Below are 144,179 nucleotides of genomic sequence, written 5' to 3' on the forward strand. Positions count from 1 at the left end.
ACTGCTATAAAGAACTCCCCAAGACTGGGTAATTTATAAAGGAAAGAGGTTTAATTGACTCACAGTTCCACAGGGCTGGGGAAGCCTCAGGAAACTTACAATCATGGCAGAAGAGGAAGTAAACATGTCCTTCTTCACATGGTGGCAGCAAAGAGAAGTGCTGAGCAATAAAACCATCAGATCTCATGATGACTCACTCACTATCTCGAGAACAGCATTAGGTAACTGCCCCCATGATTAAATTACCTCCCACCAGGTCACTCCCATGACACGTGGGGATTATGGCAACTACAATTCAAGCTGAGATTTGGGTGGGGACACAGAGCCAAACCATATCATGGTATGCATGCAAAAAAATTAAGTAAATGTATCAAATATAGATAGTTCCTGACAAATAATAATCTCCATTGAAATTGCAACTATTATTTCTATTATTATATAATTCCTCATGTGATTGAGAGAATGCAGTTATTTGAATAAATTTTCAGATTTGTTCATGTCTAAAAGACCAAGGAGAAATGAATGCCAAAACAGTAGACTTTCAACAATCTCTGTTCTTAGGACATTGATGGAATTTAAAACTTTTTCTCTGAATCCCTGAAGATATTTATATAGTTGGAACTCATGCCAGAAAAACCTAGTCTAAGTGAGTAGAGTAATCAATTATTAGCAGGACTACATTCCAAAATTTCTTCTCTCTTCATTCTTAGGCACATGAAAATAGTGGTAAATATATTCATAATTTAAATAGATTAGAATAATTTTTCTACAGATATAATTAGAAGACATCGCTTCACTTCTACCATAACAGGTGGTTCTCCATAGGAGTTCAACCTTTCGTGTCTTCTTTAAGTCAGCAAGGATATTTTCCCAGTCATGGGGTCCAAGTGTTCAAATTCTACTAAGAAATTTGTTAAGAGCTAGTTGTGGAATATTTCACATGATTAATACAGCTATATACTTATTTATAAATGTGAGGTACATAACATTGCATAATTGGTTCAGTCACATATTTTCACAGATTTGTCATCAGAAAATCAATAGTGTCAGTCTAAATTAGGGCATGTGGTTCTTTTTTTTTTTTTTCTTCTGAGACAGAGTCTTGCTCTGTCACCCAGGCTGGAGTGTAGTGGTGCGATCTCTGCTCACTGCAACCTCTGCCTCCCAGGCTCAGGCAATTCCCCTGCCTCAGCCTCTCAAGTAGCTGGATTACAAGCGGGTGCCACCATGCCCAGCTAATTTTTGTATTTTTAGTAGAGACAGGGTTTCACCATGTTGGCCAGGCTGGTCTTGAACTCCTGACCTCAAATGATCCACCTGCTTCAGCCTCCCAAAGTGCTGGGATTACAGGCGTTAGCCACCATGCCCAGGTATCTTTTTATAGTTGAGTTTAAGAGGTTCTTTTTACAATATAGATACAAGTCTAAAGCAGGTAAATCCTTTCTGAATATTTTCTCTCAGCATATGCCTCTTATTAATACTTTTGTGACTTTTGATGATTAAATGTGGTTTTTATAAAACCTAATTTATCTTTTTTTTTTTTTTTCTGTTATGGCTATTGCTTTTGTGTCTTAAGACAGGGGTTCCCAACCCCTGGGCCATGGTTTGTGGCCTGTTAGGAACCAGGCCACACAGCCAGAGGTGAGTGGCAGGTGAGCCAGCAAAGCTGAACTCTGCCACCTGTCAGATCAGTGGTGGCATTAGATTCTCAGAGGAATGCGAACCCTATTGTGAACTACACATGAAAGGAATGTAGGCTGTGTGCTCCTTATGATAATCTAATGCCTGATAATCTGTCATTGTCTCCCATCACCCCTAGATGGGACCATTGCAGGAAAACAAGCTCAGGGTTCCCAATGATTCTACATTATGGTGAATATGTGTATTAGTCAGAGTTCTCTAAAAGGACAGAACTAATAGGATAGATGAATATATGAAGGGAAGTTTATTAGGAGAATGACTGACATGATCACAAGATGGAGTCCCACCATAGGCTATCTGCAAGCTGAGGAGCCAGGAAGCCAGTCCGAGTCCCAAAACCTCAAAAGTAGGGAAGCCGATAATGCAGCCTTTGGTCTGTGGCTGAAGGCCCGAGAGCCTGTGGCAAACCACTGGTGTAAGTCCAAGAGTCCAAAAGCTGAAGAACTTGGAGTCTGATGTTTGAGGGCAGAAAGCATCCAGCATAAGAGAAAGATGAAGGCCAGAAGACTTAACCAGTCTAGTCCCTCCATGTTCCTCTGCCTGCTTTTATCCTAGCTGCACTGGCAGCTGATTAATGGTGCTCACCCAGATTGAGGGTGGGTCTGCCTCTCCCAGTCCACTGACTTAAATGTTAATCTCCTTTGGCAATACCCTCACAGACACACCCAGGAACAACAGTTTGCATCCTTCAATCCAATCAAGTTGACACTCAATATTAGCCATCATAGTAAGTAATAGTAATTGAAATAAAGTATACAATAAATGTAATGCGCTTGAATCATCCCCAAACCATCCCTGCATCCCCCATACCACTGTCCTTGGAAAAACTGTTCCAGGCATCTGGTCCCTGGTGCCAAAAATGTTGGGACCACTGTCTTAAGAAATCTCTGCCTATGCAAATTGTAAAGATATCCTCCTATATTTTCTGCTAAAATCTTTATATTCTTAGCTTCTGCCATTAAATTTATTAACTGTCTTGAGTTAAACTTTGTGTATACTGTGAGGTGCTAGTCAAGGTTCATTTTTCTCATATCGATCCTGTTATTTCAACATCATTTGTTGAAAAACTTTCTTTTTCATGGGATTCATTAGTACCTTTGCCAGAAGTCAATTGACTGTACACACAGGGGTGTATTTCTTTGGTATCTATTTGATTCCATTAATATATGTGTCTGTCCTGACAATACCACACTGTTGCAATTAGAGCCACTGTGTAACAAGACTGGAAGTAAGGTGGTTTAAGTCCTCCAGCTTGATTCTTCTTCAAGATTGTTTGTATAATGAAATCATTTGCATTTCCAATACATTTTATATTAAGCTTATCAAATTCTATAGAAAATTCTGCTGAGATTATGATTGGGTTTGCAATGAATGTTTAAACTGATATGGGAGAAATGCAATTCCAGAAATGTGATGCCTTTCTATATAAGAACATGGGATACTTCACTATTTATTTAGGTCTTTAAGAAGATCTCTCAGAAAAACTGGATCCGATTTTACTAAAACTATTCCAAAAAATCACAGAGAAGGGACCTGTTAACTCATTCTACAAAGCCAGCATCATCCTGACACCAAAATCTAGCAGAGACAGAAAGAAAAAAGAAAACTTCAGGCCAATATCCCTGATGAACACAGATGCAAAAATCTTCAACAAAATATTAGCAAACTGAATCCAAGAGCACATCACAAAGTTGATTCACCATGATGAAGTAGGCTTTATTCACGGGATGCAAGGTTGGTTCAACATATGCAAATCAATAAATGTGATTTACCACATATACAAAATTATAAACAAAAATCATATGATCATCTCAATAGACACAGAAAAAGCTTTTGGTAAAATCCAACATCCCTTCATGATAAAAACCATCAACAAACTAAGCATCAATGGAAAAATACCTCAAAATAATAAGAGCCATCTATGACAAACCCACAGCCAATATACAGAATGGGCAGAAGCTGGAACTTTTTTCCTTGAGACCTGGAATAAGACAAGGATACCCACTCTCACCACTTCTATTTAACCATAGGTCTGGAAGTACTATGTCAGAGCAATCAGGCAAGAGAAATAAATAAAAAAGGCATCCAAGCAGGAACAGCATCAAACTATCTCTCTTTGCTGATGATGTGATTCTATACCCAGAAAATCCGAAAGACTCCACCAAAAGGCCCCTAGGACCAATAAACTACTTCAGTAAAGTTTTGGGATACAAAATCAATGTACAAAAATCAGCAGCATTTCCATATACCAGTAACATTCTAGCTGCGAGCCAAATCAAGAACACAACCCTATTTTCAATAGCCACAAAAAAATACCTAGGAGCACAGCTAACCAAGGAGGTGAAAGGTCTCTACAAGGAGAACTACAAAACACTGCTGAAAGAAATCAGAGATGATATAAATAGATAGAAAAATATTCTATGCTCATGGATTGGAAGAATCCACATCATTAAAATGGCCATACTGCCCAAAGCAATCTACAGACTCAACAGTATTTCTATCAAACTACCAATGTTATTCTTGACAGAACTAGAAAAAACTATTTTAAAATTCATATGGAACCAAAATATAGCCTGAATAGCCAAAGAAATCTTAAGCAAAAAGAGCAAAGTTGGAGGCATCACATTACCTGACTTCAAACTATACTATAAGGCTACAGTAACCAAAAGAGCATCGTACCAGTATGAAAACAGATACATAGACGAATGGAACAGAATAAAGAACCCAGAAATAAAGCTGCACACCTACAACCATCTGATCCTTGACAAATTCGACAAAAATAAGCAATGACGAAAGGACTCCTTATTCAATAAATGGTGCTGGGATAACTGGCTATTCATATGTAGAAGAATGAAACTGGACCCCTACCTATTATATAGAAAAATCAACTCAAGATGGATTAAAGACTTAAATTTATGACCTCGAACTATAAAAATCCTAGAAGAAAACCTAGGAAGTAGCCTAAATACCCTTGTTGATATCAGCTTTAGCAAAGGATGTACAGCTAAATCCTCAAAAGCAATTGCAACAGAAACAAAAATTGACAAATGGAACCTAATTAAAATAAAGAGCTTCTGCAGAAAAATAAAAGATCCATCAACAGAGTAAACAGACAGCATACCAAATGGGAGAAAATATTCATAAACTGTGCATCTGACAAAAGCCTAATATCCAGAATCTATAAGGGACTTTAACAAATCAACAAGCAAAAAAAGCAAATAACCCCATTAAAAATTGGGCAAAGGACACGAACAGACACTTTTCAAAAGAAGTCATAGAAATGGCCCCCAAACATATGAAAAATGCTCATCATCTCTAATCAGAGAAATGCAAATCAAAACCACGATGAGATATCATCTCACACCAGAATGGTTTTATTAAAAAGTAAAAAAATAATAATAACAGATGTTGGCAAGGCTGCAGAGAAAAAGGGACATTTATACCTTGTTGGTGGGAGCGTAATTTTAAGACCAGCCACTGTGGAGAGCAATTTGGAGATTTCTCAGAGAAATAAGAGCTGAACCACCATTTGACAAAAACATGGAATCAACCCAAGTGACCATCAATGGTGGACTAGAAAAAGAAAATATGGGACAAATACACCATGGAATATTACACAGCCATAACAAGAATGAAATCATATCCTTTGCATCCACATGGGTGCAGCTGGAGGCCATTATTCTAAGCAAACTAATGCAGAAACAGAAAACCAAATACCACATACTCTCACTTATAGGTGGGAGCTAAACATTGAATACATATGGACATAAAGATGGGGACAATAGACACTGGGGCTACTAGAGGAGGGAGTGAGGGAGAAGGCAAGGGCTGAAAAACTACCTTTAGAGTACTATGCTTTCTACCTGGGTTACAGGTTCAGTCGTACCCCAAACCTCAGCATCACACAATATACCTTTGTAGCAAACTTGCACATGTACCCTCTGATTCTAAAATAAAAGTTGAAAATAAAATCTCTCAGTAAATTTGAAAGTTTTCAATCTAAATATCTTACATGTTTTGTTAAATTGCCCCTAAGTAGTACACGTTTCTTTGATGCCATTTTAAGAGGGTGTGATGTACATTTTTATATATTGGTGGGTTCAATATCCTAAAATATTCACACAGTTGTACAATCATCACCACAATCAATTTTAGAACATTTTGATAATCTTAAAAAGAAACCACATATCATTCAGCAACCATTCCCCATTTCCCCTCAACCGTCTAGGCCTCCAACTACTAATCTATTTTACATGTTCATAGATTTTCTTATATGGGACATTTCATATAAATGATATTATACAATAAATGGACTTTTGTGGCTGGCTTCTTCCTCATAACGTTATGTTTGCAGGTCTATCTATGTTGTAGCATGTACTTCATCCATTTTTATTACTGAAAAATAATGATTCAGATAGATATGCCACATTTTATTTCTCTATTCATCAATTATTACTTATTTGGGTTGGTTTCACTTTTTGACTACTATAAATAATGCCACTGTGAACAATCATGTACACTTTTTTTGAACAACTGTTTTCAATTTTCATGAGTATATGCTGGGTGTGAAATTGTTGGGATATATAGTAACTATTTAACATTTTTGGGGAAATCTCAAGAATGTTTTCCACAGCAGTTGCATTGTACATCCTCATATACAGAAGTTCCAATTTATTCACATCCTTGCCAACACTTGTTATCTTCCATTTATTTTTATTATAATCATCCTAGTGGTTATGAAGTGGTATCTCATGGTTTTGATTTGAAATTTTCTAATGGCTAATGATATTAAGCATCTTTTTTTGGGCCATTTGTATATTTTTTTTTGGAGAAATGTCTACTCAGATACATTATAGACTGAATGTTTGTGTCCCACCAAATTTTATATGTTGATATCCTAACCCCTCCTGTGATCATATTAGGAATGGCACCTTTAGTAGGTGATTAGGTCCTAAGAGTGGAGCCCTCATGAATGGGATTAGCGTCCTTAGTAAAGAGTTCCTAGACAGCTTCCTCAACCCTTCCACTATGTGAAGACACAGTGAGAAGAAAGGGACCAGGAAGTAGACCTTCACCTGTCCCTGAATCTACTGGTGCCTTGATATTGAACTTCACAGCCTCCAGAACTATGAGAAGTAGATTTCTGTTGTTTATAAGCCACCTAGTTCATTGAATTCTGCTATAGCATCCCAAACAGATTAAGATAAGATCCTTTACCTATTTTTAAAAACTAGGTTATTTGTCTTTTTATTATTGACTTGTAAGAGCTCTTTGTATACCTTGGATACAAGTCCCTTATCAGATATATGGTGTGCACATATTTTCAGTTATATCTTTGGTTGTCTTTTCGCTTTTTAAAATAATGTTCTTTAAAGCACAAAGCTTTTGATTTTTATGAAGTTCAATTTATCTATTTTTCTTTTGTTGTTTATACATTTTATATTGTATCTTAGAAGGCTTTTTCTAGCCCAAAGCCATGAAGGTTTACTTCAATAGTTTCTGCTAGAAGGTTTGTGCTTTTAGATTTAACATATCAATTAATGATCCATTTTGAATTCATTTTGCTTATGGTATGATGAAAGAGTTCAACTTTATTCTGTTGCATGTGAATATCCTATTGTTTCAGCACTATTAAAAATATTTTTTTCCAAATTAATTATGTGGTACACATATTGGATATCTTTAATCATCTCTTAATGATTATAGGATGTCTTCTCTCTTGTTACTGATTGGTGATCTGTGCTTTTCCTTTTTTTGCCTAATCAGTCTAATTAGAGTTTTATGTATTAATTTATTTATTGTAATAGTTTTTGGGGAACAGGTGTTTTTTTGCTTACTTTAGTGGTGATTTCTGAAATTTTGGTCCACCTGCCACCCTAGCAGTGTATATTGTACCCAAGGTGTAGTCTTTTATCCCTCACCCAACTTCCACCATTCCCCCTAGTCTCCAAAGTCCATTATATCATTCTTATGCCTTTACATCCTCATAGCTTAGCTCCCACTTATAGGTGAGAACATGATATTTGGTTTTCCATTCCTGAGTTACTTCACTTAGAATAACGTTCTCCAACTCCATCCAGTTTTCTGTGAATACCGTTACTTCATTCCTTTTTACAGCTGAGTAGTATTCCATGGTGTATATATACCATATTTATTTATCTACTCATTGGTTGATGTGCACTCAGGCTGGTTCCATTTTGTTTGCAATTGTGAATTGTGCTGCTATAAATATGTGTGGGCAAGTGTCTTTTTCATATAATGACTGCTTTTCCTCTGGTAGATACCCAGCAGTGAGACTGCCGGATCAAATGATAATTCTACTTTTAGTTCTTTAAAGAATCTTTATACTGTTTCCTATAATGGTTGTACTATTTTACATTTCCATCAGCAGTGTAAAAGTGTTCCCTTGGCCAGGTGCGGTGGCTTACACCTGTAATCCCAGTACTTTGGGAGGCCAAGGCGGGCAGATCATGAGGTCAAGAGATCAAGACCATCCTGGCCAACATGGTGAAACTGCATCTCTACTAAAAACACAAAAATTAGCTGGGTGTGGTGGTGTACGCCTGTAGTCCCAGCTACTGGGGAGGCTGAGGCAGGAGAATGGTTTGAACCTGGGAGGTGGAGGTTGCAGTGAGCCAAAATTGTGCCACTGCACTCCAGCCTGGTGACAGAGTGAGACTCTGTCTCAAAAAAAAAAAGTGTTCCTTTTCACCACATCCACACAAACAACTTTTTTATTTTTTATTTTTAAATTATGGCCATTCTTGCAGGAGTAAGGTGGTATCTCATTGTGATTTTCATTTGCATTTCCCTGATACTTAGTGATGTTGAGAGCATATTTTTTTTCATATGTCTGCTGGCCATTTGTGTATCTTCTTTTGAGAATTGTCTATTCATGTCCTTTGCCCACTTTTTGATGGGATTATTTCTTTTTCTTGCTGATTTTTTTTGAGTTCCTTGTGGATTCTGAATATTTGTCAGATTTTGTGGATTCTGAATTTTTGTCAGATGCATCATTTGTGAATATTTTCTCCCACTCTGGGTTGTCTGTTTGCTGATTTTTTCTTTTGTTGTGCAGAAGCTTTTTAGTTTAATTAGGTCCCATCTATTTGTCTTCGTTACATTTGCTTTTGGGTTCTTGGTCATGAACTCTGCCTAATCCAATGTCTAGAAGAGTTTTTCCAATGCTATCTTCTAGAATTTTTATGATTTCAGGTTTTAAAATCCTTGATTAATCTTGAGTAGATTTTTGTATAAGGTGAGAGATGAGAATCCAGTTTCATTATTCTACATGTGGCTTGCCAATTATCCAAGCATCATTTGTTGTATAGGGTGTCCTTTCCCCACTTTATGTTTTGTTTGCTTTGTAGATCAGTTGGTTGCAAGTATTTCACTTTATTTCTGGGTTCTCTATTCTGTTCCATTGGTTTACGTGCCTATTTTTATACCAGGACCATGCTGTTTTGTAAACTATAGCCTTGTAGTATAGTTTGAAATCAGGTAATGTGATTCCCCCAGATTTGTTCTTTTTGCTTAGGATTGCTTTGAGTAGTTGGGCTCTTTTTGGGTTTCATATGAATTTTTTGGATTTTTTTTTCTAATTCTGTGAAAAAATTATGTTGTTATTTTGATGGGAATTGCATTGAATTTGTAGATTGCTTTGGATAGTATGGCCATTTTCACAATATTGATTCTTCCAATCCATGAGCATGGGATGTGTTTCCATTTGTTTGTGTCATCAATGACTTCTTTCAGCAGTTTTTTGTAGTTTTCCTTGTAGAAATCTTTCACATCATTGGTTAGGTATATTCCTAAATTTGTTTTGTAAAAGAGATTGAGTTCTTGATTTGTTTCTCAGCTTGGTCACTGTTGGTGCATAGCAGTGCTACTGATTTGTGTACATTTATTTTGTATCCTGAAACTTTACCGAATTCATTTGTCAGATCTAGCGGGTTTTTAGATAAGTCTTTAGGGTTTTCTAGGTATAGGATCATTTCATCTACAGAGATAGAGTTCCTCTTTACCAATTTGGATGTCCTTTATTTCTTTCTCTTGTCTGATGGCTCTGGCTAGGACTTCCTGTACTATGTTGAATAGAAGTGGTAAAAGTGGGCATCCTTATCTTGTTCCAGTTCTGAAGGAGAATGCTTTCAACTTCTCCCCATTCAGTATAATGTTGGCTGTGAGTCTGACATAGATAGCTCTTATTAACTTGAGGTATGTCCCTTCTATGCCAGTTTTGCTGAGAGTGTTAATCATAAAGTGATGCCGGATTTTGTCAAATCCTTTTTCTTCATCTATTGAGATGATCATATAATTTTTGTTTTTACTTCTGTTTTTGTGATGTATCACATTATTTACTTGCATATGTTAAACCATCCCTGCATCCCTGGTATGGAACACACTTGATCATGGTGTATTATCTTTTTTATATGCTGTTGGATTTGGTTAGCTAGTATTTTGTTAAGGATTTTTGGCATCTATGCTCATCAGGGATATTATCTTTAGTTTTCTTTTCTTGTTATGTCCTTTCCTGGTTTTGGAATTAGGGTGATACTGACTTCACAGAATGATTTAAGGAGGATTCCCTCTTTATCTTTTGGAATAATTTCAGTAAGATTGGTACCAACTCTTCTTCTGATGGAATTCCACTGTGAATCCATTTGGTCCTGGACTTTTTTTGTTGGCAATTTATTACTGTTTCAATTTTGCTACTTGTTATCATTTGGTTCAGAGTTTCTATTTCTTCTTGATTTAATCTGGGAGGATTGTATATTTCCAGAAATTTACCCATCTCCTCTACATTTACTAGTTTGTGTGCATAAAGGTATTCATAGTAGCCTTGAACGATCTTTAGTATTTCTGTGGTATTGGTTGTAATATCTCCCATTTCTTTTCTTCTTTTTTTTTTTTTTTTTGAGATGGAGTCTCGCTCTGTCACACAGGCTGGAGTGCAATGGCATGATCTCAGCTCACTGCAACCTCCACCTCCTGGGTTCAAGTGATTCTCCTGCCTCAGCCTCCTGAGTAGCTGGGACTACAGGCATGTGCCACTATGCCTGGCTAATTTTTTTGTATTTTTAGTAGAGGCGGGGTTTCACCGTGTTGGTCAGGCTGGTCTTGAACTCCTGACCTCAAATGATCCACTCGCCTCGGCCTCCCAAAGTGCTGGGATTACAGACGTGAGCCACCGTGCCCAGTCTCCCATTTCATTTCTAATTGAGCTTATTTAGGTATTCTTCTTTTCTTGGTTAATCTCGTTAATGATCTATCAATTTTGTTTATCTTTTCAAAGCACCAGCTTTTTGTTTTATCTTTCGTATTTTTTGTTGTTATTTAGTTCTGCTCTAACCTTTGTTATTTCTTTTTTATTCTTTGCAATTTCTTTCTATTCTTTGCTATTTTCTTCAATTGGATTTGGGTTTGGTTTGTTCTTGTTTCTCTAGTTCCTTGAGGTGTGACCTTAGATTGTCTATTTTTACTCTTTTCAGACTTTTTAATGTAAGCATTTAATGCTATGAACTTTCCTCTTAGCACCACTTTTGCTACAACCCAGAGGTTTTGATGTCACTATTGTTGTTCGGCTCAAGGAATTTCTTAATTTCCATCTTGATCCTATTGTTTACTCAAAGATCATTCAAAAGCATTTTATTTAATTTCCATGTATTTGTATAGTTTTGAGGGTTCCTTTTGGAATTAATTTCCTGTTTTATTCCACTGTGGTATGAGAGGATATTTGATATAATTTCAATTTTCCTAAACTTATTGAAACTTGTTTTGTGACCTATCATATGGTCTATCTTGAGAATGTTCCATGACCTGAAGAAAATAATCTATATTCCACAGTTGTTGGGTAGAATGTTCTGTAAATATCTGGTAAATCCATTTGTTCTAAGGTAAAGTTTAAGTCCATTGTTTCTTTGTTGACTTTCTGTCTTGATGTCATGTCTAGTGCTGTCAGTGGAGTATTGAAGTCCCCCACTATTACTGTGTTGATGTCTGTCTCATTTCTTAGGTCTAGTAGTAATTGCTTTATAAATTTGGGAGTGCCAGTGTTAGGTACATAATATATTTAGGATGGTGATATGCTCCTGCTGGACTATTCCTTTTATCATTGTATCATGTCCCTTTTTGTCTTGTTTTACTGTTGTTGCTTTTTGTCTGATATAAGAATAGATAATCCTGCTTTTTGGTTTCCATTTGCATGGAATATCTTTTCTCACACCTTTACCTTATGTAAATCCTTATGTGTTAGGTGAGTCTCTTTAAGACAGCAGATACTTGGTTGATGGATGTTTATCCCTTCTGCCATTCTGTATCTTTTAAGTGGAGCATTTAGATCATTTACATTCAACATTAGTATTGAGATGTGAGGTACTGTTCTATTCATCATGTTGTTGCCTTAAAACCTTGTTTTTTTTCATTGTATTATTGTTTTATAGGCCCTGTGAGATTTATGCTTTAAGGAGGTTCTATTTTGGTGTATTTTGAGGCTTTTGTTCAAGATTTAGAGCTCCTTTTAGCATTTCTTGTAGTGCTGGCTTAGTAGTGATGAATTCTCTCAGAATTTGCTTGAAAAAGACTTTATCTTTCCTTTGTCTATGAAGCTTAAGTTTCACTGGATTCAAAATTCTTGGCTGACAATTATTTTGTTTCAGGAGGCTAAAGATGAGACCCCAATCCCTTCTGGCTTGTAATGTTTCTGTTGAGAAGTCTGCTGTTAACCTGATAGGTTTTCCTTTACAGGTTATCTGATGTTTTTGTTTCACAGTTTTTAAGATTCTTTCCTTCATCTTGACTTTAGATAACCTGATGACTATGTGCCTAGGTAATGATCTTTTTGTGAAGAATTTCCCAGGTGTTCTTTGAGCTTCTTGTATTTGGATGTCTAGATCTCTAACAAGGGCAGAGAAGTCACCCTCAATTATTCCCTCAAATAAGTTTTCCAAACTTTTCTCTTCTTCCTCAAGAACATGAATTATTCTTAGGTTTGGCCATTTAACATAATCCCAAATTTCTGGAAGTCTGTGTTCATTTTTTTCAATTTTTTTTCTTTTTGTCTTTGTCTGATTGGATTAATTTGAAAGCTTCGTCTTTGAGCTCTAAAGTTTTTTCTTCTACTTGCTCTAGTCTATTATTGAAACTTCCCACTGCATTTTGTATTTCTCTAAGTGTGTCTTTCATTTCCAGAAGTTGTGATTGTTTTTTCTCTATGATATCTCTTTCTCTGGTGGTTTTTTCAACCACATCCTATATATTTTTTAATTTATTTAAGTTGATTTTCACCTTTTTTTTGGTATCTCCTTGAGTAGTTTAATAATCAACCTTCTGAATTCTTTATCTGGAAATTCAGAGATTTCTTCTTGTTTTGTATCCATTACTAGGTAGCTGGTGTGATTTTTGGAGGGTGTTATAGAACTCTGTTTTGTCATATTACCAGAATTGCTTTTCTGGTTCCTTCTCATTTGGGTAGGCTATTTCAGCAGAGAGGTTTGAAACTCAAGGCCTTCTGTTCAGATTCTCTTGTCCCTTTGCATGATCTCTTGATGTGGTACTCTCCCCCTTTCCCTAGGAATGGGCTTCCTGATAGCTGAACTGCCATGATTATTTCTCTTCTGGGTCTAGCCACCCAGGGGGGCTACCAGGCTCCAGGCTGGTGCTGGGAGGTGTCTGCAGAGTCCTGTGACATGATCTGTATTCAGATCTCCCAGCCATGGATACCAGGTTTCTCAGGTGATGGGCAGGGCCATGAAACTCCCAAGAGTTTCTATGTTTTGTGTTCGGCTACTGAGGCAGGTAGGGAAATGCCATCAGGTGGGGGCAGGGTTAGGCAGGTCTGGGCTCAGACTCTCCTTGGGCAGGGCTTGCCACAACCACTGTAGATAATGGGGTGGGGGATGGTTATCTGGCCAATGGGGTATGTTCCTGAGGGGATCTTGGCTGCCTCTGCTGTATCATATAGTTCACCAGGGAAGTTGTGGGTAGCCGGTAGCAAGAGGCCTGACCCAGCTCCTATGCAGTTGGTGAGGCTGGTGTCATGCCCACAGTGCCCCACTCAGACCTTGCGCCAGGCCATGAGCTACCCTGCTGAGAAAGCAAGCACAACTTTCGGACCTCACCCCTCTCTGTCTGCCCGCTCTGTTGGCAGCAGCTCCTGTGTTCCTGCACTCATTCATACCCACAGCAGATCCTGCTCATCCCCCAGACTCTGTTCAAGAAAACTTGTGCCCAGTCAATATCACTACCAATTTAAGTTGAGAGCTTCTTTTGCCCCACAACCCCTCCCCAATTCCACTGTCTGCCTTCCCCAAGGGTCCCTGTGAGATATAGTCAGGGATGGCTTCCCTGGGCTTGGTTGCTTCCAAATCTTGGTTATTGTGATGGTGCTGCAATAAACATGGGAGCACAGATATCTCTTCAAAATACTGATTTCCTTTATTTTATGCATATACCTAGCAGTGGGATTGCTGGATCATATAGTAGCTCTAATTTTTAGTTTTTTAAGGAACCTCCAAACTGTTCTTCATAATGATTGTACTAATTTATATAACCACTGACAGGGTACAAGAAGTTAAATCCTTCTCTCATGATCTAGACTTTCAGATTCCCCAATGGGGATGTGTGTTCAGAGGGAGGTTTTCCCCGCTCTCACACTTTGGGAACCTATAGGTTTTCACCTGTTTCACAGAATTTTCAGTGGCGTGTCACTTCTTTCAAAGGATCTGTGAATTCTTATGGTTTTCCTGATATGTTCCTGCAATGGTTCTTGGAGCAAAAGATCACAGTGTCAGTCTCCACATGCTGTTCTGTCCACCCATTTGGTAGTTGCACATTAGCCCTGTCTCCTACCCACCATCTTTGCCTTTGATGTATAATACTTTTCATGTTCTGTTGAAACTGTTTGCTAGTATTTCATTGAGGATTTTTGCATCCACATAAATCATGGATATTGGCTTGTGAGTTTTTTCTTGTGATGTCTTTGGCTGTGGTATCAGGGCAATGGTAGCCTCATAAAATGAGTTTGAAGGATTCCTGCTTTATTTTTTGAAGAGTTTAAGAAGCACTGGCATTAATTCCTTTTTGAATGTTTGTTAAAATTCAGCTGTGAAGCCATCTGGCCCTGGGCTTTTCTTTGTTGGGAAGTTTTTGGTTGCTAATTTAATCTTGTTTGTTACTGGTCTGTTCAGGATATCTATTTGTTCTTGATTTGGTTTTGGTAGGTTGCATGTTTCCAGGAATTTATCCATTCCTTCTAGGTTATCCAGTTAGTTAGTATATAATTCTTCATAATAGTCAATTATAATATTTTTATTTCTGAGGCATCTGTTGGAATATCTCATTTCTGATTTTTAATAGGATTGTCTGCAACACAGAGATAAATGCTTGAGGTGACTGACACTACATTCACCCTGGTGTGATTATTATGTATTGCATGCCTGTATCAAAATATCTCATGTACCCCATATATACTGTAACTATTATGGGTACATAGTATATATATATAAAAACTAAAACTAAAAATATGTTAAAAGATGAGTTAGTGCAGTGTATTCAAAATAATTAATCATAGTACACAGGGTATCTCAAGATTTATGTGCCAGGACCAAGAACAAATCACAAAGTCTAACTATAATTCAAAATACTCAGTATATGAGAAACCAGGAAAATGTGATCAATTCTTTTTCTTCAAGTTCAAAGGGACATGTTCCAGATGTGCAGGTTTGTTACATAGGTAAATGTGTGCCATGGTGGTTTGCTGCACAGTTCATTCCATCACCTAGGTATTAAGCCCAGCATCCGTTAGCTATTCTTCCTGATGCTCTCCTTCCCCGTCCCCACGACAGTCCCCATGTGTCCCCAGTGTGTGTTGTTCCCCACACCCCATGTGTCCATGTATTCTCATAATTCAGCTTCCACTTATAAGTGAGAACATGCAGCATTTGGTTTTCTATTCCTGTGTTAGTTTGCTGAGGATAATGGCTTCCAATTTCATCTATGTCCTGATCCTTTTTATGGCTGCATAGTGTTCCATGGTGTATATGTATCACATTTTCTTTATCCAGTCTATCGTTGATGGGCATTTACGTTGATTCCATGTCCTTGCTATTGTGAATAGTTCTGCAATGAACATACACATGCATGTATCTTTACAATAAAATGATTAATATTCCTTTGGGTATAAACCTAATAATAGGGTTGCTAAGTCAAATGGTATTTCTGCCTCTAGATCTTTGAAGAATCCCCACACTGTTGAACTAATTTACACTCCTACTAACAGTGTAAAGGCATTCCTTTTTCTCTGCAACCTCGCAACATCTGTTGTTTTTTGGCTTTTTAGTAATAGCCATTCTGACTAGCATGAGATGGTATCTCATTGTGGTTTTTATGTGCATTTCTCTAACGATTGGTGATGTTCAGCTTCTTTTTCATATGCTTGTTGGCCATGTGTATGTCTTCTTTTGGTAAGTGTCTCTTCATGTCTTTGCCCACTTTTTAATGGGTTTTTTTCTTTCTTATAAATTTAAGTTCCTTGTAGACTCTGGACATTAGAACTTTGTCAGATGGATAGATTGCAAAAATTTTCTCCCACTCTGTAGGCTGTCTATTCACTCTGATGATTGTTTCTTCAGCTGTGCAGAAGTTCGTTGGTTTAATTAGGTCCCATTTGTTGATTTTGGCTTTTGCTGCTATTGCTTTTGGCATTTTCATCATGAAATATTTGTCTGTGCCTATGTCCTAAATAGTATTGCCTAGAATTTCTTCTAGGGTTTTTATACTTTTGGGTTTTACATCAAGTCTTTAATCCATCTTGAGTTAATTTCTGCATATGGTGTAAGGAAGGGTTCCAGTTTCAACTTTCCGCATTTGGAAAGCCAGTTCTCCCAGCATCACTTATTAAATAGAAAATCTTTCCCCATTGCTTGTTTTTGTCAGGTTTGTTGAGGATCAAATCACTGTAGGTGTGTGGTCTTATTTCTGAGTTCTCTATTCTGTTCCATTGGTCTATGTGTCTGCTCTTGTACCAGTACCATGCTGTTTTGGTTACTGTAGCCTTGTAGTATAATCTGAAGTCAGGTAGCGTGATACCTCCAGCTTTGTTCTTTTTGCTTAGGATGATTTGGCTGTTCAAGCTCTCTTTTAGTTCCATACACATTTTAGAATAGTTTTTTGTAATTCTGTGGAGAGTGTCAATGGTAGTTTAATGGGAATAGCATTGATTCCACAAATTACTTTGGGCAGTATGGCCATTTTCACTGTATTGATTCTTCTTATCCATGACCATGGAATGTTTTTCCATTTGTTTGTGTCCTCTCTGATTTCCTTGAGCAGTGGTTTGTAGTTCTCCTTGAAGAGGTCCTTCACTTCCCTTGTTAGCTGTATTCCTAGATATTTTTTTCTTTCTGTAGCAATTGTGAATGGGAGTTCATTCATAATTTGGCTCTCTGCTTGCTTGCTGTTGGTGTATAGAAATGCTAGCAATTTTTACACATTGATTTTATATCCTGAGACTTTGCTGAAGTTGCTTATCAGCTTAGAAGCTTTTGGGCCAAGACAATGGAGATTTCTAGATATAGGATCATGTCATCTGTAAACAAAGACAATATGACTTCCTCTCTTCCTACTAGAATACTCTTGATTTCTTTATCTTGCCTCATAGCTGTGGCCAGGACTTCTAAATCTCTCTAAAGGAGAGAAACATAACTGGCTATTCTGGTTGTCAGCTCCTGCATTGTCTTATCATGATTCCTAGCTTCTTTGCATTGGGTTATAACATGCTCCTTTAGCTCTGTGAAGTTCATTATTACCCACCTTCTAAAGTCTACTTCTGTCAATTCAGCCATCTCAGCCTCAGCCCAATTCTATGCCCTTGCTGGATAGGTGTTGTGGTCATTTGGAGGAGAAGACGCACTGACTTTTTGAGTTTTCAGTGTTTTTGCGTTGATTTTTTCTCATTTTGTGGGGTTATCTACCTTCAATATTTGAGGGTGCTGACTTTTATGAGGTCTTTGTGGATGTTGTTATTTTCTCTTTGTTTTAACAGTTAGGCCACTCTTCAGTAAAGCTGTTGTGGTTTGCTGGGGGTCCGCTCCAGACCCTAGTTGCCTCGGTTTTTCCCATACCTGGAGGTATCACAAGTGATGCCTGCAAAACAGCAAAGAGGGAAGCCTGCTCCTTCCTCCAGAAGCTCCAACTCCAGGGCCACTGACCTGTTGCCAGCCTGAATGTGGCTGCAGGAGGTGGCTGAAGACCCCTGCTAGGAGGTCTCACCCAGTGGGAAAGAACAGGATCAGGGACCTACCTAAAGAAGCAGTCTGACTGCCCTTTGGTAGAACAGGTAAGCTGAGCTGGGGAGGACCATTCTTCATCTGGACCATTTGTATTCTCCAAAGCCAGCAGGCTGGAACAGCTGAGTCTACCAAACTGCAGAGATGGTAGCCACCCCTCACCCTGGAGCTTTGTGGGTGAAAGCTCTCCCTAGGGGGAGAGATCAGAGCTCTGTCTATAGAACACTTGCTGGAGTGGCTGAAGCCCCTGCGGGAAGGTTTCACCCAGTGAGAAGAAACGGATCAGGGTCCTGCTTAAGAACGCAGTCTGGCCACGATCTGGCAAGGCAGCTGTGCTGTCCTCTGGGGATCCCCTCCTTGTTCAGACCACCTGTATTTTTCAAAGCTGGCAGGCTGAAACAACTGAGTCTACCAAACCACAGAGATGGCAGCCACCCCTACCCCTGGGAACTTGGTCCCGACTCAGGCAGACTCCAGCCTACTGCTGCCGGCTGACTGGAATTCCAAGCCATTGGGTCTCAACCTGTGAGGTGCCATGGAAATGGGGCCTGCAGAATGATGCCACTTGGCTCTCCGGACTCAGCCCCCTTCCTAGGGACATGCACAGATGAATCTCCTGCCTTGCCACAGATCCTGGAGCTGGAGTATGCAAAACTCCTGGGTCTCTGTGTATGCCTGAGTGGTCACTCTGCCAAGACTCCACACAGGCCATGTATCGAGCCCAAGGCCCTGGTGCTGTGGGCTCATGAGGGGATCTCCTGATCCACAGCTTGCAGAGATCCATGGGATGACTGTAATTTCTGGGGAAGGGTCACACATTGACTCACCACTTCCCTTGGCTGGGGGTGGGGGTTCCCTTGGCTCGGTGCTGCTCCCAAGTGGGTCATCACCCCACCCTGCTTCCTTTCATTCTCTGTGGGTTAAGCTATTTGCTTAGTCAGTCCCAATATGAAAACCCGAATATCTCAGTTGAAGGTGCTGAACTCATTTGCTCCTTTCATTCCTCTCTGTGAGTGCCACAGACTGCAGCTACTTCCAATCAGCCATCCTGGCCCCTCAACAACCAAATGTGATCAATTCTTAGTATACCATCCCTACAGATGCTGAAATACCAAAAAAGATTTCTGAAAAGAAGCAAAATATTACAGAAATAAGTGCAATTACTATTTCAGCACAAGATTTTTGGTAGAGAGGAAAAGATTAGATTTTGTTAATTTGGGCTCAAATCCAATGCATTTTTCCCTCTACCTAATGAAATATTACTGAATTATCATATGGTTTAGAGACTCCATATGTAGGGTTCACTTATACCCCCACATTTCAACACCTCTGAATCATGATGCATCTCATAATCAATGAAATACCATAGTCTAGGAGGTTTTTTAAGTCTTAGTGGTACACAAAATAATGGCATATCTCACAATTCATTACAAGTTTGAGTTGATAAAATATGGTATGTGACCCTCATAAATAGGTTTCCCTTCTAACTTGTTGGTTTGAAAAATAAAAGTAAGGTACTATGACAGTAGGGACTCTGAATCATACGCTATCATATTCCTATTCCTTTCCAGTGTATTTGAATTTTTATTCTGCTACCTGAATTAATTTAAATTATGCAAAAAATTATAAACACTATACTGAAGAATCTTAAAGCTTAAAGCTTATAAGCTTATAAGTTTTTCTTTTTAGTTTGGTATAAATTGGATAATATCAATTTATTGTTTGGTATAAATTGGATAATATCAATTTATTAGAATATGTTTACATGAATTCCAAATTTTCCAAATTAATAGAATAATTCAGTATGTACTCAGGATGAATTTAGTGATTTACAAAGTTTCTTTTCCAGGTGATTTTCCCAAACTGGCTTTTCACCTGTATGAGTTCTCAAATGTTGTTTATCCACGTGCATGAGTTTTTACATGCCAAGTAATTAATGAACTCTTATACATTCTGATGAATGTAATAAATTGATAATGTTTTCTCCAGTGTAAATTATTTGATCTCTAAATGAGGTCTTTACAGCTAAAGGCTCTGTGACATAATCATGAGGTTTCTCTTCAATGTGCATTCTCTGTGGTTAATGAGGTATCTAAAGAATTTAATATATTGACTATATTAACAAGATTTAGGAGTATTAGGAGTTTTTACATAAGTAAAAGAGAAGTTATTTTGAAAAGTATTTCCACACTAATTACAGTTTATACTGTATTCTCTCCAGTGTGAATTCTCCAATACTAATGAAGGATGATTTATAGTTGAAGAACTGCCCACATTGCTAGCATTCAAAGGACTTCTTACTATTGTTGTACAGAAACTGAGCTACAGGTACAAGGTTTCTCACATTTACTACATTCATGGGGTTTGTAGTGGGTTGAATAGTGTCCACCTCCCCCTAAAAATTCACATCCACCCAGAATCTTGGAATGTAACCTTATTTGGAATAGGGTATTTGAAGATGTAATTATTGAAGATAAGGTCATACTGAAATCAGGATATGTCCTAAATATGATGACTGGTTTCCTTACAAGAAGAGTAGACGAGACAGAGACACACACAGAGAAGAAAGCCATGTGAGGATGGAGACTGGAGTGATATAGCTACACATCAAGCAATGCCAAAAATTACTGACAACCAGCAGAATCTAGGAGAAGGGCATAGAACAGTCTCTTCTTGAGAGCCTCCAGAAGGAACAAACTTCCCAAATCCCTTTATTTCTGACTTCTGGCCTCCTAAGCTGTAAGAGAATAAACTTCTGTTGTTTTAAGCCACCCAATTTGTGCTAATCTGTTTTGGCAGCTATAGGAATCTAATTTCCCCTCCTGTATGATTCTTCTGATATACAATAAAGTATGATCCACTGAAGAAAGCTTTGCCATATTTGTTATATTGATCAGGATTATCATTTCTACAAATTTTGGGTGGCTAAAGAATTTTAACCCCTGGTACTGTGGCTTTTTACTTTAATTAAAATCATAGAAATTCTCTCCAGTATGACTTCTCTATGCACAATGAAGTGGAATTTTCTAGCGAAGGCCTTCCTACATTTATTACACTTATAGGAACCTCTACACTATGAACCTCTTGATGTCTTATGAAGTTTGTTATAACTGAAAGTTGTCCCATATTATTATATTAAAAAAAGTTTTACACATGCATAGGTTGAACTAATAATTTCCCACATTTTTATGTTTATAGTATTTCTTGCTAGCACAGTTTCTCTCAACTGTATCAAAATTACATTTCAAATGCCCTCAAATAACTATGAGATGCTGCTTTCCTTGGAGGAATTAGCTTTGAGCTCAGATAAAAACTGGCTTCCAATTTTACTATATTCATTTCCTTTCTCCACAGTCAATGCTTTATTGAAGATGAATGTACCTGGCTTCAAGTCTCCCTCCCCTCCTTTTGAAATAAATTGTACAAAGAGCTTTTCCTTGTGAATATTCTTTCAATCAACTCAGGAATAATCTTGTTCAGAATTGTCCTATTGTATGTTTCATGTCTCACCTTCTAGAACTATTGAGAGCTCAATTGCAAATGAACTCTTCCCTAGCTGAAAAAGTACTCATTGTAAGGCAACTAGTGCAGAAATAAATGATTCAGGGAAGATAACATTTGAGTAATTTCAAGTATGATCTTGCATTATGCAGAAAGCCAATAAAATAAACAGAAGGAAGATGAAAAGATGAAAGAGAAAGTATATAGAACAGAGAGTAAGCACAAAGAGGACTGGACAGGAAATGGAGTTACTAGAAATAGCAGCTAGAGTGATGTCAGAAGTGAATGGCAGAATAAGGACCTCCAAAACTCCCCTACTCCATAAAAGCAATGGGAACACAGGCAATAATACTGAAATCAAGTCTTTCAGAACTCTAGAAATTAACCAAAATCTTATAACAATCCAGAGAGCATTTATTCAAGAAAATGGCTGAATACTGGTAAGGACAGCATTTCTTTTGGCATATAAATTGCTCTATTCTTACTCCTTTATCCCACCTGCACAGTACCTTTGAAAATCAAAAATCAGTAATCACAGTTAAAATCTGCAACCTAGCAGCTACTGGAGAGGAAGAACAGGTTGAAACACATCCAACACCCCAATCCTAGAGAACTGTCCTTATTTAATCTGTCTGGAGCTTCCTAAGAAAGTGCCACTCAAAGGTCTTCTCTTTATTTTATCTCACTCAGATTTCCTGCAGTGTGAAAGGCCTTTTCTCCACAGGCATTCATCAAAAATCATCAATGGCAAGTGTTTAATACTGCAGCTGCCTGAGGCAGTGATAAGCGTGGATCAAATAACAAGCTAACCAAAAAAGCTTTCAAAAAGTAAAATCCAGGGAACAAAATGTCCATGGGGGGCTTTAAGCATGCATAGGAATAGCATGCATACTCAGGATCATAAGTATGCTAGGAAAGACATGACAAGGCCCTAGGCTCTCACCTGAGGCTGTCCAGGAAGCTCTGCATGAGCCAGAAGTAAAATCTAAGACAGGGTCATGAACTGCCTCTGCAAGTGTTGAGAGCATGCCTAGACACACACACACACACACACACACACAGTGCCCCTCAGCAGTCCAAGAGTCTTAGTTCTATACTTTAAAAAAATATATCTCCAATTCACAGCTGATTTGCATGGTAGCAAAACAGAAAGTTCAGTGGCCACAAATGAGAACAATATACAGACTTTCCTAAATGAGCGTGATCCCGTATCTCAGAGCCCACCAGTGTTAATACCCTGGGTGGGTATCCTTTCATCTCATTCTCTTTAGTCATAAAAAGTATCTATCTATGGCTGTTGCCTCCATTTCCTCAACTCCTATTCTCCCAGAACGCATCCAACTGGCTTCTGTTTCCTGCATCTGAAGGACAGGACACTGGTTCCACTGAGAGCCTCAAGTAACATTCATGGTGCCAAATCTAATGGTTCCCTCTTAGTTACTCTCCTGCTCACTTCCTTAGTGGTCTTCAGTGCAAGGTGGCCCCACCTTTCTTCTTGAAATCATCTCTTCTCAGATATCCATGTCATTACATTTACCTCGTTTTCCATCTACCTAACTGGATGTTCTTTTCTGTCTCTGTCATAGACTTCTCCTCTGCTCCATCTCTAAATATTGATGTGCCCCAGGACTCACAGAAAGGCTCTCCATGTTTCTCTATCTGCACCCTCTTCCTGGCATTCATTATTGTCCACATGCCTATGCCTCCCAAATGTAGATCTACTTCCCTGTCTTCTCCTGTGGCTTGCAGACCTCTCCACATTAATATCTAATAGGCAATTCAAACTTAACTATGGAAAAATAGAACTCCTCCCACCAAAAAAAAAAAAAAAAACAAAAAAAACCACCAATAATACTTTTCCTGATCCAAGTCTCTTTTCCTCTCTGTCAAGAATCCAGTGTTACAAACCCCCATGTTGCACATGCCAAAACTCAGGAATCAGATTTGGTTTCTTTCATCCCTTATCCCCCATGTATATCCATCAGTAAGCCCTGCCTACTCTACAGCCAAAATAATGTATACCCAAAATTCAACCACTTTTATTCTACTGCCTACTCATGCCATCATGTAATACAATATATAACCTATTGATACTCATGACTATTGTGGCAAGATCTGCTTGATGCTCACAAATCTTCCCCACATAAGAATACTACATTTCCCAGTCTCCTTTGCAGTTACTTTAAGACCATGTGACTGAGTCCTGGCTGTTGGAATATGCAATACTCAGTATATGCTACCTCTAGCTGAGCCTCTAAAATGTCCCACTCAATCTTCCTGTCACAGGTTAGAAGCAAGGGATGAGCGTTACTTTCAGCCTAGACCCTGAGACACCTTCTGGAACAGCTGCCCAGAGTCACCTCCCAACCACATCACACTGTGTGTTGAGCAAGAGATAAACTTTTTTGTGTTAAGCAACTGAGATTTGGAAGCTTTTCTGGCACAGCAGCTAGCATGTACACTAATAGACATATAAACCACATGCAGAGATTGATCCACTTAGAACAGCAGATACCTCTGTGAGGGCTGAATTTCAGCCTAATCTGCAATTATTTTTATTTTTCACAAGGATAAGGAATACGTGCAGTTCAGGGGCAGGTAACAAATTTAAAAGACAATTCCTGCATTCCTCTCCTCTTGCAGCTGGAACATCCTGTCTGTATACCAACTACTCTTCCCTCATTCACCCCCAGAGTTCCTTCATCTCCAAGGCTTTGGTTCAAGGCTAGGGCAGGAAGGCAATTATGAGACACAGTCAGTAAATCAGTCCACAGTTACCTACCAGCACCCAACAGTCAGGCCCTGGGCATGGTGCAAGCCAGGCACCAAGAGGTGAATGAATCATGCTGTCTGGCCTTGAGCAGCTCCACAGTCTGGCAATTTCTTCCCAGAGTGACCGCTCTTCACAAGAAACTGCTGTGTTAACAAGCTCACATGCTGAAGATGGACTTACCTGAGATCCAAGGTCATCCAGTCTCTAGATTTGTTTCTTCATCTTTGTCCAAAACTAGCAGAAGAAGCAGAACAGAGAAGATAATTGCATCATGGCTAGGATAGAGGAGTGTACTCAGATGGAAGAAGAGGAGGGACATAAAAGGAGAAGTTATCAAATGAGATAGACTTGAAGACTTGCTTAAGTGGGGTCTTAATGACTGAGTAGGAGTTCACCAAGAGCAGCTAGAGTAAGGGAAGGTGCATACAATGGCACAGAGGGGTGAAATGATCTTTTGCTTTCAAAACACTGATGGCTTCAGTTTGGTAGAAACACAGGGTGTGGGAATGGGAGAGGCAGTCAGGGTAGGCTCCTTTGTATGAACTTGGACTTGATCCACAGGGTTGTCACAACCCTGTGCAGACTTTGCCTTAGGGTGCCTGGTCAAACGGGCAAGTGGGACTGAAATCCGGTAAGGCTCAACTTACCAAGTCATGTACCCTGTCACGGGTTTGGATCCACCAGGAGAAAGGGGTGCCATTTCCACAGTGCCTAAAGATGCTGTGTGGTCTAACAGGAGCCCTGTTTATCCTGCCCCTGGCATCACAGCTTTCAAAGCCTTTTTACACACAAGATCTCACTGTGTTCTCACAACTCCATGAAGAAAGCATTGAGAGCACCATTTTACAGACGAAGAAACTGAGGCTGAGATATGAAAAGACAAAACCTACATAAGACATTCCTAGAGAGGTCCCTTCAGGTTCCAGTGATTCCCCTTTGGCTAGAAGATCCTGGGAAAACCAACAAAGCTCTTGGCATTTGTCCTCTAGCAATCTTTTCGTCATGGAAAAACACAGGTTTGATGTATACAACTGACTCATGGTGTACACTACATTACACGGCCACAAATAAATTTTAAAAAGTGAGGTGAAATACTAACTACTTCTATCGTTCTAAGATTTTTCCCCACCCCAATAGATTGTCTTTGTAGGAAACTCATCTATAAAGGATGCCAGCAGAGACCAGGTCACATCTGTTTTAATTTTGGATGAAATTCCATTTTGTGGCCCCTCCTCAGATGGTGAGGTGCCTGCAATCTCACACATTTCAAATACGTTTTGCTGAGAAACCAGGGCAGGTAATATCTGATTTTTACCTAATACTAGCTTGGGGAGAAAATGGGACTTTGGGGAAAATTTCCCCAAATTTTTGGTTTACAAAAATCATTCTTGGTTTAAAAAATCAGAGCCCAACCAAGAGAAGGGAATTTCCCCTACCTTGGCCAAGTTCCCTAAAGCATCCCGGCAACAACACTGTAGGAAGAGACTGTGAGTGAATTAGGAACCTTAATGAGCTTCTGAGTAAAACGGCCTGGCTTGCTCTCTGAGGAGTAGATGATGGTACCAAAACCCTTGGGGCAGTAGGTTTCATAATACTCCCCTTCCTTTTTATATCTAGAAAGTTTATTCAATACATAAAATTCATTGAGAATTATACTAAAAAATACATGGGCTGTCTATAAAACAAATGCTAAGGGGCTTTCTAAAGGTTCCAATAACCAAGCCAGTTAACAGGTAGGGGAGTACTCCGCGGCCATTAGAGAAAGCTTTCAGTACAGTTCTGGCGCCATCTCGTGTCTAACATTGAGCTCAGCACTTAGAAAATACACAGCAGAGGAACATACTGGGAGGAGTGAGTGGCCAGGGGTTCCCGAAAATTTACAGAAGGGATGAGGAGATGCAACTGGAAAAGTAGGCTAGGGCCCGCTCCTGACGGTCTTTATCTCACAAGCGCTGGCAACTAAGCCACATGATCAGATCTGTGTTTTAGAGTAATTCAGCAGTAAGCACACAGGCACGGTGGGTGACAACGGATCAGATACCTAAGGGCTCAATGCTTCATGCCCATGTTCACTGCCTGAAGTCTTGTGCCAAACCACTGGATCAGCAGCTCCTACTAGAATGTATGCAGGCATTACTGGTTGATTTGTTCACGTCTATATCCCCACTGCCTAGAACAGTGCCTGGTACCTAAATGTTTTTATTTTAAAATAAAAGGACATTTTCCCATATATGACTATATGATAACACTGTCAAAATACAGAGCCCCCACCCCATCCAGCTGCACAGCAGCCTGAGAGGAAGGCATCGCTTTCCTCATCTTACAGATATAAACAGTGGGGCTCAGTGAGGTTGCCCTGATAAGGGCAGAGGCGCAGCCCCCCGTGTATAACTCCTTCACAGCCAGGCTGCAGGGACCTCCAGCCTGTTGCAGGTAAACGAGCTGGACTTCGGGATCCAGACCAGGCTTCCCCGGAGTCCGCTGCGTCACGCACTGACACTCTTTTAGACCTCAAGTGGCAGCATCTACACAGGAGGCGCCAGGACCGTTCCCCAAAAGCAAAGTCTTTAAAGTGACATTTCCCAGAACCCCCACCCGCTCCCAGATGAACTGGAGCCGAGGGACTTCAGCGGAAGACACCACATCCGATCCTACCCGAATATACGAAAAGCGGACCCGAGCGGGAGGCCTAAGGCTCCGCACACCCGTCTTCGGCCGCCCTCTCCGCTCTCATTTTATAAAATGCCGACGCCGAGGCCGCCAGTGAAAAAGATTCTCGTCGGTGGTTACAACTCGGGCCATGGGAATCCAGGAGCCCTAGTTTTCCGTTGGGACGGAAACGGCGGAATCCAAAAGTGACAGTATGACAGCATTTCCAGAGCGACAGACCAGCCCTCAACAATTCCCACCGCTTCAAGACGGCCGGAACCGCTCAGCCTCCCGCTTCTCACCCTCTCGGCTCCGCTCGGCTCCACCCGGCTCCGCTCGGCTCCACCCTGCCCCGCTCGGCTCCACTCATTTCCGCTTGGCTCCACCCGACCCGCGCCTCGTCTCTGTTCGGCTCCACTCGGCTACTTTCGGCTGCGCCCCACTCCCTCGGCTCGTCCGCTCCGCTTGGCCCCGCCCTCTCGCTCTGCTCCGATCGGCCCGCGCGCTCGCCGTCTTTCGCAGGTGGAATAACGCGGGATGTCCTGTTCGCCGCGCCGGGCTCGGGTGAGGGGTCGTTTGTTCCATCTGGCTTAGCCCCCATTTCGGCCCACAGCGGGTTGCATCAGGTACAGGTCGGCTCCATCGGGCCTGCTTCGCTCCCCTTCTTTGGTCACCTAGGAGGTCAGCTCGTGCACCTGTCTCCCCCTCACCTACCCGACAGCTCTGGGGCAGCTGTGTTCGAAACGACCCAGGAGGGGTCTTGCAAAATCTTCTATCATCGTGGGCATGGCGCAGGCTGAGGAACGAACTGAGCTCTGGGATATCTTGACTTGGCGACGCGTCTGGGGACCCCCACATCACAACTGGATGCCCTGGGGTAGCCCTCTCACATCCGAGTCTCCCCATCTGCAAAATGCAGCTGTTGCTAATTCTGCTCTCCCGGGCCCGGGCCCGGGCCCGGCGGGAGGATTAGGGTCCAGTGAGCACTTGTTGAGCGCCCTCTGTGTGTAAGGCGGAGTGTGGACGCAAGGGATATCCGAGTGAGCGGACAGCGAGGTCAGGACCCTGTGTATGGAGGCGCACACAGAGGATTAAACCAGCATGTTTGCAAAAACGCCTGGCCCTCTGCTTTTTCCGCTGGCTGTGTGGCGTTGAGCACGTGGTCTAGCCTCTGGAGCCGTTTGCCCTCCCCAAGATGGGCAGAGCTCCTTGGCAAGCAAGAACTGTCCGTGTGTGCCTTGCCCTCCAGCCCCAGACATCTCACAGAGGCAGCACAGGTATCTGTCTCCTGCCCCATCCTTCAGGAGGTTGGGTCGCAGGAAGGATGGCCTGTTAAAATGACCCTCCGCATGACTACAATTCATTCCACAAACTTCTGAGGGCCTGGAACTCAATGTTGGGGAGACAGGGCAACAGTTGTGTACTTAAGTTGCAAGCTGCAGAAACTGACTTGGCCACTTTAAATAAAAACAATTTGTTGGAAGGATACCGGGGAGGTGGTGGAATACAGGAAGCCTGAAGACAAAGTTCAATAAAGCAGGAGTTGGGCTGTGCCAGGTAGTCTTGGTGCCAAAGACCTCTGAACAGTTACCCTTGGGCACTGCTGCTATGTGAATGCACGCTAACCCTTTCTGCTGTCCCCGTTAAGTCTCCAGAGAGAAGGTCTGATTGGCTGGGTGTAGGTGTCAGGAACTTCTTCACGTTGAACTAGGTCTTGAAGGATGAGTAGAAATTTGCTAAAGGGAGAAGGAAAGAACATTTCAGGTAGAAGGACCAGCATGTACAGGGCATGTATATCACTGGAAAGAAATCTCGGGGCCATCTTGGACTTGTGCTTGCTACAGTGTGCCAGGTGCTTTCCTGGTCATATCATTCAGTGCTCAAGAGAACCCTATAAAATGGATATGAATAATTTTTTGGAAAAAAGTATTATATTGTCTTTATTAAAATGATAAGTGCTTTTATAAACCATTCAAGCTATATAGCAAAATGTTGCCAAAATGGAGACAGGAGGGCAATCACTACAAACCCTAGTGCCCCAAACCCTAGAATTAATATTAGGCAACATCATTCCAGATGTTTCTCTAGGTATATATTTGGAAGGAGGAGTGGGAGTGGAAGAAAGGATGGGAGATGTAAGGGAGGATGGGTAGCAGGAAGGAAAGAAGAGAGGCAGTGTGCAAGGAAGGAAGGAAAGGAATTTTATTAAAATGAGATTATACTGTATATGTCAATTTAAAAAATAAAATCTATGAAGCATATTTCCGTATGAATTTAACCAAAGGAAAGGAAATTTGAGTGAAATAAAAGCAGTTGTTAACTTTACATATTTGATTTATTAGCAAAATGAATATTTTTTACAAGATCACTCCAGGTTTGTGGAGAACATTAAGAGATTAGGGGCCATCTCCCCCCTAAATTAGATGTTTAAATCCTAGCATTTATTTTTTCCTGTTATAAAGAATGAGAAAGTTAAGTTCTTCACACTTTCTATCATGCTCACACCTAACATACTGCTGTTGGGCTATTGATTCTATTTATTTATTTATTTATTATTTTTTGGAGACAGAGTCTTGCTCTGTCTCCCAGGCTGGAGTGCAGTGGCACAATCTCGGCTCACTGCAACCTCCGCCTCCCAGGTTCAAGCGATTCTCCTGCCTCAGCCTCCCGAGTAGCTGGGATTACAGGAGCCCACCACAATGCCCAGCTAATTTTTGTATGTGTTTCCAGTAGAGACGGGATTTCACCATGTTGGTCAGGCTGGTCTTGAACTCGTGACCTCAAGTGATCTGCCTGCCTCACCTTTCCAAAGTGCTGGGATTACAAGCATAAGCCACTGCCGCTCCTAGCAGCGCTATTGATTTTATAATGCCAAGGTCTGTAATATTCACAGACTTTGTAATATTCTGCCACCTCCCTTCCCTTGAACATTTAATCCTAGTTCTGGGTTGGTTTGTTAGCATTGCTCACCTCTAGTCATGCCTTGACTTTTCCCTTTCTTTGTTTCCTTTTTTTTTTTTTTTTGAGACAGAGTCTGGGTCTGTCACCCAGGCCGGAGTGCCAGTGGCATGATCTCTGCACTGCAGAGATCTGCAACCTCTGCCTCCTGGGTTCAAGTGATTCTCGTGCCACAGCCTCTTGAGTAACTGGGATTACAGGCAGGCACCACCACACCTGGTTAATTTTTTTGTTTTTTTGTAAAGATGGGGTTTCACCATGTTGGCCAGGCTGGTCTTGAACTCCTGGCCTCAAGTGATCTGCCCTCCTCGGCCTTCCAAAGTGCTGGGATTACAGGCAAGAGCCACTGCGTCCCTTTCTGAATTTCTTATTTAGATTTATCTCTTGATTGCCATAGACCCACCTTATAGATAGGAACATTAAGGCTTGTTCAAAGTCACATTGCCCATGGCAAATCAGTGCAGAGCCAAGATTCTGACAAATATTTGCCTGACTCCAGAGGGAGAGCTCAGGAGACCCATAGCAGCTGTGAGATTTTGGACTTGGGTGTTGGCATCCAGGGAAGGAGGGAGTCACTCTCTCTACTTGAACTTTCTGGGGCTGCCAGAGGAGCCTGGACAGGACTTGGGGCTAACTCTGCCTCAAGGGGTCAGCCTAAGGGTTGGACAGGTTTCCTGTAGTGCCTCTAACCCAGCCCTAGAGATCTAAGGAAGGAATTAGTGATTCAGGTGACTGATTCCAGATTTTTTTGGACACTGGGGACTAAGAACAGAAAGTAGGACAATGAGGAGGCCCCATGCATCTGTTTTTCTTCCACTAGAAACAAAAATCCCCCAACCCAGAGGCCTAAACAATAATAGATTTTTCTGTCACTTAAAAAAAAAAAGCCCAGAGGCAGGCTGCGGGGCTGCTATGGCAGCTCAACCATGCCATCATGTCCCAGGTTCCTTCTTGTTTTCCATTTGGCCATCCTTCTCAAGATGGCTGCCAGAGGAAGGGGAAACTCAAGGAACTGAAAGCCCAGGGGCTTCCACCTACATCTCTTTCAACAGAACAAAGTCATGGCTGCCCCTAGCTGCAAAGGATGCTGGGAGATGTAGTTTCTAAAGTCAGTCACAAGACAGAAAGAAGTTTATCTTCAGGATAATTGAGATTTTTCACTACTTTTTAGTCTACAATAATGAAAACAGCTACACTTAGTCATTTACAGATATTCATTTGAAGTGCCATCTAGGGACCAGTCACAGAGCCAGCTGCCTTGTGTAAACTGGTGAATGAAGGGCTTGTCCTCTCCTCACCTGACTTACTTAGGGAATGGTCACTGTGTGCAAAGTACCTAATAACTATTACTTCATTTAATGTTCATAACAGTTCTAGGAAGTAATTACTATTATCCCCATACTACACACAAGTAAACAGAAGCTCTGAGAGGCTAATAATCTATCAAGCCTCCATAATTATGTAACAGATCCAGAATTCAAATCCATGTTGGTCTAGTCCAGAGCTTCAGCCATTAAGTATTCCATATTAGTGGGTTCCATCCCTGGCTGTGTCTTAGAACCTCCCTGAAAGCTTTTTATATGCTCCACAGAGATTCTGATTTAAGTGGTTGGAGGTGGGGTTCAAGCATCAGTGTGTTTGTAATTATCTTATTTAATCCACACAACAACTGAAGATGGAGGTATTTATCTTTCTATTTAAAAATCAGAGATACTAAGACCCAGAGATGTGGACTCACTTGCCTAAAGTCACACAGCAATTCCACAGTGAAACTGGGATATGTGGTCAGATCTATCTTCTCCAAAAAGCCATCCTTAGCTCCAGAAAAAGGCAGCCTCCCTAAAGCTGGGGGATATACTGGCCAACCCCTCTGCTCCAGCCCCAGAAGCCTCCCAGGGAATGTGTGTGCATGAGGGGCAGAGCGCCAGGTGGCAACCAAGTGATAAACAGGCCAGGACATGCCAGGATGTGTGCCGGAAGCCCAGCCCACTGAAGGCAGAGGTGTGGCTGGGCCGGGGTGGGGGCCGGACGTGGGGATGCACTTTTTCCCCAGCACAACAAGCTGTGGGCTTCCTCCCTCCCGGCTGAGCCCTGCCTGATATGGCAGGCCCAGAATGGGTCGCTAGCTAGAGACTGGAGGGCTGGCAGGAGGGCAGGGGCTCAGGGCCAGTCCCCAGAGGAAGTCACATGGCTGGGGGCACAGGCATGACCCAGGAATGGTGAGGGGAGGGAGATATTTCAGGCCCGAAAGGAAGGGCCCAGCCCATGAGATGAATCACCCGGGCCGGAGATTATCCTGAGGAAGACCTTGGGGGTGGAATGGTGATAAGTGCTCTCCTCCCGAGGTGACCAGGAGCCCACGGGCAGCTGGCCAGTGGCTGGTGAGGCAAAGTGTGGCTGGGAGCACACAGATGAGTCTTAGAGGGCCCACCAGCTCCAGGTGCTTTCCAGAAGGGACTTCTCAGTGACCCTACAACACTAGGGGAAGCCCTGGAGACCAGTCACTTGCACAAGGTCACAGGGCCAGAGATGGGATTTGGAGTGGGAGTGTGCCTTTCTGTTTCCGCAGCTCGTCTCCCCAAAGCAGGGAGCTAAGACTGCCACTGCCCTCCTGCTCCAGAGGTTTCCTGGGTGGACATGAAACTTCACTGATAAGACACCAGGCTTTAGACTCCGAATGGCAAACCAGGTGTCAGAGCTTATGCTTGGTCCTGGATGAGGCACTTGACTTGTCCCAGCTTCTTATTGCAGGAATAGGAAGTAGGGACTCCAGAGGCTTACCCAGAACAAGGGGCTTACCCAGGACTCCAGAGCAGGCTGGACAGAGGCCAGTGGACCTGAGTCCTGCCTCCCAGCCCACAGATGATGATCTTCTGGATCTCTAAGCGTGGCCATCAGCATCACCTGGGAACTTGTTAGAAATGCACATTTTGGGGTGCATTTCATTCAGCCCCAGATGGATTGAATGTGAACCTGGGCAGTGGGCATCCCTCTGAGCATTAACAAGCCCTCCTGCAGGGGATCCTGGTGCCAGCAGAACCTAAAGTACACACACACACACACTCACACACATATTCACCGGGTGGCATTTGGTATAAAATGGCCTCACAGTGGTCTTTACCTCAAATTCAATTAAAACAATCCCATCCACCTGATGATCCATCCATGGGCTCACAGACCATGAGAATGCAGAGGTCCTTCAAAATCAACAGGGGTTTGTTTCTCAAGCTTGAGGGATATGTGGGCTCTTTGAAAGGGGAAGCCACTTGTACACTACTCCCCCGGGCCAATAAACACACACAATGGTGGTTTAACTAATTTTTATTACACCATTGGTTAGATATGTATGTACTATCATAAAACTAAGCGTAGGCTCTTATGTTGTTAAAATCTGCAAGTTCCAGATGAAATATAAACTAACATAAACACTACAAAATCTAACTTTTAAATGAATGATAATTGACATATGCCAGAGAATGTTACTTTGCTGAAGCCAAGTGGCAGCTTGTAGCCTGACCATGGTGTCAACTACCACCACATGGAGCCCATTAAATTTGACACCATCTATCACTCTCTGTCATGAGATGAATCAAACCACCCAACCCCTTTCCTCCAGCCCACCTCCTCCTAACCCTTTCTTCACACAGGGCAGGGGCTTCAATGAATTACTGCTTTCTTCTCCTGGGCTCCAAATCACAAAAGTGGTTTTCCTGGGAACTTTATGACCATAAGCAAAAATGCAAACTCAAACAGGAAAGTTAATTAGAGGACAGTTCTCAGTTATAATGAGGTCATCTTAATAGTTTGAAGTATGAGGACATTAGATTCATGTTAAAATGAAAAAAAAAAAAGACCATTTTAAAATTCTCACTCTTGGAGCCCTGAGCATGCCTCTCTTGGAAACCTGGGAGTCCATAGACCCCTTTTGAAGAGACAGAGATGTAGAGCTGGCATGCCTTACTCCATTTCTGAGCTGGAGAAATCAAGGCTCACAGAACAGTGAGGACCCACTATTCCCTTCTCTGATCCCTCTAACCTCTATCAGCTGATTTCTCACTGGTATGAGGAAGAAGTGTCCCAGTCACCACTGTACCCAAATGCAAGGGGCTCCCCTGGGATGAGTGAGCCGCTCTCCCTGAGAGAGGTTTGAGCACAGTTGGCCACTACTCAGTGGAGATGGGATAGACTTCCCTCCACCTCTGCCAGGAAGTCCAACTTGGGAGGTCTTGAGGGGGACCTGGGCATCTGTTTCATACCCAAGTAATTTGGATGCACATAGAAGTTTGAGAAACAGTGGCCCCGATGATCTTTAAGATTCCTCTGATCCTAGAGGGCTGGATTCCAATACACATCATTATCGCCGTAATCATCATCATCAAATAACTATCATGTGTTGAGTGCATGCTATGTGCCAGATGCTCTGCTAAATGTGAATGTGTTATGTATATGATTGCTGTAACCTATGAGATGGCATTATTATTATTATCATCTCCATACAGATAAGGAAATAGGCTAAGGGAGGTTCATCATTTTCCTAAGGTCACACAGCAAGAGGCTGAGCCGAGACTCAAAGCTGGGTGAGTTGCCCCAGTGCCCTAGCAGTATTTCATATGCAACTCTGCCCCTACCTGGCCATGTGCCTTTGGAGCCTCTCGGGCCTGCATTGGGGCTCAGTCTCCCCACCTGTAGGATGGATTGTCTCTTTGTAGCCTCTTCCACAATCTTGGCCCCCAGATTCACAAACAGATTGATGGTTCAGCAGGGGAGTCAATAGGACCTTGGCAGCAGGAGGAGGGAGACACCAATTTTCAAGCCCCAAGGCCCATGTTCCAGCTCCTCCCAGTCAGGATGCTCTGGCCCTACCCATTCTGTCCCCACCTCCCGCCTCCTTGATAACACTGAATCACTGGCCTCGGTGAGGCCCACCTCGTGCATAGCAGTGGGTATTAGGAATCCTGGGATGGAGATGAAATCTGTGTAGGCGAAATCAGTGCAAAGGAGCCTATTCTTGGCAGGAGTGAGGAGATGTGGGAGAAGACAAAAAGGGAATTGGCGACGTGTGTTAACATAAGTGCCAGACACTCAGCTAGACCCTCAACTAGATGCTGGGTAAGCAACTTAACCCCTCAACATCTCAATTTTCTCTTCTGGAAAATGAGGTTTTTATGAGGAGTGCATGAGAATCATCCAATTATTCATGTGTCTAACAATTATTCATCAAGGGCCACCCATGTTCCAGGCATCATTCTAGGAAAAGCAGCTGTTAAGTAACAAATATTCCTACTTGCGGGGCTGACAGTGCAATGAGGAAGACAGACAAACAAAAGTCAACAAATAAACAATGTAAAGTTGGGGGGTGCTGATACATTCTAGGCATATAAATAAAGCCAGAGTAAGAGGTGGTCTATACAGTGCCATGAAAGCGCAGGGTACTCAGGGGTCACCCCCGTGGGGCAGCGATGTGGGAGGTGATATTCTGCTTGAATGAAGTAATGGGTGAACCATACAGCCATCTGGGAAAAGTGCTGCCAGCAGCAAAGAAATATAAGGCATCTATCAGACAGCCTGGCACATACTAGGTCCTCAGTAAATCGTGCATGCTATCACAGTGCAAAGAGAGAGGCTGTTTCCTTATTTGAGCAGATGGATGGTCTCTGTGTTCCTTCTGCTCCCCAGCTGTAGGAATGTAGTCTTCAGACCCCAGCTTTTTGCCCTGCCTGCTCTAATCCTGGGAGAGAGGACCTGGGGGCCAACAGCTCCAAGGCAGAAGGAGGAAGAAGAGATTCCATCGGAGGCAGCACAACCTCCTACCAGCCTGGTGCACAGAGGGGGGGCTCCCCAAGCAGACACCATGGTGCCAGTCACAGGAGTTGAATGCTGGATAGCCACAAAAAAATAGAGGCTGATCTCACTGGTGAAAACCCACATGGGACTGGATCACAGCCCTGCTCTGACAATGTGGGTGCCTTCCCATCTACAGGATGAAGCATACAGGCCTTTACAATTGACACCCTAATGACTTCTGCCACCTCCTTCCCACCTCTCCTTCTTTCCAACTCTTCTGCTCTCCATGGGCTGATTACCCGGGGTCTGGTGATCATCACTGGGTGTGCAGCTCTGGGTGCCCTCTGGAGGTGCCCATGTCAGGGGATGGGGAGCAGACAAACACACAGGAGAGGCTGTGGTGTTTGCGGTGTTTATGGTGGCTGCTTGGACAGGGGCTAGCACAGAGGCTGTGGAGGTCAATATCCTGTTGGAGGAGTTGGCCAGGGATGGCTTCTGGAGGAGGCAAAATGAAGCTTCAAGGGTGTTTTTCATTTTTCAGTTCTCAGCTCTTCAGAGAGCCTTCTCTGGTCGCACTACCTGAGGTTCCCTACGGAGCAGCTCTGTGTCAAAGCTCTGAATTTCATTTTCTTCTGAGAACTTTCCCACATGAGAGTATTTCTTTCCTTCATCCATTCATTCAACAAAAATGATGCTCCTGCCGGGCGCGGTGGCTCACGCCTGTACTCCCAGCACTTTGGGAGGCCGAGACGGGCGGATCACGAGGTCAGGAGATGGAGACCATCCTGGCTAACACGGTGAAACCCCGTCTCTACTAAAAATACAAAAAATCAGCCGGGCGTCGTGGCGGACGCCTGTAGTCCCAGCTACTCGGGAGGCTGAGACAGGAGAATGGCATGAACCCGGGAGGCGGAGCTTGCAGTGAGCCGAGATCGAGCCACTGCACTCCAGCCTGGGCGACAGAGCGAGACTCTCTGTCTCAAAAGAAAAGAAAAGAAAAAGATGCTCCCAGTACAGTGCTCCCGGCAGCTCCAAACACTTCAGTACCTAAAGCTTTGGCTATGGTTTGTGCTGCTAAAGTTTTCTTCTAAGCATCAATGCAGAAAACGGAGGGACCAAACACAGGTGGAAAGTCTCTACAATCTCACCCTGGGGTACCCGCCATTGGAGACCGCCTTAAACACAAACACCCTTTCTTGATCCGTGGCAGCACCAATGGTGGTGGTGGCCTCTCTCTTAACTTAATTTACGAGCGTGTACATGGCACTGGCTATGTTCCCGACAATGTGCTAAGCACTTTACGTGTAGTATCTCAAACCTCAAAACTACCCAAGGAGGTAGAAACCATTACTGTTTCCAGTTTACAGATAAACTGAGGCAACGAGGGATTTAAGTAACTTTTCCAAGATCGCAAAGATAATAAACGGTGGAGCCAGGATGTGGACCCCTCTAGAGCCCTCACTGACTGCAGTGTCTGGTATACAGCAGGACTCTATACCCCTTAGTGATTATTGCTGCGGCCGAGATCTAAGCTATCTCCTTTTGTATCCAGCAGGGGGCGACAAAGCACCCGGCTGACTGTGCACCTGCCCCAGGTATGGTTGATTTGGCTTAAAGAGGAACAGTACCTGCTGAAGAGGTATCCTTCTCACTTCTTAATCCAGGCAGAGGGAGCTAAATGGGGAGAAAAATTCTAGGCTAGCATGACTCTGCCAAAGAAGAACTTTCTGCAGTGGGTCCCATTGAAACAGTCATGAAACCGTTATTCACACTAGGTTCCAGGTTTTGGAATGAATCCTTGGAGGAGCTCCCAGTCAGGTGAAGGATTAAATTACCTGAACATTATTAGGCCCACAGAAATCCAAACAAGTTAAAAATAAACCGTTCTGGATCACGAAGCTAGTAGGTCGCAGAGTTGGGATTCAAACTCAGACTTATTTGACCCAAAAGTCTGAACTCTTTTTACCAAGCCATGGTCCTCACATTGATGAAAGCCCTGTCCTGGGTGCTGGAGACAGAGATGAAGGATACAGTGTCTTTCCCACAAGGAGATTATGTTCTGATGGAGGAAGGAGGGGAGTGAGGCCATACAACATTTGGGGTGGGAAGGGCTCTGCCAAGATCAGCACAAGAAGGATGGGAGCCCAGAGGAAGAGATGCATTAAAAGGTGGTCCCCTTGAAGATCATGTCTATTGTGTTTACTGCTGTACCCCAGCAGTGAACCCAGCCCAGGGCCCGGCACGGTTTAATCCTCAATGAATGTTTGATGACTGAATGAATGAGGAAGACACCAAGTGCCTAGGATAGGAGTAATCTAGATCAAGGAAGGCTTTTCAGATGAGTTGACATTTGGGTGGGATTTGGAGGATAAGTTAGGAGTTTACCAGGTAGAAAACAGCTAAAGGCATTCTAGACATACGCAAAGGAAAACAGGTAGCAGTAGTAGTCTCTCAACTTTTTAAAAAATCCTAACCCAGAATGTAAACACATACACATCCAATACACACACACACACAGAGTTGGAACCTTATGCATAATGCCCCCTGTTATTTTCTGATCTATTTCTTTTTGTAAATGCTAGTGGCAACCCACTAATTTGTTGTGATATGGGCACAAGTGTTTGAAAGTGGAGGCTGTAAAGGTAATTTTGAGCTAGACCATGCTAGGCTGGTAAGATGGAACCCTTTTTAGTTCTGCCTCTCCTTCCTTCCCTGTGAAGCCAAACACTATAAATTCCTTTTCCTTCTCTCACTGTCTGATGAAATCCCTGCCTCTCAGGCTTGTCTTTGTTACCTTTAGTCACTCCATTTCCCCAGCTGATTCTTTAAATCATGCTGAATTCCTGGGGCTCTGCACTGGGCCTTCCCCACTCATCCTTCTTGGTCTCCCAGGGCATCCTCTCCTTGCCTTGATTTGAATGTCTGCCCACTTCTAGCTGGGGATATCCAACCTAGAAGTGACAGCCCCAAGCCTCTCCCCGAGCACCAGTCACCCTTCAGTGACCTACAGACACTTCAGACTCAGCATGTCCAAAACTAAGTTTCACTCCCTGAGACCTCCTGCCCCCAGGGTCCCCAGTCTGTATTTTTTTCACCAGCCACACTGTCACAGGACAGGACACTGTCCTGGAGGCCTTCCTCATCCTGTCTATCCTGCCTTCAAACTCAGTCTCAAATCCACCCCCTTCTCTCCCCACCGTCTGTCCAGGGTAAGCCTTCTCTCCCACAGGTAACTATTGAGACCTCCTGACTTGCCCTCCTCTCTTGCTTCCTCCTCTATTGGCTCCCATGACAGCCACCATGAACCTTCTGAAACAAAAACCTGATCATGTAACACCCCTGCCCCCCTTAATATGCCCTGTGTCCCTAGACTCCCTATTGGGCCTCTTCCCTGCATATCTCCTTCCCTCTAACGCCCCAATATCCAGGCACCTTGAACCTCTGTGGCCCTGTTTCCTTTGGTTTCAAAAACTCTACTTGCTTAATACCAACTCACTCTTTTAGGATCCCACTTTAGGAACACTTCCTCTAGGAAGCCTTCCCTGATCCACTGAGACTGGATGAGGAGCTCCTCTGTGTTCCAACAGCCCGCTGCACACCACATATCTTGGTGCCTAACACCTTCTTTCCTATTGGAGTGTCCCAAGTCCTTCCCCCTCCTCCATTAGATGGGCAGCCTAATGGGGCTGGGGGGTGGGTTAAGAGCAGATGCTGAAGTCAGTATTTTCTAGGTTCGAAGCCCAGCTCAGCCATGGACTGGCTGTGGGAATTTGATACTTTATTTAATCCCTCCCTGATTCACTTTCCTCGTTCTATCAAATAATGACGACTGTGATAATGATATCAACAAGTGGAGCACCTACCCCTTGGCATTTTCAGGGGATTCAGTGAGTTGATATGCTGAGGCTGTAAATGACAGTGCCTGGCATGTAATAGTGCTACCTATGTGTTTGATAATGAAATCGGTCCTCAGATGGGTTGCTCTGGGAGGGGCAGAGACTGGATTTATTTGATATACTGATCTGTCTTGGCCATATTCTTCCCTCCCATATTCCTCCTCTTCTTCCTCCTCCTCCTCGCTCACCTTCCAATGTACCCAGCACCTGCACGGAGCTGTTGGTATGTGCCTAGCACCTGGCCTGACATCGGGTCACAAGTACACCCCAGCATTCGTGACATGAGTGAAACTTTGGTCTAGGAATGATGGTGAATGCAGAAAATAAAGGTCATATTTGAGAGATTCTTTGGAGGTAGACTGCTCAGGGCTTGTGCTGACTACATCTGAGAGTGGAAGAGGAGGAAAAGGAGGAGGAAGAATGCAGGAGGGAAGAACATGGCCAGGACAGACCTTGTGATTTCCTTTACCAAACCCTTAGCTCCTCCAACCATCTCCAGATCATTACAAGGCACCTCCATTCACCCAAATACTCCAGCCAACATCGGGGTCACCTATCATTCCTCCTTCTCTTTCTTTACCCCTCCCCCCTCCCCTGAATCCTTTCAAGTCCTGTCTGTGCAAGACACAGGCCCCGTATCCTGGGTCCTTTTCTCCTCTCTGCACCCCACTTCCACCCTTATTGTCCTAGTTACAACTGCTGTGTAACAAGCATCCCCTCCAAACTTAGTGGTGTCAAACAATCATTATATTCACAAGTTATAGGGCTCAGGAAGTTGGGCAGGGTACACTGGGGATACTACACGGCCACTGTCCACCATGCTTAACTTGGCAGACACAAAGCCAGCATGACACAATGATGGAGGTACTTTCACCCACATTTCTGGCACCTGGGCAAGGTGACTCCAGTGCTGAACTCACCTGGGACTGTGGGCTGTAGCAAGCACAGGTGGCCTCTGCCTATGCCTGGGCTTCCTCACAGCATGGTGGCCTCTAGGCCTCTTCCAGAGTGGCTCAGGGCCCCAGCACTGGTGCTCCAGCCAACAAAACAAAGACTGCATTGTCTTTTATCGCGAAGACTTGTAATTTTTGAGCATCACTTCTGCTACATCTTATTGGTGGACGCCATCACAAGCCCACCCGGATTCACATAGGGAGAGCACAGAGAACCCACTTCTTCATGGGAGGAGTGTCAAATAATTCTGTGGTCATGTTCTAAGAGCACCACCCTAACCCAAACTACCAATGTCTCACCTGGACCCCTACTGCCATCTCCTCTCTGGTCTGCTTGATGGCGCACTTTACTCACCTGTTCCCATTCCCACAGTGTGTTCCCATAGGACAGCCACGGGGAGCTTTTGAACACACAAATCAGATCAGTCACCCCCTTCTTCATCCCTCCAATGTCCCCAGCTGAACACACCACTGAAATCCAAGCTCCTTGACGTGCCCACACAGCTTTGTGGATCTGTGTAGCCCCATCTCCCTTCAAGCTCAGGCCTTCTCTCTCTCTCTATCACAGCCCACCATCTCCTCCCTGGGGCTCATGCCCACCTCTGAGCTTTTGCACCTGCTGGTCCCCTTCCTGCAGTGCTGGACCCCTGATGCTGTGTCCTTCAGGCCTCAGCTCAAATGCCACCTCCTCAGATCTAAAATTAACCCTCCAACACCCAGTATTCCCTCTCCCATCACCCTGCTTAATGGTCTACTGTCTGCAACTCTGTTCTTGTTCACTTATGATCTGTCTCCTTCCTGGCCCCAAGAGGAAAGACTCTTGCCTTTCTTCTTCCTTGTGTCCACGGTGCCCACTATCGTGGTTGGCACAGAATATGGAATATGAATGAATGCCTGAATGGTGGCTTTCGTGTGTGTGTGTGTGTGTGTGTGTGTGTGTGTGTGTGTGTGTGTAATTTAGAAAGGCAATCTTGAAGGATAGGCAGGGCTGGGTGCAGGAGGTTACTACAGTTGGGCATACTTTGTTTCCCATATGGTTGTGCCACTCGCTAGCTGGTGACTCCGGGCAAACACCTTCACCTCCTTGAGCCTCAGTGTCTTCAGCTGAAACCTGAGTTCAGATTTGCCAGACCCGGGCATAGGGACAGCAGGTCCAGCAGGAACACCAAGCCAGGATCACAGCCGCTCCCATGGAGCTCAGTCCCTGGAGCCCGAGAGGAACACTCTCCGGAGGCGCAGGCACAGCCGCTCCTAGAGACTGGGCATCGCCCAGGTGGCAGGCGGGACGGGTCCGTGCAAACAGGGAACAGGTACCCGGAGGAAGGACATTCGCTGGCAAAAACATAAACTGCCGCTCGGAGTCTTGGCACCACCCAATTTCCAGGGACAGTTAGACTCCCCCTAGCTCACTGGATGAGGTGTACACCAAAGAAGGGGGTCAGCCCCCTCGGGTCGGCCAGGGCACTCAAAGCATTCTGTTCCCGGGAGCGAGGCCGAGGTGCACTACCCGCCGCGTCCGCCTGGTGTCGCCGCGAGCGCGCTCTGAGCTGCCAGCTGCGCCCCTCACACTCCCGCGGCTCAGGCGCCCCACTGCTGCTCCGCGTGGGGCTACTGGGCCTCAGCCCGACTCCGTCTGTCGGCTAACAGCAGGATCCCAGAGGAGGCTGCCCAACCTGGGCACCCCCTGTCGCCACCCTCGAATAGGTGGGGGTAGGGAAGAAATACCCTGAGCCAGTCCGCCCGTGGCTCCGCGAAAGGGGGCGCCGTCCCCTGAAGCTGGGGTTGGGGAACTGGGGTGTGCCCTGTCAGCCCCAGCTCCCTGTTCCGGGCTTGAGGGAGCGGGGCAGCAGACCAAGGCACTAGGGCTCTCGGCCGAGTCTGGTCCACTCCACCCGAGGGCAGCCTCTGGACGCCCACTCGCCCTGCAATCTGCAAGTTAGTGACGGGTGGGGGGCGAGCGGGCTCCTACCGCCTCCAACCGGGCTGTGCTCCCCAGCCTCCCACCTGCACCCCAGAGCAGGGAGGGGGCCCCCGGGAGCGCGCATGGAAAGGCGCGAGCGCGCGCCTGGTGCAGGCGGCCCTGTCCCGCGGGCGCAGGGGCGCTGGGCGGGCGCTCCGGGGAGGCGGGCGGGGGAGGGGGCGGGGGAGGGACGGGGGAAAGGAGGGAGGGGCGGGGGCGGGAGGCAGCAGCGCCCCCGCACTCCCCGCGTCTCGCACACTTGCACCGGTCGCTCGTGCGCAGCCCGGCGTCGCCCCACGCCGCGCTCGCTCCTCCCTCCCTCCTCCCGCTCCGTGGCTCCCGCGCTCCTGGCGAGGCTCAGGCGCCGAGCGCGCGGACGGGCGCACCGACAGACGGCCCCGGGGACGCCTCGGCTCGCGCCTCCCGGGCGGGCTATGTTGATTGCCCCGCCGGGGCCGGCCCGCGGGATCAGCACAGCCCGGCCCGCGGCCCCGGCGGCCAACCGGGACTATGAACCGGAAAGCGCGGCGCTGCCTGGGCCACCTCTTTCTCAGCCTGGGCATGGTCTACCTCCGGATCGGGTAAGGGCTGCCTGCGCCCTTTCCGCGCGTGTCTCGACAAAGTTGGCACGGCCCGGGGAGGGAGGTGTGCCGCCTGCGAGCCTCTGCCGGCCACCAACTTCCACAGCTTCTCTGAGAGGCCAGGTGGCTGCGGTGTGGGAGCGGTGGGCGCACAAAGGCCCCCCGCAGGCGGACACCCCAGGAGATATAGGCAGGGGGACTGGCCATCCTGAGGACGTCTGAGTCTGGAATCCCCCAGGACCAGAGACAGCCGGTAGGGACGCTCCAGCCTGAGGGACTCTGGGGGAGGGCTAGCTGCTGCAAAGGTTCAGCCCATCCCGGGGACCCTTCGGACCTCGGCATAGGGACAGCAGGTCTAGCAGGAACATCAAGCCAGGACCACAGCCAATCTCGAGGAGCTCAGTCCCCGGAGCCCAAGAGGAACTCTCTAAGGAGGCGCGGCACAGCCGCTCCTAGAGACTGGGCAGTCCCCAGATGGCTGGCGGGGCCGGTCCGTGCAAACAGGGAACAGGTACCCAGGAGGAAGGACATTTGCTGGCAAAAACATAAACTGCCGCTCGGAACCTTGGCACCACCCAATTTCCAGGGACCCTTAGACTCCCAGAGCCCCTTCCCGGGCCAAGGGGACAGCACGTCCCACCCCCAACAAACACACACAAAGGTGGGACGAAAGGCGGCCTGAGACACCGAGGGAGACAAGCGCTAGAGAGAGGCGGGACACCCCGCCCCCTGCAACTGGGCAGCAGAGGCGGCCGGGCGCGCGAGCAGCCCTCCGGCTTCACCCAGCATTTCTATGGGGGTGGGGCTCGGGGGCGCTCTGGCTGGAAGGTGGGAGGGGGCAGCTCGGGACGCGTCCTGGAGCTGCTTGTGTAAAGCCGGTCACCCTTTGTACTTGAGACAACGCGTGTGAGGCTCGGAGCGGTGGGGGTGAGGGGGGGTCTGGGCATGAATAGAGGTTCTGGCGCTGAAGGGCCCGCTTAGTAGGTCTCACACACCCTGCCCCTCCAGCCCCCAGCAGTGAACCCCCTACCATCCCTTTTGAGGAGGGGTGGACCGCAGGGGCTGCGGCGAGGGGATGTGTGTGGCAGACCCTTTGTGTTTTGTCACTACTACCCCCCTACGCCGTCACTTCCCCAGTCCACGTCTCTAGAGCGGGGATTTCGCAAGTTGTCGGGCCGCGGCCGCTAGCAGGTGCGTGCAGAGCCGACCGGGGCAGCCAGCCCGACCAGCCGCGGAGAGGCGGCTGCGGGGCTCGCGCCAGTACCGCCAGCCTGCCGGTGTGTTTTAAGTGTTATTGATTCGCCCGCGTCTGGGTGGCTTTTCTTTTTTTCCCCTGCTTTAATCTTCATCTTGGCCCGCGCCCCGCCGCCCCGCGCACATCCAGCATCCAGGAAGCCAGTCGGGCCGATTGGCTCGGGCCGCGTGCGGCTTTATCTCCTTTTTAATTAGAAACGGGGAGGAGGGATCCGGGTGGCGGGGGAAAGAGAAAGGGAAAACAGCAGAAAATAACCTCCCCTAGCCGCCCCGCCCGCGGGCCGCCCTCCCGCCGGCGCCGCGGCCTCCCCGGATTGGCCCTGCGGGGGCCCAGCTGCCCGGGAGGGAGGGAGGAAGGGAGTCCTGCAGGGCGCTGGCCTTCCGCCCCAAGCTGCCCTCTGGGGTGGGGAGAGGTCCAGGTTTGGGAGGTGGGAGTTGCAGGTGACTTCGGGCCAGGCCGTGCTGCTCCCTGCGCCTCCGGCTGTTCATCTGTATAGTGGGCATGAGGGGTGAAGTCTCAACGTCCCTAAAAGGTTTTTCCATTTCCCCAGATGTGACTGGGCTCTACCCGCTTCTGGCTGATGGTGGGGCATCTGTGGTATTCTTATTTTACTCCGATAGTTCAGGTGACTCCGCACTAGCCTATTGCAACAATCAGATTCAATAATAATAATGATAATTACAACACCACCACCACATTTATGGGGCACTCACTATGTGCCTGGCACCTTCTAAGCACTTTCCATGTTCTAGCACATTTGATTTTCACAGCAGCTAATGAGGTGGGGACTAGTTATCAATACCCTAATTTGGCCATGAAGAAACTGAAGTGCAGAGGGAAGGAAACTTGCCTAAGATCGCTCAACTAATAAGTGAAGGAAGCTTAGATGAGAACCTAGGCCAGACTCTTAGGGGCTAGTCTATTGCATCTATGAATTTTTGGTCCCAGTATGCCAACCTGTCCACTCTCTGCTGGTGTAGAAATTTCCTGGTGGCCAGCTAGGTGCTCAGAGGGTCCTCTTGACAAATGATGCCAAAACATCTCCACTTAATCTTCTCATGCTGCATCTTCCTCAGACATTCCCAGCATTCTAGTGTGTGTTAGACTCTGTTTTAGCGCTGAGATGCAGATGCAAAGCCAGGCTGTCCCACCTCCAACACTTGCTAGCTGAGAACCTTCTTCCAGGTCCCAACCTGTGAGCCTCAATTTTCAAATATGTGAAACGGATGTGATGATTCTTGCCCCACAGGGCTGTGTGGAAAAGTCACATGAGCCGCTGTTTGTGACAGCACCCACCATACTGCCTTGGCACATAGTAGGGAGACTGCCCAAGTTTACTGATGCATTTGATGCTTATTTGGGGGCACCTGCTGTGTAATAGGTACTCACCTGGAGCCACAGCTTTGAAGTACCACAATCCATTTATTCAGTAGTCATTTAGTGAACCAGCAGACAGCCTCCCTGCCTTCAGGGAGCTCATCCTCTCAGGAGGAAGACAAGTGATCAAGTGAGCATGCAAATTAAAAATGCAGACATGAAAACATTTCAGTAGACCATGAGTAATCAAGAATATCCAGTAAACAAAACAGATTGTGATGGGAATTTATTAGGGGTAGGGAGGGGAGGGAGGCTCCCTTAGCTGGGCTGGTCAGGGAGGTGACCTTTGAGGTCATATGAATAATGGCAAGAAGCCAAGCTTGTGAAGATCAGGGTTGAGAGCGCTTCCAGGGAGAGGAGCCAGCAAGGACAGAGTGCCTACTGCAGAGAGAAGACTGGCACGTGGCAGGAGCCTAGGGAAATGGCAGGAGTGATCAGTTGTGCGCTTGGAGGGCATGGGTCCATGTCACCTCCTCGAGTTATTGGTACAGGAGAACCTCACTCTAACAAATTGCAACTCCAGAAAACTGCCCACAGCTGAGCCCCAGGACGAGGCACTTGCCCAGTGGCTCTACCTGCAGCCCTACCACTGCCACCAAGCCAAACCACCACCAACCCTAATCTGCCTAGTCCCTCTGCTCCTGCTCTGGCACCCCACAGGTCTTTCCTACATGGAGCGGGGACCACCAGGTCATGTCAGTGTCCTGCTTACACCCTTCAGTGCTTCCTGGTGCTGCCCGATGCACCTGAGAAAATGCCAGCCCTCGGCCATCTCCTCTCCCCAGGATCTCTCTGCATCTCAAGCCCTGGTTTTGTAGCAGTTTCCATGGGTTCTTTCTATTCCTTGAAGACCCCAAACTTGTCTCCTAGAACTTTGCATTTTCTGTTCCCTCTGCATAGAATACCCTTCTCCAGATCTTCCCACAGATGCCTCCCGGCAATTCAGATGTCTGTTCTGTTCTAATGTCACCTCCTCAAGGAAGTCCTCTTGATCACCTCAGCTAAAGTGGCCCTCACTTTCCTCACCATCCCCACACCCCAGTTGCCATCCCAGCATCTTCCTTTACTTTCTTCATAGTACATATCACTGTCAAGATGGCCTGTTTTATTCATTTGTGACATCTGTGTTGTCACCCTCCCTAGTTCCTTGAGGGCAGGGCTTTGCCTGTCAGGTACACAGCTGTCTCCTAACATGGTACATGGCACATGATAGGTATCCGATATATATCAGTGAATAGTTGAGGAAGATAGGAATTCTCCTAGTAATAGTCACACACATCCTCTAGGCCAGTCATGCCCAGAGTGGGATACGTGTACTCCATTGACAGCAGGAAGAAAACACTAGGAGTTCTACTTACAATTACTTTTTAAGGATTTTTTCCAAAAATAAAACATATACATACATGAGAGTATATGTTACATATACATTAAAAAACAGATTTTTTTAATGAACATCTGCGCACCCATCACTCCTTCAGAGGCACCTCCTGCATGAAACTTTGAAGTCATCATTTCCTTGCTTGCCTTTACAATTTTACCAAAGAGATGATTCCCTAGCAATATAGGGCTTCTTTTGCATGTTTTTGAACTTCATCTCAATTGCATCCTACCATAAACTCAAAGGCAACTTGCCTTTTTCACTCAACATAATGTTTGTAACATACATCATCTTTTTTTGTTTCTAAAACAAAAATCAAGTGTGTGTGTATTTCACTGATATTGGGTATACGCATTGATACAAGAGCCTATGTAGAAATTATAGGGTTTCTATCCGAATGGACATGAGTTAGGGGTGCAGGATCAAAAAACTTGGGAGACCACTGCTGGGGGCAGTGGGGTGGCCGGTGCTGGACACCTAGGAAGGGTTCCTAGGCCCATGCCCCCTTGCTGGCCTAATGCTCCATCTCTCTGTGTCTCTCCCTCCAGTGGCTTCTCCTCAGTGGTAGCTCTGGGCGCAAGCATCATCTGTAACAAGATCCCAGGCCTGGCTCCCAGACAGCGGGCGATCTGCCAGAGCCGGCCCGACGCCATCATCGTCATAGGAGAAGGCTCGCAAATGGGCCTGGACGAGTGTCAGTTTCAGTTCCGCAATGGCCGCTGGAACTGCTCTGCACTTGGAGAGCGCACCGTCTTCGGGAAGGAGCTCAAAGTGGGTATGTGCTCACCCAAACACCCCAGCAGAGTCTTACAGGCTATAGGGACACCAGAATACCCTCAGGTGCCCTCTGGAACTCCCTCACCTGCCCGTGCTAGAATGTCCCTCAGTATGGGGTCCTGCAGGTGCATTGACTTGCATTCAGAACTCTCAGTGAGGGTCAGGTCTCTGGTTGAATCCATACCCCCTAAATCATTTATTGACAGAGGTGCAAACCAGCAACCAGTGACCCAAATGTTAACCTCTGATACAGTGCTGATGTTGTGTTTTGAATTGAAGCCCAAATTTTAAAATTTGTTGTTTCACCTATAATATAGGAATTTCTGGTTTCCTTTGAAAAGTTGGCAGATCTACTCATAATTTACATGTGTGCCCATGTGTTGCAAAGACCTGAAACTGAGAACACAGTTCCCTTTAGTTGAAGCAGTGAATGGGCAACCCATTCACTGCCGCAGTCGCCACCACTCCCTACTGCTGCCCAGCCTGTGCATTCCTGTGACATGATCCGCTTGACCCCTGTGGACTTTTGACTTTGCAACTGTTTTATGGGAATGGTGCATGCAGACACATACATACACACAGAGTTTTGAGCCACACATTTGACTTCTGAAGCAATGATAACAAAAGTCTGGTGGAAAAGGGTCAGGGAGAGCAATGCTGGTCTCCAGGAGGCCCTGGTCAGTGGCAGGAGGCCAAACTGTGTGTCTTCTGGCTTGTGTGCATGTGCATTAGGGGACCAGAAACTGCCACAGGCTGGCTTCCGCACTGTGAACTTCCCTGAAAGCCAGGTCAGCCTTGGATATCTTTGGGTATCCCTCCCACCTCCTCCTCAGGTCACACTACTGTCACATCTGGGCTCCCAGGCTGTCCCATGCTCCCCCATCTCGTTGCCCTGTTGCTCCTGGCCATCCTGCAGTCCCTTCTGCACCCAGCAGGCAGGATCATCCTTTTACATGGAAATCAGATCATGTCACTGCACTGCTTAAACCCCTCTGGAGGCTTTCTTGCATCAGAATGAAATCCCCACTGCTCATCTAGCTGCTGCTGACCTCTGCTGCCATCTTCCCCCTTCACCTTGCTCACTCAGCCTTGTCCTTTTTCCCAAACACACCGCACTGGACACCAGCTATTTCTTCTGCCTTAGCTCCTTTCCTCAGCCCCATACCCCTGACCCTGTCCAGGTGTTCTAGACCTTTTCGACCTTGTCGAATGTCCCCTCTCACCTCAAAACTCCATCCCATCAGCCAAGCACTTCACACTGTCTGAATCCATTCTGAACTGGTTTGCAATGTCAGCTTCATGAGGGCACGGGCTCTACTCCCATGCTTACCACTGAATGCTTTCTTCCCCTTGCCTTTTGGAAGGAAGCACAGACTTACCCATCTCTGCAGCAGGCCTGGTTTTGTCACCATATTCTGTGAGTGCCTTCTTATTTGCACCTTACAGAGCAGTAGACAGGATCTCAGTATGGGGTCCTGCAGGTGCATTGACTTGCATTCAGGACTCCCAGTGAGGGCTAGGTCTCTGGTTGAATCCATACCATCCCAATACTTTATCGACAGAGGTGCAAATCAGCAACCAGTGACCCAAATGTCACCGGGTGACATTTGGGTCACTGGTGAAGCTGGCAGAGGACCTTTCCAGAGGCAAGCCTTTTCCAGGGTCTTTGTTGTGTAGACTTTTGCCTTGCACCATCTGCCCTGCTTCTCCCTCTTCCCAAGCCCAGGGCTCACTTTTTAGGTGGAAACAGAGGCCCAGAGAGAGAATGGGACTGTCCCGGGTCACATAGTGAGTGGCATCAACACTGAGACTCCAGTTTAGGTTGCCTAATCTGTCTTGTGAGCCTCCCCTTGCTTGTCACTTGTGGCTTTTGTGCTTTCTTCTACTCAGATAACACACACACACACACACCATTCCTGGGACCCAGGCATGGGCTCCAGCATTGTTTTAAATTTGTGGTTTCTGATATATAAGATGTTATAGATGAGGAAACTGAGGCTCAAAAGGGACTTGCTCGAAGTCAAGTCAAGTGAGCGGCAGGGCCTCTCAGGACTGGGTTCATTCCAGTATAACTTTCAGTCTCAGAACAGTCAGTATATCAGCTGGCATTGGAATAGTCCCCACAGAGGTCTGGGGTGGAGCAGGAGGGCTGCAGTGCAGGGCAGTGCCTGGACAAGGATCCCCTCCTGTTGAGCAGCCCCCAGCTGGCCATGGTTGTAGAAGTGAGGCTGAGAAGGAATGCTGCCAGCGCACACCAGGGAGGAGCAGAGGCCAGTGGCAAGAGGCATTCTAGTGGGCTTGGCAGGCAGAGGTGGCTGGGGGAATTCCAGCAAAAAGAGGTGCCCAAGAAAATCCTTGGGACAACGATGAAGGGCAGTTGGTCGGGGGAGCCTGGAAGGAAATAGGAGCTGGATCCAGGAGGTATACAGGGTCAATTTAACAAGTTTGAATTTCTGAGTGGGAGCCGTTGGAGGATTTTGAGTGTGGGAGTGACTGCCAGAGGATAGGTTGAACTTAGGAAATTGCCACTATGAAATGATTTTTGGCCCACAAAAGTGGCAACATAATATATGTTGATATGCATATATTATGCATTGACTTGCATTCAGGACTCCCAATGAGGGTCAGGTCTCTGGTTGAATCCATAGCCCCTAACAGGAATAGGAATCCATTCAACCTTATAGGAATTTTAGAAGATTCATGAAAGAGTGAGTGTAAGTTCATTCATTATAATACTTGTTGATTTATTCATGCATTCACCAAGTTATTGGGTGTCCACTGTGGCTGGAGGCTCCTGTTCCAGTGTGTGTGTCCAGGGAATGGCTCTGTATTTGTGAGGGAGGTGAGCTATGGGCATGCCTGGGGAAAGAGCATGTCAGGCAAAGGGAACAGTAGGTGCAAAGGCCCTGAGGTGGAACGTGCTTGGGGGCGGCTTAAGGAACAGCGAGGGGGCTGGGGTGGCCGGAGTAGAATGAGGAAGGCTGAAGCGGAAGGCTCAGGGTGCCAGGAGCTGGGTGGTGCAGCATCCCTCAGGCCAGGGCAGGGGATCTGGATTTCCCTTCATGGGAATGGAGACCTTCTGGAGGGGAGACAATAAGGAAGGGGCAGTATCCGACTCTGGGTTTAGCAGCATCACTCTGGCTGCTGGGAAAAGCATGAACTGCAGGGTAGGCTGGTAGTGGGAGTCCGGAGTCTGGTTGAGTCTTCCAGGAAGGAGGTGATGGTGGCTCAGCCTCAGTGATAGCCATGGATACCTGCTTTGAAATCCACCAGCCAGGGGGGAGAGTGACAAACTAAGGGCCAGCTAGGAAGGAGGGAGGGTGACAAACTAAGGGCCAGCTAAGAGGGAGGGAGGGTGACAACCTAAAGGTCTGCTAGGAAGGAGGGAGTCACTCTGGTCTGGACTTCTAGGGTAGTGGCAGTGGGAAGAGGAAGATGAGTCAAGATGAGAGCCCTGAGAGTCTGAAACGCCCCTGAGCTTAGGTTTCGTCATATATAGACAGGTGTCCTGCTCCAGGACATCAAGAAGCAAGCATCACAATTAGGGTCACTGGGCTCCTCCTCAGTGCTCTCACCCCCATGGGGTTGCCACTTTCTGGGAATGACCAGCTAACAAGGGCTGTCTTGCAGGGGTAAGGATCTGGCCTTTGGAGCTGTGGCCATTAAGTCCTGACTTTGAGCACCAGGACCCATTGTCTGCCTTTAAAGAGAAACTTCCCACAGCTCCACCCCATACTTCTGCTTACATATCATTAGCCAGAACTTAGTCACATGGCCACATCTAGCTGCAAGGGAAGCTGGGAAGCATAATCTTGTATTCAGAGTGGACATGAGACCAGCTGGAGCTCTGTGACTGAAGAGGAAGAGTTCTTCATTGCATGCCTGGCTCCCTTCTGAGTGTTCAGTTTTCCTGCATAGAGCTGAGGGGCAGCAATGGGCAGGTACCAGGCAAGGTCCCCTTGCATGCCAGAAATTGAACCCCAATTCAAGCCACCTTTGGTGAAAGGGGGACTTATGTATGCCTAAGGAACTGGAGAGCCAGGGCATGGTGCTGACTTTCAAAATGGACTGGACCAGAGGTAGCACTGGCATCCAGCAACCCCAGGGCCACTTCTTGGGGCAGCGGGATGGCCTTTGCACCTGCAGTGCCACACCTTCCAGGTTTAAGTACCCCCAGGAAGAGCCTTGGCTTTTCTCTAGCAGCACTTGCAGAAGTTCTAAGATTCACTCAGATTGGACCAGCTAATGGGGCTTTACTTTTGGTTGTGTGCCCATCCCAAACTAATCACAGTGGCCAAGGGCAACAGTGCTTTTTCTGGCCCAGCCTGGTAGCCCCACCCAGACCATCTCTCAGGGGAGAGGAACTGCTCACGAGTGTACTAGTCTGCTAGGGCTGTCAGAACAAAGCCCTGCAGACCAGGTAGCTTAAACAGCAGAAATGAATTGTCCAGTTTCAGAAGCTGGACGCCTGCCATCCAGGTGTCAGCAGGGCTACTTTCTCAGAGGCCTCTCTCTTGGGCTTGCCACCTTCTCCCTGGGTTCTCACATGGCCTTTCCCCTTGTATATGTGCCCCAGGAATCTCTTGTGTCCTGGTCTCCTTTTTTATAAGGACACGAGTCATATAGGACTAGGGCCCACACTAACAGTCTCATTTTAACTTAATTATAATACTTCTATAAAGTTCGTATCTCTAAATGCAGCCACACTCTGAGGTATTGACTTAGTCCATAGCAATGAGTGAGCAGAGTGCAGCATGGTTCAGGCTTTAGGGAGAGGCGTAGGGAGTGTGGTGGGCTCTCAGAAGTGAGACCTCAGGATGCAGGGAGGAGTCTGGACAGTGGAGATGGCCCTTGATCTGGGACTTGGAGGGTGGGGAGAAATTTATCAGTGAGTGGGATCCCAGGCAGAGGAAACAACAGAGCAAAGGCGTGGTCGTGTGAGAGCTATGGAGGGAGTAAGCAGGGGCGTGCAGCCTCAGGAGATGGTGGCTCAGGGAGTCCCCTGTGAGATGGCAGGCTAGCTGTCAAGACCCTTGAATGCCAGGGATTATTTGAGTGGGCTGTGTGGCCCCACATCAGTTTGACCAACTGCTACCTTGGGGGGGTGTTCTAAGAAGGCCTTCACTTCCTTCTAGACTTTTCTTTCTTTCCTTCCTTCCTTCCTTCCTTTTTTTCTTTCTTCTCTCCTTCTTTCTCTCTCTTTCCCTTCCTCCCTCCTTCCTTCCCTCTTTCTTTCTTTCTACTTTTCTTACTGTGTCTTTCTTTCCTTTCTTTCTCTTTCTCTTTCTTCCTCCCCTCCTTCCTTCCTTTCTCTCTCTCTTTTCATTCCTTCCTTCTTTTCTTTCTTTCTCTTTCTTGCTCTCCTTCTCTCTTTCTCTCTCTCTCTCCCTTCCTCTCTCTTTCCCTCCCTCCCCTCTCTCCTCCCTTTCTTTCTTTCTTACTTTTCTTTCTTTCTTTGTTTCTTTCTTTTCTTTCTTTCTCTTTCTTTCTCTCTCTCCCTTCCTTCCTTTCTCTCTCTCTTTTCCTTCCTTCCTTCCTCCCTCCCTCCCTCTCTCTCTCCTTCTTTCTCTCTCTCTCTCTCACTTTCTCTTTTTCTTTCCGCCTTTCTTTTTCTTTCTCTCTCTCTCCCCCTTCCTCCCTTCCCTTCCCTCCCTCTCACCTTTCTTCCTTCCTTCCTTCCTTTCTTTCTTTTTCTTTCTTTCTTTCTTTCTTTCTTTCTTTCTTTCCTTTCTTTCTTTCTTTCTTTCCTTTCTTTCTTTCTTTCCTTTCTTTCTTTCTTTCTTTCTTTCTTTCTTTCTTTCTTTCTTTCTTTCGTTCTTTCGTTCTTTCGTTCTTTCGTTCTTTCATTCTTTCCTTTTCTGACAGGGTCTCTCTCTGTCACCCAGGCTGTAGTGCAGCACTGCAAATATAGCTCACTGCAGCCTCCACCTCCTGGGCTCAAGCAATCCTTCCACTGGGGTTACAGGCACACGCCACCTCACTTGGCTAATTCTTTTCTGTTGTTTTATAGAGACGGGTCTCACTGTGTTGCCCAGGTTGGTCTCAAATTCCCAGCTTCAAGCAATCCTGCCTTGGCCTCCCAAAGCAATGGGATTACAGGTGTGAGCCACTGCACCTGGCCATTTTTTTCTTAAATAATACTGTGACCTCCCTCGAATTTACCCCCAACACAACTTGTCATCCACGTTTGTGACCCTCCCTCGTGTCTCCCCTGCCTCTCCCTCCCTGGCTACACTTTCCCTATCTTGAATCTTGAGTTTCCCATTCCCTTGCTTATTTATGTCTACTGTATCATATGGAGATCTTCCCCAAAAGTAAATGACTTCATTTGGGTTGGATTGAATTGCTATTGTGCCAAGCTCCTCCCCTGCTGGAAGCACAGCTCCAACACTGGGACTGGCCAGCTGCATGTCTGCCCGGTGAGTGAGTGAGAAAGACAATCTCAACAGCATCCTGATTTGCACTTCCCTGAGAAGTGATGAGGTTGAAATCTCTTCCTGTATTTACTGGCTGTGCATGTTCGCTCTTCCATGAGTTACCTCTTCATGCTTTTTCTCCATTTTTCTGTTGGGTTGTGGGTTCTCCCATTGGGTTTGGCCAGTGTGGTTGTAGTCACAGTGCAGGGAAACCAGGGTTAGACCAGGTAATGCCTCGGGATGAGTGGGTTCCTCGGGGTAAGTGGGTTCCTCAGGGTGAGTGGGCTGTGGGAGGCTTCACTCTATCTTGTATCTTTTCACTGAGGATCAGTGTGGACCAGGAGCCAAGACAGCCCTTTCTCATCCGTCACTTCATTGGGTCCTTGGCACCCCTGAAAGAAAGTGTGTCCACCTCCATCTCGTTCCTGGGAAACAGGCTTAGAGTCAGGCAGAGGCTGACCAAGATCATGTGGCTGTTTTGTGGCAGAGCTGAAATCAGTTGTGAGTCCCCCCTTGCTAGAGGGATTCTTCTATTTGTGGGATCCTGCCAGAGATTCTCAAGTCTGCCATGTATTTGAGAACCCCTTGTCTTGCTGCAGATGTGGGGCTGCCAAGTGAGACTGAAATCAGAGTCACATGGCCGGGTTTGTATCCCAGCCCCACCCTTACCTTGCAGATGACTTTAAGTGAGTACTTCACCTTTCTGACAGTCTGCAGAATGGGGGAGCCACACACCCACTTTGCTAGGTGGTAGTGGCATTACATGATATGGGATGTAAGAGCCTGGCACATTGTTATCCATTGGATGACATCCCCTGCCCGCTTCCAGGAGGCCTGTGTGCCCGTGTCATATGAACACAAGCTCAAGGAACCCGGGACCCATGCTCTAGATTTTCTTAGTGATTACCAGCCTAAGCTGACCATTTTGACTCTACCTCCAAACTATATCCCCCAATCTGTCCAGTTTTCACCACCTTCACCACCACCTCCTGATTCAAACCGCCATCTTCAGGTACTTGTTGCCTGGACAATGACATCAACCTCCAAATGCACTCCACCTCCTCCCTTTCATCCTGCAACCCATGCAGCCATCCAGTATGACATCTTCTCCGTGTTGCTCTGAGCGTGGCATCCTGCTGTGTAAAACCCTCCCGCGGTTTCCTGTTGTTCTGAGAATAAAACGCACACCCATCCCCTGCTCCTTTGTGGACCTCTGCCAAAGTCCCTCCCACCTCAGGGCCTTTCCCTCACTGTTACCTTTGCCTGGATGCTCTTTGCCAGCTTGGCTCACTCCCTCTGTCTTTCTATCCTCTGCTCACCTGTCAGCCCCTCAGAGAAGCCTTCATTACCCCCTCTCTAGTGTACACCGCCTGTCCTTGTCCGCTCTTACTGTGTAGCATTTTCTTTATGTCACTTTGTTACTTCAGGATGTATTCTGTCTAACTTGCTCATCTGTGCAGCGCTGCGTAGTGGTTCAGCCCTGAAGCTTCCTGCTTGGTCATTTACCAACAGTGGGCCTTGACCAAACAGGAGTGATAATGGCACCATTCTCACAGGTGGCGGGAGGATGAGGTTACTTACTGCACTCAGAACTGTGCCTGGCACACAGGAAGTGCCCCATACATCGTAGCTGTGTTGTTATTATTGTCTGTCTCTCTGGCCAGAAGGCAGCTCTGTGAGGGAGCAGGGGCCTCTGACCCAGTGCCTGGCACATGGAAGGCACAGTCCCTGTGGAGGTGCTCAGTGGATGTAGGGACATCACAGGTACCAGAGCAGCCCCCTGCCCCAACTCCTGTCTGCAGCAGGAGATGGCACAGAGGGTATTTGGGAGAAGCAGCTGAGTGACGGTGGGCAACCTGTCCTCTCCTGCATGTGCAGGTCTCCACTCGAAGGCCACCTCCTCCAGAAGGCCTTCCTGGACCATCCTGCCCAAGACAGCACCCTCCACCCTTCCCCGACAGGGCACCCTGCACTGTTGTCTTTACAGCACTTACCACTTTTGGTAGTGACTTTGTTTACTTTTGCAAGAACCCATCTGACATTAGTCTTCTCTGCCATCATGAGGCTCCATGGAGCCCAGATCTGCTGATCCTCTTCTCCCCAGACCACCAGCATGTGTCCTGGGGACTGGCACACACTGGGTCCTCGTGGAACACGTGAAGAAGTGTATGGCCCCCAGGCAGGCCAGCTCCTTTCTACCTTGTGTGGCCCCAGTTGCTCTGAACCCTTGAGGACAGGCCTGGCCTTGTTTGTCTTCTGAATGCCGGGTCTGGGGAGCACCTCATGCACAGCAGGTGCTCCATTTTCTCTGTTGTGTGAGTGACGGCTGTTCACTTCTCATCCCAAATACAAAACTACACATTCATGTCTGCACATTTTCATTGAGCTCCATTCTAGCTGGGCAGTCTCACTCATCAAGATCTTTTTAATGTCAATTTGATCAGCCATCCTGTTAGCTATCCTGTCCATCTCTGCATTGGCTCAAAATGGGATAAAAATGTTGACCCAGGTCTAGTGCCTAGGAAAGACCCCTATGGCATAATTCAAGAGGAGCTGTGCCCAGGGTCTGCTCAGCAGATCACCAGTTCCCAGGCTCCACCCGCTGCCTACTGCCAGCTGCCGTGGGGAGAAAAGGACATTCCCTTGGGCAATAAAATGGGGGAACTCAGCATGTTATACTCCCTACTCCTGGAGAGTCAGGGTGCCTGCTGGCATATTAAAGGTGCTGAAACGTCCTGTAGATAAGACAGCAGCTTGAGCTGACTCAATCTGGAGGGTCCACTCATTTCCATCCTTGGACTCACTGACTGTCCAGTGGAGCTGCTCTTAGGGGCACACACACTGGGGAATATCACCCTGGAGACCCTCACAGCTTGACCATACTCAGAATGTGGTTTATAGGTCAACTTGGAATCTACCAAAAAGTATAATCCACCCACCACCAATTTCCATATCTTTCCCCAAGGGTACAGAAGAGGCACATCCTCGCTTCGGACATTGCCATGGGCAGCGAAATCCATTCTAATCCACATTACCATTGAAAGTCCCTTCAGTCATGCATAAAATTCAGAATGCCTGAGTTTCCATACAAGTACAGGAAAGCATGCACATACATGTAAAATGTATATACGACAACACAGTGTATAGAATGAAGATTATATATTCACAATATAAGTATATAATATTTTAATTTTTTTCTGGTACATTTGGTTCAATTTATGCAAGTTAAATGTTCATGGGATAAGACTCCCCCACTTGTGTGTCCACTTATTTATTCGCGTCCTCATCCCACAGATATTTACTAGAATCTCTGCAGTAAATGCTGGGGTGCAGGCTCTATCTGGGGCACTTGCTCTCTGGTGAGGACAAACTGGGGAGTCAGGGCTGCTTTGAGGATCTAGTGGAAGACAAACAGCACTGGGAGATGAGCACAGAAGCTGCCTGCACAGGTCACCTGAAGTAGGGGCCGTCCACAACCCAGGAGGGGAAGGGGAGTGGCAGCAGGAAGGGCTTGGCAGGGCGACGCAGACAGGAGCCCTGGGATCCAGAGTGGCTTGGCACGAGGGATTGGCACGAGGGACTGCAGGGCGTAGGGTAGGGAGGGTAGAAGAGGCTGGGGAAAGAGGTGGGACCAGGCATCCTGCAGGGTTTTGGGACCAGACTCAGGGGGTTTGCTTGGGGGGGAAGTTGTCAGAGGTATTTAATCAGAGGAGAGACAGGATGTAGGAAGATAATCAAATTCTTTGCACACACAGAACGTTGCTATGTCTCCAGCATTATCATCGGCAAAGAAATGGTGATTTCCCGCCATGTGCTCCTGGGGATGGGTGCATTCTTTTCCACATGCTCACGATCTCCTGTTTGGTACCCCCCTGCCGGAATTTTTCCAGGGATGGGCACAAATGACCTAGGAGTCAACCCCTGGAGTCCACCCTCCTCTGTCTACAATCTGGGAAACTGTGATGCATTTCTGGGCTTCTGCCTCTGTAGAATTTGTCACCACTTCTCTTGGGCAGACTTGAGCAGCTAAGGTGACTGCCTGGGCTGAGGGTCCCATGTCTGGGGATCCCCACACTCTGCAAAAAGGACTCCATCATTTTACCCATCTAGGGCTGTGAGAGTGCAACACATGTCTGGTGAGCTGGTGAATGCTTAGAAGGATGGATCTGAAGACCTTTCCAGTGAGAGAGACAGAAGCAAGGGGCGGGCCAGCTCCATTTTCTCTCTGCCATTTCTTAACAATGCGCCATCTTGCCCAAGCAAAAGACCTATTCTTTCCTTATTCTTGCTTAGAATGCAGCTAACAAAGGACTTTTTGTCTCGTTTGCATTTTTTTTTGCAAGCCTCAGTTCATCCTGGGTTTTAGCTCTCCTGACACTATTCTCTGAGATGAGTCTTTTGTTATAATGTTCTCTTCCCAGCTTTCATATGGTAGACAGGCAGGCAGGCAGGCGTGCGTGCGCATGCAACATGCAGACACACACACACGTACACATACACACACACACACTTGCTTTCACATGCACATTCATTCATTCATTCAACTGTTGAGGCTTCACAGATAAATAATCCAGGTCTCCACAACCTAGCGGCGAGAGACTCATCATTCAATTCAATACAAAGTAAGGATGGACAGGGTGCTGGGCCACAAGTGGAGGGAGGGGACATCTGGGAGGCCCCTCAGAGTAGGGAACTTGGGAGCCATGGCTTGATGGATATGGTGCTAGCCAATAATGCATCTAGTAAGAGCTACTGTTTATTGATCCCTTACCAAGTGCGGGCTGAGCTTGTCATGTGCATTGGCTTATTTCATCCTCTCCACAACCCTGGGAGGTAGACATTTTGTATTCCCACTTTACAAATAAGGAAACTGAGGCCTTGAGAGGTGAGCTAATTCATTCAGGGTCCCGCTGCCAGGAAGAGGGAGTCAGGACGTGAACCCAGATTTATCCACCTCCAGGGCTCTGCTTTAAAACCTCCTGGGCTACATTCACTGCCGCTTAGCAGGCAGATGGAATAAGAAAGACAATTGCAGTCTGAGGGAACAGCATGTGCAAAGGCGTGAAGCCAAGAAGGAGTACATGCTGACCATTGGCAAGTGGTCGGCAGTGTGCTCTGGCCTTGCTCAGTGGGAAGAGAGACCTTTGGATGGAGAAAGACAGAGGCTGGGGCTTGCGCACACCCCTCCCCAGTTTCCCTAGCTGTGGGCCTGTTACCTTACCAAGCTCCACCCAGACACGGCTCCCTGCACCCCCAAATCTTCCAGTTATTCATTGAGAGGCTCCCTGGTTCCTCTTGATGAGACAGCCCCATGTGGCATTCTGAGCCCAGAGGGGCTATGAACTGCCATGCCACGGGGCTGGCAAGCGCAACCTTTTTCCATCTGTATATTTTCCAAATCATATATTTCAGCTTGTGTCACTGCAGATTGCTTGCTCTCTGACCCATTGGCTTTAAATAGCAAAAGAAAAAAAAATACAATGCACTTTGTGGTTTCCAGTAAGATACCGTAAATACACCCAGATAATATTCCGGTGCAAACCATTTACAGTGGCTGCACAGGGCGGTGGAATGGAATCTTTTGGGCAGGCTTGGACATCAGTTTATTTCCTCTGTACCCGCTGGGATCGTTATGGAGCTGGAACCACAGAGGGCGTCAGCTGGGCTCCCCATTTTCATCTCAGTGATAATATGTATCGTTCTTTATCCAGCACCTTCTGGGAGCTCCATAGAGGCTTCATTCCACAGAGGTCTCATTTAATTTTCACAACTTGGCAATGTCCTCCTAAGGGTTCCCACTTCACAGATGGGGAAGCTGAGACTCAGAGAGGCAGAGTCCTTGCTTGGGGCTCCCCCAGTGAATGAGAAGTAGACAGGAGGGACTGACGGGTTTCGTCTTATCTGAGTTCTGAGCTGAAGTCACCTGGGATATCCCAGGAGGGAAGGTCTCTGGGCTTCTGGATGGAAACTTTACCTGGAGATGTGGGTGGATTGAGAGGTAAGGAGGGCGTGGGGGAGGTGAGGGAGCCAGGGGATCTTCTGGTCTTGCTGAGTCACTGGTGACCTTGAGCAAGTCTCCCATTCTCCTTGAAGCTGTCATTCCAGTAGGAGCCCCCTGGCTTTGTTTCTGTGGCTCTAGGAATCTCTTCTCTGATTCTGGGGAGAGGAAGGGCTGGCAGAATCCACACCCGCCCACAGCCTCACCTCCTCCGGTGCCGCCCTGGCTCACCTGCTCCCGCCACTAGCTGACCACACCACACCAGGGCCATCACTCAGGCTACCCCTTGGCCTGATGCCTTCTTTGCCCCTAGAGAGCCTCATGTCCTCCCCACTCAAGGCACCACCCCAGATGTCCCCGACTCCCATCACTGCCCTGTGTCACCTTCTTCAAAGTCCTCGGCTGCCACGGAGTGGCATGATCCTACTGCCTGTCCTACGAAGGCAAAGCCATGTCTGAACTCCTCATCTGAGTTTCCTCATGCCCTAGAACAGTGCCTGGCACATAGTAGATGCTCAAAAAATATCTGATGAGTGAAGGAACAAACGGCTTGCTCAGGGAGATGGAGGGGAGGGCAGGATTTGAGGGAGGTTCTTCCTCTGCTCCTGGGCAGGAGGGAGAGGCAGGTCCTTCACAGCAGGCTGTCCCCACTGCCGGGGGTGGAGGATCTGATCCTGGAGGGCACACAGGCCATGGTGGCCAAGCCCAGGGTTCACTCACAGGCTCCACGTGGATGATCTGAGCAAGAATGTAGGCCTGGAGTCAGTAGGACTGGAATGGTTATCAAGACCTTGAGGCAAGGGAGTGGGTCAAACTCTGGGGCCAGCTGTACGAGTTTGAATCCTTACAGGTTGTATCACATGGGCCTCAGTTTCCGCATCTGTAAAATGGAGATAATAGCGGCCCCCACCTCACACGTTGTTGCCATATATTGTAGATCTATATTGAGGGCTTAGAACAGAGCCTGGTGAATAAGAAACATTTTGTATGTCTTTGCTCAGCTTTTTATGTACTATATGTCATTGGACATATGATCTCATCCCATTTCCACAGCAATAGAACAGACCACCCTTGCAGATATCTCCTAAGATAAATGAGATGGCATTCGGGAAATTACCCACCTGAATGAAAGGGCTTCCCCATACAGCTGAGAGAAGGGCTGTTCTCGGAGCAGTGAGCATGACCAGGGTCCAAGGGAGTTCTCTGGAGTGGTTAGGCACAGCAGGTGACCTCCAGATTTGCATCCTAACTCTTCCTGGGCAAGTCACCTCATCTCCCCAAGCCTCAGTTTCCCTACCTTACCTAGGATGAATAAAGGAGGCAGACATGGATGGAGTCTGAGATTTATTTTAAGATTCCAGGGGGCTTTTCTACTTTCTACCATCAAACCCTGTTCTCAGCTCAGCAAGCCATCTGATTTGAATGGTTTTGATAAATTATTTATTGATAAGTTTTAATTGATAACAACTGAATGCCATCTCATTTTAGAAGTAAGTGCATTCTGACAAGAGTTGATGTCTTAAGCCAGAAGAATCTCTAACCTTGGGGTTTCCATGCACTGGTGGGCCAGGAAGGGAGCTGGGGTGGGGCTGAGGAAGGACACTGCCCAACTTGGGCCTTGAATCCCAGTTCTGGTCAGTTTCTAGCTGGGTGACCTCAGCAAATCACTCTAACTCAGAGCCTCCATTTCCTCAACTGTAAAACCATGGGGAATGACATCTACACTGGGGAATGTTGTGAAACACTTCACAGAGGACCAAGCATGGGTCCGGAACCTAGTAGGTGCCCAACAAATGTTACCTTCTGTCTACTCTTTCCCATCTTCCTTAAAAAAAAACCCAAGTGTCTGGCTAACTCTGTGCTGATGCCTTGGGGCAGTCTTGTTTTGATGAATGGGCTAGGAGATGGGCTATAAGGGGCTGGAGTTTATCACAGGTTCCACACTTGCCTGGTTGGATCCTCTTGGAGCCTCAGTTCTCCCATCTGTAAAACAGAAAGGCTGTTATTACATCCCTTGAGGGTTGTTTTCCTAGGGAATAGATGGGCATCCTCTTCTAAAGTGCTGAGCATGGAGTCTGGCAAACAAAAAGCACCCAAGAAAGACCATGTGGTTGAAGGCACACAGTCTGTGGAGACCAAATCAGAGCTTTCTTTCATTCATTTATTCATTCCACTGCTATTTACTGGGTACCTACTGTGTGCCAGGCCCCAAGGACACAGCAAGGGCCATGACAAAGTGCTTATCTTCAAAGCAATTATATCCTAGAGGGGCAGGGGTCATGGTGGTAGGGCTGGTATGGGGAACAGATAATCAGCAGCTAAGTCTAAAATGGCAGGGAGCAATAAGGGCCATGGATAAAACAGATGCAGGGCAAGTTCCTCTCTGTACCACCCAGTGGCACCTATAATTTCATCAATTATTATAATTTTAATGCTCACCACTATTTGTTTAAGTACCTGCTAGGTGCCAGGTGATGTCTACCTCTTCCTACAGGGTAGGTGCTAATAACAGATGAGGAAATGGAGGCTCAGAGAGGTTAAGTGACTTGCCCAAGGTCACACAGCTTTTGGCAGGGTTGAAATTAGGACTCAGGTCTGTCTCACCCCTCACACATTTTGGAGGAGGTTGGAGACAGTGGGAGTGACAGATATGGTCCCTGTCATCTTGTAAACCTTAAATTTGGCTGGGCAGACAAACACTAGATCAGCCTCACATACTTGCCTCTCTGTTGTGACCTTCAGGACATTGTGAAATGGGACTCAGTGATAGTAACAACAACAAAACCGCAACGCAATGGCTGATGTTTACTGAGCACTCGCGGCATGCCAGGCACTGTGCTCAGCACTGCTCAGCACCCCTTGTTTTGTAATTCAGTTCACTTAGACACATAGATGCTGTGTAATTGTACCCATTTCACAGAGGAAGCGATGAAGGGTCAAAGAGGTTAACAGCCCTGACATTAGTCACACTGCCAGCTGGATGCTCAGGATAGTTTCCTCCATGGTAGTGTGGGGGTGGAGTGGGATTGGATCATCCCAGTCTAATGTGGGCGGGTAAGGCCAACGTCAAAGTTAATGGCAAGAGTCAAAAGTGACTCTTCCACATCCAGAAGGATTGGACTTTACCAGCCAGTACCTGGGTCCTTGAAAGCTCTGAAGCCAAGAATGACTGGCCCTCATCGGCGCCTTGACTACAGCCTTCACTTCTCAGGGTCAGTGGGTGCTGAGGAAGCCCAGCTTGGTAGGGAGGGGAAGGCCATGGCACTTGATAAGACCTCACTCTGGGCTGTGGGGAAGAAAGCTGTCCATCTGGAGCTCGGGGGGTGAAATGCGCCCCAAGGTGCAGCTGCCCTTCCCAACTCAGGGGTGGGATGGAAAGGATGAGTGGGTGGAAGCCGTCAGCGGTTAGCTGTCCATTTCTCACCATCTGCACCATTATGCACTGCTCCAGAGACTGAGAGACCCAGGGACGGTCACCACTGGGCTGTAGAGCAGAGGACACACGAAATTACCACAGGAGTCTTGGGCTGGCAGCCCCCTCCTCTGCCACCTGCCCCTCCCCCAGGGAGAAGCCAAGGGAGAGGGGCCAGTCTTTGAGGACAGGCCAGGCTCTCTGCCCCGCCTCAATTCGCACACTCCATTCTTGGTCTGATAAAGAGGACACAGTCTCCCGTCAATGGCTGGAGCCTGCCGGTGGTGCCTGCCCACTGCACCTGGGAATCATTTCATCCCTGGGGGCAGTTCTTGGTCTATATGGGGTGCCCAGAGGCCGGGTCTGCAGCTCAGCTCTGCTGCCCACATGTTGGGTGTCCCAGGCAAGCCAAAAGCCTTTGTGTCTTCAATTGTAAATGAAAAGCCCTACTCCTTACCTCTCAGCCCTCTTGTACTTGTAGAGACTTGTTACCTCCATCATAGATAAGAATTGTTATAATTGGAGCATTTGGGGCCACTTTCTCATGCCAACCTCTGTGCTAAGTGCTCTACCAGTGTTAATTTTTATCATCACATTTTACAGTGGGGGAACTGGAGCACAGAGAGGTTAGGTGACTCACCCAAGGTCACACAGCTAGAAAGCAGTGGAACAGATTTCTTCCCTGCCATCCATTTGATTGTCCTTTTATCTCATGTCCTTGAGGGTCTATTCTTGATATTGACTGTCTCCCTGAGGGTTTGGTTTTCTTGTGAGTTTGACACTCTCGAGTGTGAGCTGGTGCCTGGGCTTGGAGAGCTTTCTCTTTGCTCCTCTAGGGTCCCGGGGAATCACTGGACCAGGGGTGAGTCTTCCCACTTGCCTTGGAGCCCTTGGAGCATGCAGGGGGATGTATTTGAGCCTCAAATCTATGCAAATGCAGGAAGTGGCGATTGATTTCCGGGAGATTCTGGCTTCCTCCAACCCCGCCTGCCCACCTCCTGCGCTGGCTGGTGTGGACCTGCCTGCCTGTCTAACTTTGCTGGAGGGTGGGGACAGGTGCAGACTTTTCCTGTCTGTCTGCCGTTTCTTTGCCCGAGGATCTATCCATGAGGCTCTATCTCTTTTCCAAGGCCCTGCCTCAGCAGCACTCAAAGCCTGGTCTCCTGACACCTCATGGGCTTAATCCCAAAGCTCCCTCCTTGGCAGAGCTCAGCAACATGCGTCTATTCCCACCTATCTTGCTGGCAGTTCTGTCTTCAACCTGCGGCTGAGACAGCTTCCCTTGTCCTCCTGTGGCCCGGCCAGCATGCAGATCTTACACAGCATTTCTTGATTTCATGCAGCAAAAGCATTGTTGTGTTTTATTGCTGGACCAGAAGTCGAGCCTGTGCCTGTGCCCCATGGCTCCCCTGTCCTTGCTGCCCTGTGCTAGTCCCTCTGATGGGCATGTGTTACTCAGAGATGTTTTCTTCCTTCTCCTTCTCCTTCTCCTTCTCCTTCTCCTTCTCCTTCTCCTTCTCCTTCTCCTTCTCCTTCTTCTTCTTCTTCTTGGAGTTTCGCTCTGTCACCCAGGATGGAGTGCAGTGGCACAGTCTTGGTTCACTGCAACCTCCACCTCCCAGGTTCAAGCAATTCTCCTGCCTCAGTCTCCCAAGTAGCTGGGATTACATGTGTCACCACGCCCAGCTAATTTTTGTATTTTTAGCAAAGACAGAGTTTCACCATGTTGGCCAGGCTGGTCTCGAACTCCTGAGCTAAAGTGATCTGCCCACCTCAGCCTCCCGAAGTGCTGGGATTACAGGCATGAACCACCATGCCTGGCCCCCTCAGAGATGCTTTCTAGTACTAAGGAAATGACAAATGCAGAGAGTTGCAAGCCCAGTAGGTGCTAAAATAATATCCTTTCCTGGTCCCCAAAGTTGAGCTGAGTTCCCTAGGGGCTCCATTCCCCTTGGTGCCAAGTTTCATGTTTGTGGAGCCAGGCACTGGCTATGCATTTCTGCATTTGACATGCCCCCTTCTCCTGTACCTTCTCAGCAGCTCCTGTCAGGTAGGCACTGGCACTCTCCAGACTGAGGTGGGGAGAGGAGAAGGAGCTCGCCCAAGTCCCAGTCAGTAAGTGGCAGAGCTGGGACTTGAGCCCAAGCATTCTGGCTCCAGAGCCTCTGTGTTAGCAGGGACGCCATGAGTGGGCTGGCATGGCACGCCACGGCAAAGCCAGCCTTGGCATAGGGAAGCTGTCCAGTCCAGCAGGTGGACAGGCCTACCTTCTGCAGGGTGGGAGGGCAGCGATGGGGTAGGGGGACAAGTTGTTTGTGTTTGTCTCCCCCTCCTAGGGAGGGAGGTCCCAAGGCGAATGAGAAGGTGGGTGGGGAAGGACCTCCCTGAGCATGGGACAGAGTGACCTGAGGCTGGAAGCAACTTGGAGCAAGTCATCCACCTCCTCACTTACTGCTTAAGCCGTCTCCATCCTGGCATTCTGAAACACCTTCTCTGGCCCCCCTTTGCGTGCTCTGGGTTCCAGGGCCTCTTCTTCCAGGTGCCTTCCCTGAAACCCACCCAGGCTCCATGACAGTGAACTTGCCCAGTGCTCCTCAGGGCTTATACCACACACAGGGCTTCCCATAGGTTGCTTTGGTCAGTCTTCACCCTGTAAAGCAGACATAGTCCTTGAACCCATTTTGCAGGTGAGGAGACTGAGGCCCAGAGAGGCTAAGAGGCTAAGAGGCGAGGTGGCAGCACCATATTTAGGCCAGCTCTGAGTGACTGCCTGTCCCACGCTGTCTACTGCCCCCCAGATGCTCAGGACCCTGCCCCTCCACTGGAGACACTCACAGTCCAGTGAGGGGGCCACAGACGAAGGGAGGGGATGGACATCTGAAATAGCAGTTGACACACAGAAGGAGTAGTAGTGGCCACAAAAACAAGAGGTGGGGTGCAGTCAGGTTCCATGAACGAAACATGGGGCCAAGAGCTTTCCATGGACAAACTCTTGTTCTCCCTCATTGCCATGAGAAAGGTACCAATGATATGTCCCCATTTTACAGCCAGAGAGACTGAGGCTCAGGGAGGAGTAGTCGTTGACCAATAGTCACAGAGCCAGGGATTGATGTTCCTGGGATTTAAACTCAGGCCTTCTGGCCCCAGAGCCAGTGCCCTCTGTGGGTGTTGGGGAAACGCTGCTTTACGATGCTGTGAGCTTTATGCACGTGTGCAGGCTACATGGTTACATCAAGTGTGCTCGGGAGTGGGGAGTGGGGACTGATGGGCTAGAGGGGTCCCCCACATCTGGCCTTCAAGATCCTGGGCAACCAGCCCACATACCTTCCTCCTTTACTGCCCAGTTGACTCCCCAGGTTCTGGAGTTGAATGGATGTGTGCGTAATGGGAGGTGCTCAGCTCATCACCCTAAGAGGGAGCTTTGTTGGAAGTTAGGAACGGGTACTCAGTCGAGCTTTGGAGAGCCATTGCATTGAGCTCAGCCTCACTCTTTAGTCAGGCCCAGCCTCCTCTCAGATGCCTGGGACCTGACCCCAATTTGTCTCCTCTTCTCTCCTCCTCACAGGGAGCCGGGAGGCTGCATTCACCTACGCCATCATTGCCGCCGGCGTGGCCCACGCCATCACAGCTGCCTGTACCCAGGGCAACCTGAGCGACTGTGGCTGTGACAAAGAGAAGCAAGGCCAGTACCACCGGGACGAGGGCTGGAAGTGGGGTGGCTGCTCTGCCGACATCCGCTACGGCATCGGCTTCGCCAAGGTCTTTGTGGATGCCCGGGAGATCAAGCAGAATGCCCGGACTCTCATGAACTTGCACAATAATGAGGCAGGCCGAAAGGTAGGAAGCCAGGGAGGGCAGCTGGGCGGCACTCGCGGAGATGCTGCAAAATGGCTTGTTTGTAACATCTGGTGCTGGGTGTCTGCTGAGGAGCCACAGGGCTCTGCCCTCAGCCTCATTCTGCTTGGTGCTGGCATCAGCTTGTGGCTGGTCAGGATTTGTGTATGGCACGAAGCTTGTCAGTTACTGAAGAGGTTGGATAATTGAGTCTCCCTTAAGACGAATTGAATGTTACTCAGCAAGATGGAAAGAGGGACAGATGTGAACTCTTATCCTTGGGAGGGACCAAATTAGCCTTTCTCCCTTGCTCCCTTCCTGCCTCTCTCCCTCCTTTTTTCTCTCCCTCCCTCCCTCCTTCCCTTCCTCTCTCTTCTCAGGCTTCTGGCCACATCCTGTGTGTCAGAGCCTCCCAGGTGGCCTTGGTGAGTCACACAGGGGGATTGCTCACCTGGTCTGCCCCAGGATGGTGTCCTGGGGGAAATTACCAGGCCCTGCCTGTCTAGTCTCATGGCTGGGAGCTCCTGCCCAGGGTGGTACATTCCTGCAGTGGTCCCAGCTGCTCCCTCCTCCCTGTTTTTGTGGTCAGATCACCCTGCAGGTCCCAGGTCCCAGGCTCCCTCCTGCCTTGAAGCCCTCACTTCCTCAAGGCAGACAGGAGGAGGACATGTGGCTTCCCTCTCCCAGCCTCAGTTTCCTCACCCACGGCTCCCTGGCTGGGCCATGGTGAGAATTAAGGGAGGGAATAGCACGTGGCCCGCAGCAAAACAGGGTCAGGGTGGATCCCGTGGGAGTGTGTTCTGTGAACCACACAGCTCCACTGGGCATGAGGCTTGTAGCTGTTGCTCTGTCATACTGCCGTGAGCCTGTGGGCAACACAGACACTGGGAACTGCCAGAGGCTGTAAGACCAATCTCAGTGGGCTTCCTGGAGGAGACAGGCCTCGAGAGATGAGTGAGGTTTGGCTAGGCAGGGAAAGGAGGTGGAAGCAGCCAAGATCTGGTGAGTGGGGGAGGAATGGACACAGACCCAGAGGTAGGGGCAGGGGGCCAGTTAGGGACCACACTGGCTAGTCTGTGAGCCCCTGAAAAGGGAACCCCTGCAGCATGGGGCCAAAGAGTGCAGCCTTGGGTTCTGCCCCCAGATCTGCCTGTGGCTGCCATGTCCTTGTCCTTCAGGTTTCAGCCATGATGTCCTCTCCCCAGAGAGGTTTCCCTTTACATTCCTTCCTAGCCTTTTCTCCGAGGTTGCCTTGTTCCGTGGCTTTCTCCCCTCTCTAGACTGTAAGCATACTGAGGACAGAGGCCTGGGCTGTCTCAGACACAGCAGCACTGCAGAGCATGGCACACAGTAGGCACTCTACAAATATATATGGAGTGAATGGATGAGTGCCTTGTGGTTGCTGGGGAGCCTCTGATGGTTCTGGGGCAGGAGAGGGGCAGAAGTCATAGACCCTTGGGAGGCAGAGGGCTACCCTGAGTGGGGTCAGGAGCTGGGTGTGAGAGGAGTGCAGGCCAGGCCTGACCTGATGTTTTTGAGCAGGAACAGCCCTCCCAGCTCAGGAAAGCCCAGTGGAGGGCCATACATCCTCCTGCCTGCCCAGTGCTCTCTGGTTAGGGAGGACCCTTGGGGATGGCTTTCTAGAAAAGCACTTCTACAGACACTATGTATTTCCTGAGCGAAGAGGTGGGACTGTGGACTCCCCGGTGTATGCAGAGAAAGGCCTGAGTCACACCCATCCCGCCCCTTTGTGCTGTAGGGATGGAAATGGAGGCTCAGAGAGGGTACCAGCTGACCCGTGGGGACTTAGGTCAGTGACCACACACACCACTCAGCCAGAGCACGGCGAGATGGTCTTCCAGCCTAGCCCCAAGTGGCCAGACCCTCACTTGCTGCCATGGGACACCCCAAGGGCCCCGACAAGGGCAGGAACAAAGACAGCCGCCAGCTGCTGTGGGTTCCAGCCCCTCTTGCGACCTCAGTTTCCACATCTGTCGACTGGGACTATGACCCACTCCTTGTTCTGACCGGTGCCAGTTGGTTCCCCAGGATTTTGCAACACGCCATTTACTCGACGGCATGGGACCCCACCCCAGAGGCCCCCTCCCAACAGGCTGCCATGGGCTCCACGCATGGCGGGGCTGGGGAACCGACAGGAGCAAAGGGGCCAGCCTACTGCTGCTCCTGGCTGAGCGCCTCGGAAAGGCCCGCAGATGTGTTTATCACCCGTTCCCTCACTCCTGCCGTGAGGAAACAAGACTCAACCTGACCACAGGCTCTGGGGCTTGTTGGCAGCTGGTGTGGGAGAAGGGGAAGCGGGGAGGCCGGAGTGGGGGGGTCTGCACCATGTGGCTTCTGCAGACCTGATGAGGGGCTGCCCCAGGGCTGCATGGGAGCCCCCAACTCCCCTGGCAGTCGAGGGAGGATAAATGCTGCAGGGGCGTCCTGCCCTCACAGGTCCCCAGTTTAAGTCTGAGCCTGGCAGGGTGTGGGCCATGGGGCAGGGGCAGCACCGCAAGGAAGCTGCGGAACATCCCCCTCTTTCCCTCATTGTCTCATCAATTGTGTGGTCTGCAGGCCGAATCAGAATGGTTAGGTGCCAATATCTTTTGGCGAGGTGATTTTAGAATTATAGTTTCCCCTATTGGCATTTCAGGGTCTTTGTACTTTGGATTGAAATCAGTGGCCGCTCAGGTCGGGGTCCCAGAATACGAAGTTCACATCCTAGCGTGTGATGCGTGGAATCATAGACTCCTCAGCTGGGAGGAAGGGAAGAGTCAGAAGCATTGTGCTGAAACCTTTGGATGGTGGAATCTTTGCGGCTTTGAATAATTTCTTTCCTGCCTTTTGGGCAGCAAGGAAATTAACTACCCACAGTTTTTGCCCTCAAGACCAGATGCTCAGTCTAGTGAGAGAATCAGGTACAAGAAGCAAAAATTGTGATTCAGGGTTACATACTGTAGGAGAAACGTGATATAGAAAGTGAAGAAAAGAGGTCAGAGGAAGAGTGGTTTGTTTCCTCTTGAAGTCTGAAGAGTGCTAGGCAGAAGAAGGGAACTCTTAGCAGGGCTTTGAAGGATAAGGAGTCCAGGTGGACGAGGCATCAGGAAGGAAGAGGGCAGTTGAGGCAGCACAGGCATGTTCAAAAGCATGAAGTCCTAACAAAGCATGCTGTGGGGGCTCCGTGTGGCCGAGGGTGGGGAGGACAAGTGACGAGGCTGCAGAGGGGGCTAGATCCTAACACACGGCCTTGAATGCCAGAACAAGGAGTGGGACTTTGTCTTAGGCCAGAGGTGCCCAGAAGAGGCTTTGGTGGGGCAGTGCTTGGGCAGGTTTCTGGCCCTGTCTGGGATAGAGTGGAGTACAGAGTGAAGGGGCTGTGGCCACAGTTGGTGCCTAAACCCAGCAGGAGCCTCGGGGCGCATGGCTGCGGAGGCTGTTTAGGAAGCATAATAGGTAGCTGTGTCAGGTGTGTTTGGCATGGAGGAGCAGGTCGTAATGGAAGCCCTGGTGTTTGTAGGATTGCCTGATGGGAGGGTTAAAGGGGAAAAGCAGGAGAGAGCCTGGGCCATAGCCTGGGCAAATGGGTACTGGGACAGGAGGGCTATGGGAAGGGAAGGACAGTCAGGGAGGCTGGAGGAGAACCAGAAGAACCTGGGCCTTCTGGGTGCATTTGTGAGTGCGTGCAGACATCCTCCTGCAGGAGTGCAGAGAAGCCTGGGCAGCTGCGAAACCCAGCCAAGGGCCAGGGGTCTCCGAGCCTCCATGATAATATTGTACCTGGCAGGCCAGGCTTTCGAGGCCTTAACTGTACAGAGATAGACGTGCACCAGGGAGCTCCGGAGGCCTGGAGGAGGGTGGAGGCCCTCAGCAACCCCTTCATGAGAGTGTGGTGACTTAGCCCAGGAGAGGCAGCCCTGGGGATGCGGGCCCAGCTGGGACGGGGCTGGCCCCTGCTGGAATGCGCCGCTTGCTCCAAGGGAGGTGAGCTCAGGGGGATGGAATTCCACCGAAGTGAAAAGTCACCTCCCAGTCCCTGCCCAGCCTCTTGCACACGGAGGGGTGTCGGTCTTGTCCCTTCCTGCCCTGCCCCGTCTGGTCCGGGTGCTCCTGGGAGCTGGATTCCCACCCCTGCCCTGGCCGCAGGCAGGCCTGTGAGTCAGGGGACACCAGGGACCAGCCCCTGGCAGCTGGGGCGGAGCCCAGATAAGGCCTGCTCAGCTATGCTCCTCTTTGCTGTCCCGAGGGCCACTTGCATATTTGACCAGATAGAGTGGCCAGTGGTGGCATGTCGAGGGCCTGAGGAGCCAGGCCCCGCCCAGCCCGAAGCTGACTGGCCAGGCCAGGCTGGGAGGAGGCATCCTCAGTCTGCCGTGCCCTCCATTCCTGCCCCGCCCCTGGGCACAGGTGTGGGTTCTCACCCTTGCGAATGGAAAAACTTGCAGCCAGGACTCAGGGGACTTGGAGCAGGAATGGTCTTGGACACATCTCAGCCCTTCAGGGCCTTGGTTTCTTCCATGGCAGGGGCTTCTTTCCTTTGCTCCCAGGAGGGTCTCCAGGTCTGACATGTGGGCTGGGGAATGACATGGGGTTCTTGGGACCATTGTACCCCAACCCTGTCTCCAGCTTCTCGCCCGCACACACCACCTTCCAACCACACACTCCTGCAGTCAACCAAGCTTGTTTGCACGTCAGGGCCGTTGCACAGGCTGCTTTCTCTGTCTGGAAAGCTCTTTCCTTGAATCTTTGCAGAACTAGCTCCTTGTATTCCTTCAATTCCCGGCTCAGATGTTGCCTTAACGGGGAAGTCCTTCCTGACTTCCCTCCCCCGCTGTCTGTCTCATCTCTCTCCATCACCCTACTTTACTTGCATGTGAAACCACTGCACAGAATGATCTCATTTGCACAGCTCTTTGTGTCTTTATTGCTTGTTGCCTCCCACTGCAGGGTCAGCACCACAGGGTAGTGATGGCCTAAGTTCACCCCTAAACCTAGAACCGTGCCTGGCACATAGTAAGTGCTCAAGAAATATATGTTGAGTGAACAAATGATATGGCAAATGCTTGCTCTTTCTTGAGGGGATTTCCAGGAGCAGGGTTGCAAGGTATAATACAGGACTCCCACTTAGAGTTGAATTTGAGATAAACAAAAGTACGTCCCAACTATTGCACAAGACATACTAAAAAATGATTTGCCATTTATCTCAAATTCAGATTTAACCGAGTTTGTCGTTTTGACTTGAGCTGATATTGAGATAATTGTAGATTCACATGCAATTGTAGAATATGAAGAGATCTTGTGTACCCTTTGCCCATTTTCCCCCAATGGTGACAGCTTGCAAAACTATAGGACAACGTCACAACTAGGATGCTGATGCTAGGACAGTCAAGATGCAGAGCACACAATGGTCCCCAGGTTGCCCTTGTATAGCCACTTCTACTTCCCTTCCCCTTCCCAATCCCCAGCAAGCACTAATTTGCTCTCCACTTGTATACTTTCATTATTTTAACAATGTTACATAGGTGGGTCTTACAGTATAACCTTTCGAGACGAGTTTCTTTTCATTCAGCACAATTCCCTCAAGCCTCCTTCAAGTATTGTGTATCAGTAGCTGGTTCCTTTACCTTGCTGAATAGTATTCCAGGGCACAGAAGCTCCACAGTTTGTTTTGCCATTCACCTGTTGAAGGATGTCTGGGTTGTTTGCAGGTTTTGACTATTACAAATAAAGCTGCTGTGTACATGTGTGTACAGGTTTTTTTGTGTGTGTGAATGTAAGGTTCTATTTCCCTAGAATAAATGTCCAAGAGCACAAATGTATGGTGGCTGTATGTTTAGCTTTGTAAGAAAGTGCCAAGCCATTTTCCATTTTGTGGGAGAGTGGTTGTGTCATTTTATATTCCCATTAGCAATGTGTGAGTGATACAGTTGCTCCACATCCTCACCAGCATTTGGTGACATCACTGTTTTTAAAATTTTTTTGCCATTCTGATAGATGTATGTTATACTTCATTGTGGTATTGATTGGCATTTCCTGAATGGCTAATGATGTTGAATATCTTTTCATGTGCTTATTTGCCATCTGGATAGCCTCTTCAGTGTAGCATCTGTTAATGTCTTTTTGCCTATTTTCTAAGTAGGTAGTTTACTTTTTTAACTGGTGAGTTTGCATATCTCTTTATATATTCTAGCAGCCAGTATTTGGTCAGACATGCGATTGGCAAATATATTTTCCCAGTCTGTAGCTTGTCTTTTTTATCATCTTCATAGGGTCTCTCACAGAGCAAAAGTGTTTAACTTTGATAAGTTTTAATTGATAAGGTCCAATGTATCTATTTTTCCTTGAATGGACTGTACCTTCGGTATCATCTAAAAACTCTTTGCTCAGCTCTAGATCCCAAAAATTTTGCCATTTTTTTTTCCTAAAAGTTTTATGTTTAGCATTTAACTCTGTGACCTGTTTTTTTAAAAATTCATTAATTTAAAAAAACAACGAAAATTTATTTATTTTTATTTTATTTTATTATTATTATACTTTAAGTTTTAGGGTACATGTGCACAATGTGCAGGTTAGTTACATATGTATACGTGTGCCATGCTGGTGTGCTGCACCCATTAACTCGTCATTTAGCATTAGGTATATCTCCTAATGCTATTTCTTTTTTAAATTGTATGTTACATTTTTATTTATTTTTAATTGTGATAAAATATACTTAGCATGGAACTTGCCATGTTAGGCATTCTTAGGTGTGCACCCCAGTGACATTAAGCACACTCGCACTGTTGTGCTGCCATCCCCACCTTCCATCTCCAGAACTTTACCGTCTTCCCAAACGAAGACGGTCCCTGTTAAACAACCACCTCCCATGTCCCCCCGCCCCACCCCAGCCCCTGGCACCCACCTTTCCACTTTCTGTCTCTTTGAATCTGACTGCTCTAGGTGCCCCACATAAGAGGCATCATATAGTTTTTGTCCTTTTGTGTCTGGCTTATTTCAGTTAGCGTAATGTCTGAAAGGTTCTGTAATTGCTTCGAATTAACTTTTCTATGCGGTGTAAGTTTAGGTCGGGGTTCATTTTTCAGCCTATTTATGTGCTAAATCCAGGAACCCTCCCTAGCCTCCACTGTCAAGGACGGTGGCCTCGGGACAGTGCCAAGGAAAGCTGTAAGACTGTTTTAGATCTGGAGATTCTCTCTTCTGTGGGCATTTAATCAATGAGAGACAGACCCTGACCTGGAGGGGCCCCGCCAAAGCCACACACCAAGGGAATGGAGAAGCAAGAGCTGCACCTAGGGCCTGGCTCCTGGCTCAGACCTCCCTTCCACTCCCTAGAGCTGGCCAGGGCCGGGGAGCTGAGCTGGATGAGAGGCTGAGGTAGGGGCCAGGAGGTCCGTGGTGGGCTTGAGAAAAGCTTAGTGGGATGACCAGGCCAGGGTGTATGGGCCCAGAGGAAGGAGCCCAGACGAGACCAGAGAGGAAGCTACCAAGGACAGGTTGGAGGGGGACCAGCCCAGGCTGGGGCGGAGGGTGCCCACGAGGCCTGAGGTTTTGCCAGTTTTCTCCAATGACACAGCAAGGGCAGAGCCCAGCCAGGTCCTGTCAGTGATGCCACAGTGATAGCAGTGGACAGTACCCAGGGAGGAAGGGGATGAGATAAGAGAAGCCACATGGGTAGGGGCAGGGGCGGCCCTTCCCACAGAGACTGAAAACGTCTGTGACCCCAGCTTCATGCGGCCTGGTCCCTGGCATCCCACTTTGCTCTGGGCTGGTAAGACCACCCCACCCCCAACCTGAATGGACGTGGGCAGCCAGGGCAGGCCCTGAGGAGGCGCTGAACACCCAGGCCTGGGAGGAGTCAGGTAGCTCAGCCGTGAGTGGAGCAGCCTCAGGAAGGTGTCACCATCCTGCAGTCCCTGAGGACTGGGGGTGGTATGGTTAGGAGGGTGGCAGGCAGGACCAGGACCCATGGGATGGAAGAATATGGGAAAAAGGCAGCTCAAGTGAGAAGGAACTTACTATCAGGAAGCAGGATGTGGTCCCTGTCAGAGCAGGTGGTACAGGTGGAGGGAAGGTTTTCATTTGCTGGGAGAATATGGACATGATTCTAATATCAGCATTTGAAATATATGTACTAATTTAATCCCCACAGTAGCCTTATGAGATTAACATTCCCTGTTCTCCCCGTTTTACAAATAAGAAAACGGAAGCACAGAGAGGTTAAGAAATTTGCTTAATGTCACACAGCTGGCAGGTGCAGCGCTGGGATATAAACCCAAGCAGCCTAGCTCCAGATCCAGGTCTTAACCTCAAACTATGCTACCACCCCCAGGAGTCTTGGACTCAGATGCCTTTATCCCCACAGTCTCCTGATCCTGAAACCCTGTGATTCCAAGATGTTACCCTGAGATTCACAGATGCTCTGATTTGAGGAATTTGGAGACTACAGTCCTCAGCCCCCAGAAGGCCCCGCTATGTGGTCATTTGGGTTGTGGGTTGTCTAGGCACGCACACGTGCATCCTCTCCTACTCTGGTCACTGTGGCCTTGGGGCAGTCCTTGAGCCACCACCTTCTGCCTGGGAGAGGACACATCAGGGCCAGGGAGGAACCCGGTTGTGAGTGAGAAGAGGGGATTCTGTGTACCACCTTGGCAGGTGAGGGGCCCCAGGCTGTCATGGGGGTTCAGGATGAGACTGGACAAGGAGATGGCCAGACAGATACCCACACCTGGTGCAGGGACCAGGGCACCTCCTGTTTTAGCAGAGTTTCTGGACTTGTTCAGCCTGATGAACGGCAGTGGGAGAGACTTCTCTTCTCCCCTGATCCTTCCAGGCAGTCGTGAGACTCTCCTCAGTGTCTCCCAGAGCCCAGCCTGGGCCTGGCATACTCTTGGTGACATAAAGTGGCACACATCCTAGGCCGTGTCACAAACAGCCACCAGAGCACCGCAGGCAGTAGGGCTGGGTGCATCTGTCCCTGCCTTCTCATTCCCAGGCGTGCACAGAGGGCAGGCAAGAGGCAGGTGCTCCCTGTGCTGTGAGGTGGGCTCTGGAGTCCACTCCTGGCTTTGCTGCTTGCTAGCTGTGTGGCCTTGGCCATGTTACTCTGCCTCTCTGTGCTTCAGTTTCTCCAGGGACACTTAATAGCGCTATAGAGTATTATGAAGATTACATGATTAAAAGAATTTAAACTGCTTATAGCTGTACTGTCCAATATGATCACAAGCCACATGGGGCTACTTAAATTTAAATGAATTACAAATAAATAAGATTAAAAATTCTGTTTCACAGTCCATGTTTCAAGTGCTTGATAGCCACCTGTGGCTCGTGACTTCCTACTAGACCATTCCGTGGTGGCAGGAAGGTCTGTTGGACATCACTGTCTTAGAGTGGCAGGCACAGAGTAAGGGCTGAGACATTGGTACTACTACTAAGGGGCCTGAAAAGGTCTTAGCTGCAGTGGAAGCTCATCCTGTCACCTCCCTGGCCTCCTGCCAGCCCAAGGGGGTCTCAGATGCTGGCCATCTGATTTAACTTGGAAGGAATTCCCAGTGTGGCTGCTGGCCCTGCAGCCGGGAACTCATTTGAAACCCACCTGAGATGGGGAGGGGGCAGCACGGCGAGGCCCTGAGAGCCCCCTAAGTGAGGTAGAGTCAGGGGCTCAGTTACACCACGGTGAGACCAAGTCAAAAGGCGCACACCGGGACAATTGCCGCCTTTGTCCTCAGGAGGGGGACTGGGACTCCTGGGTGTTATCAAATCTGCCGGGAAGAGGGAGGGAGGCAAGCCAAGTGATAGGAGGAAGGCGGGTGAGGAGAGGGGCAGGAGTGGTCCTGGAGGGAAGGAGAAACGAGGTGTTCTGGAGGGTCTGGCACCAGGAGCTGGCAGCTGTCACTTTTCCTAATCCTCAACACTTGTGTCTTTTGAAGAGAAATCCAGGTGCAACTGTGTCCCTAGGAAGGACTCCTTGCCTGACAAAGGCACTTCTTTAAATTACCTCCTTTCAGTGTGCATTGAGACACTGTCAAGGCTGCTCCCAGTGGCAAGCACTTGCTCTCGCTCTGTCCCAGGTGGGGTTCTAGGTGCTTTCCCGGGATTACTCCATTTGATTGGCCCGATATCCTTGGGGACCCTTGGTAACTCCATTTCTCAGATGGGCAGCTGAGGTCCGGGCAGTGAATGTGAGCAGCATCCCAGGCTCCTGGGCAGGAGAGCTGGACTTAGGGTCTCAGGGCCTCCCCATGCCATGGTGGGGAAGGGACAGATTCCTGGCCAGCTGGGCATGGGCAGTGAGGCCAGCACTCAGCTGCCCACTGCAAGGCACTGTGTGCCCCTCTCAAGGCCTGCCCTTCCATGTGCTGGTCCCATCCCAAGTGCTCTTTGTAAAAGATCTCACAGGGAAGGGCCTATTGTCATTCCTACTTAACAGATGAAGAAAACTGAAGGCACAGAGCAGTTCAGTGGTGTGCTTGAGGTTGCCCAGGTAAAAAGCATCTGAGCCAGGGTTCCCTCCAGCTATCCCAACTCTGCAACCCAAGCTCTGTTCATCCTTGGTGCGGCCTCTTGTTAGCTCTCAATTGTGTGTGTGTGCAGGTGTGTGTGTATTTTTGGACCTAGATGGATTGGTAGCATTTTGAAATAATAAAGATTCCAACAAGGCCAGGTATGGTGGCTTCTGCCTATAATCCCAGCACTTTGGGAGGCCAAGGGTGGGTGGATCACCTGAGTTCAGGAGTTTGAGACCAGCCTGGCCAACATGGAGAAACCCATCTCTACTAAAAATACAAAAGTTAGCTGGACAAGGTGGCGGGCACCTGTAATCCCATCTACTTGGGAGGCTGAGGCAGAAGAATCAATTGAACCCAGGAGGCAGAGGTTGCAGTGAGCTGAGATTGCACCACTGCACTCCAGCCTGGGAGACAGAGTAAGACTCCATCTCAGAAAAAAAAAAAAAAAAAAAAGATTCCAACATGACATTGGTAAAACACTTTATGATTTGCAAGACCTTTTTTTTTTTCAACATCTTTTCTTGGCCAAGTCTCACAGCTGTCCTCCAGGTGAGCAGTGTAATTGTGCCTATTTTGCAGGTGAGGCAGCTGAGGCTCTGGTTGGGTACTGCTCAGTCCCCCAGAGGTGTTCTCTGCTGGGCTGAGAGTTTTGGATGGGAGGCAGGTCAGGAGCTCCTGGCCAGACCATGCGGGGGGGTGTGAATGACCTGGATGTGGAAAGGGCTCCGATCAGAGCCCTGACTGTGCCACTTGTTTGCTGTGTGCCCTTGGGCAGTCACCCTTCTCAAGCCTCAGTTTCCTCATTGAAAAAAAGGCAGTGAGGATTTGTACTTGTCAGAGCTGTTGTGCAGATTGCATGAGATAATGCCCCTGGAGTGCCTCGTCCTATGCTGTCAGGCACGATGAGTGCTTGGAAAGCAGTCATTGCTGTTACGAATATCATTGTTAGTATCAGTAGTAGTAGTGATTTTAAAGCCATGGTCAAGTTTTAATTCTTACATCTTATTCCAAAGGACAGTTCTAGCTCTAAAACTCTGTTTTGTCCATTCGCTGGCTATAGAGTGTGCTAGCAGACTCAAGAGAAGGAGCGGTCCAGGTCGCCATTGAGATTTTTTGCTGCACTGAGCAGGGAGGGCCAAAATAGGTGATGTCCACCTAGGTCTTTCAGTCCTTGTGAGCAACCACTTCCAGTGGGGGCCTCTGCCCTTGTCCTTTCAGCCCCATGCCACACATACCCAAGTACACACCACATTCCAGGACCTTTAAAGTCGTCCATAAAGTCCAGTCTCCAGCCCAGATCTGCCTCCCAAACACAAGTCCTGTGCATCCAGCTGCCACCCTGCCTCCCTGCTCCAGGATGTCTACTGGCCCATGAGCACTCATCTACCCCAGCCTAACTCCTGATCTTTCTCCCACGAACTTGCTGGTGCCTTTGTCTCCATCCCCTGGTTCAGTAAATAGCATCTGCATCCTTCCAGTTGTGCAAGCCAAACCCTGGCCCTGGCCTTGGCCATGACACTTTTCTTTCTTTCACACCCCACATCCAACATGTCAGTTCTACCTAAACACCTGTCCAGAGTCTGTCACCTAATAACTTATACCCCCGAGCTCATGATCCAAGCCACCAGCATCTCTTCCCTACAGTGACACAACAGTCCCCTGCCCCAGAGTCCTATACACCAGCATCTCTTCCCTGACATTGCACAACTGTCCCCTTGCCCCAGGGTCCTATCCACCAGCATCTCTTCCCTGCAGTGGCACAATAGTCCCCTTACCCCAGGGTTCTACCCACCAGCATCTCTTCCCTGCAGTAGCAAAACAATTCCCTTACCCCAGAGTCCTATCCACCAGCATCTCTTCCCTGCAGTGGCATGACAGTCCCCTTACCCCAGGGGTCAGCGTCTCTTCCCTGCAGGAACACACCAGCCAACTAATTTGGGCCCCCGCAGGCTTTTCAAATGTCGGTTAAACCCTGCCTCCCTCACTTATGATCTCACCATGGCTCCTATCTCACCCCAAGTAGACGCAGAAGCCTTCACGGTGGCTCACAGGCCCCTCCCTCACCCCTGTCTCCTTCCGCTTCGCTCTCTCTGTCCCCCTGTAGCAGTCTCCCTGAGGCTCCTCACACACACTGGGTATGTCCCTGCCCCAGGTCCCTTGCACTTACTGTTCCCTCTGCCTGGAATGCTCTCCCTGCAGACACTCACCCTCTCACCTCCTCAAGTCTTTGCTCGCATATCACTTCTCAAGGAGGCCTTTCCTGACCACTATATTTGAGCTCACCCTCCAGTCTGTCTCGCTGCTTCCTGTTCCCTTCCACGTTTTGTTTTTCTGCGTAGCACTCATGGCCACCTGACATAATATTGGTACTCTGCCAAGTGATCCCAGTGTGGCTGGGAAAAGTTAGAGTGCCTGCTGTAGAAGGCCTCCTGTGGGAACAGCACAGGCCCAGACAGAAGCTTCCCTCCCAACTTTTTCCCTCTGTGCCTTCGATATTCATTCCAGTGGGCCAGCAGCACATGAATATTTTATACCTGTACAGCTTTTGTCTTACTCCAGGCACTGTTGTAATTACTTCATATGCATGAATTCCTAAAATTCTCATAAGAACTCCGTGAGGTCAGTCTGGCATTGTCTCCCTTTTACAAATGAGGAAACTGAGGCACAGAGAGGTTCAGTGACTCGCCCAAGGTCATACAGTTGATAAGCAAAGAGCCAGGATATGAACTCAGGCAGTCCAGCTCCAGAGGCTGCACTCTGGCTCTATTTCCTCTCTTTTGTGTATTCATCCACTTATTCATTCATTAAGAATTTATAGAGTGTCTTCTTTGCCTTAGGTGCAAGGTTTTAGAGACCAACAGATGACTAAAAACTGGTTCCTGCCATCAGGAAGCTCAGTCTAGTGGGAAACGCTGAACAAGTAAATAAGGGAAAAGGAAAAACATATTCATTCAGCAACCATTCACTGACGCCTGAGATTATTTCCCAGCCTTTAAAAAGTTAGAGGGGGCCAGCCCCTGGTGTATTCCCTGATTGTGTTCATTTCTAAGCCAGAGAGCCGAATCCCTATATGCCAGCTCTGTTTTAGGCACTGAGGTCTGAGATAAATAATATACCATTTCTGAATTTGAGGGGGATTACATTCTAATGACAGAGGGAGAAGCGTGAATTACTGCATGTAAATATGACAACATGAACTGGATTTGGTAGACGAGTGTGTAGGGGACTATGGGACCCCAGGATAGGAGCTCTAACCATTTGGGGATTGGTTTGGATGAGTGCATGGCTGAGTGGTAGGATGAATGGATGGATATATAGATGGATGGATGGATGGATGGATGCATGCATGCACGAATGGATAGATGGATGGATGGATATTTGCTGGATAGATAGTATTGGGAAGGCTGGTTGAATGAATGCAATATGAATGAAGAGATGGATGGATGGTTAAAAGGACAGATCTTAGCAGATGGTTGGATGGATGTTTGGGTAGTAGGATAGACGGATGGCTGAATGGGTGGATGAATGGATGGATGGATGGATGGATGAATAGCTATTTGGAAGGATGGTTGGGTGAATGGATGAGTAAAAAGCTGAGCTCACTACTGGAAAGTTGGACATTTTCCCAGTGAGATCACCAGATCAGCTGAAAGAAAGGATGGAAATCCATGCATTCATTCATTCATTCATTCAACAAATATTTATTAAGCACCTATTTATGCATCTGGTACTGTTTTAGGCTCTGGGATTAGACATGGTACTTGCCTTTATGGAGCTGACATTCCGGGGGAAGGGAGACAACAAACAAATAATAGAATATATATATGGAATCTATTGCCAGAGAGTTATAAATGCTATGATGAACAAACAAAGCAGGATGAGAGGGCACAGATGTCAGGAGCAGGGGCATTTTATTTTAGGCGATCAGGAGAGGCCTCCTGGAGAAGGTAAGTTCTGAACAGGAAGTGAGGAAATGAGCCATCTGGGGAATTGCATTTGAGTCAGAGGGAATTGCAAGGTCAGAGCCCAGAGGCAAAGAGGCCAGTGTGGCTCTCAGGGAGGAGAGGAGGTCACAGAGAGATGTGTTAGAAAGTGGGGAGTGCAGGGCCCTGCTTCCCTGTAAGAGAAGGGTTTGCCTGCGTCTTGGTAGCCTGCAGAGGACATTGAACCTGGGCTGATCAGCGTTAGGAAGGGCACCACCCTCCCTGCACCCCTGCTTGCTGGTTCCCAGCCCTGCTCCCTCCTGGCTGCTTGGCAGTTGGGAGGCTGTCAGCATTTTAATTACAGCTCCACGCTCTCAATGGTTTACAACTCAACCGTAAAACAGGCCCTGGGCAACATGTGGCACCTCTGAGTGATTTACTTGCTCACCATTTCTATATTTAGTGCCATTTAATGCTTGTGGCCAAGTTTTCAGAGAGAAAAAGAAGGAGGAATTTGGTGGTGGAGTGGGGAAGGGGTCGGTTAAGTTTTGTTTGTTTGTTTTTAAAACACACAGATGTATTTTTCAGTGGTTTTCTGAGATTATTTCCCAGGCTTTAAAAAGCCACAGGTGGACCAACTCCTGGTGTATTCCCTGATAGCGTTCGTTGCTAAGCCAGAGAGCCGAATCCCTTGCAAAGTTGCCCTCTTCTCCTTAAAAGCTGTGTGCACTTCCTGGTGAGGGTTAGGTTTAAAGGATGCCGTGGGCTGAGGGTATGACTAAGGGCCAAAGGCATCAATGACTTAATATTTCACCTGATACGGGCTGGGCTTCAGGCCATCTGCTCCCACCCCCTATCTGGGCTCCCCTCTGAGACCCCCAGCCTCAGGCTCTTCAGAGCTTCTCAAAATTCACCTGGGGAGTGTGTGGAAATGCAGCTCCCGATTCCATGTGTGGGTCTGGGGCAGGGCCTGAGATTCTGCATTTCCGACAAGTTTCCAGGTGATGTGGATGGTGCTGGTCCAGGAGCCACACTTTGAGCAGCAAGGATTTCAACCAGCACCATCCAGTAGAAACATAATACCAAACACATGGGTCATATGACATTTGCTAGTTGCTACATCAAAAAGGTAAAAGGAGGTGACATTAAATTTAATAAGATATTTTATTTCATCTAAGATATCCCAAATATCTATCTGATATTGATTACATATCATTTCAATATGTAATCAATATGCAAATACTGAGATACTTTTTAATTTTTCTGTAATAAGTCTTTGAAGTCTGGCATTTGTTTCACACTCATAGCACATCTCAATTCAGACTAGCCACAGTTCAAGCACGCATAGGGCTCATGGCTCCCGTTTTGGAGGATGCAGATCTAAATCTAGCTTGAATACCCTGGTGATAGGGAGCTCGCTACCTTCTGGAAAGTCCACTCCATATCTACAGAATCCGAGCTGAGAGTTGCCCTTTGAGACTAGCTGGGGAGACCCAGCTTTACTCTCTGGGTCCCTAAGCCAGTTGGCATTCTTGGCCCAGAGCAGTCCTGCAAAACTTTGGGGGTTCCAACCAGGTCCCCTTGAAGCCCTCTCCCAGCTCCCTCCTGTGAGTTGGGTACCTCCCGTTCTCTGCCTGAGCCAGCCCCAACAGCAGCCCTGAGATGGTTTTTTAGGTAGTTCATAATCTCTGATTTTCTTCTTGAAGGACCAGGCTCAGAGAGGTTAAGTGGTATCCTGAGGGTGACCCAGCCAACAGGTGGCAGAGCTGCGGCTTGAAGAAGGGACTTTAAAACCTCTTCCTCTGCTGTGGGAGGCTTCAGTTCCTTCTGCACACCGTGGTTTCAGAGGACCTTTCAGGTCCACTGTTGCTCCACACATGCACCAGCCAGCAGGCCTAGATAATGCTAACAGTACCTCAGGGACAGCAGGAGGGTGAGGACCCGAAGCCACACAGCTGAGACAGAAACCCACATCCCTCTGGGCCCTGGGTCTCCACTCCTGCAGCAGCTCCTTGTAACTCAGAGCACTGAGAAATTGGTTATTTCTCAACCATGCCCTCCACCTGCTCTGCCCAGGGGAAGAGGCCCCACCACACCCTCAGCTGGGAACTGCAGACGCATAGAGATAACCAGGGTGTATTTCCATTTGCCTGGCTGGAAAACCTCTACCCTACCAGAGGCAGGAACAGAATATCTCAGAGGAGGTGTCTTTGCACACATGTCCCGGAGCTGTTGCAGGGCAGCGTGGAACCTTGGTTCAGGCCAGTCCAGCCTCCTGGACACCAGCTCCTGCACGCTGGACGGCAACACAAGTCGGGAGAGGCCAGAGCTGCTCCTCATGTCTCAGGGAGCTCCTGTCTGGGATGGGAAGTTCATAGGGCTTCTTCGGTAGCTGGCCACCTGGGCAGGGCCTTGCTGGGGCCCAGGCAGCTCAGATGGAGGCGGTCAAGGGCACAGAGGATGTTCAGCCAGGTGTGAGCCGGCTCCTGGATCCTTCCTCCATGTTCCAGAGCATCGTCACCTGTGTCCCTGCCCCAGAGACTCTCCGGGATGCTTCAGCCTTGATCTTCTGCGGACTAAGTCAGGGCCTCTTCTACAATAACCCACCATGAAAGAATGGCTATCTAGACTCCTGAGCAAGGGTGAATTCATTCATTCATTCATTCATTCATTCACTCAGAAAATGCTGGCTAGGTGTCTCCCGAGAGGCAGACCTCCTCTAGATGCTCCCGAATACAGCAGATGGGGGCTCTGTGTTTCTGGAGCTGACATTCAGGAGGGGAGGGGAGAGCAAGCAAGTCATCCCAAAGTACCTCAAGTGGCCGGGGGGATGTGAGACAGGGGGATGTGAGAGGGGCTGATGCGGGGCACTGTGGAGAGGGGGCTATCCAGGGTGGCTTTACGTTGCTGAGCCAGAGCTGAGGAACTGGAGGAAGGGTGTCACAGGCAGAAGGATCAGCTGCTGTGGAGTCCTGGGGCAGGAATGGGCTTGGTGTGGTCCTGGAATACCTGACATTAAGTGTTCACAGAAGGGTTTTGGCGGGGCTGAGAGGCAGTGGGTGCCCTGGGGCCTCAGGGGACAAGGCAGAGAATGGCGTTCTCATCAGAGGCTACCACTTGGCCTCCAGTAACTGCCCACACCCCCACAACCAGACACCCCCAGTAATGCCCTGCAGTGTGCTGGGCTCCAGCCAGGAGGAGCAAGGCCCCTGGCTCTCAGCACTCAGTCTGATGGCAGTTCCATCCAGCCCTCCCTTCAGGTCCCAACTTGCCTTCCTTTCTTACCTGGGGCTGTCACTGCTGCATCAAGCTTCTCTTCTGCACCCACACCCGCTCCCTTGGTTTTTCCAGCCCCAGGGCATTGCACTCCTGCTCAGGCACAGGTGACACCCTTCCCTCGAATTTCCAGTGGTGAACTCCTCTTCATCCTTCAAACCCCACAGGTCACCTCCTCCAACTGCTCGTGGGCCCCATGGCAGTACATACAGGCCTTTATTTTGGACCAGTCTTCCTTCTACTGGTCTGGTTGTCTCCCTGACTACCTGGGTTTTTCTTGAAGACAGAGACTTTGTCCAATCACCCTCACTTTACTGGCACCCAGCACAGGCCCTGCAGTGGGAGGTTCCACTGGAGGGTTCAGGACTGCCAGAGTGGATGGAGGACATGACCAGGGCTCTCCACCCCTGGCCACATATGAGAATCCTGAGAAGCTTTTTAAAATAGCAGACACCTGGCCACACCTGAGACCAGTGAAATCCTAACCTCTGGGGGTGGGGTCCAGGCATCAGCAGATTCTAAGCCTGGGACTCTGCAGGTGACTCTGAAGCAGAGCCTGGGGAGAGGGTGTGGATGCTGCTGTGCCCATCTGGAAGCCAGGGCTGAGCCCTGTATGCCCACATGAGGGCTGACGCCCCTGCATTGCACAAGCAGCTGTGCTCCATGGCCCAAGTTCCTAGGGACACTGGCCCAATGGGGTCTCTGGTCTTTTTTTTTTTTTTTTTTTAAACGGCTTTACTGAGATATAATTCTCATGCCATACAATCCATCCTCTTAGAGTGCACAAGTCCAAGGTTTTTAGGGTATTCACAGTTGTGCAACCGTCACCACAATCAATTTTGAAACTTCTCAGCACCCCTCAAAGAAACCCTATACCCACTAGTAGTCACTCCTGATTCCCTCTCTCTCAGCCCCTGGCAACCACTCCTCTGCTCTCTGTCTCTATGGATTTCCTGTTCTGGACATAGCATACACGCTGTGGTCTTTTGTGTCCAGCGTCTTTCACTCAGCATAAAGTCCTCAAGGTTCATCCATGTTGCAGCATGTGTCAGTACTTCATTCCTTTTTATGGCTGAATAATATTCCATTGTATGGAAAGACAACATTGTGTTTACACATTCATCCATTGATGGACATTTGAGTTGTTTCACCTTTTGGTTATTATGAATAATGCTGTTATTGACATTCGTGGGCAAATTTGTGTGTGAGTGTGTTTCTGGTGTTACTGTTCCCTTAGCCTCGTGGGGAGGTCCCATCCCTCTTTGAAGTCCACCATCTTTGGGGTTGTCCCTGACAGAACCCAGGTCTCTGGCCAAGAGAGGAGGGTCTGGACTGATGTAGGGGGCCCGTGCTCTGGGTCTTCTAGCTCTGTGTCCCGTTGCTCTGCATCCCCATGAGGCTGGCCAGAGCCAGGCAGGCCAGCAGGAGCTGTGGACGCTGGCTCAGCCCTCATCAGATGCACAGTTTGTAGCTGATTTACCACCAAAGAGGTTCACAGCGGTCTTGCCCTGGGAGCTGGCCAGGCGGGCGGTCCTCTGGTTTCTGCATGCTTCCCCGTTCTCTCTCTGGTTCTGCCTGACTGAGCCCCTACCCTGCGTCTTCCTGCATCGCAGGACCTTTATGCTCAGGTCTCTAGTCTGTCCTCTGTGTGGACGCCTGAGCGAGCTTCTCCAATGCCATTCCACATGTGCTCCTCTGACCCCAGCGAGAACCATCAGGACAAAGACCCCGCCGACCCTCCAGCCTGGCCCACTGCCCTCCTTCCTGTTTCCTGACTGCTCCCTGCTTCTTTCTGCCCTCGGCCTTTGCCCATGCTCTTCCCTCTGCCTGGCCTGCCCTTTCCTCCCTTTTTGTCTCATTGACTCCTCTTCAATGTCTGGTTCTCAGCTCAAGGTCACTTCCTCACCTGATCACTCCAGTCGCTTTCTTTCTTACTGCTCTGTCATTCATTTGCAAGTATTTATTGAGCACCAGCTATGTTCTTGGTCTAGCTGCTGAGGACACCACAGGGGATGGACAGACCAGGTCTTTGCCCCTGGGTAGTTGACATTCTGGAGGGAGACATGATAAACACAACTAAAATGTGTGCTGTGTCACATTTGACGCAAGCTAGGGAGCAAAACAAGCCAGGGCAGGGGTGGGAAAGACCAGGGCAAAAGTTAGGGAGAGCCTTATAGGGAAGGTGAGATTTGAGCAAAGGCTAGAAGCACTGAGGAAAGGGGCCATGCGGAGAGTGGGGAAGAGTACCCCAAGGCAGAGGGGCAGCAGGTGCAAGGGCCCAGAGGCAGGAGCATGCCTGGGGTGCTGGAGGAACAGCAAGGAACCCACTGTGACCAGCATGGAGTGAATGAGGGCATAGGAGATGAAGTCAAAGAGGCAGCAGGGGATGCCTGGAGGACAGATGGAAAGAACAGTAAAAGGAGCCCCATGCACCTGACTCCCAGCATGCACCCAACCCACAGCGTGCACCTGATCCACAGCGTACCCCTGACCTCCAGTGTGCACCCGACCCCCAGCATCAGCAGCCCCAGCTTGTGGTCCAAGTCCTCTACCTCGTTTTCTCTCCTCAGCTCCCCACAACTGGAAAGGTTTAAGGAAAACCCTAGACAACTTGTTATTTCACCCACACATGCCTGTGTATCTCAAATCAATAGGGACTTCTGAAAAAAAACCATGGTGCCATTATCGCCCTGAGCAAAATAAACAATTGCTCAATGCTGTCTATTACCCTGCCTGATTCAGATTTCTCAAATTGTTTTAAAAACATTTTCCAGCCAGGCTGTGGGGGAAACTTCTGGGAGCTGTGACCACAGGAACGGGAGCAAGTTTGCGCTTTCCTTCCGGGCCATGGTATCAGCCTCATGCCCGTGTGACAGTTGACAGCACAGCCACCTCCCCCTCCAGAGCTTAAGCTTCAAGGGAGTTGGGGGCTTGCCTCTTTCTGCCCACCTGGCCACCAACCTCAGTGCCTAGCCAGGGAAGGGATTAAGTTAGCGTGTAGTGGAAAGGTGAATGAGTGAATGAATGAATAAGTGAATGTATGACTGATTGCCAAGGCCATTTCAGGATGCTCCAGCAGTTGGGAGAAGCACATAGGTTCAGTGGCTCCATGTCCCCGCTGTCAGCGTCCCTGCCCCTCATGCTGTGGTTGGGTTCACCCAATTGCCTCACCCCAGGTCACAGTCTACAGTCCCCACTAACCTAGACTCTGGGACAGGCCTGCCCAAGGCAACCCCTGCCCCGTAGTCAACCTAGCAGCCTGCAGGGAGGTCACTTATGAGAGAGAGGCACCCAGAATGCATCTAGGAGAGGCTGCACTGTGTGGGGTTGCACCGTGTGGGGCTCGACTATTCCATCTCTAAATGGGTTTGCTACTTTAAATGCCCCAGTTTACAGGGGAGCAAAGCTGAGGCCTAGCCCCAGGCCCCCCATGCCAGTGTTCAGTGGGTCCATCTGCTAGCCACCACCATATGGGCTCCCTTCATGTTTGAAGGGGTGTGTGTGTGTGAGCTTGTGTGCCGGGAAGTATGTGGGCAGGACTGTGTGTGAAGGGCTATCTGTGCATATGTTGTGTAGGGATGGACAGCATGAGAAGCACCTGTGTGTGAGCACATGGGTCGTGCATACCTGTGAGGGAGTGTATGAGTGTGTGCACAGGTGTAGGAGTGTGTGCTTTGAGTGTGCTGATGAGTGTGAGGGTGTGAGCCTGTGGGGAATTGCATGGGGCCGTGCCTGGGGAGGTTGTGTGTGGGTAAGCACATGGTGGGGGTGACTGTGTGCAGGCTGCACAGGTTACTGGGTGGGTAGGAGCCTAGAAAGAGATGAGTCTGCGGTGAGGGGCTGTGTGTCCACAGTTCTCGGGCTCCTATGATACCCCAAAGTTGGGCAGAGACCAGTTCATGGAGGGTCTTGAAAGCCAGGCAGAGGAATCTGGGCTTTAACCTCAGGAGCCATAGAGAGCATCTAAGCAGTTGTAACCTGGCAAACACTGAGTTTCAGAAGGCCCCCAGTATAGACCAGAAAACCTCTCTCTGGCTTGAGTGGAAACCTCTCTTCCTGCACCTCCCAGGCTGCATTCCAGGGGCCCTGTCCTATGGGGTGCGCCTTTTCCCTGCCATCCCCTCCATGTCAGGCAGGAATATTTGCTTGAAGTCGGTGCATCCAGAATGACTTAAAGAATGCACCAAAAAGAAAATACCTCAAATGTTTACAGGAAAAAAAAGCCATTTTTTCTGCTCTTTCATCTGAGTCGCCCAGAGGTATACAGCTGCAGCTGGCTGAAATGCAGCTTTCTGCTAAGATGGATCGATATGGGGAGGGAGAGGAGGAGCAGGAGGAGACTGAGAAGGAGGAGAAAGAGCAGGAGAAAGAGTATGAGGAGCCTGAGGAGGAGGAGGAGGAGGAAGAGCAGGAGAAGCTTGGGAAGAAGGAGAAGCTTGAGAAGGAGGAGGAGCCTGTGAGAAGGAAGAGTGGGAGGAGCCTGTGGAGGAGAGGAGCAGAAGGAGGAAGAGTAGGAGAAGCTTGGGAAGAAGGAGAAGCCTGTGGAGGAGGAGGAGCCTGCAGAGGAAGAGGAGGAGCAGGAGGAGCGGAGCAAGAGGAGGAGGAGGGGGAGAAGGAGGAGCATGAAGAGCTTGAGAAGGAGAAGGAGGAGCAGGAGGAAGAGCAGGAGGATCCTGAGGAGGAGGAGGGGGAGCAGGAGGAGCCTGAGGAGGAGGAAGAAGGGGAGGAGGAGGAGGAGGAACATCATCAGGAGCAGGAGAAGCAGGAGCAGGAACAGGAGGGGAGCAGGTGGTGGCAGCTCTGGATGGGAGCCTGTAGCACCTATCCTGGTGTGGGTATCCACACTTATTGTCTCCCGGGGTTGGGGGTCCAAGGCTGCTTGCCCACTGACCTCCACATTGTCTTTATTCAGTGCCTTGGAAAGGGTCCCTGGTTTGGACATTTGCAAGCAGGATGGGTTCTGGGCAGGACTCTGGGGAGATACACCTATAAGGCAGTGAGAAAGGCAGCCCTGGGCATCAAGAGAAGTTGGCCAGTGATGCAGCAGCCACAGGGACTTATGCTGGTCCCATGAGAAACCTGGAGCTGGGTTAGCCCCATGGAGGCAGGGAGATGGGCCTTTGTACCCAGCACCAACCAGTCTTTGGCTGGCGGGCTGCCCAGGGAGGGGGAGTGGTCTTGGGTGAGACAGCTCCCATCAGGGGAGGGCAGTGCCTAGGAGGAACTCAGCTGCCAGCCATCAGCAGCAACACTCCCAGCAGCTGCAGAGGGAGTGTCTGGTCCTGAAGGACAGATCCCAGTGGCATGTGACAGTGTCCACTACACAAGCCAGCCCAGGTGACCATCACCGAGGGAGCAAGGCCATCCTAGCCCACTCACCTTCCTTCTGTTCGGCCACATCACAGCTCTAGAGCCAGACGGCTGGATTCCAATACCAGTTCCACGCTTCCTGACTGTGTGATTGTGGCCTGCACTGCCACCCCTTGGCTCCCCAGTCTGCTCATCTGCGAAATGGGCTGATGATGGTCAACCTTCCTCATAAGGTTTCTGTGTGCTTTCGTGTCAGGCACTGGACACCGCAGCTACCTTGGGGGCAGCGGCTTTTATTAGAGGTGGGCACGGATCCTGCCCTTGCACCGCTCAGTCTGCTGAGAGGTTTGGGCATACACATAGGAAGAAATGACACTGAGCAGCTTGGGCTTGAGGCCGGCATTGAGCCCTAGGCCGAGAAATTGTCCTCACTCTGATCCCGACACCAACACCAACATTTCCTGCAGAGCCTTGAACAATGGCACCATCCTACATAATCACAGCGGTGATTATGAGCGCCTCCTTCCCCTGGAACTCCACCTTCGGTCATTTAACCCAGATGCTGCATCACCAGGTGTGTTCCATTGAGGCCATGTCATGAGGAGACAAAGCTGGGGCTCAAGGAGGGACTCCCTTACCCAATGTGCCCGCCAGAGTCCGGGAGATGGTGTAGTCAGGGGTAACAGAGGAAAGTTTAGGTAAAGGATGACTACAGGGATGTGGGCAGGATTTAAGGAATCCTAAAAAGGCCTTAGGGCTGGCAACAGTGGGGAGCTCTGTCTGCCCTGGAGGGCAGTGTTAGTGGAGAAAGTGTGGCTTGGGGAAAAGGGGCCTCCTGGCAGGCGCTGTGGTTCTAGGCAGAGGGAGACAGTCACAGCCACCATGTGGTACATGGACAGGGAGTCCAGGGTGTAAAAATCCAGACTGTATCTTCTCCTGCCCTCCAGTCCCTATGGGATCCACCACTGGGAAGCTGGAGTGCAAGGAGGGACACAGCTCAGCCTCTCGGGGTAGAGCAGGGGTGAGCAGCAGCCAGGGACACCTTCCACCACACACAGAGGATGATGGACCCGTGTTTCACTTGGTTGGTGCAGGGTGGATGCTTGGAGACAAGAAACATGAACAGATGGGGCATGGGGCACAGGAGAGGAAGCCAGCGGAACTTGGTGACCATCTCCTGCCTCAAGTCTCTGGAGTCTGACCCAGGCATGGCCTTCTGTGAAAACTAAGCCATCAGCCCTCCAGCCTGAGGGTGAGGGGCCTCCATACCCAGCAAAGCTCCCACCTGCTTTCTGTGCTTTTTGACCGGGGCCCACCTTTACCATGTGATCAGCCAGCTTGGATCTTTTTGGAGAAGGTTCAGGAATGAGCCTCCTGCTTGGGGGAGGGTGGCTGGGGTCTGAGCATAGGAGATAGCAGTACCAGCAATGTGGATGGGAGAAGACGCTGCAGGGACCAGGAGCACATCATGTGAGGGGAGAACAAAGGCAGCCATTGCAGGGGCTGCTTAAAGATGCCCTGAGGTTGCCATGCCAGGCGGCAGCAGCACAGACATGCTTCTGGCGCTGGGAGGGTGTTTGCAATAGGACAGGGATTCTGGGGTGAGTTGACCTGCGTGTTGGAGAAGGCAGGAGAAAGGATGAAGGGCTGGGGCTTCAACAGCAGGGCTCTCAGGAACTCCTAATGACCTCTGGGGGAAATGGTCACTTCCTCTCATCTCTGCAGCTGCTACACTGCACAGAAATGGGCTTTCACTCCAGGGACATCTGAGAGAGTGTGGACAACTTCAGCCAACCTGCTTCTCTCCTCCCCCTGCCCTCCTTGTCTCCCTCTGTCCCCGTCTTTTCTCTCCGAGATCCCCCTGTGGTGCCTTCATTGGTAGGGAAAACTGAGACTCAGAGAAGGAAAGGGACTTGCCTGCAGGCACACAGCAGTGTACAGACAGAAGCAGGACCTCCATCCGACGGCTCTTTCTGCCCCACAGCGCCGCTCTCCCTGCCCTGCCTTTCCAGCCCTGTGCGCGCTCATCCCAGCATCCACTGCTCAAAATGAGAAAAGTTCCCACAGGCTGGGCACCAGTTCTGTGAGATACATGGTGCCAGGCCTCAAAGAGCCTTCTCCTATTTAATCCCCACTGTTCCCTTTCAGAGGACTTGTCCCTACTTTACAACGAGGAACAAATCTCTTAGGATGCATTGGTTGCAAGTAACAGAATGCCTTACTATTGCCAAAAGTGGTTTTGATGATAGGAGTTTGTTTTTTTCCTGCAATATAAAAATCTGGATATGGTTTCTTTCAGAGGCTCAATAGTCTTTTCTTGGGCCCCAGCTCTTTTCACCCTTCCATTCTGCCATTGTCACCTTGTCAGCCTCATAGGTCTTGCCTAATGGTCACAAGATGACTGCCTAAGCTCCAGGAATCACATTCTTACACCACAGCATCCAAAGATAGAAAGGGAGAAGTTGCTCTTCCGGATCTCTGTTTTTTTCAGGTGATGTGTTGTGTTTTCGGCCTCCGTGGTCAGAGGTAGGCCAGCGTCAATGAGGAAATGGAGAGCCAGAGCATGTGCCATGTTCCCTTGGGCCATTTCTGCCATCACCAGCATGTGGTGGCAGGGATGGGATTTGAACTGAGCTTCTTGGGTGACCTGACTCTGCCACAGTGTCTGCCCATCTGCTTCAGGCTGCCTTTGGCCACATCATACTTTCGTGGAGACTGATTCTGATTGCCCAGGTCACTGCTTATAACCTGAGGTACAAGTAGTCCAGAACTGACCACTCCCTGCAGAGGAGCCAGGCTGGCCAACCTCAGAGGGGTTCCAGAGGGGAGGAAGCAGCAGATACTCAACTAACCCAGAGTCTTGAGCTCCAGCCCTCGAGGTCCTGGCCTTCCAAAGGGCTTTTTAGGCAAACCAGTCCTTGGCTCCCCAGACCTGCGCCATGCCATGTGTGGCTTAAAACCCATCAACTAGGGGCTGGCTATCTGCTTTACAAAGGGCACCTCCACCACCCAGATGAAAGGATTTCTATTCCAGTTAGGGTACTTTAAGCTGTAATGGATAGAAACCCAACTCAAGCTTGCTTAAGAGCAAAGGGTGTTCATTAGTTCCTGGAACACAGTGGTCTTGGGTTAATGAATTCAGGTCTGGCTTGATCCAGGGTGCAAATGATATTCCCAGGACCCAGCCGCATGCATCCTTTCCTTGCCCCCTATTTCTCAGCTCTGCTTTCCTAGTTGATGCCATTCTCTGCCCCATGTGGTGGCACGATGCCTGTCCACAGCTCTGGCTCCTGCATTCCCTCCTGTTCATACCTGGTGGGAAATAACCAACAGCTCTTGTCTTCTGTGTGAGCAGAATCCCCAGGACTCACTTCAGTTTGGCCCTGACTGGTCTGAGTCACCCATCCTTAGCAATGACCAGTGGGGCTACTTCAGTTTCAGGGGCTAGGGAAGGCCTCATTGAGGAGTCACTGTTTGCAAAGCTCCAAGGTCTCACTGGGCTTGCTGGAAAACAAGGCACCAAGATAAGGACTGGGGTCGGGTGAGGCTGGGACAGGTGGCTCTGTGGCACTGTGGAGGGCTGTAGAGGGCTGGGTTGGGCTGGGCCTGCGGAGATGAATGGGAACACATTCCTGGAGTAGGGCAGTGCAGGATCGATCCTGGAGCGCCCAGTGCTTCAGAGTGCCTGCCATGGGTGCTGGGGGCAGGGATGACAGCGAGCAGTGTGTTCAACGCTGGGAAGCCTTTGGTTTTAAAATTAGATGCCCCTCAGAATGCTATGGAGGGTGGCAGACACTTCCAGTCATAGGAGCACCATGTGGCATGGACCCTGTGGGAGCCAGAGGTTGCTGTCTGACGTCCCCTCCCAAGGATCCTTCCTTCTTCCAGGAAGTTCACCCCCAGGTCCCCTGGGCAGCCCGAGGGTCTGGGACAGGCCCAGAAGCGCCAAATTCGATAGTATCTATTTGGCATTATGAATCAAGGAATTTTCTGGAGCCAAGTTTCTCCCCAGTCCCCTCCCAGGCCTGAGAACCCCACCCTGAGTAATTCCGGGCTCTGGGCAGCACCTGGTACATTGTTGGCACTTCCTGGGGGACCTGTCAAAAAGAGATTGATTTTTCTCCCTCCAGTGGTGCAGAAAATCCTTCCTGCTGCTCCAGACAGGTTTGGGGCATGGCTGGGAGGCAGAGAAGGCTCTGGATTGCAGCCCCACCCAACCTGGTGCAGGAGTCCACTTTACAGACCCCAGCTGCTGCTTACACACATTCCAGGACAGGGAGCTCATTACCTCACCGGCAACCCTCTTGAGCCCTGGTGAGCTTTGCTGGGGAGGTTGGCCTCTCACTGAGCAGGAATCTACTGCTCTGTGACTCCTGCCATCAACTGGGGTCCCAGCTCTGTGCTCTGGATACACAGTCCTTCCTGCTCACTCTGTCCTGGGTCAGGCCTGCAGACCCTGTGGAGTAGTGACTAGGGATCCCAGAAACTGCCTTCTCCAGGCTGAGCAGCTCCAGCTCATTCACTGTGGATCCTCTAGACATGCTCTGTTTCTTTCCATCTGCTGAGGCATAGTCCAGTTCTGAAAACTGTATAGGAAGACCATCCCCTCCTTTATTGTGGGCATTAGGCCTTAGTTAATATGGCCCCAGAGTGTTGGCTTTTCAGTAGCCTCCTAGCTCATATTGAACTTGTGGTCATTTTCAATCTTTCTCAGTCTCTCCCATACTGTGATTTTGCAATCAATTTTTTAGATATCAAAAATTGTAGATGTTTAGCCCTCTTCTGGCTGGTTTCAGCCACTGTTTTATTCTGTAGAAGGGACTGAAGTCTGCCTGGCCCTTCACTCACATTATCCTCTGTAGATGCCTGAGCTGACTGGAGTCAGATTTCGGTAACACCAAAAGATCCTTTTACTCCCCAGATGCCCCTCTTTCTGGCCACTCACCATGCCTAAAATGTCCTCATTATGTGCTCAACATGTGCTCTTCCTTAAGCCTGCTCCCTCTTCCAGTTCTCTGTTTCTGTTTCCCAATCTGAAATGCCTTTTCCCCATCTACCTAAGTTTGGCCAATTCTAATTTATCCCTCCTGTTATCTGACTCCAGCTCAGCCCTGGCCTTCTTGGGGAAGGCTTCCTTGAGATGCACACAGGAGCATCTCATGGGTTCAAGTTTCCTTCTCTGTTGCTTTCACTCCTTCATAGCACTTACCAATGTATGATTAGATTCAGGGGAATTATTAATTCCACAGCTACTTCTGGTTTGGAATCACAAGCTCGGAGGTGGCAAGGACTGCAAACTCAGGGAAGGTGGGGACCGGAAGCTCAGAGAAAACCGGAGCAGCACCTGCTTGTGTCATACTCTTCCTGGGAACTCCCCAGCACAGGTGACGCCAAATACCACACTGTAGGTCCTCATTGTAAAACAGGTGCATGAGTGAATGCATACGTGGACAGACATGCCCTAGGTCCTGTTCCCCTTGCAAACACCAGGCAGCACCACTTGCACACAAGGCTCTTCATCAGAGGCGGGAGATTTCAAGGTGAATGACCTGGCCTGAGGAGTGTGGCCGGTGGGGTTCTCTGGAAGCAGAGGCTGAGATGGAGTTTCAGGTCCCAGCTATTTATTGGGGATCTGTATAAAGGAATAAAGGGGAAGAGGAGGAGCTCACACTTGGATGCTGGCCCAGCAAAGCCTTGATGGGGAGCGCTGGACTCGGTCCTGCCCATTACATTGGATTGCCTCTGGCTAAAATGGCCAGACCTTTATACCCCTGCCTCTCTTGGTCCCCAGATGCAGGGCCCCACACCCTGAAGTATCTGACAGCTAGAGGCTATGTGCTAATCACACTCCCAGGCCAGTGATGTGTTGTAACTCACTCCTATGGGCTGGAAGACCCACTACTAAATATTCAGGATTTGTCAATTGTTAAACTGTTGGTAGCTTAAAGTCAGCCATGGTGGGAACGTTTAATTTATTTCTCAGAAATTGGGAAACACTACGTAACAGGGCTTTTTGTTTTTTCTTTCGAGAGCCAGTTTGAGCAACATACCACTACTTGTAGCTATGAAGCAAGTCCTCCCTTGGAGGGCAATTGGCCTGGGGGGACTGCTGACGTATAGGCAGGTCATCACAGTGCTAAGGAGACAAGGACTCTAACAGCACAGGCCAGCCATGGAAACCATGAAGGAGTCACTGTCTATCTTGACAATCAGGGAAGGCTTTGTGAGGAGGTGACTTTTTTCCTGACATGGCAGAATATTCAAACACTACAAAAGACAATCCCATGAAAAGTAAGACTCCTGTTTGTCCACCTGGTCCCCTGGCACTGGTGTCCTCCCCAGAGACAGCTGCTCTTACCAATCCCCTCATATAATTCCACAAATACCCTGTGCTCTTACAAGCATACATGTATGAGTCTTCTTTCTCATACAAACAAGCTCCCATGCTGTAAGCCTTTCTACACCTTGCTTTGCTCTCTTAACCATGGACCTTGCACAGTGTCCTTGGTTAGTGAGTAAGAGCCATCTCATTCTCTTTAGCCGCTATAGGGCATTCCAACTCATAGATGTGCCGTAATTTACACAACCAGTCCCCACTGGTGGATCTTCAGATTCTTTTGGCCTTTGGATATTTCAGATAAGGTCTCTGTGAGGCTCTTTGACATTTTGCACAAGCACAAGCCTCCCCGCAGGCTACATATTCAGTAGTGGAATTGTTGGGCCATCGTCTGTCATGGTGATAAAGATTGGCCTTCCAGATAAGGAACAGCATGTGCAGGGCCAAGAGGCATGGAAGGGGTGAGCTTGCTCAAGTGGAGGCAGCTGCTGTGGAAAGAGCACGGGCCTGGGGGCCAGAAGGGTGGGGCTCGGCTCAGCCCTGCTGCAGAGGAGCCAGGTGTATCCACTGTGGTCATGGCTGGGTGCCACAGGCACATTCAGACTGGGAAATTAAGGAGAGTTTAGAAAGAGACCACTGTCCAATGACCGACGGATGCGTGGATAAAATGTGGCATACCTGTACCATGGAATGTTATTCAGCCATGAAAAGGAAAAGAATTGTAACACATGCTACAACATGCACAGACCCTGAAAACTTTATGCTGAGTGACGGAAGCTAGAGACACAAAATGCCACACACTGTGTGATTCCATTTATAGAGTAGATCTGTCTAGAACAGACAGATCTACAAAGACAGCAGGTAGATTAGCGGCTGCCTGGGACTGGGAAAAGGGGAAATGGGGAATGACTGCAATGGGTATGGAGTTTCTTTTGTGGGGTGACTAAAATGTTCCAGAATTAGATTGTAATGATAGTGGTACGATTCTGAATATACTAAAAACCATTGAATTGTACACTTTTGATGGGAGAATTGTATGGTATGTGAATTGTACTGCAGTAAAGCTGTTTTAAAAAAGAAAGAGTTTGCTAATAAAAGAGGACAAAAGTAAAGGAACTCAAAGAGTTGGTGCAGCACCCTGGGGCTGGCTACACTGGGGAGCAGTTACTCCTTACGCCTGAAGACAGGGAAGGCTGAGCTGCTAGAATCAAGGGGCTGTATAGAGAGGACTTCCCAACAGGAGCTGTGACCTTTGATAGGGGTGTGCAGACATCCTGAAGGGCCCAGCAGGGAGCAAGCAGGGGAAATATCTCCCAGAACTTTCCTCCTGCCCTCTGATTTCCTGCCAGTGCCTTCCACTGGCCAAACCATCTGGAAGGGCCTACTGAGGCCAGACCCTGGATTCACAGATTTACTTCCTCATTTATTTTTCTCATATATTGTGAAATCTCAGCATCACAAGATGGCAAAATGGCAAACTCTAGCAGCCTCATGCAGCTGGTCTTTAACCTGCAACCCAGTGGTGCAGCCACCAATATAAAATACTGACATTCTGACAGCTGCTTCAAGCCCCTCGATTGTCCCCCACCTTTGCCGTGGCTTTTCCTTGAATCCTCTCGACTTCACCTATATCCAGCAATGGAGGGTTGATGCCTGGCTAGCTTGGCAGGGCCTGTGGGACCCTGAACATTCACTGACAATTGCTTGGGCCTGGGGCATACTGCTTGTGGAGTGATTTGAATGCACCCTCTTGGTGAATTACCTTCGGGCGTTTTCTGCGCACCTCCTGTGTGCCAGTCACTGGGAAGCTGCATGGAGCTGAGTCATCTTAGAGCCTGAGCCTGAAAGCCCTCAGACCTCCTGACACTGAAGCACAGAGGCTAGGCTCTTCAAGTGGGGAAGTCAGCTCAGAAGAAGTCCCCTCGGGCAGCTCAGAAGCCTGGCCTCAAGCAGTAGGGTGCAGAGTGCAGCTTTGTCCCTCACACACTTCCTCTGCTGTTGTCCCCTGCCTTAGGGAGAGGGCTGGGTGCCCGTCTGGTGACCAGCCCTGGCCAGGCAGCTGTGATTATGCCTGGCTTAATGTGGACATAATGCAGTCACTGCAGCTCTCAAAATGCAGAGTGTGCAGGGCTAGTAGGCTGGATGTCAGCTGATCGGGACCCATTCAATACCACCATGGCGTCAGGCCATCAATGGCCTCAGAGAAACAGGGAGGCCACATTCAGGGGTCCAAGAGGGGCAGAAGGAGTAGCGACCCCCATCCAGGACACAGGAGCCACTCTCTGCACTAGGGCCATTGCTTAGTGCCCACCACGGTAGTAGGCCTCAGTATCACAGACGTAGAAATACATTCAAGCCTTGGTATTACTTTCCCACGAAAACCTTCCAGGGGCTTCCCATTGCCTTTTTTAAGAAAACAACTTTACTGAGGTATAATTCATATGCCATACAGTGTCACCACTTAAAGTATGCAATTCAATGGCTTTTAATATATATTCGCAGATATGTGCAACAAGCACCACAATGAATTTTACATTATTTTCGTCACCTCAAAAAGAAACCCGTACCCATTAGCCACCACTCCCCATTTCCCTTCTTCTCTGCAACCACTAATCTCCCATGTGTCATTATGGATCTGCCTATTCTAGGCATGTGGTCTTTTGCATCTGGCTACTTTCACTTAGCATATAATGTTTTCAAGGTTCATCCGTGTTGTAGCGTGTGTCAGTACTTCATTCCTTTTTATGGCTGAATAACATCCCACTGTATACCTCATTTTGCTTATCCATTAATAGTTGAGGGAGTTATTCTGCTCACTTTTTAGCTGTTATGAATAATGCTGCTATGAGCAATCATGTACTCATTTTATTGTGGACATGTTTTCATTTCTCTTGGGCATACCCCTAGGGGTGGAATTGTTGAGTCACACATTCTGTGTCCAACATTCTGAGGAGCTGCCAAACTGTTTTCCAGAGTGGCTGCCTCATTTCAGATGCCCACCAGCAGTGCAGGAGGGTTCTGATGGCTCCACACCCTCGCTGACACTTGTTATTGTCTTAGCCTCCTAGTGAGTGTAAAGGAGCACGTCGTTGTGGTTTTGATTTGCCTTTCCCTGGGGACCAGTGCTGCTGAACATCTTCTCATGTGCTTGTTGGCCATTGATTGTATCCATTGCATTTTTATAAATTGAGATATTACTTATGTGAAAAAGGTACACAAAGCATCCCTGTTCATTTAAAAGAATAGTTACAAAGCATGATCCATGTAACCATAACCCATATCAAGGAGTAGAATATTGCCAGGACCCCCAGAAGACAGCTGGGTGCCCCTGGCCAACCACAGCCCCTCTCCGCCCTGGGAATAACCTTGTCTTGTTATTGGTGGATGGGCTCCTAAACAATACTATCCAGTTTTGCCTGCCTTTGACCTTGATCCAAATGAAATCACTCTGTGGAAATCATTTCTGGCTTGCTTCTGTCCCTCCACACTGTGTTTCTGAGTTAGTCCCTGTCAGTGTGGCTTGCTAGAGCTGTTCATTGTCATTGCTCTATTGTGTTCCATTGAAATGCACACACTGTGGTTTATCCACTCACTGTGGATGGTCATCTGGATGGTGCCCAGGTCAGAGCGATTATGAACATTGCTGTGTGGACATTCTTGAACCTGTTTCCTTTGATTACACAGTGTGATTCTCTAGGGTATGTGTCTTGGAAATGGAAGGTCTGAGTCAGAGGCATGTGTATCCTCAGCCTTAGTAGATACTGGAAAACGGTTTTCTAACATACGTGTACCACGTTTGCATGTCTCCAGCAGTGTCTGAGGGCTCCAGGTGCTCTGTATGCTCGCCAACACTCAGTATTGTCAGAATCCATTTTGAGCATCTCCCAGGTATCTCTATGTCAAAGCCTCCAGCTCAACTGGGCCTGAGTGCATCAGAAACACCTGCCTCACTCTGCCCCCAGTTGTGTCATCACACCTCCAAGCCTTTGCTCTTTCTCCTGCTTCTTAAGCCAAGGCAGAAAGGCAGGCTGGAGATTTGGGAACTATCCCCTCACTGACAACCAAAAGAGATATCTGTGTTGTTTTGGGGACACAGATTTGTGGAACGCAGCCTGCATTTGAAGTGGCTGCTCATCCAGCATGGGCTGCATGTGGGGGGGTCCTGGGAGACTGCTGCCTACAGGAGGTACTCTGTGATGCCAGGTGTTCTGGAACCAGAGCCTTCAACCAGCCGGTCCTGTTCCTGAACACTTTGGATGCCTGTGGCATCACTGGCTCATTTGATTGCAGATACTGAGGTTGAAATGTGGTGGCTGTCCCTCCCTGGTGGTTCCGTTGACCAAACACTGGTCACCTCTCCTGGAAGCAGAGCTCTTAGGGCTAGGAGGACCCTGAACACGGACCCAATTCTCAGAGACAGGGACTTAATCTTGTCACCTCATTATCCCCAGCATCTTGAACAGGCCCAGGGCTAGAGGCAAGACTAGTGAGTTTTTTGAATGTCTGATTCTCTTCCAGCACCCTGATTTTCTCAAAAAAGATGGAATTGTCTTCACTATATGTTAGAGTTAAGGAAACTGAGACCTGGAGAAGAAGCATCACATGGGAACTAAGTGGCCAGCAGGCACTCAGTTCGCCCCTCAGCTCCAAGCTCCTTGCCTCAGAATGTCTCACAGACCAGCTCTGAGACTTAGTTTAGCCTCAAGGCTTTTTTTCTGTAAAAAGGAGTCAATCATACTAGCTTCATGGAATTAATAAGATGGCATACATAAAAGCATGGGCCCAGTGTGTGTGCAGAGGGTTAATAAATGTCCACTCACTTACCCCTTCCTCCATTCATTCTTTCATGATATAACAAGCAAAAGCAATTTGACAGTCTGAATGAAGGATAATAAAAATGCTCACACACGGTGACCCAGCAACTGTGCTCACTGGGAAATCCCCATCTGTGTGCCTGTACACAGTAGGAGCTCAATTCGTGACTTAGGATGGTGGAGGAAGGAAGAGAAGCTTTAGTCCCAAAGATATTTCTTTATAGTTGAAAAAGGAAGAAAGGGGTGGAGGGAGGAAGGAAGGAAGAAAAGTGAGAGAAAGGAATAAAAACAATTTTTTAAAGTGAGAGAAAGGAATAAAAACAATTTTTTAAAGTACACTGAAAATAACCTGAATATGCTGTACTCTGGGTGTTGGGTAAAATATTGCCTTCTCTTATTGCTGGGCTATTCTAAAACAAAGGTAAGCAAAATATGGCTTATGGCCCAACTCTAGTCCACTGTTTTTGTAGGTGAATAAAGTTTAAATGAAAAACATCTGCTATTCAATTCTTGAACTTCATATAAATGGAATCATAAAGTATGTCCTCTTTGGTGTCCAACTTCTTTCCCTCAACATTACCTCTTAAAGATCCATTCTTTGTGCATGTGTTAGCAATTCATTCTTTCTCCTTGCTGTATGGTATTTCATTGTATGAGTACAGTTAGGCACTATCGTTATCCCCATTCTACATATGGGGAAACTGCTGCACAGAGGGCTGAAGTGGCTTGCACAGCACAAAGGCTGGAGTGAGAGGGCCTGGAATCCAGGTCTGAGTTTCCTACACCAGAAAGAAAAAACTAAAGCCAGACCCAGATAGGTGGGGCAGGGGTGGGGGGGAGCTGGGGGCTGCACTTGGCCTTGGCGTGCAGTGACATGTGCTGTGCTCTTCCCTGCCCTCCCCTGCAGATCCTGGAGGAGAACATGAAGCTGGAATGTAAGTGCCACGGCGTGTCAGGCTCGTGCACCACCAAGACATGCTGGACCACACTGCCACAGTTTCGGGAGCTGGGCTACGTGCTCAAGGACAAGTACAACGAGGCCGTTCACGTGGAGCCTGTCCGTGCCAGCCGCAACAAGCGGCCCACCTTCCTGAAGATCAAGAAGCCACTGTCGTACCGCAAGCCCATGGACACGGACCTGGTGTACATCGAGAAGTCGCCCAACTACTGCGAAGAGGACCCGGTGACAGGCAGTGTAGGCACCCAGGGCCGCGCCTGCAACAAGACGGCTCCCCAGGCCAGCGGCTGTGACCTCATGTGCTGTGGGCGTGGCTACAACACCCACCAGTACGCCCGCGTGTGGCAGTGCAACTGTAAGTTCCACTGGTGCTGCTATGTCAAGTGCAACACGTGCAGCGAGCGCACGGAGATGTACACGTGCAAGTGAGCCCCGTGTGCACACTACCCTCCCGCTGCAAGTCAGATTGCTGGGAGGACCGGACCGTTACCAAGCTGCGGGCTCCCTGGCAGGTCACTGCCTGGATCTTCACAGGGAACCGCAGGAATGCTGAGCTTGTCTTTTCTGCTGAGGAGGGTACTTTTCCTGGGTTTCCTGCAGGCATCTGTGGGGGAAAAAAATCTCTCAGAGCCCTCAACTATTCTGTTCCACACCCAATGCTGCTCCACCCTTCCCCAGACACAGCCCAGGTCCCTCCGCGGCTGGAGCGAAGCCTTTTGCAGCAGGAACTCTGGACCCCTGGGCCTCATCATAGCAATATTTAACAATTTATTCTGATAAAAATAATATTAATTTATTTAATTAAAAAGAATTCTTCCACCTCGTCGGGATCCGTTTTCTGCAATCAAAGTGGACTGCTTGCTTTCCTAGCAGGATGATTTTGTTGCTAGGACAAGGAGCCATGTAGAAGTGTACGTAACTATTCTTTATGCACATATTTCTACTAGTTGATTTTGCAAGTACCCCCCCCCTTGCAGCACTAGATGTTTAAGTACAAGAGCAGACATCTTTTATACATATATAGATATATACACACACACACATTTATATTTTTTTTGCTGTTTGCTGCTACTTATCCAGAAATGTAAGCTGGTCCAGATTTGGAGACGTTTTTTCCAGAGTATGTTTTCCACCCTTTTGCCCTCCCCAGTTCAAACTTCACCATTAGAAAAATCCAGTTTGGAATACATAGAGAGGAAAAATAATAATAAATTCCCAGCAGTTTCCATCTTTCGGAAAGTGAGCCACTGGATAAGAGAGAATATTTTGTAAGAGACTATTTTTATATGAATATTTTATTTATATCGAGTCTGCTGTATCATTCCACGGCCTGTGCTTCTTCTTAATTCTGGTACTCACTTCGGGGTAAGGAGGGGCGATGCCTGGTTGTGGCGTCAGGCCCCATGGGGCCCCTTGCACAGCTGGATTCTTGAGTTCTGTTTGCCAAGTGGGCACAAGTTGCCCCTGGATGCCTGGGGTTGAGGCATCATCTCATCCATGTTTGCCGGGAAAGAAATCAAATCCCCAGCCTCAGCCTGTTAAGCTGAGGCCTTTCAAGCAGGGCCACTGAGTGGGGGCCTCGAAATGAGTCACTGTGGTGGGTGGTCATCGTGCCCCTCACAGGGACTTGACCATCATCATGCAGCAGAGGCCAGTTCAGGGAGCCCCACACCTCACCAAGACACTAGCCATTGCCTGCGTGTCCTGGAAGGTGAGATGCAGCCCTCAGATGAGGGGACCCAAAGCAGGTGGGGTGAGGGGCCGATGAGCAGCTGGGCCCAGTGGGGCTTCCTGGATATCCTACTCCCAAGGCCAAGCAGCAGGGAGAGGTTCGAACGAGGCCACTTTGCTTTGGGTCCAGCTACACCCAGAGCCTCAGCCTAGGAAGCTGTCCTCTAGCAGGCTGCGGGTGTTCTAATATGTCTCCATTTGCATTTCCGGTGTGTGTGTGTGTGTGTGTGTGTGTGTGTGTGTGTGTGTGTGTGTACTGTATCTCCTTAGGGACTTGAGTGTAGTCACGTGACTTTGCGCCTTGCAGCGCCTCCGCCCTACTTGTATGTGTCTGTGTGTTTCTGTGCTACCCAAGTGTCTGTTTCTGTCCATGTGCCTGGGAGATCAGGTCTCAGGCATGGAGCTGCGTGCCTTTGCATCTGCTGCTCCCCAGAGTCTCTGCTTGCATGTGAGGGCTGGTGGTATGAGGCAGACAGCAGAGATTGTGTGTGATTGTGTTGAACCACCAAGAGAAGACACCTCTAAACTCTGTCCCCACACCCATGGGTGAAAACCAGACACCTCTGAGACCACAGCACAGCCCCATGGCCCCACCTGCTGGGAGCCCCTCAGTATCTAGGCTGTGTCTGACTCCTCAATGTCCACACTGAGCCTGGATCACAGCATGGGCAAATAAAAGTGACTGGATGGTTGCATCGTTTCTTCCCTTGGAACTTTTTTTCCATTTTTCTTTTACTTGGGTGTCTGGAGGAGTGGGCATGTGAAGGGACCATGGAGTGAATGGATGGAGGGATGGATGAATGTGTGAGTAGGAAGGTAGGTGAATGGGTAGATGTGTGGATAGATAAGTAGGTGGGTGGGTGGATGGATAAATGGATGGATGGGTAGATGGATGGATGAAGGGATAAACAGATGGGTGGATGGATAGATAAGTGAGTGGATGAATGGATGAATAGATAGGAAAGTGGGTGGGTGAGTGAGGTAGTTACACCTACAGATAGGTAAGTGAGCAGATTCTTGGGAGTCCGCAGGTCCCATTTTATCTTTGCTTTGGAAAACCTACCAGATCTGCCATGAGCAGGATGGCTTCCCAACCTTGCAACCCTTCTGCTTCTGGCCTCCTTGGCACCTGGGAATGGGGGAGATTCTGACCAGCCTCCCCAGATGAGTGTTCAATGATAGTTACATAAACACAGTCTCAGAAGAGTCATCCCTGTGTCCTCCCTCACTGTGGGTTCCCAGCTCTGAGGCCTGCCCTCTCTCTGGTGCCCTGTTCAGCTGTGCTCTGAGCCCCAGTTTCTCCACCTGTGAAATCAGAATAATAACACCTACCTCACAGGGCTGTTGTGAGGATCCTCCCGGTAATGACTGTATGGCACTTTGAGTTGCAAAGCAATGGACGAATGCTAAATATTATTATTAATTATTATTATCACTATTCTCTCCACAACTATGGGATTCTTCAAACATGGCTTATGGTAATAAATATTTGGTTCTGCGTTGGGCAGAGGTATCCACCAGCCCCTTTGGTCTATTCCTAAAGTGGCTTTTCAACAAAACTGACATTACAAAGGCCAAAATCGTTAGAGGCTGAACCAAAAACATCAGAAAGCTCAGGACTATAGTGATGAGAAACCAGATGTCTGGGGTCTTGGCAGGAACCCAGTCTCAGAAAGTAAGCTGCTCAACACAAGGGCATTTTTGCCACATGGGATTGTGGGCCTCTTCATGGTCAGATCCTCTGATTTTTCAAGAAAGAACAAACATCCAGGTTTTTAAGTAAAATATCCCACTTTTTCAGTACATTGACAAACACCATGAGGATGAAGCAAAACATGACTGCAGGCTGAACTTGGCCTTCATCCCACCAGTGTACAGTCTCTGACTTGGACCCATCTCTTGTTTTAGAGCTGGAGAAACTGAGGCCCAGAGAGGGCCAGGGCTTTACTCAAGGCCACACAGCAAATTTGGCAGAGAGAAAACCAAGTCCAGGACGTGTGTCTCCCAGGGATGGCCTTGCACCAACATAGTGCACCAATGGAGGCAGCAAAATAATTTGAGGGAAAGTGTTAAGAGGGATAAAGTTCCTACACACACACACACACACACACACATACACACACACACGCAGCCTCTGGACTTGAGTTTAAAACTAGCTCAGGGCTTCACAGAGCAGGAACTGGACTTTCCCAAAGGCCCTGAGGAGGTGAACCAGTGCCTGAACCTCTCTGCAGAGGGTGCCCTGCCAATTGGCAAGGGAGCCCCTCAGCAAGACCTAAGTCAGAACGACCTGGGGAGGCTTTTCCCACCCAAGGTCAGGACAGTCCTGGGGAGGCTTTTCCACCCGAGGTCAGGACAGTCCTGGGGAGGCTTTACCACCCAAGGTCAGGACAGTCTTGGGGACTCTTCTGAAGACTCCTCTGAAAAGTCTGTTCATGCTGCCACAGGGAGGATGAGACCCAGGGCCACCTGAGGATGAGACCAAGGGAGAGTCCTGGGGAAGCTTTTCCCACCTGAGGTCAGGACAGTCCTGGGGAGGCTTTTCCGCCCAAGTTCAGGACAGTCCCCCCTGGGGAAGCTTTTCCCACTTGAGGTCAGGACCGTCCTGTGGAGGCTTTTCCCACCTGAGGTGGGGCTGTCCCTTGCACACTTCAAGGCAAGTCTAAGACATGTTTCCTGAGACCCTAGGAAGCCTCTTGCTCCCACTTCACAAATGACAACCAGTCTCAGGGAAGAGAAATTACCTCTTCAAGGCCCCACCACCCAGCAAGGGAAGGAAGGCTATAGTTTGGGCTGTCACACATCATCTGAGCCATCATCACCTGAGCCTTCCACCACCTCAAACAGAGGCTTGAGGAAGATGGAGATAAAGGGTTCAGGCTGTGGACCACACAGGCTGTCCATGCCAGATGCAGATTGCCATAGTCAACATCCTACCCGTCACCAGGCACATTCAACAGGCTGCCAAGCTCTGGCAGTTTCTCCCTGGGGCATCTCATGAGTTTTCTCACTGCCCATCACCTTCTTTGGCCACCATTGTCTCTTTCAGGTGAGAATCTGAAAGAATGCCAAGGCCTCCTCCAGGTCTCCCTGCTTCCACTCATACCCCATCAAGCCAGCCTCCAAGCTCTGGCCAGACCAACTCACACCATACCTACCACCAGCCATGGCTCCCCATTGTCCTGTAAGTAAAGTCCAAGTTCCTTATCCCACAGTGACCTTGCACCTGCCATGCTGGCAGCCTTTTGCACAGCAGTAGCAATGGTGCCACTTAGGAGATAAGCACTCTGCCAGATGAGGTTCTTGCAGTTCTCATGCCCTCTCTTTCATCACCACACCCTATTTGTCTCCAGCACAGAATTATTGTGGTCCCATTTGTCTGTACATCTTGTCCTTTGTTGTCTCCTCTGCCCAGAGCACTCACCTGTCTTTCCCCCACCTGACAAACTCTTCTGAAGACTCCTCTGAAAAGTCTGTTCATGCTGCTGCAGGGAGGATGAGACCCAGGGCCACCCACATGCAGCCCTTGCCCACATTCTCTTCCTGGCCTGCTAGAATCAGAACCACACTCCCTGATGGTGCTCCAGAGCCTGCTACAGGGCCCACCCACATGAAAATTCACTGACAGGCACAGGACTGGAACTCATGTCCCAGGCTCGATGACCAGGCTCCTTTTCTGCTTGGGGAATTGTGTCAGTGAGCTATGGCTGAATAACAAACTACCCCCAAACTAACTACCTCCAGACACTATGGATTGATCTTTGCTCATGAGTCCATGGGTGCACCAGGCACTTCTGGTCTCAACTGGGCTCTCTCACACACCTATGGTCAGCTGTGGGTCAAGTAGCTGGCGCTGCTGAGCTTAGCAGAATCTTCCACATATTTTGGGGTCAGCTGTCTATAGGCTGCTCTAGGGTGGCTTCTGCTAGGACAACCAGGGCCTCTTCCACATGGTCTCATCCTTCAGCAGGCTGGCCCAAGCTGGTTTCCATCAGAGGGGAAGGACTCCAAAAGTGGGAGCAGATGCTGCAAGGCTTCTTGAGGCCCCAGCTCAGTACCACCACTACATTAGTTCTCCATGTCCTACTGGCAAAAGCAAGTCCAGGCCAGTCCAGATTCAAGGTGTAGGGAAGCAGATGCCACCTCTTCCCAGCAGGACCTGCCCAGCTACATAGCAAAGGGTGTGAGGACAAGGAGGGGAATGATTTCCCAGAACTCAATCAAAGGACAAAAGGAGAGCTCCTTAGCACTGATGCTATGGTGGGGACACAGCCATTCTGCTGTGTGGAGTCCTCGAGCCTCAGCTGCTCACCCTGCCAGTTGTGCAGTCCTGGAATCAGTCATGGGTCTTGTCTTCCTCTACTCCATCCATCAACAAGTCCCATTGATTCAACCTCAAACTATACCCAAATCTGAGCTCTCTCTGTCTGCACTACCACCAGCCATTTATGGGACTGAGTCTGGCTGGCTTTTTGCCATTCCCAGATCCTCTCGTTCTGGGCCATGTGACTGGGTTCTGGATGATGGAGTAGAGGCAATGCACTCCACTTCCTGGCCCGTCAACATCCCCAACACTCTTTACCTATGTGGGCCATGGGGTGCCAGCTGTGAAGCCACAGAAGGAAGGGCTCTGGGTCCCTGACTCACCACCTGGAGGAAAGTCAACCTGCTGGTCAGGAATATCCACAGGCAAGAAATACACGGCTGTGGGATCCGGCAGTTCATTTGGTACAGCACTGAGCCCCTTTCTATCCAGGATCCAGCCTATCCCTCCTCCTTCTGTTCCTCTAACAAGCCAGCTTCCACCCTGCCTCTGGGCCTGTGCACATGCTGCTCCCTCAGCATCATGTGCTCATCATCATCAAATAGCTGGCTCTTTCTTGTTAATAGGGCTCATGTCAAATGCCAACACTTCAGGATATACTCACAACCAACCTGGCTCCCAGCACCCCCTTACCCACTATTTTTGTTCCTTTGTGGCTCTTACCACTATCTGAAATGATACTTCTCATTTGTTAGAGGCTATACAGTATAGTGATTAAGAGCATGGACCCTGGAGCCAGATGCCCTGGATTCACTCCTGGCTTTATTTACTGGCTGTGTGGTTTGGGGCAAATAACTTAAGATCTCTGTGCTTGTACTTCATCATTAGTAAAATGGGAAGAGTTATGGGATTATCACAGTGATTAAATGAGTTAATATATGTAAGTTGCTAAACATAGTGCCTGGCATGCCGTGAGGGTGTGGAAGTGTGAGCTTTGCGTATTAATATGGTCATTAAGTTTCATGAGAGCAGGACTTTGTCTGTCTTTGTGGCTGCTGGGTTCCCAGTGCCAGCACACAGTTGGGGTTAATAAATATTTGTTGAATGAGAATGAATGAGATCGGAGCCTGTTCCCAGACTCGCCAGGCCCCCTGCCTGGGCCCAGCCAGGCTCAGAGGCGGTGGGCTTGGGCAGGCGTCTGAGTGGAGGAGCTGGAGGACAAGCGGAGGGTCTGTCCTGAGGGCTGCCTGCTTGCCCAGGGGCCAGTGGGGGAGTGGACACAGATCAAGCCCCTTCGATGTGGTCACAGGCACATCTGCCCCATTGACAGGGCAGCCACCAGTTGCCACAACAACGCTTCTGGCCCTAGAAGAATGTGCTGGAGACAAAGGGAGAGCTCTGCAGCCACTCCCCAGCTTAGCCCCCGAAATGGCAAGCTGCCCTGACCCAGAGAAAGTGTCACACCACGCATGTGCAGTGCACACACATACACACACACACAGAGAGAGAGAGAGAGAGAAAGAGAGAGAGTCACTGAGCAAGAGACCCAGAAGGAGCCATACAGCCCCGGGAGTGAGCAGACGCTCACAAAAGGAGGGACAAAGCTCTGACAGACCCCGCGAGAGGCTTCAGAGACGCACATGGGCCACCCCCAGGGGTAGAGGTCACATGCACATAATGCACACCCATCCAGACCCAGGCCACAGACCAGGGCTCAGGGAGGCCAGGGCAAACTTGTCTCACCCAGGCGCCCGTGGCTTGACCTTCATCATTCACCTGCAGTCCCTGCACCTGCCTGGCAGCAGGCCCCAGTGTGTGGATTGCGGGGGGCTGATAGGCAGGCGGGTGAGGGTGTGTTGGGTGCAGGGTGATGGCGTGGACTTGGGGATGTGTAGGTTGCAGAGACACCCAATGCCACCTCCCCCAAGAGGCCATATCAGGCAAGAGGTACTTGAGCATGAAGAGAGACAACCTCTGAGGCCCAAGAGAGCACCCTTCTGAGGCTCCCTCCTGCCTCACGCAGAGCAGCATGCGCCCTGCACAGCCCCCACTCTTGGCCCTTTCACCATCTGAGCCAGAGTGTCCTCACTGTAAAGTGCAGGGAAGTCCCACGCATGCCTCTCCAGTGCTACTGGATCAGAGAGCAGCTGCAAATGCACACCATCAACTAACCACGCCGCCACCACTAGATTCTGCAAGCCTGGACTCAGCCCTGGCCCCAGCAGGAGCCAGGAGGGCATCAGGGGCTGGAGAGGCCCCTGCCTTAAATAGACCTTAGACAGTGATTCTCAAAGTGAGGTCCTAAGATGTCTCTCAGAGGATCACGAGAGCAAAAGGCCAAAACTATTTTCATAGCAATAGGAAGATATTTGCCTTCTCACACTCATGCCCTCACAGGTGTACAGTGGAGTTTCCCAGGGCTACACGTGGCATGATATTGTAGCAGAATGAAGGCAACAGTGGATGTGAGAGTCCAGCTGACTTCTATTAAGCCAGGCAGTGAAGAGATTTGCAAAAATGTAAAATCAGGTCACTTCTCACTTTCATATTATTTTATTGGTTTTAAAACATAGAGCTATTTTTCATGAAAAATGTATTATTTATGTAAACAGATTCGTTAACATTTTCAAATGAATTAATACATAATTTTTTCACAGCTTTAATTTCTACTATTGTAAATATGGATAGATACGACAGACCCATACACAACAGCTCAAGGCCTGCACTAATTTTTCTAAACGTTAAAGGGTCCTGAGATCCAAAAGCTTGAGAACTGCTGCCTTAGACACACTGCTAGCAAGTAATTATAGTTCCCCTGATCACCCTAATTTAGTAAATAATAAAAATAAGGAGCACATCCTCAGGTCTTCCCCGTGCATCAGGCCCTGTTCTGAGGGCATTAGAAGAGTTACTGAATGGAATCCAGCCCTGTAAAGTAGGTGCTATTAAGATACCTGCACACACATGTGTATAGCAGCACGATGTGTATAGCAGCACAATTCACAAGTGCAAAAATATGGAACCAGTCCAAATGCCCAGCAATCAACGAATGGATAAAGAAGATGTAATATAGATATATACACCATGGAATACTACTCAGCCATAAAAAGGAATGAAATAATGGCATATGCAGCAACCTGGATGGAATTGGAGACCATTATTCTAAGTGAAGTAACTCAGACATGGAAAACCAAACATTGTGTGCTCTCATTAATAAGTGGGAGTTAAGCTATCAGGACACAAAGGCATAAGAATGATACAATGGATTCTGGGGGCTCAGGGGAAAGGGTGAGAGTGGGGTGAGGGATAAAAGACTGCACATTGGGTACAGTGTACACTGCTCGGGTGATGAGTGCACCAAAATCTCAGAAATCACCACTAAAGAAATTATTCATGAAATCAAACACCACCTGTTCCCCAAAAACTTATTGAAATAATAAATAAATAAATAAATAGAAACTATTAAATTTATTATTTTAAAAAAATATGGAGGAAGAAACCAAGGCTAAGTTTCCAGCAACTTGATGAGGTCATGGGCTTGGAAGTGACAGAATCAGGACTCAAACCAAGGCAGTCTGATGTGAGGCCATCCCCGCCCACCCCACCCCAAACCCCACCAGCTCTTGTCTCTCCCTGTACCTAGGAATGCCCAGTTATATTAGAATTTCTGATAAGCAACAGTAACAAAATATAGTATAAATGTGTTCCAAATATTCCACAGGACATACCTACACTAAAATTCATTCATTTGAATTTCATCTGAATTTCCCATTTTCACTGGTGTCCTATATTTTTATTTGCTAAATCTGGCAACCTTAACTGTGCCAGGCGCTCTGGATGCTGAATAAGATAGGCAGGCCCCTACCTTCTAGACTTCTGGTCCAGGCAGGACTGCCCAGCTGTTTCCAGCTGTGCACCCTGCAGCCAGTGCCTCCACCTCTCTGAGCTGCAGAGGGAGGCATTCTTGTCCCTCTCTCTAGGGCAAAGATGGGGGCAGGGTGGGCAGCTGAGATGTTGTGGTGATTATGGGCACTTTTCTTTCTGGCAACATTTTCCCCCAAATTCGGCCTCCCCTCATAGCCAGTGAGGCCTGCTTCCAGAGGTTGTCCCTAGAGCGGTGGAATCTGCATACCCTACCTCCTTCCCCTCTGCCATCCCCCAAAAATGACCTCTGTCTTCCTTCTGCCTCCCCACCCTGGGCGACCAAGGAGAGCTGTGTGCTGTGCAGCCCGGCTCTGACCCTCTCTGAGCACAAGTGTTCTCCAGGAGGACTGGGCTGCAGAGATTCCACTTGACAACAGGATCTGGAACATCTGCAGGTCCCAGAGTTTCTCCGTCTGTAAAATAGTGATACCCATTTTACAGCTGAAGAAACTGAGGTTCAGCTCCCGGGATGTGTCCTTTAGCATTTAATTAGGTGCCAGGTGGGCCCTTCTCTCCATAAGGACATCTTCTGCTGGTCCCCACCTGCAGGCCGGCACACCTGGACAGCGGCAGTGTTCACGTGGCAGACGTTCTGACATAGCTGTTGCCCTTGGAAGGCAGCCAGGGCCACACATCCATCAGGGATGCGGGTGGAGAATCAGTGAGCATTCGGGTGGACTTTTTCACTTAATATGTAATTACCTCCTTGGGTAACATCCTTTTCCCGCCAGCCTGGGCCTCTCTCTGCTAGTTCATTTTTTCCTTTGATCTCTGAAAGGATGTTCAGTTAACATGGTTGAGCACCAACCAAGGGCACGAAGGGCACAGGTGGCAGGGATCCTGGCAAAGTGTCCTCAGAGAGAGCCGGGACTAGACTCTAGACAGGGCAGCAGAGTGGCCAGGAGCACAGGATCAGGGCTCACACACTGCGTGCGGTGTGATCCATACACTGCCGCTCAGCCTCCCTGGACCTCAGCCCCCTCGTCCTTGATTGCATGCTAGGGCGTGCCAGGCCTTACCCCAACCATTCCGCACATATGCACTCCTGTAATCCTCACAGTAACACTACGGGGGAGGCGCTACTGTCAGCCTTGGTGCATTTGTTTGCTAGGGCTGCTGTAATGAAGTACTGCACACTGGGTGGCTTCAACAGTGGAAATTTATTTCCTCACCATTCCAAATCAAGGTTGGGCAGGGATGGTTTTTCTGAGGGCCGTGAGGGAGAACCCTTGGCTTGCAGAAGGCTTCCTTCTCCCTCTATCTTCATCTCTTCACATTGTCTTCCCTCTGTGTGCATTTCTATGTCCACATTTCCTCTTTTTATGAGGATAGCAGTCATATTGAACTATGACTGATATCCTTATAAATGACCTGATTTTAACTTGATTAACTCTAAAATTAATTTTAACTAGATTAACTCTAAATAACTTGATTAACTCTATCTCCAAATAAGGACACTTCCTGAAGTACCAGGAGTTAGGACCTCAACTAGGGAATTTTCTCCAGGGGACACAATTCACCCCATAACACCTGGTCATGCTGAGGAATCTGAGGCAGAGAAGTCAAAGTTGTGGGTTCAAGGTCATCCACATCAGGGAGCTAGAGGCAGGATTCAAACCCAGGCCACTCTCGATCACTCTGCAGTATTGCCTGCTCAAAACTGAGCCAGGCAGTCATACTCGGTAGGGCTGTGCTGGGCATTAAATGCCATAAGGCCTATGAAGTATTTGGAACAGTACCTGCTAGCTGTTAATATGAGGGTCTGCCAGACCTGGGTTCAAATGCAGCCCTGATCTCTCATGGCTCTGTGGCCTGGGGGTTGGGGACTTCATTCCTCTCTGATTGGGTAATAATCCTTCCCCAGACGTCTGCTGCCAGGCTCCGATGGGCTCCCAGATGTCCCCCTAAGCACATGCCACCGGGCATTGGGACAGCACTGCCATATGAGTCATTCCTCTTTCTTCCCAGTTGCTGGGACCCTTGATGCCCAAGGCTCTCCAAACCTTGTGATCCCACCTTCCTGTGGCCTCCCTTGAGGCGCAGTGGAGGGCCCGAACCAGGGGACCTAGCAGGCTCAGTTTGCAGAAGGGAAGAGGGAGGAGAGGAGAATAATTCAATTTAATTCAGGTGAACAAGGCACAGAATCACTGGGGAAGATGGTGTCATGGCAGCCAAAATTAGGCTTTTACGTGAAACAAACAAGCAAAGCAGACAAAATCCCTGAGACAGTGATTTTCAAGGAACTGGATTTCAGGCAACAAAGAATGCAATGGTCACACAGTTATGGCCTTGAGAGCTTCCAGGTGGTGGCCCGGGGAGGTGGGGCTACACAGAGCCCAGAGAACTCCTGGGAGCCCAGGAAGACGGGGGCAGCCATGGTTCAGAGAGCAAAGTGCCAACGAGGAGACGAGGAGAGAGGGAGCTCTGGAGACCTGCAGAGGGTCCCCCTGAGTATTTGGCAGAGCACTGGTCAGGGCATATGTGTGAGGAAACTAGTTGAGGCTAGTGAAGAATCATCTGAAAGGATTAGAGAGAAGGTTGCCTGTAGAGTCCCAGGGCTGGGGATAGTACATGTTCCCACTAGCCAGACTGAGAAATCTCACAATTGCCAGGGCAGCAGGTAGACTGTTCAGGAAGGTCTTGCCATCGTAGTGGGGAATGATTAGTCCTAGCCTGGGCACCCGAAAAGGTTTCAGACTTCTCTGAAAGAGAAGACCCCAAAGCTCAAGGAGATTCACAGGAACTCAAAAATATCCAGCACCCAACAAGGAAAAACTCACAATGTCTGACATTCAATCAAAGATTACCAGGCTTGCACAGGAAAACACCACGATAAGAAAAATCAAAACCAACCCAGGGCCGGGCTCAGTGATTCATGCCTATAATCCCAACACTTTGGGAAGCCAAGGTGGGCAAACCAGGAGCTTGAGACCAGCCTGGGCAACATGGCAAAACCCTGTCTTTACAAAATATACAAAAATTAGCCAAAGGTTGTGGCTTGCACCTGTAGTCTCAGCTACCGGGGAGGTTGAAGTGGAAGGATCTCTTGAACCCAGGAGGTCAAGGCTGCAGTAAGCTATGATCATACCACTGCCCTCCAGCCTGGATGAGAGAGAGAGACCTTGTCTCCCCTCTCCCCCCACCAAAAAAACCCCAAACAAGCCAGAACTGCCACAGACAGTAGAATTAGCTGTGAAGGACATTAACAATTGTCATTGTAATGGCATGCCATATGTTCAGAAAGTTAAGCTGAGATACATATAATATGAAAAAAGCTTTCTAGAGATGAAATTTCTAAAGATGAAAGCTACAAGTTCTGAGATGAAGAAATATACTAGACAGGGCTATCAGCAGATTAGACATTGTAGAAGAAAAGATTAGCAATTTGAAGACAGAGCAATAGAAACTATCCAACACGAAACATACAGAGAAAGTGTAACTTTTAAACAAAAAAGTGCATCAGTGATCTGTGGGACAACTTCAGGCAGCCTAACATGCAAGGAATTGGGATCTGGGAAGGAGAAGGGGCTAGGGAAACAGAAAAAGTATCTGAAAAATTAATAGCCAAAAGTGTTCCAAATCTAAGGAAAACCATAAACCCACAGAGCCCAGAGCTCCACAAACCCCAAGCACAGAAACATGAAAGAAACCGCACCAAGGCACATCATAATCAAATTGCTCAAAACCCAGTGAAAAAGAGAAAATCTTAAAAACAGCCAGAGGAAAACAAGATGTTACTTCTATAGACACACAAAAGGTGAAAGAATTCATTATCAGCAGACCCACACTACCTACAAGAAATTCTAAAGACTGCCCTTTAGGCAAAAGGAAAATGACACCACCTGGAAACGTGGATATATGCAAAGGAACAAGGAGCATTGGAAATGGTAATTCCATGGAGAGACGTAAAAGATGATTTTTATATTATTTAAATATCTTTCAAGAATCGACTTTTTTAAAAAATGTAGTTTTAGAGATAAGGTCTCACTATTTTGCCCAGGCTGGTCTTGAACTCCTGAGCTCAGGGGATCCTCCTGTCTCAGCCTCCCAAGTAGCTGGGATTATAGGCACGCCCCACCACATCTGACTGTTTAAACATAAATACCAGCCTATTGCAGAGGTTATCATTTTAATGTGGAGAACGAGAGACAGAAAGGGTAAATCGCCTGCTGCACAGTTTGGTGGATGTGAATCCAGGCTTTAAGAGTTTCGTTTCATTTTTTGTGGAAATAAAAATATAATAGTTATAAGTATAGTTGACCCTGGAACAATGTGGGGGTTGGGAGCACTGGCCCATCTTGCAGTTGAAAATCTATGTATAACTTTTGACTCCCCAAAAACTTAACTATTAATAGCCTATTGTTAACCAGAAGCCTTACTGATAATATCAACAGTCAGTTAACGCATATTTTGTATGTTATGTGTATTACATACTTTATTCTTACAGTAAAGTAAGCTTGAAAATATAAAATGTTAGTAAGAAAATCACAGGGAAGAGAAAACATATTTACTATTCATTAAGTGGAAGCGGATCGTCATAAAGGTCTCCATCCTCATTCAGTTAATGCATATTTTGTATGCTATATGTATTATATACTGTATTCTTACAGTAAAGTAAGCTTGAAAATATAAAATGTTAGTAAGGAAATCACAAGGAAGATAAAACATATTTACTATTCATTGGAAGAGAAAACATATTTACTATTCATTAAGTGCAAGTGGATCGTCATAAAAGTCTCCATCCTCATCTTCCCGTTGAGTAGCCTGAGGAGGAGGAAGAGGAGGAGTTGGTCTTGCTGTCTCAGGGGTGGCAAAGGCAGAAGAAACTCTGAGGATAATTGGCCCCAAGGAGTTCAAACCCGTGTTGCTCAAAGGTCAGCTGTGAGTGGATATACTTACATACACACACACACATACATGTATATGTGTGTGTGTGCATATATATACATATATATGCCTAGGTAATGAATCTATTTACATGAAATTTGTTGTATACAGTAGTTTTCCCAGGTGGTGGGCCTATGAGTTTTGTGGGGTTTTTGCTTACCTGTATTTTGTTATTATCATTATTATTATTATTATTATTGAGACGAGTCTCACTCTGTGACCCAGGCTGGAGTACGGTGGTGCAATCTTGGCTCACTGCAACCTCTGCCTCCCGGGTTCAATCAGTTCTCCTGCCTCAGCCTCCCAAGTAGCTGGAATTATAGGCGTGCACCACCCACCATATTGGCCAGGCTGGTCTCGAACTCCTGACCTCAGGTGATCTAGCTGCCTCGGCTTCCCAAAGTGCTAGGATTACAGGCGTGAGCCACCGTGCCTGGCCTGTATTTTGTAATTACACTTCATTCTGATTTGGGGCAAAACTTGTCTGTTTGTTTGTTTGTTTGTTTGTTTTTTGAGACAGAGTCTCGCTCTGTCGCCCAGGCTGGAGTGCAGTGGCGTGATCTCGGCTCACTGCAAACTCCGCCTCCCGGGTTCACGCCATTCTCCTGCCTCAGTCTCCTGAGTAGCTGGGACTACAGGCACGTGCCACCATGCCAGGCTAATTTTTTGTATTTTTTAGCAGAGATGGGATTTCACCATGTTAGCCAGGATGGTCTTGATCTCCTGACCTCGTGATTCACCTGCCTCGGCCTCCCAAAGTGCTGGGATTACAGCCACTGCGCCCAACCAGGGGGCAAAACTTTTAAATTACCTAGAGAAGAATAAAGCCCCTAGTTTCACGGGGGTTGTGGAGACTGTTTTCACAATCTATTTCCTTTCTTACCCATTTTTGAGCAGATGTCCACAGGGACCCCTTCTCAAGAAGCCCTAAGGCAGCATGACTCCCACTTGGCAATGTAGTGGCCCACATGATGGGAGATCAGGGGTCTGCAGCCACCAGCAAGACCTCACTCCAGAGCTAGCTCTCTACTTGCCTCCCAGATGTTGCCATCTGAATAATAGTACAAGAAATAGTAGCATCAAAAATAAAAATAAAAAAGCAACTCCACTGATCAGGCTCCCTCGGTGCACCAGGCACAGCAGATGCCACAGAGGTCCCCAACCTTGGCTGCACACCAGCCTCACAGTGGAGCTTGGGGAAGACAGAAACCCAGAACCCAGCCCCACCCCAGAACTAGGATTGAATTGGGCCTGGGAGGAGCCGGGGCTGGTGACCACAGATGCAGCACTTACTTGACCTCCCTAGAACTGCCCTCTTCCCCTAGCACTCTGCAAGGCAGATATTCATCATTTCCCAGTTACAGATGATAAAGTAAGACCCAGAACGGGATTGAGTTCTGACTTGTCCCAGATCACGTAGCCAGGCAAAGGCAGACCTAGGTTTGAACCCCGTTCCCTGCTATAATACAGCACACTCTCCCACCAGACTCCTCACTCCCCACATGGCCGAGTCTGGACTCAGCATTTTCTACCAGAATTGTTCTGCATTCCCTATTTGCGATCCCAGAGAATGGTCCCTTCTCCAGATTTTCAGAACTCAAGGTGGGACCCCCCATACAAAGTCAATCTTTGTTCCCCCTTCTCCCAGCACGCACATCCAATCAGTCACCAAGTCCCGCTGATCCCATCTCCCAAATCTCCCCGCTCCCCACTGTCATCACCTACTCAGGCCTCCCCAGTCTTTCCCCCAAATGTGGCCAGGCCTCCCAGCTCTCCAAGCCACAGTCCTTCTCTGGGCATCTCTGACCGCTGTACCCCTCTCTCTCTCCCATTGGCTAGTAGCTGCCTATCTATTCCTGCCTCCCCCAACCAGACTGGGGGCTCCTCAAGGACAGGGACCATATCTGATCCTGCAACAAGGCCCCAGCACCCCATACAGAGAGGGCACACTGTGGATACCAATAAATGCTTAGTGAGTGAGTCAATGAATTCAATGAATGAGGGAATTAATAAATGACAAATTCATTAATGATCAGGTCTTTCTCTTCTTCCTCATTGGGCTCCAAGGATTCAAAGTGAAAGATTCTTTTATTCTGCTCTGTGTGCCAAGCTCTCAGCACTGGCCTTGCCTGAGCAGACCCTAATAAATGTTTGTTGATGGAATAACAGAATGGGCCTTCCGTTTGGAATGCTCTTCCCCCAAACATCCCCATGGCTCTCCCTTTTGCCTCCTGCAAGTCTTTGCTCAAATGTCACCTTCTCAAGGAGGTGCGACCACCCTATTTTGAACTGAAAGCACCTGCTTCCTTCCAGGACTCCAAACTCCCCTCCCTGCTGCTTTGTTGTTCCCACCTTCCCACTTACGATCCCTTTCACTTGCTTATTATGTTTATCACTTATCATCTGTGTCCCACCTGCCACCAGCATAACAATTGTCTTAAACACAGATCTTTGTTTCGTGTAATTTCCCCAGTGCCTAAAACAGTGTGTGTCTAACATGAGTGTCCAATAAATACTTATTGAATGAGAAAATGGCTCTTGCTCTGCGCTGACTGCTCTGTGGTCTGGGGCCAACTCCTCAATCCCTCTGAGCTCCTGCATACTCATCCTTAGAACAACAATAGCAACAAAAATAATGTAATAAAGGAGGTTGGGCCGCGTGGCAGTCATTGGAACTGCTCACAGATATTTTGTCTGTCCAACTTCCAGGTATATAATTGAGCTGTGCCTCCTGCCCCACTGGGGTTCAGCATGTGACACACCTTGGCCAGTTTGAATGGAAGGGGAAGTGATGAGACACCAACACTTAACTGGCTGTTAAGCAAGTATGTGACTCACCATTCTCTTCTCCCCTCTGCCCAAAGATTGGCGGTGTTCCCAATGGTGACTGCTCTATCAGTCTGCTCCCCGAGTGAGGATGGCACAAAGCAAAGCTGCTGCTAGCCCATTTGGACATGTGGCATGCATGAGAAATAAGCTTTTGTCGTATTAAGCCACTGGGATTTGGGGCCTTTTGTCACTACAGCACAGCCTCGCCTCTCCTGACTGATGCCAACAGAATAAGCTCTTTGGTCCTGATAGATCTGAATCTGCAATTTTTGTCTATGTGTTACCCTGAGAGCTTGCTGCCCCTGCTGCCCACCACTGGCACTGGGGAGGGTGGCCTCACAGGTGTCATAGTAACAGTGGCTTATCTGTGTTGTGTGTAGACCACCCCGCAACTGCCCCACTTCATCTTCAGCACAATCCAGCGAGCAGTTACTGCTGTTGTCCCTTGGAGGCACATAGGGGGCAAGAGGACTTGCCCAGGTGCATAGCTGTGAGATGGCAGGGCCAGGACTTACCCCAGGCAGGCTAGCTCCAGGGCCTGGACTCTTTTAAGTGAGCCCCACATCGGGTGGCTCTGTGTTTCTGCCTCTCTCACGATTCAGGTTCTCGCCATCCCCATCCCAGCTTCCAGCTTGCTATCCAAGGAAGGCTTGCAGCTCAGTGCCAGGCTTCCCTGTTGGATATATTTGGGCCCAGGTGGAGGGCAGGGCATGCTAGGCTCCAGCTGGCTTTGCTAAGGGGGTTATGTGGGAGAGGGGCTCTGGGTCAGAGCAGGGCTGGAGGTGTAGCAGGCACCAGGATGCAGCCTCTGGCTGCCTGGAATCCTTCAACATGTCTCACATGAGTCAATGTGTGGATCATCCCATGCTTCTTTGAGATTCCCCTCTTCCCCACTCTGGGCAATTTCTTCAAGAGCATCCAGTGCTCCTGGTCCCTGACCAAGTAGCATTGGTTGGGTCATAGAGTATCTACTCACCTGGACCAACTGGTCCAGCCCCTGGATTTAACAGTGAGTGGGCTGGAGGCCCCGAGATGGATGGGCGCTTAGCAGAGGCTGCACGGCAGGCACGAGCGCTCAGTTTGCCCAGATTTCACTTTTGCAAAACTGGCTTCCATGATTAGACACACCCCATCTGAGAAGTCTTCCTCATTTAAATGTGGGGCGGTGATGGCTGATTTCCCCCTGAACTTGGAAAGTGGGGAGAAGGGAAAGAAACATATTTCTTATGCCAGAAGCTTGGCATAAGAAACCTCACCAAAGCCTCTGAGGCAGGTCTCATGAGGGCCCACTTCACAGGTGGGAAGCCTGAGCCTGCCAAGCACTGGCTGCTGAGTGGCAGAGCCAGGATTCACACTTGGGCTCCCAAAAATAACCAGGGTGTATGCTGCAAGACCACATTCCACTCGAACTTACAGCCTCCATCTCTGCAGAAGCTGCCCCCTTAATGGGGAGCAGAGTAAAACCACTGAGGACTGGGCTCCTCTGGGACCTTGGCTGCCTTTGGTGAGGTAGAGTCACACACCTTAGCCACTGACTCTCTGCATGACTTGGGCCAGGGCTCCCACCTGCCGAGAAGCCTGTCTCCTCAGCGTCAAATGGGGATTAATAAGGGATTCTTTCTTCAATGAAGGAATGAGGTCACGTGCCTTGTACCGCAGCCGGCAAGTGATGGTTGGTGAGAATAGGTCCATCTGCACCTGAGTCGTGGGCACCCAGGTGCCTGCAGAGCACATCCTCACACACTGCATGTGGCCTAAGGGACCTGAGAGAATGTCTCAGGATAAATATCCAGAAGCAGAATTGTTGCTTCTTCAGTGTGTAACTTCACGTGCATAAGAACCGGGAGATTAGGAGATGGCTTTCTTGATTGGTTCCACTGGTGACCACTCCCACTCAGGACACCAGAGGTTCTCTATGCCACACCCATGCCAGCACTTGGCATAACCCAGCTTTCTAATTCCTGCCAGTCTAATCAATGTAAGGTGATAGCTCATTGTTATTTTAATTTGCATTTCTCTGGTTACTAATGAGTTTGCCCATCTCTTCCTGAGCTGTTTGGCCTTTTCTGTTTCCACTTCTATAAATTGCTGGTTTATACATTTGGTGCATTTTTCCACTGGGTCCACTATCTGAAAAACCTCCTCTGAGCTTCCCATCTGGTCAGCCTCCTTGGCTCCTTCAGAAGCCTGCACTAACCCATAGTGTCCTGGGCTCTCTGCACTCACATAGTTCCCTGGGTATTACCTCCCCAGCCGGAGGCAGGGACTGTGTTACATCCTCACCCCTGCTCACCTGTCTGCCTCACTCATTCACCCACTGGGTTCCCTTCACAACTGGGATAAAATTCAAACTCCTTACCATCGCCAGAGGGTCCACTCTGGCCCAGCTGACCCTGAGCACTCTTGATGTCCCTGCTCACTAGCTTAAGCGCCTTGGGCTTCCTGGCTAGGTCTGACCTTCCATGCTCCTCCCCACCCTTCCTACCTCCAGGCAGGCCCTCATTTAGAAGTTACCTCCTCCCAGCCGCATGTGGTGGCTCACGCCTGTAATCCCAACACTTTAGGAGGGTGAGGCGGGTGGATCACAAGGTCAGGAGTTCTAGACCAGCCTGGCCAATATAGTGAAACCCCATCTCTACTAAAAATACAAAAATTAGCCGGGCGTGGTGGTAGGCCCCTGTAGTCCCAGCTACTCAGGAGGCTGAGGCGGGAGAATCACTTGAACCCGGGAGGCAGAGGTTGCAGTGGGCCGAGATCGCGCCACTGCACTCCAACCTCGGTGACAGAGCAAAACTCTGTCTCAAAAAAAAAAAAAAAAAAAAAGTCACAAGTCACCTTCTCCCAGAGGCCTTCCCTGACCTCCCTGCCTGAAGTACCAGTGCAAGGATACCTGCCTCCACTCCACTCCCTGAGCTAGCTTTGTCTTTTCCTAGCCCTTACCAATCTGGTCATTAGGTCATGCATATTCTGTGGGTTTTTGGAGGTGAGGCAGCTGATGAATTCCAGTTCCATGATAAAAAGTGTAGCCTCCATACGGGAACCCAGGCCCCCGGGTGCGTTCCCCACCCTGCCCTGACGTAGTGCCCAGGGCTGTTTAAATTCTGGCATTTATGAGGTTCTACCTAATACCTCTCCACTGGCTGCTCCTAAGGCATGGCGGCTTAATCAGCACCAGAAAAGATGTTGGCAGTGGAGGCAGACAGGCCAAGTGCATTTGTGCTTGCACCTCCTCAGAGCACAGCCATCTCCTGCAGGCCCCAGCATGGATCTCCCACCCACCCCCAGCCCCATGCACCTAGACAATGGTTCTGTAGGATGGCTTCTTTTCAGGGAACTGTGAGCAGGAGTGGAGACACACCACAGCCAGACCTGGGTGGAGAGAAGCAGGTGGACCTAGCCCACCTCTATTCTGGACAGTCAGCTTAATAGAGGAGCCACAGGTGGCAGGAGGCTGGGACCCACCTTGCCCATGGGGACCCCCTTCCTGCATGCCCTCCTGGGCTGCTGAAACACAAGATATCAACCTCCATGGTGTTAGGCCACCAGGATACCTCAGTTTAGCCGCAACTGGAATAACCAACTAAAACATGGATTGAGACATCGAGGCAGGTCCCTCACATTCGCTGGAGGAGGAAACCAGAGTAGGCCAGTGCCCGATGGATCTCAGTGAGTGAACCCATAGATGGGATGAACTGAGCCAGCCCTTGCCTTTCTGTGCTCCCTCTAGTGTAAAGAAGTAATATCCATATATGTGTGTGTGTATTTATATATATATATATATATATATATAGTTATTGTTGTTGTTGTTGTTGTTGTTAGACAGGGTCTCACCCTGTTGCCCAGGCTAGAGTACAGTGACACAATCTCGGCTCACTGCAATGGCTGCCTCCTGGGTTCAAGTGACTCTCCTGCCTCAGTCTCCTGAGTAGCTGGGATTACAGGCATGCACCACCACACCTGGCTATTTTTTATATTTTTAGTAGAGACGGGATTTCACCATGTTGGCCAGGCTGGTCTCGAACTCCTGGTCTCAAGTGATCCACCCGCCTCGGCCCCGCAAAGCGCTGGGATTATAGGGGTCAGACACCGTGCCCCACCATATCCTTTATATTTTTATTTAAAAAGTAATACATGTTCCATAGTTTAAAAACATGCAGTAGTATCTAAAGTGAAGGGTTAAAATATACCCATCTCCTCCAAAATCCTGCTCCCTAGAAGTAACCACTATGACCAGTTTTGCCTATGTGAATTATAAACATATACATACATATTCCCATTATATGACTGTTTTACAAGTTGTTTTCTGAACGTCAGAAGAAGCACAAGTAAACACACCTCATTTTCTTTAACAGTCAGAGTATTTCACAGCCTGAAGGTATCCAAATGTATTTCATCAGTCTCCTATTTATGGACATTGAATGAGATTCCATGTGTTTGCCACCATCACAAACGACGTCGTAGCAAAGATCCCTGAACATATCTTTTGCACAAGTGTTGCTGTAAGATTGGCTCCTAGAAGTGGGGTTTTGGGGCCAGACAGTGGTGGCTTTTACATTTTTGTTAGATTCCCTGTCAAAAGAAATGCCCCCTCTGACTCTACTCAACAGAGGGTGTCAGCACCTGGGTGCTGGAGCATTGTGCATTCTATACCAGGGCCCTGGATAAACCCCATAGAGCTAGGGAGGTAGTGAGCTTTCCTTTGCTGGAGGGATGCAAGGGGCTTCAGACAACCACCCACAAGGATGCTGCAGGCAGGGTTTCTCCATCGAACGCTGGGTGCCCAGGATGACCTGTCTTTTGTTCCCACTAGCAGATTTTATTTTCATACAAATTTTTGGGGGCCGATCCTGGCTGAGAGCTGCATGAGGTTCCTTCGCAGCTGAAGTTCCCTCTCCCAGAGCCTGCTTGGGGGAACTAGAGCAACCCTGAGCCAAACAAACAGCTTGAAGATGAAATTTCCCCATCCATCCCTCAGAGACGGCCCTGTGAAATCCATACAAGAAATACACAGCCTTTTAGAATCAGTGCCACTGTTTGTCACCAGATGTTCAGAAGCTGGGGTGCTAATTTATGCAGGCAAGTAGGAAGAGGAGAGATGAGCAGAGGGGGCTGAAAGATGGAAGGGGGGCTGTGGAGGAGGCAGGAAGACAATTCTAACCACAGTGCTATAGGATGGGCGGGCTGGGGGAGCCCTGTGCTAGGGGTTGCAAGGAAATGCATTGGCGAAGGGGCGGAGAAGGAGGGGTGACCATAGAACATTTAGGGTCTCTTTTGACAATGAAATGTGATGAGCCAGGGAATCTAAGAATCTGATTTCATTACAAGATCCTGTAATACTGTTGAGAATTTCCATAATCAGATTCCTGGATTCTGTGATTCTGTTTTTCAACGCTCTGATCTGGTGATTCTGAGCCTCTCATTCTATGTTAAAGCTCCAGGGAGGCCCCACAGGGCAGGAGTTTTCGGAGCAAGGCTACTGAAGACCAAGTCTAACTCTGAGTAGTTTGCAGAACGTGGGCACATTGCCTGCCAGTTCCATGCCTCGGTTTCCTGGGTTGCAAATGGGGAGAGAATGTCTGGGCTCGTGGTGTGGTGAGAGCATTCAGGGACCACTGGAGTGGGGTCCAGCACACAGTGGGTGTGCAGCTCATGCTGGCTTTGGTGGCTTTGTCCTGAGCTTCAACTGTGATGAGCCCAAGAGTCAATCCTGGGAGCAGAGGCCCAGGACAGAGCTGTTGTTCTGGGTGCTTCTCCAGGTTTGGAAGCATCCGGGGCCCCAGGGCCCAGGTCCACCGGGCGGCCAGCCCTCCACAGCAGGCAGCTGCAAGAAAGCAAAGCAAACACGCAGAGGGAAGGAAGCTCCTAGGGTTGCGGGAAAGCAAACAAGGGCCACTTCCTCCAACCGCACGCTGCAGACAGCCAACCTTTCCCAGGGCTGATCCTCAGGAGTCCTCCTTGGGTGCCTGGCCGGTGTTTGGACAGCTTGAGGGGCGCGGGGGCAGTAAAAGTGAAGATGCCGAGAGCCAGGCCCGGCCAGGCCCAGCCCAGCCCAGCCCCCTCCTGCCCTGCTCCTCTTCAGGGCACTGCTGGGCAGCCCTCCTGGCCACATGCCCAACCCTGAACCTCGGGCCCTTCTGTCAATGGGACAGGCCTGTGTGGGGCCTCAGCATGGGGTACTGGAGCTGGGAATAAAATGACACCAGTGATAATCAGTGTTGACAAAATGCCTACCAGAGGTCAGGTGCTATTCTTAGTGCCACGTGCAGATTATTTCATTTGATGATCATTATATCCTCTGTTATTACCCTAATTTAAAGAAACTGAGGCAGGATTGAGTAATTTTACAGCCCAGATAGTCTGGCTCTGGGCATTCCACGCTCAATAAACCACAGATTTCCTTCCAAGAGATAGCAATACTGAGGCCAGCAGGGAGCGTTTTCGGAATAATCCACTTGGTTTATTTCCTTCAAGTCCCATAATGACCCTATTAGGTGGGTATCATTATGTTCCCCTTTTCTTAGATAAGGTAAACTGAGGAGCAGAGAGATGAAGCCACTTGCTCAAGATTATCCCACTAGAAAAGGGAGTAACTGGGATTCAAACCTGTTTCTATCCCTTGCCAAAACCCATGATTGTCACCTCTATGCCAGTGCATGACTTCCCTCTCGCTGCTGAAGCAAATGACCACATACCCACTGGCTTAAAACAACACAAATGTATTCTCTTACAGTTTTGGAGGCCAGAAGTCTGTCATCAGTTTCACCGGGCTGAAGTCAAGGTGTGGGCAGGGTCAGCTCCTCTGAGGCTCCGAGGGGAGAAGCTGTGTCCTTGCCTTGTTCAGCTCCTGGACGCCTTGGCTTGAGGTTCCTTCCCCACCTGCAGAGCACATGGCTCCACTCTGTACTTGCATCATCACTCCCTTTTCTTCACTGACTCTGACCTCCCACGTCCTTCTTGTAATGACCCTCATGACTACGCCATGACTCTGCCTGGCTCTATGCATAATCCAGGGTGATCTTTCCATCTGAAGAGCTTTCATTCCTTCACATAATTAAAGACCCTTTTGCCATATAAGGTAACATAGTCCCAGGTCCCAGAGACTAGGCCATGGACATATTTGGGGCTGATTATCCTGCCCACCACAGCTGAGCCAGGCTGCATTTTGCTGAAGCAGAGGTAATGATCTCCTCCTTCCTGGATGTCTATAGGCACATTTTGGGACTACTGGAAACCCTGGTGGTGAAGCTCCTGGATGCTTAACTCAGAACTTGAAGACCTGGGAACTCATCCTCAGCCCATCTGGAAACTCTGAAACATCCCTGGCCCTACCTGGGGTTACTTCTCCTCCACGGGGCCCCCAGCACTTGGCCTGCACATGCAGGTCTGTATGACTGGGTGCTTGCCTGCGAGCCTGCTGAGGGCGGAGCTCAGCGCCCCTCCCTCTAGCGCCAGCCCACCCCACCGTCATGTTTAATAAACAAGCATGGAAGGAGCAAGCCATAGAAGCTCAGAGGGCTCCTGTGACTGTTACATTCATGTGACATGTCATATTGGAGGCGCTCAGCAGTGTGTGTTGAATTAATCCCCCACAGCCTGCAGAGTGGCACAGTCCAAGTGAACTTTCTATGATGATGAAAATATCGTATTCTGCACCACCAAGTGTGGCAGCCACTGGCCACGAGTGGCTACTGAGTACTTGAAACATGGCTGATACAACTGAGGATCTAGATTTTGCATTTTTCTTTTCGTAAATTTAAATAGCCACCTGTGGCTAGTGGCTACAGCATCGGACAGAGCAGCTGTAGCATCTTCCCGGACCTGGGCTCTCTACAGACTCAGACTCAGTTCCAAGAGCAGGTCTTAGCTTAGAATGATCTCTCCAGAACCCCAAATCTCTGGAGCGTCTTCAAGTTACCTCCCCACAACACTCCACCACCCCGCCTGAGAGGTGTATTTGTAAAGGTCTCAATCCCAGTTTTAGGACCTGGACCCAGGCCTTCTCCTCATCCCTGCATAGAAATCCTCATCCCTGACAGCCCCACTCTCGTTCCTGTCTGTTGGCCATGGCCAGCATTAACCGAGGGCCTGCTAGGAGCCAGGTGTGCACAGGGAGAGAGGAATCGTTATTATCCCATTTTGCAGAGCAAGAGGGGAAAGATTCAGCAGGGGCCAGAGGCTTCTCCAGGTCCCCCAGGAAAGCAGAGTCCACACGAGATGACAAACCCAGACCTCCCATGTGCTGCTGCAGAGAAACTTCTAGAGCCAAGGAGCCCAGCATCTTGCCGCAGAGACCAACCAGGGTTATCTGGGGCAATAGCAGCACCCCCATCACCCTGCTCACCACCCCCAACCTGATTCCCTGCCCAGAGGTGGTGTTCCACCAAGAGTGGGTCAGGGCAGATGGCTACACTGGCAGAGCCCCCTGCGGTGCCAGGTCCAGTTTCGTCCAGAGCTGAGGAACAAAGGGCTTTCATGGGGTGTAATCCAGGCCGAGGGGAGAAGAATGGTCAGGTGTATCGAGAGCAGGTTCACATGGAAGGAGAGAGGAGCCTTGCGGGCCTGGCTGGCACAGGGGCCCGGGTTCCGGCTCACACTCCCAGGGCGGCAGACGGTCGCTGGCAGCGAGTAAAGGCCCTATTTGTGTGCTATGTCAGCAGGGAGGGCAGGCCTTTTAAGGGGCAAGATCATGTGGCCCGATAGCATGCCGGGGCCTCTCCCTGGGGGGGGCCTGAGCCCCCTGTGAGGACTGTCGGCCATTGTTAACTGCGCTGTGTGTGAAGGAAAACGGGACACAGGCGGTCAGCTGATACCTGTGCGATCTGGCCACCGGGGGACTCAATTCCAGTGCCTGCAGCTCTGGTTACACGGCCGGCTGGGCAAGGGGGGTGCGCCAGCCCTGGGAAGGGCCTACGGAGCTGCTGGCCCGGCTGACATGCCCCCATCCGCCGCATGCCCAGGGCAGGCGACAGGGAGCCAGCCAGCGGAGCGAGAAGGTGAGAAGCTGAGACAAACGAGGCCAGGAGGTGATGTGAAGTGTGAAGAGGGCAAGGCCCTGTGAGCCTTCTCCCAGGTGTGAGCTCACCTCGGAAGGAGGGGCTGGGAGCACACTTTCAGGACTGCTTGACTGTGTCCAACTTCCGAAAGGCAGGGGAAGTTGAGGAGAACATGGGGAAATAAAACTGTGAGTGGAGAGTGGAAATGAGCTGGCAGGAGGCTTCCAGCCACGTTGGGAACCAGCTCTCGCATTTGCCCTCCCTGCCGATCCCCACGGGGTAAATCTCAGAGGTACTGGCTGCAGCACGCCGCTGAGACTCCACTTCTAACCAGCACACGTGGGGACTGTGAGTCGGCCAGATAACAGTGGTGGACTGAGTGCTTATTTAAGGTTTACTGAGTGCGTGCCAGCGCTTGCTGTTAACGTGTTTAGTGATGTTAAAGTGTTTAATCCTCACAACAGCCCCGTGTGATGAGTGTTATGGTAACTCCCATGGGGGAGGCACACAGAGGTTGAGCAACTCGCCCAGGGTCACACAGCTGGGATGCGGCAGAGCCGGGATTTGAACCCATCTGGCTCTAGAATCCATGGTTTTAACCTCTACCCTACCCTGCCCTCCACGGCATGGTTAGTAACAGCCATTTACTGAGCACTAGCAATGAGCCAGGTGGGCTGCTGGGTGAATTCTCTCACTTAACGTGCTAAACCGCCCTTTAAGGTGGTTACTCCTGGTGAATCAGAAAGGGCCCTGGCAGGAAACAGCACAAATGGGTGATGAGAAAAGGGACCTGTCACAGAGGCACATGAAGGGTTAAGGGAAATGGTGAGGTGCCCTGGGGCTGGTGGCAGTAGGGAGCATTCCCTCCCAAGGCCTGAGACACAGGAATAGAGCCCTTCCTGGAACCTGCTCAGGGAGCTGAGGCTAGAGAAGCAGGCAGCCGCCCACAGTGGCAGCTTCCGTGGACGTAGCCCCAGCGACCTGCAACCCCGCAGTGTGGGAGCTCTGCTCACCCTCCAGCCCCATTTCAGGCCCACAGAAGCCAGCAGGCTGGGAGCCGGTGGACACAGCCCCAGGGTCAGCCCCCAGGGCACAGAGGAGGGTGAAGGACTAAGAAGGGACCTGGAGGGGCTGACAGGGAATAGCCAGCCAGCTGTCTCCACAAAGCCGGAGCCGGGCTCCTGCAGAGCACACCCACCTACCCATTTGCAGGTTTCCATCTGTCCACCAGCTCGCCTGGGACCAGCCCCAGTCCTCAGACCTGGCCTTGGCCACAGAGATGATGCCAAGTCACAAGGATAAAGTGCCTCCATCCAGGAAGCGCTTATCCATCCCTTTACTAAACGCTCTTCATACTGAGTAGGCTGGAGGCTTCAAGCTAGATGCTTTGCAGATACAGGGTGAACCAGACAGCTCTGGAGGCTGCTGAAGGCATTCCCTCCTCCATCCACTGCAAGTGCACATTATCCGATCAGCACCTGCAGGATGGTCAGAGCATCTAGATACTTACATGGCATTTTTAGATGGTTTTACAAGCCACAGATGTCTTAGACAACATTAACTATATTCATATATGTATAATATGTGTAACAGCCATGTACATCATATGTACATATATGCACGTGCACACAGACACACACACACATATCCATCTATGTTTCCAGACTTTGTGGATGTCCTGGATTATTACTTCACTTAGTCATTGAACAAAATGCCCTGAGGTCAGCCGAGTCCCAGGCCCCAGGAAAAAGGAGGTGGAGAGAAGATCTGGGCACAGAACAATGGTCTCTGAGAAGCCCTTTGCACCAAAGACCCCAGCATCAAGCCATGGTGTTCCCAGAGCTGTGGAGAAAACCAGGACCCCCTCCTCAGGCCTTCAAAGTCTGTGAGGAAGCCAAGACTCACGGGAACTGGCCGTGCTCGGAGGCAAGACGTGCTGCACACCAGACAGAAAGGTGGTTTCAGGGCCCTGGAGACTGGGAGGGGAAGCCACTGCTGGCTCTACCGGAAGGGAGAACCAAGTTCCAGGCCACGAAGGGCAGTGGGTGGATTAAGATGGGACCAGGCAGGCAGCACACAGCTCTTTCAGGAGGGGTGGCTGAAGAGCCCTGTGGGGAGTGCTATTTAGAGGGGTGTGGGCCAGGCTCAGGGAGCCCACGCAGAAAGGAGCAGGGCCAGCACAGTGGGGAGTGAGGAGCAGTGGGGAGTGAGGAGCAGTTGGGAGTGAGGAGCAGTGGGGAGCCACCACCACCCTGGGCCTGAAGGGGCAGGGGAGGGAGGGTGCCAAAACCCAGCAAGAGCTGGGACCCTGGGAGGCTCAACCCAATGGGAAGCAGGAGGGCAGGAGGCCTGGATGGTTCAGGAGGTCAGCCTCCTGGGTGCAGGGCAGGCAGTGTGGAGGGCGGGGCTGGAGGTGGGTAGGTAAAAAGTAGCCAGCCCAGCTGGCTCTGTAGAGCCATTTTGACTAGGTCTGGATGACAGCTCCACACTAAGGTGGGCTGTGGCCCTGCTGCTTCCTCTTGGCGACTGTGGCCTCAGAGACTTTGGGCCAATCATGATTGGCAGGCCAGTGTGCTACCGAAACTGCAACGAGGTTGCATAGGTGCGAGGCTCAGCCACCATCACTCCACCTGTGGGCAGAATGGTAGGTGGGACCTGAATGTTAGATCCAAGCACAGGATGAAATTAAGCTGGAGTTTCAGGGTGCTGTGACCAGCTTGGTCCTCACCCTGGTGGGGCTTACCACTTTCTGACACCCCAGACTCCTGGAGAACACTGGCTGCTGCTACTAACCTGGGTGCCTGCAGCAGAAGCTGAGCCCACTGCCACCCCCAGCTTTGAAATTGCCAGGTCTCTTCCTTACACCATCGTGGCTGTCCAGTTTATTTTCTAGACTAGAGCACCTGCCACAATCCAGAGCTGTTTGCCTTTGGGCAAGCCGCTCCTCTTCTCTGAGCCTCCTTTTTCTTATCTGTCAAATAAAAATACTCAAAGAATGCACTTCTCAGGGTTTGTCAGGATGAAATGAGTCACCGCAGTCTGTCAACAGTAGCTGCTACTGTCCTTGCAACCCTGCATGCTTTCGCAAATGTTAGTTTAACGCCATTGCCAATAGAAATAAAATACGAGCCACATAGGTAATTTGAAATTGTCTACAAAGCAAAAAAGATACAGGTGTAACTAATTTTAATAATATTAATATGTTATTTAATCCAATATGTCCCAAATAGTATTTCAATATCCAGCAGCAGCCACATGTCAAGTGCTCGGTGGCCACACATGGCTGGCAGCTACCATATGAGACAGCTCAGGTTCATGAATGCATGCAACCATGAATGAATGATTGACAGTTTGCTTCAGGCTGGGGAAATCAAGAGGCTTTCTAGAGGAGGAATTACTGGCATTGGATAGCCAAGGGTGAGCTGTATTTGAACATGTGGGGATAGATAGGGTCACCCAGGCTCATGCCCTCCTTGTTCTACAGATGGGGAAACTGAGGCCCAGAGAATTGAGCAAGAAGCCTTGGCATGAGTTACAAGGAGAAAGTACAGGATTGGGAAGGTGAGCAGGAAATATGTGATTCCCAATGCCAAGCACAGAGAGGGTGAGTAATCATGGGCGAATAAGGGAGTGAGTCAACTGTGTTAAGGAGGCAGGGAGGGGAAGGGGAAAGGGAGGATGAAGAAGCCTGAAGGGCTTTAAAAGATCCACTTGCATCCTGCTGCTGCTTAAGATGCTAGACCAGCTGTCACCATGGTAACAGGAGAAAATCACAGAGCAATTTGTAATCAGCCATGGTTCTTGCTGCTCCCTGGGAACATTGCTCCCAGTCTGCATCTCTGAACAAGAGGAGCCCTGCAGATCCCAGAGTCCAGCCCCGATCCGATGCTTGAGACCCTTTGCGTCCCCCTCCATGCAGAGCTGTCCATCCACAGCTCACATAGCTCCCTGAATAGGAAGCTACCTCTTTTGGGGCCAGCCTGCCCCAGCCGTGTGGTGCCTGCCTGGGAGCAAGCTTTCTCTCCCGACAACCTGGAGCCTATCTCTCTTGCTGTGGCCACTGGAGCCCAACTCCACCCTCTCGACCCACAACCCCACTTCCTCCCCTGCCCTAGGACAGCCTTCAGTGACTGCCAGCAACCCCTTCTCCATTTGGAGTACATTCTCCGAATGGAGAAGCCAAATCGTTGGCTTCTCTCAACCAGCCCCAAGGACAAAATCCAGGAAAAGTCTAAGCAGCATAAAGCACAAAATTCACCTCCCTCATTTTGGCATAGACCTTGATTAATTGGACCTGAGTTCAAGTTGGCCCAGCCATGGGCTTACTTCCTTGTTGTCTCCATTGTCCTGTCCACTGAGGGTCTCACATGCATGTGCAACATAATGAGGCTGATACGAAGCTCCTGATTATCCTCTGGGATCTTCCTGCATGTCCTGAATGTCCAAGGTAATTCTCACACTGTCCCCGACTACTCTGTGACCCAGGGATCCCACAGAGGCCCTAGCAGGGTGCCTATCTCCATTTTATGGATGAGAAAACTGAGACTCAGTGAGAAGTGACCTGACCAAAGCCACAACACATAAAGGTGGGAAGCAGCAGGACCAGCATCCTAGGGCAGGCAGAGCCAATCCAAGGCAGGGAAAGAACAGATTTGGGATCCTCAGGCTGGACCCCTTAACACTGGAGTAGGTGGGGAGAGGACCTGTGGCTTGGGCTGCCGGGACCTCCAGACCAGGGGGAGAAGGGCTTTGGACTCCAGATTCACTTACGATGTGACCTTGGACAAGCTCCTTTCCTCCTCCAGGCCTCAGTTTCCAATTCTGGACAATGAAGCCATCAAGCTAACCTAGGAGGGCTGGAGAGAGGCTTAGCTGAGGCACAGGACGGGGCGCAGGGGAGGAGCTGGGGGCTGAGGGAGTAAGGACAGGTGGGGCACCACCCCTTAGCTGCACGGGGGCCCTGGGACTGTGTCCTTTGCAACCCAGTCCCCATTACCTCTGAGGTCGCCTTGCACGGCTCCATAACTCACTCTGTGGTCCATTACCACCTATCCCAACTCCGGCCCTGGAAGTTGTCCAGTCACAAATGGAAAGGCACCAGGGGTTGGCAGAGCAGGCGACTCTGTGGTTCTGAGGATGGGAGCCTCCTCTGATCAGTGGGGTCTGGGGAGAATGCTGTTGGGGGACAGGAAAGAGCCATATCTTGCCCCTGTCTTGGCCTCCAACCCCTGACCTGGAACCCGCCCTTGGCGGCCGGCAAACACTGACCAACCCCGCCTCCACCCCCCGCTGCAGGGACCCTGGACCTGCCTACGCAAAAACTGGGGTAGAGAGAGGAAACGATCCACTGGAAGTTGCTCAGCAGATAGACCCAGCCAGAGCCGAGGTGGGGCAGCCTCAATTCCCAGTGGAAAATTCTTCTCTGGTTTTCATCCAGGGGAGGAGCATTTCCGTTTGTCAGTGGGAGAATCTCACGGAGCCTTGAGGAACCTGAGGACAGGGAAACGCTCCTAGCTAAAGTTTTGACAAGAGGCAGGAGAAAGTTCTGCTCAGCGACTCCCTCCCTGTGTGTCTTTAGGTGAAGGGGCCTTTGTTTCCACTGCTGCAAAATGGGTTATTTGTGGGGAGGCTTAACATCGGGAAACAATCTTTTGGGGACCCCCCTTCCCTGACTTAAGACCTATCTAGGTCACCCCTGACCCCCATCCCGGGACAAAACGTACTGAAGATGCCTGGGCTCTGCAGGTGCCTGAATGGAAGAGAGACCACCCCAGCCACGGTCTGGGAGGAAAACCCCTGCGGGTGGAGGGGCTGAAGAATAACCAGGGGCCTCAGAGAGCCCCTTTCAGGGTACCTGTCCCCAAGCAGCCTGGACCCCAGAGATTACTTTGCTCGTCTTCATCACCCAGAAATTGATTCTCAGAGAGACAGAGTGACCTGCCTGGCATCATGGAGTGAGTGAGCAGCACAGGCTGGAAGTGAGCACATGTCCTGATCCCCTTTAGAACTGCGCTGTCCGGCCCGGCAGCCACCAGCCGCGTGTGGCTCCTGAGCATTTGAAACGTGGTGAGTGCTGAATTGAGCTGTGCTCTAAGTGTCAAATGCACACCAGGCTTCATGAAAAACAATGCAAAATGTCTCGTTCGTAGTAGCTGAAATACAGATTACATGTTGAAATAATATTTTGGGTAGATTGAGTTATGTAAATTACATAATTAAATTTGATTTCACCTGTTCCTTTTGATATATTCTTTATGTAATTTCCAGGAAGTTGGAAATCTCACGTGAAGCTTGCACTGTGTTTCTAGGGGACAGCCAGGCCCATGCCCTATGTCATACTGTGCCTCTCACACCTGGTCACTTAACGTACATGGCCTCGATGGCCTCCTCAATCAGCGGAAGGCAGTGGGAATGGTAGAGGGAACGCATGTCAAGCGCTATGGCCAACACTCAAATGTCCCGTTACGTGGTTGTTGTTGTTGTTGCTGTTGTTATTACCAGCTTAGGCCCAGAGAGGGAAGCAGCTGTCCTGGGGACACACAGCAAGATGGTGGGACCAGCAGTGGGATCTGAAAGCCCGTCCACCCACACGCCAGATGCCCAGGCCTCGGTAGCAGGAGGTGGGAGGGAGGGAGGCAGCTGGAGAACCCTTTGAATTGCTCAGGTCCAAGCGCCTCACACAATGGAATCACTGACCAGGCCAAGGCCGGGGGCCCAAGGCAGGCCTGGCCTCTGTCTGCTTAGCATACCAGGCGGAGGCTCCCACCCCTTCCTGGAGAGGGTTCCAGGAGCAACCATAATGTCCCGATTGTCGTACAATGCCATGATGGAGGGCCCTGTCACATTTTTGTCCCCGTTACTGGGGTCCCCATTCACGGCCACTGTCACTGCACTCAGAACAAGCCAGGCCAGGCCAGGCAGCCTCCTTTGCATTAAAATGGGACGAGAAATAAGCCTTCTCGGCTGTTCAGTTGGGCAGAAAACGGGATTAGGCCAAGGACGGGGCTGAAGGCCCCTTTGGGGGGGCCACCCCAGGGAAGGCTGGTGTCAGCCGCTGCCCACCCAGACTGGGCAGGCCTCAAACCTGCAGCTGAGGTTTCCAGATGACCTGGGGGCACATAGCCCCCTCCCTGGGCCTCAGCTTCCCTAGACCTGAAATGGGGAGGCATAGGAAGGCTCCCAACTAAATGAGTGCCTTCAGACTTAGTTCTGTAGCTGAGAAACTCCATGTTGACAGTAAAATATGTATGCAATACAGGACAAGGCACAGCTGTCCCACTTGGGTGGGGGCAGGACAAGAGGGTGGCAGGGATGTGCCTGGCTGTCCATCCTTCGGGGTGTTTCCCAGCAAAACTCTGGAGATCCTGAGCCACAGAGGGACCCATGGGATAAGGCTGTTTCTAAAGCGGTTTAGTAGCAGCACTCAGCCCCTGAAAGGTGTGTGAAATACAAAAGGACTGAAAGCAACCGAGAGGCCCAACAATAGAGGACGGGCCAGCTCACTCAGGGGATCTCACCCCTGCTGAGTACATCACCAGCAGCAGATTACACATGGGAAGGTTCATACCAAAACACTCACACAGTGAGGCTCGGGATAGCAAAACTCAGAAACAGCTCAAATGCCCATAAATAGGGGACCAGCTAAATAAATCACAAACCATCCATACTCTGGGACCCCTCACAGCCACTAAAATGAATGGGGGAGGGCTGTGAAATTTGAAATGGAAGGAAGTCCAAGAAATATTAGCAAATGAACAAAGAAAGATGCAGGCAAGTGTGTTTAGAGGGGAAATAGACAGTGTGGAGATGCACAGAGAATGTCTGCAATGAAGCACAAAAAACTGTTGACATCGGTAATCTCTAAAAAATTCAAAAGATTGAAAAGGAAAATTTCACTTTGTACCTTATGTACTTCTTTAGCGTAATAGATTTTTTTACCCTATGAACGTATATTTCCTTTTAAAGCAAATTAGTAGAAAGGCAACCACCCTGGTACAGAAGTCCTCTAAAGTCCTCCTGACTTGCTATTTCAATATGATCAGTTCAACCCATATTGAGCAAGTTCTTCAGAGAGCCATATTCAGTGTGGTCATGATCCAGCCACCAAAACACCCCCACTCAGAGACAGAGACAAGCCAATGGCCTCCTCAGCTCAATGCCACAAAGGCAGCCAGTGCTCAACAGATATTGTCCCAGAGGAGGGAGGGTAGCAGAAAAACTGGGCAAAGGGGGAGAAACCAGCTGGGTCTTGAAGGATGAATATGAGTTTGCAGGACAGATCAACAAGGAAGAGTTTTCAAAGAGAGGGAGAGGAAAAGAGGATGGTGTCTGTCTTGTCCTTCACCCTGTTGTCCTTCCTTGTTGATCTGTCCTGCAAACTCAATTCCCCAGCAGATGGTAGGTACTCACTGAGATGTACTCCAAGTGTCAGACACATCAGATGTCAGAAGCCAACAATGCATATATCAGTGTTGGCTACCATTTGTGAAGTGCCAGCTGTGTGCCAGACGCTGTTCTAGCCCTTCATATTCATGAATTCTTCATAACTGTCTGAAGTAGGTAGCACTCTTTATTAGTTTCCCTACTGTACAGATAAAGAAGCTGTGACTTTGAGAGCTGAAGCAGCTAACCCAAGTTCCAGAAGCTTGCTGGTGCCTGGGCTAGGATGGGAACCTGGGCAGTCTGCATCAGAGCCCGCATTGCGCTACATTACTCTCGCAGCTGGGGAACTTGTTGACTGAACCCTTCAAGTGGGGCATTAAACATGTGTGCACACTCTCTCTGGCACGTGGAAAGGCACAGAGAGATCTATTCCTTGCCCACAGCCCCTCAGCTGGCAAGGGACAGAGTGCAGACTTTAAAGTTGCGTGTCCAGCTCCAAAGCCCGTGTTCCCCTGATCACAGACACTATCTCTGGAAAGGTGCTGGCAGCTCAATGCCAACAGGACCCAGGTGGTAAAGGTGAAAGTAGAAGAGAGTAGGCTACAGGGAAGATGATAGAGAATGGTGGGGAGTGTGGTTAAAAAGCAGCATGTGCCTCACCTAAGGTTTCCAGATGTATTATTTCAGAGCACATGAGGCCACATAAAACACATCAGCGGCCACCAATTTCTAACCTCTGAGTTGGCCCACCCCCTGCCAAAGGTGCAGAGGAAGCCAGTTCAGCCATGCCCCTGTCTCTGAGCTCCTTATCCTGCCCCAAACCAGCCCAGTGAGGCAGCCTTCCTCTTCCACCTTCCAAACCGTTCCAGGTTCAATCTGGGTTTGACCTCTTGCTGCAATCCTTCCTGGGCCACACTTCATGGGCAGGGGCGAGGGGTGAGTAAAAATGTGTGGCAGCTGGTGTTTGCAGTCTGGCCTTATGCCATTCCCGTTGTCTTGGTATTATAAGCCGAGTGCAGGCCATCCTCCACACCCTGCCTTTTCTGAGTCCCAGAGACACTGGCTGGGTGCTCCACGTCAGATTAAATGGCATTTATAACAGCTGTCAGCACGTTTGAGTTGATTACCCTATAATTTGTATGCAGTTGCAGGTCATTACCAAAATTACAATTAAACACTGGCACCCCATAATTAGATGCTTTTATGAATTAGGTCCTGAGATATTAATGGCAAATTTGTAAGTTCTGCCCCTCCCCCAACTCTGATGCCCTTTCCTAGCCAGCCAAGGGCCCAAGGTCCGCTTCAGCTCTTCTGAGGACCTCAGCTGGCTTCAGCAGGGGCTTTGCCACCTCCTGGATGGTGGCCACCAGTGTGGGGGTTTGTAGCTTGGGACAGCGAAAATCAGAAACAGTCCAAATATCCAACAGAAACATCAGGCTGGCTAAATAAGTCATGAGCCATCCATCCATGCCTTGGGACACTGTGTGATCACTAAAACAAAATGAGGGGGGCTGTGAAATTTGAAACAGAGGATGTCCAAGAAATATTCACAAATGAACAAAGATAGGCGTTGCTCCTTGAAGAAGAATCTGCTTCCCACACGTCTACTCCAGGCACACAGCCTGCGCTCACCCCATTGATGTTCACGGAGAACCTTCTGGGTGCCAGGCACCTGCTAGGGGCTGAGGTTACAGCCGTGAGTATACCACGCAACAATCCCCTCCTAGTTGAGCTGACAGTCAAACAGCAACAACCACAAATGTGAGGAAGGTATTTGGTGTGGGGGAGCACAATAAAGACTAACGAGAAACCGTGACACTGGGAAGGGAGACAGGACATGCTTCGTGGGCCAGGTGTGGAAATTTTAGACACAGTGATCGCAGAAGATCTCCCTGAGAAATGAAACATCTTTGGAACCGAGGCAATGAGCCAACCGGACATCTGGGGGAAGAGATTTCTGGGAGAGGAAACAGCCAGTGCAAATGCCTGGAGCGGGAGAGTGCCAGGCAAAGCTGAGAGCAGAGCGTGTGGCCAGAGTGCAGTGACTGCAGGAGGGTGAAGGGGATGGAGTGAGAGAGGTCACAGGACCCAGATCATAGGGGCCTTATAGGCCACTAGGGACTCAGGCGGGTGCTTGAAAAATATTTTTCGAAGGAATGAACGGGGGAGCTGGAGGGAGCCCGAGAGGCAGTCTAACTCCATTCAGGAATCAGAAAAGGCTTTTGAATACTCCTTCCTTTTCCTTTCATTATAAATGCTCATTCCCTGACCACTTGCTTTGTGTGGGGAGGGAGGTCAGCTGATGTATATCAGCCCCTAAGCCCATGGGGAAGCCACTGCTCTCCCCAAATCACAGCGAGGAAAGAGCCTGAGAGGGGCCCAGCATGGTTGAGGAAGCCTCACAGCCTTGGGAGGCAGAACAGCTCACGAATGAAGAGTATAGACCCAAACCTGCCCATCAGGTTCAAATCTCACACTGGTTGTGCACCCGAAGCCGCAGATGGGTGATTACACCACACTGCACCTGTTTCCTCACCTATACAAAGGAGGTGGCACGGAGTCTACCTCAGTAGGTCGCTGTAAGAGAGACCCTGCCCAATATCTAGCACACAGCAAAGCTAAAAAGTGGTCATTAGCGCTGTCATCAGCTCTGCTCCTCTCCACCGTGTGACCTTGAGCAAGTCCTTCCATGTTTCCAAGCCTCAGTTTCCTGATGCTTGCAAGGTGTTCGTGAGATACCAGTGGGGGAAAGCAGGTTTGTGTGAAGTGGTATGTGATGGGTGCTATTGGTGTTGGTTATTGCCGGGATGAGGGCACTAGAGCCAGACCCTGCAAGAATGCCCCATGATTCCCTTGAGCATGATGGAGCTAAAAAGAGGCAAAAGTAAAATGCACAGAATGCAGACATCATAGTAAAGCCAAGTGAAAAGCATTAACACTTTAAGGCCTACCTGAGAGAACTGATTGGCATCAACAGTGGGATAGTGTCTCTAAAGAAGAAGTGAGTAGTTCAGATCATATTAACCAAGACCTATACCCAGCATAAGGGAGGTGATTTTTCAGTTATATTCTGTACAACGCAGAGTCCTCTGGAAAGAACTGGGTCTTACCCTTGAGGAGAAGCAGGAATATCCTAGGTACATTTAGAAGAGAGGAGGAGATGGGCTGGAGACTGCAGCCTGGGAGGAGCCAGAACCATAAGGAAACTCACAGGGAGGCAGACTCTAGCTCCCTGCAAGAAAAAGCATCTTCACTGCCAGAGCTGTGTGGGACTGAATGGGAAGCCATGGTATTGGGGGGTAGGGTGCAAGCAGGACAGCCCACATAGAGGTGCTGGGGAGCAGATTGCAGCCCAGGGTTGGGGTTTGAGCCCTTGATCCATGACGTCCTTACCCAATGATGTCCCTCTACTCACCTCCCCATGAGATCTCTGTTGTTGTGAGAATTCATCAAGTAAAAGCAGCTAAGGTGTTGAGAATAGCGCCTGCCACCGTTATTTAGGATGGTGGGGTCAGGGGGCCTAGGCTGCAGGCTCCTGTGTTCTAGAGCCTCGGGAGGAAGTAGAGATGTCACGCCACACAGGCATGAAGCTGTCTGCTGGGAACTGGCTTCTCTCCACCCCCAGCAACTGAGAGATTCCCCTGAGAGTCGCCACTGCCCTGGAGATGGTGAATGGGTCTTTGTGTCACCACCCTGCCTGTTGCTGCAGGCCCCCCTGCTCCCTGCCTGGCTCCTTCCCAACCCCGTGGCAGGAAGCATGCCTGCTTCATCCCCAAGATTCAGGGCACCTGTGGCAACTCAGTCAGGCTGTCTGCCCCACACATCCAGCCCCACAAGTGGCCTGGCTTCCCGGGCAGCAGATGGACAAAGATCAGGAGGGGGCAGGAACTCTGAGTCCCCAGAGACCCCACCCCATCTCCCCATCCCCCTGGCACAGCCAGGCTCAAGCCTGGGACAGGTGAGGTCTGCTGGGCTGCTGTCCAGCACCCACCAGAGAATGCTGCATCCTCTGCTCCACACAGACCCCTTCCAAGTAGGGCTGGTCCCTACTACTGGGCTGATCTGGAGGGCAGCTTGGGACCCCTAGAGCAGAGATTTCAGAAGGGCCTCTGGGGTGCTTACAACAAGCTCACAGATGGGGCATTCACAATGCAGCTTCCCGGGCCCTATTCCAGACCTACCAATTCTAAATCTCTGGAGACAAAGTTCATGAATCTGTATTTTAAACAATGTGACCCCGTGCATCCTCCAGTTTAAAGAGCATTGCCTAAAATAAGGCAATGCTTCTAACACTGTAGAATATTTGGCAGTTTGAGAACTTTGCAATAATCTGATTCCCCAGTCTTTAGAATTGGGGAATATTCGATTTGGGAGGGAAGGGAGAATGTTTGGAATCCTTAGAACCTCCAAGTGTTTTGATTTTTAAAGATTCAAACTTTCGAATGAGCAGACACTTCTGAGTGAATTTCTCCTGAGTCAGACACCCTTACACATCTTGCAAAACTTCTGCCCACTCCACGTAGACCCTACTGTTTTTCTTTCATTTTTCAATTCAATCAGATACCATTTATCTTCCTTTTTAATTTGTTGTTTTGGAATAATTTTAGACTCACAAGGTTTTCCTGTATAGTCTTGACTCAGTTTCCCCCATGTTTGTATCTTGCACAATAAAGTACAATGATTGAAACCAGGAAATTGTCATGAATAAAATACTGTTAACCAACATAAAAACCTTTTTTGAATTTTGCCAATTTTCCCGAAATGTCTTTCTTCTGGTCCCAAATCAGATCCAGATCCCATATCACCTTTAGTTGTCATGTCTCTGCCAACTTGGGACCATTCCTCAGTCGTGATTGGTCACTTATGTTTTACTTTATGTTTTTAAAGAACACAGCTCAGTTATTTTGTAGAGTTTGGATTCGGTTTGGATCTGTCTGATGTTTACTCATGATCAGAACGAGGTTATATATTTTTGGCAAGAATGTCACAGAAGTGACGTGGGGTGCTTCCCAAGGCCTTGCACAGGGGTGTACACAATGGTGTGTCTTACTACTGCCCACCTCTCCTGTCACCTATGTCTTTGCCTAACCCAACCCTCTTCTTTTAAACTTGCTGCCTGATTTAATGTAACCATAAGCAAGAACATCCCTCAAACTGTGATAGGTTTGACATGCTACAGCTACTAAAATAGAAAATATTTTTTTCCCTGTGCCACCTAAAGTTGTCTCAATGAACTCCAAGGCTACAGATATCACTTTTGACAAACATTGCTTTATATTATTTAGCAAGTTCGTCCAGCCCTCGGCCCATAGGCCGCATGCAGCCCAGGACAACTTTGAATGTGGCCCAACACAAATTCGTAAACTTTCTTGAAACATTATGAGATTTTTTGTCTGTGATTTTTTTTAAAGTAAATTAGCTACTATTAGTCTTAGTGTATTTTATGTGTGGCCCAAGACAATTCTTTTTCCAGTGTGGCCCAGAGAAGCCAAAAGATTGGACACCGCTGTTATTTAAGATTTTTTTTTGAGTGCAAAGTGCTGCTTTGGTTTATTGATGATTATTACTGCTGTTGTTTTCAAAAAGTCATCAGAACCATCAGAACTCTTCACTGGATGGCTTGATCTTTCTTCAATGTGGTATGCTGACCACGATTAGGAGATAAGGCCTGAGTCTTCTATCTCAGTTTCCCAGCTGTCTGCGCAGCCTCCACAATTGCCCGAAGGGATGTAGCTTGCTAACAATGCATATTTCTTGGCACCAAGAAATCCTGGCCTATTTAGTAGCTTTGGGGTGAGGACTTGGGCACTACCATTTTAGCAATTCTGCAAGGTTGGGGTCCCCACCCATGTGGAGATACCTTTGTCCCTTCAGCAGCTTGTAGATGTGTCTTAGCCCACTCAGGCTGCTATAACAAAATACCATAAGACCAGGCATGGTGGCTGATGCCTGTAATCCCTGCATTTTGGGAGGCCAAGGCAGGTGGACCACTTGAGCTCAGGGGTTAGAGATCAGTCTAGGCAACATGGAGAAACGCTGTCTCCACCAAAAAAATACAAAACTTAGCTGGACACAGTGGCGTGCGCCTATAGTACCAGCTACTCAGGAGGCTGAGCTGGTAGGATCGCTTGTACCTGGGAGATCGAGGCTGCAGTGAGCCGAGAGTGCATCACTGCACTCCAGCCTGGGTGACACAGTGAGACCCTGTGGGAAAAAAAAATACCATAGACTCAGTGGCTTATAAGTAACAGAAATTTATTTCTCATAGTTCTGGAGGCTGGAGGTCCAAGATGAAGGAGCCTGCAGATTGGGTGTCTGGTGAAGGCCCACTTTGTGGTTCACAGATGGCTTCCTTCACTGTGTCCTCACATGGCATAAGGGGCCAGGGAGCTCTCTCAGGCCTCTTTCATAAGGCACTAATTCCATTCATAAGAACTCTGCCCCATAACCTAATCACCTCCCCAAGGCCCCACCTCCTAATGCCATCACCTTATGGGGTGAGAAATTCAACATATGAATTTCAGGGGTGGGGTTCACAAATACTCAGGCCATAGCAC

At 48.8% G+C, this 144,179-nt stretch overlaps 1 protein-coding gene across 1 annotated transcript; it reads left to right on the plus strand.

The window, feature by feature from the left end:
* The first annotated feature begins 42,784 nt into the window (after nucleotides 1–42,784).
* On the plus strand, nucleotides 42,785–103,850 carry WNT7A (Wnt family member 7A). Its single transcript, XM_054482291.2, has 4 exons — nucleotides 42,785–43,042; nucleotides 47,601–47,827; nucleotides 67,221–67,492; nucleotides 102,562–103,850. Exons 1-4 carry the CDS (start codon nucleotides 42,972–42,974, stop codon nucleotides 103,039–103,041), a joined length of 1,050 nt encoding a protein of 349 aa, XP_054338266.1. The 5' UTR covers nucleotides 42,785–42,971; the 3' UTR covers nucleotides 103,042–103,850.
* Nucleotides 103,851–144,179: the final 40,329 nt, after the last annotated feature.

The sequence above is a fragment of the Pongo pygmaeus genome, chromosome 2 (genome assembly GCF_028885625.2).
Source record: "Pongo pygmaeus isolate AG05252 chromosome 2, NHGRI_mPonPyg2-v2.0_pri, whole genome shotgun sequence".
Lineage (NCBI taxonomy): Eukaryota > Metazoa > Chordata > Mammalia > Primates > Hominidae > Pongo > Pongo pygmaeus.

Coding starts and splice junctions, on each gene's coding strand:
- WNT7A (XM_054482291.2), top strand. CDS start 42,972: ATGAACCGGAAAGCGCGGCGCTGCCTGGGCCACCTCTTTCTCAGCCTG. Junction 47,828..67,220: donor CGGGAAGGAGCTCAAAGTGG/GTATGTGCTCAC, acceptor TCCTCCTCACAG/GGAGCCGGGAGGCTGCATTC. Junction 67,493..102,561: donor ATAATGAGGCAGGCCGAAAG/GTAGGAAGCCAG, acceptor CCTCCCCTGCAG/ATCCTGGAGGAGAACATGAA.